The sequence below is a fragment of the Meriones unguiculatus genome, chromosome 3 (assembly GCF_030254825.1).
Source record: "Meriones unguiculatus strain TT.TT164.6M chromosome 3, Bangor_MerUng_6.1, whole genome shotgun sequence".
Taxonomy (NCBI): Eukaryota; Metazoa; Chordata; class Mammalia; order Rodentia; family Muridae; genus Meriones; species Meriones unguiculatus.
In genome coordinates, this window is record NC_083351.1 from 17995166 (window position 1) to 18136718 (window position 141553).

The 141553-nt window shown below is 46.8% G+C and overlaps 2 protein-coding genes across 11 annotated transcripts; both read left to right on the forward strand.

The window, feature by feature from the left end:
• The first annotated feature begins 43024 nt into the window (after positions 1-43024).
• Arid1a (AT-rich interaction domain 1A) lies at positions 43025-118562 on the forward strand. Of its 4 annotated transcripts, none has more exons than XM_021643607.2 (20): positions 43025-44540; positions 73993-74205; positions 75897-76349; positions 77442-77558; positions 101132-101372; positions 101606-101695; positions 102476-102643; positions 103264-103576; positions 104260-104405; positions 104494-104603; positions 105998-106207; positions 107891-108098; positions 109230-109362; positions 109538-109713; positions 110106-110256; positions 110338-110481; positions 110557-110653; positions 111132-112023; positions 112330-112460; positions 115495-118562. In XM_021643607.2, the coding sequence occupies exons 1-20, from the start codon at positions 43407-43409 to the stop codon at positions 117226-117228; spliced, it is 6861 nt and encodes a 2286-aa protein (XP_021499282.1). In that variant the 5' UTR covers positions 43025-43406; the 3' UTR covers positions 117229-118562. The 4 variants fall into 4 exon arrangements, with proteins under 4 accessions (XP_021499282.1, XP_021499300.1, XP_021499275.1 ...); XM_021643625.2 differs by having other exon boundaries at positions 109541-109713; XM_021643600.2 differs by having other exon boundaries at positions 43339-44540; positions 101603-101695.
• A 6406-nt stretch (positions 118563-124968) lies between these two features.
• On the forward strand, positions 124969-138075 carry Pigv (phosphatidylinositol glycan anchor biosynthesis class V). Of its 7 annotated transcripts, XM_021643663.2 has the most exons (5): positions 125609-125872; positions 128671-128784; positions 132623-132716; positions 133344-133744; positions 137138-138075. In XM_021643663.2, the coding sequence occupies exons 2-5, from the start codon at positions 128707-128709 to the stop codon at positions 137417-137419; spliced, it is 855 nt and encodes a 284-aa protein (XP_021499338.1). In that variant the 5' UTR covers positions 125609-125872; positions 128671-128706; the 3' UTR covers positions 137420-138075. The 7 variants fall into 7 exon arrangements, with proteins under 7 accessions (XP_021499326.1, XP_060235340.1, XP_021499318.1 ...); XM_021643651.2 differs by lacking the exon at positions 125609-125872 and adding an exon at positions 124969-125441 and having other exon boundaries at positions 132623-133744; XM_021643643.2 differs by lacking the exon at positions 125609-125872 and adding an exon at positions 125470-125602 and having other exon boundaries at positions 132623-133744.
• Positions 138076-141553: the final 3478 nt, after the last annotated feature.

Below are 141553 nucleotides of genomic sequence, written 5' to 3' on the forward strand. Positions count from 1 at the left end.
TGAACGAGGAGGCTCCTCCTGCTTGCACAGCAGCTGTTTCTCCTAAGCTCCTGTAAGTGTAAATAATATTTTGGGGGCCAGAGATGGCTCAGTGGGTAAAGGTGCTTGATGCCAAACGTAGAAGGGGAGAAAGTACTCCCTGTACTCCCTCACATGCTATGGCATGAGCACACCCAAAATATTTAATAAAAGAAACAAATACTCGAGTAACAGAAAGGCAGCTCTATGACTGTTTAACTTGTTCAGGATTCACCCATCTGTTAAAAAATTGTTAATTGGGCACAGTGACATACACCTGTATGTCCAAACTACCTAGAAGACTGAGGCAGGAGAATCACTTGATTCTAATTCAAGTCCTGGCAAGGCAACAAAGAGATCACAATCGCTCCTTTTTAAAAAAATTTTTTTTAAATTTTATGTGCATTGGTGTTTAGCCCACACGTATGTCTGTGTGTGAGTGTGTTGGATCTTGGAGCTGCAGACAGTTGTGAGCTGTCGTGTGGGCACTGGGAATTGAAGCCGGGTTCGGTGGCAGAGCAGTCAGTCAGTGCTCTTAGCTGCAGAGCCAGCTTTCCAGCCCGGAAGCTCTCCTCTTAAAGAATAATAATTGTGTCAGGCACCCTCCATAGTTTTCGCGAGGCCGACGAGGAAACTGGCCAGAAGTTTTGTTCTTCAATTTCAGCATCTCTCAGCATCATATACTGTCTCCTGTACCAACCAGAGACCTAGAGCAGTTACTAGAAGTTAAATTTACTAAACAGTATACCTCTCATAATTTATGATACAGTCATAATTTACATTAGCAATGGCTTTCAGTAGCGAGACCCGCTTAAATTTGTTTGGTCCTTGTACTTCATCAATACTTTGTACATGGAAGGTTGTAATTTAAGTGTCATTTTCCACATGAACCCTTCCATAACTCCCTCAGGCAGAAGCCAGCGTGCCTGCCCCTGAATTCATGTAGCTCACAGCTACATTCTGAGTGCTATAAAATGTTAATTTTCTGCTAATATTTTGACATAATATTTTGATTGTAGGTAGCAGAAAACATCTCTGTCTTAAATAAATAAAAGGATTTGGACCATTTGTTTGTTAGTAAGCAGTTCTCACTGTGTGGCCATGGCTGGCCTAGAACTCGTAGAGATCCACCAGGCTCTGTCTTCCCAGTGCTGGGATTAAAGGTGTGTGCCACCAGGACAGGCCAGTTTGAGATGAGGTAGGAATATTTGAGCTAGAGCAAGAAGAGGCATTAACCAGAATAGGGGCAGAATAGGGGCAGAATAGGGAAAGCTTCTGAGGGCTCATGACACAGAGCGGGCAACAGGAGAGAGCCAGGAACTTCCTTTTTTTTTTTTTTTTTTTTTTCCAAGACAAGGTCTCATTGTATAATTTAGGCTGACCTTGAAAGTCACAGGAATTCTTCTGCCTCAGCCTCTGGAATTTTGGAATTGAAGGCTTGTACCACCGAATCTGGCTATAGGAGGATGCTTTTGGAGAACAGGTAGTAGTTTGGTATATTCAAGATAACAGCTGTTTCGCCCATATTAATGTCCCCTAGTTAATTAAGTACTATTGTAGTGTGTGTGTGTGTGTGTGTGTGTGTGTGTGTGTGTGTATGTGTGTAGATGAATGCAGGCACACATTAGATCTTGGTGTGTACGTGGAAGTTGAAGAAAAACTTTCAAAAGTTAGTTCTTCCCTTCCATGATGGTTCCAGGGCTTAAGCTCAGGTCACTGGACTCGCTCAGTAGGCTCATATACCTGCTGAGCCATCTTGCTGGCCCAAATGTCCTCATTTTAGAAACCAACGCTTTCACAGCCAATCATGGTGAGTGACCCTGTGCCCCTGCCTGTGGGACACGAGGAAGAGTCTTTGCTGGATCTAAGGACTTCTCTTTCAGAATTAAAGTGGGATGGGCTTTCAGGGCGGATGCTGGATGCCCTGTAATTCAGGCCACGCCTCCACTGAGCACTGCTAAAGCAGGCCAAATTGAATGTTTTAAATGCCACCCTGTAAAAGACACTGAAGAATGGAAGAGCTAGGCTTCCATTTTAAGTCCTTTGGAGTGATGAACCCAGCACTCCTGCAGCTTTTGTCGGAGGCACTGTCATGATTTGGAAGCCATAACTAGGAAGCTACAGTGTGATTTTGGCAGTCACAAGAGCCCAAAGGAACAAAGTTGGAGTCCAGGACCCATAAAGGGAGTTCAGGACCCATAAAGGAGAATAACCTTACAAATGACTCTGTTTTGGCCCAAGTTTAAAATTCTGTACAGCGGGTGTAAGGGAGACAGAAGTAAATTCATCTCCCACTGATAGGTTGACTCCAAATCATCCAAGGGTCACAGAAAATTCTCAAGGCCTGAACTTGTATTAAATTGGCCCTAACTACAATATCAAAGACAATTAAAAAGCTATGGCAGCGCTCCAGAGGCAGAGGCAGGCAGAGCTTTGTGAATTCTAGGCCAGCCTGGAGTAGAACCAGTAGAACATAGCAAGGCAGGGCAACATAGTGAGACCATGCCTCAAAAAACAAAAACAAAAAGGCTGGGTGGTGATGGCACATGCCTTTACTCCCAGCACTCTGGAAGCAGAGACAGGCAGATCTCTGCAAGTTCCGAGGCCAGCCTGGACTACAGAGAGAGTTCCAAGACAGCCAGAGCTCTACAGAGAAACCCTGTTGTAAAACCAAAACGAACAAACAAAAACCAAACCACCACCACAACCTTTCTAGTGCTAGAGAGATGGTGTAGCAGTTAAGGAGGCTGTTCTTGTAGAGGCCCAAGTTCTGTTCACATCACCCACACCTGGTGGTTTCACCTTCATCTCTAACTCCAGCTCCAGGAATCTATGTAGATAAGGCCAATCCTCCCGCCTCTCCCTCCCAAGTACTAGATTCCAGGTGTAAGTCACCATACCTGGCTTGCTGTACTTTTGATGTGTAGTTCTGGCTGGCCTGGTACTTGCTACGTAGCCCAATATTGCCTCAAACTCATGACAAGTCCGCTGGCCTAGCCTGCTGAGTGCTGGTATTCCAGCAGCCTGCCACCTGGCCCAGCTTAACACATCTTGGAGATCTCAAAGCCTTGCTGGATTAGGTTTTGTTTCTGTCTCATTGGAGCAAAAGTTAGCGTATTTAAAGTGTTTTTTTTTTCTTTTAATTGAAAATTTTTTTCATAAATATATTCTGAACACAGTCCCCTCCCCCCTCCCCCATTTCTCCCAGATCCTCCTCTCTTCCAAACCACACAAATCCATACCTTTTCTTTTTCTCTCTCCTTTGAATACAAATAGGCATCTTAAAAAAAAGTGGGGGGTGGGGCATCGTGAGGGTGGGACTGGGAGGGGAGGAGGGAGAGGGCTGGGATCAGGATGTAAAGTGACATAAATAAAATTAAATTAAAAAAAAAAAAAGGCCAGGTGTGGTGGCCTTTGGCGGGTGGAGTTCTGTGTTTGGAGGCCGTCAACAGAGCTGCATTCCAGGACAGCCAAGGACACACAGAAACCCTGTCTTGAAAAACTAAAACTAAACTAAACTAAACTAACTAACTAACAAGGAGCAAACCAGAATAGGACTGACAAAGTTTTTATGATTCAATCTGATAGAATAACTTGCTCTCTCTTTGAAAATGCTCAGTTTTTGTGGTGCTTGGGAGGGAATCCAGGGTCTTCTACCTGCTAGAAAAACTCTCCATCAACTGAACTATATGTTCTACTCCTTTAAATTAACTTAAATTTTTTTTTTTTTTTTACATTTTTATTTCATGTACGTTGGTGTTTTTCCTGCATGTATATCTATCTGCATGAAGGTGTCAGATCTTGGAGTTACAGACAGTTATGAGCCACTGTGTGGGTGCTGGGAATTGAACCCAGGTCCTATGGAAGAGCAGTCAGTGCTTTTAACCTCTAGCCATCTTTCCAGCCCCAGATTAATTAATTAATTAATTAATTAATTTTAATTATTATTTTATTTTTTTAATTCTAAATTTATTTTTATTATAGGACTGGGGATTGAATTTAGGGCCTCACATATGCCAGGCAAATACTACCTAATTGCTTCCCCAGGCCTTTTTTGTTTGTTTGTGTTTCAAGACAGGGTTTCTCTGTGTAGACTTGGCTGTCCTGAACTCACTTTGTAGACCAGGCTGGCCTTGAACTTACAGAGATCTGCCTGCCTCTGCCTCCCCAAGTGCTAGGATTACAGCTCCCAGGCCTTTTTTTTTTTTTTTTTTTTAATTTAAAAACATTTGTTTTGAAATAAGATCTTACTATTCACTAAAAGATAGCCTTGAACTAATTCTGTAGCCCAGGCAAGCCCTCAGCTTTCAACCGTCTACCCTCAGCCTCCCTCACATTACAGGCTAGCATCTCCCGGTTGGGCTGTAATTGTATATTTATATATATATTTTTTTCTTTTCTTTTTTGTATTTGTTATTTTGAGAGGAAGTTTCTCTGTGTAGCCCTGGCTGTTTTGGAACTAGCTCCGTAGACCCGGCTGGCCTCCAGCTCCCAGAGATCCGCCTGCCTCTGCCTCTGTGCTGGTTTAGAGGTGAGCGCTACCCCTGCCTGGCTTAGCTTGTTTTTAACAGGTGTCTGGGTTGACTCTTTGGATGACAGATGAAAGCTTCTGCACTCACCACACAGCTGCTAAATGCCTGACAGCCCGGACCTCTGTTACTTCCCCTCGTTCACCTGGCATATGTATGTCCCCAAAGAGATCATTTGGTTGAATGAGTGTGTCATACTCAGTTTTGAGTGCTGCCCTTGAACACAGAGCTATTGCCGCTGGCTCTCGGTGGCTTTGGCTAGCCTGCCTACAGTTACTTTGAGTTTGCAATCAAGGTTCTTTTCATCTGGATCATGTTTCCTTATGACATTCACGGCTCAGCTCTCTGCTTGGGAGGCTGAGCTCCAAGGACCATGAATTGCCTAGGAGCAGGATATGGTGGCCCTCATGAGGCAGAGGGAGGAGGATCTTTGAATTCGAGGCCAGCCTGGTTTGCAGAGAGGGACCAGGACAGCCAGGGCTACACAGAGAAATCCTGTCTTGAAAAACCAAGAGAGAGAGAGAGAGAGGGAGAGACTACTCAACTACAGAGTGAACTCAAGGCCAGGCTAGATAGCTTATCAAGATTTTATCTCAAAATAAAAACATGAGGCCGCAGGTGGTGGTACAAGCCTTTAATCACAGCACTCCAGAGGAGGTGACTTTCTGCATTCCAGGCCTCACTGGTCTACATATGAAGGCCAGTCAGGGATACGCAAAAAGACCTGCTCTCAGTTAGGGGTGGAGGTGGGGGGCGTGGACTGTAGCTCTGTTTGTGGAGTCAAACCTTACATGCGTGTGACCCTCAGTTGAATCCCCAGTGTCCTGTAAACCAGGAAGGGTGTCAAATGCTTGAGAGGTGGAAACAGGCAATCAGAAGTTCAAGGCCATCTTCAGCCGCCTGGGGAGTTCAAGGCCATCCTGGAGTATGTGGGTCCTTCTCTCCAAATTAATTAGTTAGTTTAAATAAATATTTATTGGAGATATATCTCAGTGATCGAGCAGCGCTTACATAGTGTATGTAAGGCCCTATATTCAATATTCAACCTGCAGTTCTGAAACTAAAACCAAAAAATCCAACAGCTTCTATTTCTGAGGAACTATGAAACTTCCCAAAACACTAACATTTTATTTATGTATGTGTGTGTGTTCTCATGTGACCTGTACAGGTTCGCTTGCTCATGCCATGTTCCAGGCTGTCTTTCTCTGTTGCTTGCCACTTTATGTTTGTTTGTTTGTTTTTTGTAACAGGGTTTCTCTGCGTAGTCCTGGGCTGTCCTGGAACTCTCCCTATAGACCAGGCTGGCCTTGAATTCCCAGAGATCTGCCTCCCTCTGCCTCCCAAGTGCTGGGATTAAGTTGTGCTCCACTTCCCCGGCACTCCAGCTTATTTTTTGAGGCAGGGACTCTCACTAACCTGGAAATTACCATTTTGGCTATACTGGCTAGCCAGTGAGTGCCTAGATCCACTCGCCTTCGCTCCCAGGCCTGTGGTTCCAGATGTATGTAGCCAGGCCCGGCTTTTCTGTGGTTGCTTGGCATCCGCGCTCAGGACCTAATGTTTGCCCAGCCAGCACTTTACTCACTGAGCTGTCTCCTCAGCTATGACATACCACACCACTTTCCATTCTCACCACCAGTTTTCCATATCTCCACCAATACTTGCCTGTTTTTTTCTTAATGTTTTCATTAGGTAGTGTGTATGTCCACATGTGACTCTGTGCACATGAGTAAGATGCCTGCAAAAATCAGAAGAGAGCACTGACTGCTCTGTAGTCGAAGTTACAGGTGGTTGTGATTGGCCTGATGTGGCTGTTGGGAACTGAACCTGGGCCTTCCACAAGAGCAGCAAATGCTCTCCAGCCCCATCATCTGACATTTATTTATTTATTGTTTATGGTTTTTTAGTTTTTTTTTTTTTTTTTTTTTTTTGAGACAGGGTTTCTCTGTGTAGCCATGGCTGTGCTGGATCGTGCTCTGTAGACCAGGCTAGCCTTGAGCTCATAGAGAGCCACCTGCCTCTGCCTCCCAAGTGCTGTGATTTTGCTTTTAGTATTGTATTTTGTCTTCACACTTATTCTATCTCAAGAGCACACAAGTGTTAGAGAAAGGTTCTTTTATTTAGATAAAAAAGGGGACTATTTCAGGATATTCGATCATTCTGTGAACCCTAAGATTGTGTGCCGGAAAAACCTTCCAGTCAGGTGGTGTAGCTCGGCCCTAGCACACACCTTTCTTTAATCCAAGAGCTTTCTGTAAACAGGATTAAATAAAGTGGACCCTTGGTAAAGAGGCAGAGCAAGCAGCCACGAGATAGAGTGAACATGGGAAAAACACCATTGAGAGTGAGAGGAAGTCAGGAGGACTGGATAGAGGGAGGCGCAGGAAATAGAAGGAGGAACATTAGTTTTGAAGGGTTAAGACAGGGTGGAGAAGGAGAAAGGGCTTTTTTTCTTCTAGGATGTCTGCTGAGTAGGAAGGTCAACTCCATGCTTTCTCTGCCTCTCTGAGCTAGCAGGCTTTCACCCCAATATCTTGTTCTCCAGTCTTCATTGATAAAATTGATCGTTTGGGGTTTTGTTTTAAAACCACAAACATGTAGAAGTCAGAGAACAGTTTGTGGGAGCTGGTTCTTGCCATCCACCAGGAAGCTTCTGGCCTCTGTACAATCTAACCTAGGCCTAGAATGTTTTCAGCCTCTGAGACTCACTGTTCAAGAAGCTCACTCTTCTTAGCTCTGGGCTGGCTGGCTCAACTCAGCTGCTCTGGCTCAAACGCCTCTCCCAGCCGACTTACTCATTCTGGCTTTTCTTTCTGCTCCCAAATTGCTCTGCTTGGCCTTAAACTAACACCATCAATTTGCTCTAATCTCCTGGCTCCTCATTCTCTGGCTCATTCGGTCTTCACCCGAGTTCTCTCTCTGCAATCTGTCTCTTTATTACTATCCCAGTAAAACAGCCCCCTGCTTTTTCTACATTGCCTGTTAAGTAGATTCCCTTTCCCCTGTCTTCTCCTGAGAGTAGAGAGTATCCTATTCTGTCAAATCTTCTCTGATTCTTCACTTTTTCTGCCACTCAGATATCACTTTCAAACATGGGTGCTTCCTTCTACAAAAACCATCTTTACCTTCATTGCTTGGGATTAAAGGCATAAAGGCATGTACCACCACACCTGGACCTAAGCTTTTTTTTTTTTTTAACCTAAAATTTGCTCTATACCAGGCTGGCCTTGAACTCAGATCTGCTTGCCCCTGTCTCCTGGATTAAAGGCATGTTTGTATTTTAGCCAGATCACACAGACCTGGAAGGTCTTTGGATGAGATCTCTTGCTAGGACAGCCATGTTCTGAATTAAAATTCATCTATACCTCCTGTCTTTTGTTTCACAGCCAGTGGGTGTGAAGTGGTCTCATAGTATCTATTTGTGGGGGTTTGTTTTGTTTCACTGAGGCAAGGTCTTACACAGCCCAGGGTAGCCTCCAACTTGCTTTGTAACAGAGGATGGCCAAATGCTCCTATGCACTGGGGTTACGGCTGTGCCTGGCTCTCACTATGACTTTAATTGTACTTTTTCTAAAAATGTTGGGCATTTTCTTCTGGCTATTTACATACTTTTTGTTTGTTTGTTTGTTTCTGAAACAAAGTCTTGATAACATAGTTAACACTAGCTGAGAATTTACTACGTAGCCCAGTGTGCTGGCTGGCTTTTGTCAACTCAAACCTGGAGGTATCTAGGAAAAGAACCTCAGTTGAGGAATTGCTGCCATCAAATTGGCTTGTGGGGCATTTTTTTGGTTTATGACTGATGGCCCCACTCTGTGTGGCACTGTCCGCAGGAATGTAGTTGTGGGTTTTCATAAGAAAGCAGGCTGAAGGAGGATTGAGGAGCAAGCCAGTAAGCATTGTTCCTCCATGTCTGATGCTTCAGTTCCTGCCTCTAGGTTCCTGTCTTGAGTTCTTGTCCCGACTTGCTTCTGTGATCAACTGTAAGTTGTAAGATGAAATAAAGACTTGACATCTCAGATTGCTGGTTTGGTTTTGTTTTTTTGAGACAGGGTTTCTCTGTGTAACCTCCGCTGTCCTGGAACTTGCTCTGTACAGTAGACTGGCCACAGACTCACAGAGATCTGCCTGCCTCTGCCTCCTGAGTGCTGGGATCAATGGTGTACAACTAGGTCCTGATTTCCTCAGGTTGCTTTTGATCCGTATTTTTATCACAGTGATAGAAAGCAAACCAGGATATTCAAGCTATCCTCAAAACATATGATCCTGCTGCCTCAGCCTCCTGAGGGATAGAGTTACAGCTCAACATTTCTGGGTTTTATACAATAAATTTTGTTTGTTTGTTTTTTGTTTATTGAGAGAGGTTTTTTTTTTGTATAGTACTGGCTGTCCTGGAACTCGCTCTGTACAGTAAGCTGGCCACAAACTCACAGAGATCTGTCTGCCTCTGCCTCCCAAGTGCTGGGATTAAAGACATGGGCCACCACACCTGGCATAAGGTTCTTTTGAGAAATATTAATTCTGACTTTTTGTTCATGTGAAAACATTTTTTGTTGCTTTTTTTTTTTATTCTGTCTTTGGGGTTTTTTGTTTGTTGTGTGTGTGTGTGTTGTATTGTTTTGTTTTGTCTTGAGCCAGAGTTTCTCTGTGTTGCCCTGGCTGCTCTGGAACTCTCTCTGTAGACCAGGCTGGCTTTGAACTCAAGAGTTCCACCGGCCTCTGCCTCCTGAGCGCTGGGATGTGGCAGCACCTCCTGCTCAGCATGTCATTTGAGACACGGTCTCTCTGTGTTGCTCGCCCAGGCTGGCCTCAAACTCCTGGCTTCACACATTCCTTCTACAACAGCTGAGACTGCAGGCACTTGCTACCAAGCCTGGCTTCAGCTCCTTCCTCCATCCGTCCTACTCTCCCTCCCGCCCTGGTTTAAGTCACTTTTTCTTCTCTTTAAAGCAGACTTTCACTCCCTAGCCCAGGTTAACTTAGAATCTACTATGTAGTTCAGGCTAGCCTTCAGCTTGGAACAATACTCCTGCCTGCTGAATGCTAGAATTACAGGTGTGTACTTAACACAACGCTCATCATTTTCCTGATGGTATCATTTGCGAGTGATACAGCTAATTTATAGACGTTTGGAATTCTCTGGCAACCTCTCGAACCTAGCCTGGTTATGCTTTGCTCTTATCACTCAAATAGATTTTTCTCTGGTCAAATTACCAAGGACCTTCATAGTGTTAATCAGATTATCAAGACTCGGCCTTCATTCTTATTTGACATAGCACACACATTGTCAGAGCAGAAGGAACAGGAGTTCGTGGTCATCTTTGGATACAGAGAGAGTTTGAGGCCAGCCTGGAATACATGAAAATGTCTATCGGTAAGTATGTGTGTAATTCACAAGCTGATGATCTGATATATGTTTTATAGATACTTATATGACATGTATAAACGCACATAGGTAACCTCTAACCATTAAATTTAGGTCCCCTTAATAGAAGAAACTTCTGTCCTCCCCCACTCTGTGTCTAACATCTAGAACAGTGCCAGGAAAATCACAGACCACATAGGCTGAGTGAGTGATTGTCGTCATAGGCTTAGACTACAGAATAACATTGACTATGTTAATTTGGATCTGACAAAATGGGCTATTTCTGGGAAAAGATCCAAGCTCTCCTTAGTTCTTAGTACTTTCTCCTTCTCCTCCCCCTCCTCCTCTACCTCCTTCTCCTCCTCCAGGTTTTCAAAACAGGGTTTCCCTGTTTAGCCCTGGCTTGTCCTGGACTCAGTTTGTAGACCAGGCTGGCCTCGAACTCACAGAGATCCACCTGTCTCTGCCTCCCAGAGTACTGGGATTACAAGCGTGCGCCCCACGCCAAGCTTGGCAGTTCTTTCTATATGACCTGAAAAGATCACCACCCAGTGAGAAATGCTGCCTGTGGAGGATGGTGGTCTCATTCTTTTGAGCTTGATGTGGACACAGCTGTGTGGATTAGTCTGAAGCCATTGAGGTAGGAAATAAAGGAGGAAATGAACAAAGTCTCTTTCCAGTCCTCGCTGACTCAGTGATGCCCTGGCCTGGTTGGCATGCACACTTACGTAACTTGACTAGAGCAGCCTTGGTCGGCTCAGAATGGATCGCTTTGCTGGGTTCTCCGATACCAGAATGCTTTCCTTTTATTTCTCCTATGAAAGTAACTGTCACTGTCTCCTTATAAATCTGCAGACTGACATAATGTAACGTTCCCCCCACATAGGGCTGGCCATGTAGTTCAGTGGGGAGAGCGCCTGGCCAGCATTCAGGAAGTCTTCGGCTCCATCCCAGCCCTGTATAAACCCGGCATGAGGGTACAGGCCTGCAGTCTCACACTCAGAGGTAAAAGAGGGAGGATCAGCTTTATGTCTGAGGGAGGTCTTGGCTTTATGGCTCGTTTGAGGCCTCCTCTCAAAAATAAAATTAAATTAAATTAAAATAAAATAAACCTGCTTGCTGATACCGTAGTAATGAGACAACACAGCCATGTCTGAGTGTGCTGTGGCATGCCACCTGAGGCATTTTGCTCCCCACTTTTCTATTCTGTCATGAATCATCCCGATCATCTGTGGGCCCTGAGCTTCTCTATGTGTTGAGTGGGACTCTCCTCTGGGGAGCCCTGCTGACTGCAAGCACCTGGACCGGTGGCGCTGGTTTGCTAGCTCAGTAGGAACGGGATTGCAGCATCTAGGGTGTCCTGTGCATATCCCGTGTCCTCCAGCTGCGAACTGGAAGCCCAGCAAGCCCAACTGTTTCCTCTCCCAGAACCACTATTGCCCTGCAATTAGTCCCAGGAGTTAAAAGGCTGGGGCAGGAGGATTGCCACAAGTTCAAGGCTAGCTTGGGCTGCATAATAAATTTCAGGCCAGACAGACAGGGTGAGCCTCTGCCTCAAAACCAAATGGTTTAATTGGGCAGTGATGACCTTTGCTCCCAGAGATAGGTGGATCTCCAGGTTCCAGTTCCTGGTCTACAGAGTGAGTTCCAGGACCTTCAGGGCTACACAGAGAAACTCTTGTCTCAGAAAAATAAAACACAAACAAAGAAACAAACAGGTTTAAAGCAAATTCTTTAATAAAGAGACATTATTAAAGGGTTTGTTTAGTAATTTGGTTTTTTTTTTTTGAGATAAGGTCTGTTGTAGCTAACTCTGATTTCAAACTCATAGCAATCCTCCTGCCTCAACCTCCCAAGTGCTGAGATTTTGGACATATACCACTAAAGTGGAAGTTTCCGGTTTCTTTGAAAACTGAGTTGTGTCACGTGAACATATTTTTGGTTTTGGTTCCAAGTGTGGGATGTGGAAATATTTCCCCCACCCCTTGGAAAACTGCCCCCGTGAAAAGGCTCAGGATGTTTGTCAGCTGGAAAGGACCTCATTTGAGGGGCGTGGTTTTTGCCAGCTGGAAACCATCCTCAGGTGGACTCTGAGAAGGGGTAAATAGAAGCCCAGAGACACTGAGGGAGTAGTTTTTTTGCACCTCTGTGCTTTGAAGCGGTTCAGATTGCCTTGCTGGTTTTCAGAGAGAGGAAACACTCCAGAGAACTTTTCTGGCTGCTTTAGCGGAGTTTTGCCTTTTGGGCGGACTTGGGTCTGGTAAGAGTCGCCACTTTTGCTGAGTGATACCACATCTGTTGCCGTTGCTTGCTGTTTGCCGCTGCTGCTGTGCTTTGCTGCTTTGCTGTGTGGCTGGACTGCTGGTATCCTGACGACGGAGATTGGTACATCCATAAAGAACCCAAGGATGCTAATCAGCAAGAAGCAGCTAAAAGGTCCACAGCCCCCTTCCCTCCTGATCTACTACCTAAGGTTGGGGCGTGGGAAGGGAGGTAGAGGCGAGTACGAACCTTAAATAAAATAGGTGTTTCCAAGCCTACATACCACCGTTCATTACTTACTTATTTTTGAGACAGGGTCTTGGTCTGTTCTCCAAGTTGGCTTCAAACTCAACAACCCTCTCGCCTCTGCTTCCTGGGAGCTTGTGCCCCACAGCGGGTCCTGTCTTGATTTAGTTTAACAGGTCACTGCATCAAAGAACCCCCCAAAGTGCAGTATTCAGCGAAATGACAGTCGGTTAAAAAAAAAAAAAAGGAAGTGTGTGCCTGTTCAAGCTTGTGTGAGGGTTGTTGATGTGTGTGCATCTGTGTAGCATGCACGTGGGGCCAGAGGTCAGCTTTGGGTGCCGTTCCTCAGGAGCCATCCACCTTGGTTTTGCTCTGCTTTCAAGACAGTGTCTCTGTGTAGCTCTGGCTGGCCTCGAACTCTCTCTGTAGACCGGGCTGGCCTCAAAGTCACATAGATCTGCCTGCCTCTGCCTCCCGAGTGCTGAGTGTAAAGACCACCACATAAACACTTTGTTTGTAGAGAAAGGCCTCACTGGGACCTGAGGCCATGCCGACTGCCACTGAGCTCCAAGGATCTGTTTGCCTCTACCTTCCCTATCTTGAGATTATAAACAGGCACCCACTACCACGCTACGCTTGGCTTTGGCATGTGGGTTCTGGAGTCTGAACCCACATTCCCAGGCCTAGCGAGCAGTTTTCTGAGTTATCTCCTCTGCCTCAGCCTCCTTTTGGATATGCGGGCAAGGATGATATTACATTCCAGCTCCTCCGACCTTTCTTTACCTCACAGGTCCTGGCATTACAGGCATGTGCCACCGCATGCCTGTGTCTGAGTGTCTGTGTGTCTCTCTGTGTGTGTTTGGTATCAGAAGTCCATTTTAGGTGCTGTTCCTCAGGGCCATCCACCTTGGTTCTTGTTTTCTAAAAAAGGGTCTCTAACTGGCTGATTCAGCTAGGCTGCCTGGACAGCAAACCTCGGTGATTTTCCTTTCACAGTGCCAGGGGCTGACTTAACTGGGTGTCAAGGGAATGAAGAAAGGACAGACGTGCAGACGGATGTACAAAAATGCTGTTTTCAGGTAGACTGGGCTCTGTCTGGGGGAAGCCTGAGCTCCCTCGGAACTCTGGAAGTGTAGTGTATAGAGCTGAAAGGGAGGGTTGTGGCATACAGTTGAGCTGGGAGGCAGGCTCAGTTAATCCCGGTAGCAGCCCTCTCTGTAGGGGAGCAGGCGGCAGGTGTGAACATCAGGGGGAGAAGGCTCACACTGTCAGCATTCACACTCGGACCAGACAAAGGCTTTCAGTCCCTCTGAGCCTCACCCGTGTGGAACGGAAGTTTTGGTTTCCTTAAAGACCCTGCGACCCTGTGTAAACATGTTTTTGTTATCATCCCAGGTGCGGGGCTTTAGTTTGTGCCCAGCTGACACTCGTGCCCAGTGCAGGGGCACGGTCTATGCCAGCTGGGTTAGTTGATGCTGAGGACTTTGAGGGGTGTAAAGATGACAGCCCCGAGGGAGAAGAGGGGGAAGCTTGGAGGAGGCGGACCGAGGACTTCTTGCTGTGTTTGCTGGGATTCCGGATATTCTGACAACTGATGCTGCTGTTGCCCCCTAAAGAGTCCAAGACTCTCTCCTCCCAACCTTCGTTTCCCCTCCATGGGGCTGGGAGCTTTGAAGGGAGGTGTAGGCTCTAAGGAACCCCCAAATAGAGTGTCGTTTAAAAACTAGCACTTACACGCACGGAAGGTTGTGTCACTCCATGAGTCTGCGGCACCGTGCTCTGTGACAGGCTGTGCGCATGTCAGCAGCACATTTATTCACCCAGTCCTTACAGTCCGGTCTTCACCTCACAGGCGTGGGAGCGCATATGCCTGACTTTTTCACAGTGGGTCCGTGGACTGAACTCGGGTCTTCATGTCAGGCGAACGCTTTTCTGACTGAGCTGTTTGACCTCAGCCTGGTTTGTTTCTTGCTGTTTTTCAGGGCTGGGACTTGAACCCGGGTCTCAGGGCCTGCTACAGCCTCAACCTTGCTTTTTTTTTTTTTAAAGACAGGATCTTAATTACCTACACTATGTAGTCCTGGCTAGCCCGGAACTCGCAAAGATCTGCCTCCCCGGTGCTGGGATTAAAGATTTACACCACCAAGCCTAGTTTTACAAATTTGGGTGGTGGGGCAGCATTTACATCTTGAGAGCTATAGAAAGTCATTTTCTGCTGTTCATCACTCCCCTGAGTGTGGTGGTTTTGCTTAATGAAAAATTAGATAGATGTAGTTTCTTCTGCCTCAGTGATGGAGACTGATAGTTTTGTTTTGTTTTTGTTTTTCTGTCGCTGTGATAAAACACTGACCAAAAGCAACTTGGGGAAGAAAGGGTTTATTTCGTCTTTTGGCTTATAGACATCAAAAAGGGAAGTCAGGGCAGGAATTTCAAGCAGAAACGCTCATTGCTGGCTTGCTCCTCCTGGCTTGTTCAGCTATCTTTCTCATACAGCTCAGGACCACCTTCCCGGGGTAGTGTCTTTCACAATGGGCTGGGCCCACTCAGAGCAACTATTAATCAAGAAAATGCTCGCTAAGCTTGCCTACTGGCCGGTCTAACAAAAGCAGTCTCTCAGAGGAGGTTCCCTCTTTCTAGATGATTGTAGCTTGTGTATCAAGTTGACAAAAACTAACCAGCACAAAGACTTGGGGAACAATATAGACTTAAGCCCAGCATGGTAGACCCTGCCTGTCACCTGAGTGCTGGGGAGGAGGAGAAAAAAACAAGAGTTGAGGCCAGCCTAGACTATGTAACAAGACTTTGTCCCAAGACAGAAACAAAAATCCTTTCCACAGGAGCCTGCTTATTCCTGGGAAGCTTCAGGCTTTTTGTTAGTTTGGTTTTGGCTTTTGAAACAGGGTCTCTTTCCAGAGCCCTGGTTGTCCTGGAACTCAATGTATGGATTAGGATGGCCTTGAACTCCCAGAAATCCTTCTGCCTCTGCCTCCCGGGTACTAGGATTAAAGTTGTGTGTCACCTCAGAGTCACATAAAACCTGGTGGAGTGGTGAATGCCTGTGATCCCAGCACTCAGGAAGGTGGACAGGAGCATCAGGAAGTCCAAGGTCATGCTTAGCTCCATAACAGGCTAGCCTGGGTTACCTGAGATTGGAAGAGAGAATTTTTCCTTCTGGGGCAGTGCGAGAGCATTCCTTTAATCCCAGAATTTGGGAGGTGGGGGTAATCGGATCTCTCTGAGTTCTGGGCCAGCCTGGTCTACAGAGTGAGTTCCAGGATAGCCAGGACTACATACACAGAGAAACCCAGTCTTGAAAAACAAAACAAGTTTCCCAAATTTAGCAATGTAAAATGTATCTCATTGGTCACAGTGTCACATGCCTATAATCCCAGAGTTTAGGGAGGCAGAGGCAGGTGGATCTCTGTGAGTTCAAGGCCAGCCTGGTCTACAAAGTGAGTCCAGGACAGCCAAGGCTCCACAGAGAAACCCTGTTTAAAAAACAAAACAAAACAAAACCAAAACAGAAAAATAAAACCCGTATCTCACGTAGTTTCTATGAGTCAGGGGTTGGGGGTCGTGTGTTTCTTCATGAGTTTTGTGAGCTGTTTGTGTGACAAATACCAAAAAAAGCAAAACCACAAAAACAGTTTGAAAAGAGGAATGGTCTATTTTGGCTCAGGGCTTCGGAGTGCCAGTCCACGGTCACCCTTTGTTTCTAGTGCGTCCAAGGCAGAGTCATGTAGAAGAGCAAAGCTGCCTATAGCAGCTGAGAGACAGGAAAAAAGCAAGACCAAGAACAGTGCGGTCCCTTCAGGGGACACTCCAGCTCCCCGACTGCTAGGGTAGGGTGTTTGCCTCCTACGCAGGAAACCCTGGGACCAGGAATTCAAGTTCATCCTCAGCCACAGTTCAGGCCAGCTGGGCTACATAAGTGCACAGGGGTAAGGAGAGGAAAAACCTCTCCTGGCTTCTACAAGGCACGTTTTCTAATAGTCTTTTCCGCCATGATCCTATGCTAGAGTCCTCATGATTCTACCACCTCTCCAAGGCCCCACCTCCGAATAGAATACTGCCATATTGAGGCCAAGCCTTTGCTATAAGTTTGTGGTACGGTTCACCTTCAAACCACAGGTTACAGGCAAAATCTTGGTGGGCAGAGCCGTCTAAAGGATTAGCCGAAGAAAGAGGATCCAGTGCTAAAAAAGTCCATTCCCCAGGGTCCAACGGGAGGTCTCTCTTGTTTTCCTAGGGAAAACGATCTTGGCCTGACAAAGGCAAGCTGGTTTTTGGTAGAGGGAACATGGCGTGATCCAAGAAAGAGCAAGGGAGAATATCATCTGACTGCCTCAGATGCTACCCACATTTGTCTCCACAGGGTCCTGCCTTGGTGTATGCATTCAGGAGTTAGGATCATGGCGGGGGGAGGGGAGGTGTGCCATCTTGGAGACAGGTTCCCAATGGATCTTTTTGTTGGTTTGTTTCAAGCTTGGATTGCAACACTCTGTATAGACCAGAACCCACAGAGATTCCCCCGAGTCCTGGGATTCAAGGCATGTGCCACCACACCTGGCTCAGACACTTGAGTCTTCTGCATCGGACTGAAGTCAGACTTTTCAGAAGAGCCCAGTGGAGTCATTTTATAGACAGTCTGATCACAGGATGGGGGAGAAGCAGATTTCCCACGTCCTGCTTCATTAGGATCCCAGTCTAATGTGCTGCCCTTCCAGAAAGGATGGCAGAGTATTCATCAGTTCAGAGAGGCACACTCACCGTCCAGGGACTCATGTTCTGGTGGAAGTAAACTTCAGGACAATCACGGTGATGGAGGCGTGGAAGGTTGGAGAAGAAAGATCTGTGCAGGACAGGGTAGCAAGCCATGGCCATTGGTTTACCCAGGATCTGCTTTTGTACATGTGTTCTGAACTTCTCCAGCTGCTCCTAATTGTGAGGTATGGCTACTTTCTTTTTTTCTTTTTCATTTTTTTTTCTTTTCTCTCTTTCTTCCTTTGTGTGTGCATGTTTCGAGACAGGGTTTCTCTGTGTTGCCTTGGCTGTCCTGGACTCACTTTGTAGACCAGGCTGGCCTTGAACTCACAGCGATCCAACTGCCTCTGCCTCCCTGAGTGGCGGGCTCATAGGCGCGTGCCACCACACCTGGCCGTGTGGCTACTTTGATGCCGAGAACAGAAAGGAGCCCTTGCAACGGAAACCTCGCAGGATGATCTCAGCATCGTCTGCAGCACGCACCCTCTGATTCCTTTCCAGAAAACACCTGCTGACCTAAGCCTTGCTTCCGAATGGAGCGGCAGTGTGGCCTGACTGGACATACAGACACTGAGGCTGAGGGAGCTGGAGTCCTGAAGGCCAGCTGGGCTATGTGGCAAGACCTTGACCCAGACCAAAGCAAAAGCAAACAACCATCAGATAAAAGCCAAGAAAGTTCTGAGATGAGATGTGGAGAGCCTTAAGGTCTCAGTGGTGGAGGGGGCTGTGTGAGAAGAGGGGTGAAGGAGGAGCCTGGGAGTTGGTTCTTGCCTGAGGACCCGAGTTGATGGTAGAGAGCTGATTCCAAAAAACTGTCCTTTGACCCTCTCCCCTCACGATTTCACATACACCCCAACAACCTCTGGAGTGCTGGGATTACAGGTGCCCGTCCTATACATTTTATTTTTTTAAAAGAAGAGTTAGAAAAGGTAGATCGTCCTGTTACACAGATCAGTTTACTTTGACTCTCAACCACTGCAGTTTAACCTCAGGAAGTGCTGTTGCTATGGCTGGCTTATGCCGTGCTGGGGATGGAACTCGGGGCTTTCCATAGGCTAGGCAAGCACTCTCCCAACCAAGCTAGAAGCCCAGCCCAAGATGCCTGAGTGACCATGTTTGTTCTCACGGAAGTCTTACCTCTCAGGGTATCAGCTTGGCACAGGTGTTCCTACTTTGGTTGAGCTTTTTGATGTCCCTTAAGGTCTAATAGTTGGCCATCTGGCTTTTGTTAAGCAACCAGTAGAGATGCTCTTATTGATCTCAGTGTTTGTGTCTCTGTCTTTGATACTGTGTAGCCCAGGTTAGCCCTTATAGTCACGATCCTTCTCTTGAAGCCTCCCCAATACTGGGTCACAGGCATTTGTTAACATGCCCGGCCTTCGCTTTTTTTCTTTTGTTTTACTTACATATGTGGGTGTGTGGTTATGTGCCTGTGGCATGTGTGCACATGTGTGTGGGTACATAGTCCTGTAAACACACACAAAAGCCAGAGGAAGGCATTCCTTTGGCGCGAGGCCTGTCCTTGAGCCTGGAGCTGTGTTTTTCTGGCTAGTTGTGAAGCCTGGACACCACGGAGTTGCAGGCATGAGCTAGACCACCTCTGCCTCCTCACATCTGTGTGAGAAGTGCCCTTACCCTATCAAGCCACCTCTTCAGCCTTGTTTCTTGAGACAAGGTCTAGCTTTGAGTCTCAAATCACTGTCATCCTCCTTCCTCAGCCTCCCGTGGCACTGGAACCATGGGCTTGGGTCACCAGGTCCAGCCTTTACCATTTAGCCTTTGGCCCCAGCGGGTCAACTTCAATCACTCCAGCCTCTTCCCTAGGGAAGAGTCCAACCCCTGGGAAGAATGACTTCTATTTCCTCTTCTCATACAAATACAAATTGCTGATTACAGACATAGCTAGCTGACAGCTGACGTGCATTACCGCGCTGGGTCCATGGTCAAGCTGGTCACCATTGCAATAATAGATAGTAAATAGTCTCTGAGACTGATCAGCAATGGAATAGGTTAGGAAGCCTCATTTAATGGCAGGAATACAGCCTTTGAGACCAGCTGTCAAAGTCTGAGACTTAGAAAGAAGGAGACGGGACCAGGTGTCTGTGGTGGCCTTTAATCCCAGCAGTCGGGAGGCAGAGGCAGGCAGGTCTCTGTGAGTTCAAAGCCAGCCTGGTCTACAGAGTGAATTCCAGGACAGCCAGGGCTACACAGAGAAACCCTGTCTCAAAAAACAAAAGCAAAAATAAATAAACAATTAAACAGAGGACAGAAAGAAAGAAAAAAAAGGAAGAAAGGAAGAACAAGGAAGGTGGATGAAGTCTGCGGAATGGGGGAGACAGCCTCTCTAAGGCCTCCCTTCGTTTCCTGAGGCAGTCAAATCCCCTCTGCCTCCTTTCCCTCAATGTGCAGGCTCTCTGAGTGCTTTTTCCACGCACGTCTGCAGCAACCACTCCAGAGCAGTAGTCAGAAACCCTGACGCTGCACCTGAGGTAACTTGGTCTATAGAGTGAGTTCCAGGACAGCCAGGGCTACACAGAAAAATCCTGTCTCGAAAAAAAAAAACAAGACAAAGAAACGGAAAAGGGAAATGATGCATTTGGACATTTAATATTTACTGTTGGTATATCTTCCAGAAAAACTGTGGTTAATCCCAGCTGTACACCCAAATCGGCACACAGACTAGGATCTATTTAGTTAACCTAGAACACAATGCTGGGCAATAGTTACTCCATCCTAAACCTCCAAGCCTGCATAGTTCCTGCCATTCAGATTCACCCATTATACTTGCTTTTAGTGAAATCTTTGGTCTGATTCATTTCTCCAAGTTGTTCCAAGACCTCTCCACCAGCCTCTGCTCTCCCAGTTTCTGCTCTTCTCCTCCCTACTCCTTCCTCTCCTCCTGCTCTGAACCAGGATGTCTCACCCTATCCTCTCCATTGCTCAGCATTGTGTTAAATTAATTGACAATTTAGAGGACAAATGGTGGCATGCTTATACAAACTTGAGACAGGTGATGCTTAGAGTAAGTATCACAATGCAATGTCCATATTGAAACCACAGAGTGGGGGAGAGAAATCAGCGTGTGAATGAACAGGGGTAAGGTGTAAACATTCCACAAGAACATTATACCAACAGGGAAAGAAAGGAAAAGGAAAGAAAGAGAAAGAGAGAGAGAGAGAGAGAGAAGTCATGCAGCCAGTGGTCTTGGTGTGTTGGCCTCAGACAGGAATGTCCTAGAAGTGGTACGGCCACTGTGAGCCATAGTCTCGGTCACTCCAGGTTTTCATAGTGTCTGTTCAGCTCGCTGGCTCTGTTTTCCATGTTTTCTGTTCTACCTGTTTGGGAAGCAATATAGGCTCTGACTGGCATGGAGTCTCCTCAGGAAGTCCGTGTCAGCTTTCCAAACAGCACGTGAGCGTATCTTTGTCCCACATCCTTTATGGCAGTGATGACAGAGGCTACTTTTTTGTTGCCATGGATGTTGGTGTTGAGGACTAGTAAAATCCTCCTGCATCCGTCGCAGTGATTACTGGAGTCATGGAGGCGAGGCGGCGGCAGCTTATAGGCTTCCTAGGAAAGAGCCAAGGACTCAGTTTTATTATTTTTTTTTATTTTTTAAATGTACTTAATTTTATTTTATGTGCATTAAAAGTGTGAAGGTGTTGGATCCCTTAGAACTGGAATTACAGACAGTTGTGAGTTGCCGTGCGGGTGCTAAGAATTGAACCCAGGTCCTTTGGAAGGGCAATCAGTGCTCTTAACCACTAAGCCAGGTCTCCAGCCCTGAGTCAATTTTAAATGATAGATATTATACTTAAACGAGTGAGGCCTCTAGGCAGATCTCTGAATTTGAGGTCAGTCTGGTCTACAGAAGAATTCTAGGACAGGCGGGGCTACACAAAGAAATCCTGTCTTAGGAAAAAAAAAAAAACAAAACCCCAAAAACAAAAATGTGTAAAAGTATCTTTTATTTACCTGACTGACTTGCCGTTTTGAATATTTGCTGCCTCCATCTGCTAATTTAGGTGTGGTCCTGGAAGCTTCTAGTCTCTGTACAAACCTATCTAGGATTAGAATGTTTTCAGCTTCTGAGACTTACTGTTGAATAAGTTCACCCTTTCTTGTTCCTTCTGAACTCTGGCGGGCTGGTTCAGCTCAGCTGTTCTTGAAGAAGAAATCTCTTATGTAATATATAGATGCAACAACAGTCAGTTAACAAAAATAAAAACACTATGGCTGGCTGGGTACTGTTGGCACACACCTTTGATCCCATCACTTGGGAGGCAGAGGCATGTGAGTCTCCGTGAGTTTGAGGCCAGCCTGGTCTATAGAGTGAGTCCAGGACAGCCAAGGCTTTGCAGAGAAACCCGGTCTTGAAAAACCAAAAGACCAAAACAAACACAACTATAGCCTATGGCTGAGACAGGAAATAGGGGACACCCATCCAGAAGGCAGAAGAGACTCTGGGAAAGAGCCAGGCTTGTGAGATTCTGCTGGTAAGGTTGGAAGAGAATGCATACATGGTGCCTCAGCTCAGGTGACCAGCCACGAGGTGACGTAAATTAGTATAATGTGTTATTTTAAGTTATGAGCTAGTCAGAGAAGAGCCCATCTATATGGCCTGTAGGTATTTCTACAACATTTAATGGAACTAAGGGATGAGAAGAAAAACCTCCTGCAAAGTAATACAACACAAGGGCATCCTACATGCTCCGGCTCAAACGTCCCTCCAAGCTGACTAATTCAAATTGGCTTCTCTCGGCTTCTGACTGAATTGCTTTGTTTGGCCTCAAACTAATTCTAGCAATCTGTTGTAATCCTCTGGATCTTATTCTCTGGCTCCTTCTGCCTTTACCTGTGTCTGGCTTATTCTCTCTTCAATCTGGCTCTAAAAGTCTTCTGATAAAACTGCCTTCTCTCCTTTCTCTCCTTGTTCTCTGCACTGCTCTTTCCTCTCTGTTGCCTCTTTTCCTCTCTGTTCTCATGAGAGCTGGGTACATTCTATTCCGTCAAATCTTTCTCTGGTGTGCTACTCTGCCCCAAGTAGAAATCACTCTTAAACATGGTGCTTCCTTCTACAAATGAACCTTACCTCCATTGTTTGGGATTACATGTGTGTACTAAGGGTGTGTCTGGATTAAAATTCCTCTACAAAAAACAAAAATGAGCCCTCAGTGGGTAAAACCTATGGAAGCACAAGGATAAATTTGGATGCCCAGCAGCGGAGTGAGGGTGGGAGGCATGGCATCTGTAATCCCAGGGCTCCTCAAGGGAGATGGGAGTGGAAACTAGAATGTTCAGAAACTCGGGCCAGGCATTAAAAGCTCCTGCTGCTCTCCAGAAGACCCAAGTTTGGCTCCTGGCACCCACACTGGATGGCACATAAATGCCTGTAACTTCATCTCCAGAGGACCTTCATCTGGCTTCTGTGGGTACCGGCACACACATGAGTAAAAATATGAACCTAGAAGAAAGAAAGAAAGAGAAAGGAAGGAAGAGAAGGAAAGAGAGAGGGGGAGAGGGGAAAAGGAAGAGGGGAGGGGGAGGGGGAGAGAGGGAGGAGGGGGGAGGGGAGAGGGAGGAGTGGAGAGAGAGAGGGAAAGAAGGAGGGAAAGAGGGAGAGGAAGGGGAGAGGGAGAGGAGGAACAGGGAGAGAGGGAAGGGGGAGGGGGAGGGGAAGAGGAAGGGGGGGGAGAGAGGGGGAAGGGGAGGGGGAGAGGGAGAGGGGGACGGGGGGAGAGGGAGACGGAGATGGGGGGGGGAGAGGGGGGAAGGGGAGGGAGAAGGGGGAGAGAGGGAGGGGAAGGGGAGAAGGAGGGGGAAGGGGTAGAGGGAGGGGGAAGGGGAGGGGGAGAGGGAGAGGGAGAGGGGGAGGGAGAAGAGGGAGGGGGAGAGAGAGAAGAGGGAGGGAGGGGGAGAGGGGGGAAGGGGGAGAGGGAAAAGAGGGAGGGGGAGAGAGGGGGGAGGGGGAAAGGGAAAGGGGGAGGGACAGGGAGAGGGTGAAGGGGAGAGGGGTAGGAGAGAGGGAGGGGAGGGAAAAAGGGGAGGGGGAGGGGGAGAGAGAAAACAGCAAGGCCCAAATCAGGCTGAGTGTGAGACCCAACTGAGGGCCCCTGACCACCACAGGCACACCGAGGCACATCTGCCCCCACATTCATATACACACAGAAAAGACCTGGCCAAGAGTGGGAACTCATGCGTGCAATCTCAGCACTTGGAAAGCTGGAGCATCATGAGTTCAAGGCCATCCTGGGATACAAGACACTCCGTCTCCTAAAGCTAAATCAAACCAAAACTGTGAGCCCTTTTAGCGGGTGTAAGGTCATCCTAGGTTACAGTGTGAGTCTGAGGCAATCCTGAACTGCAGGAGCCTGCTTCAGAGAAAAACAAAAAAAAGCGACCCATTTCCCATCAGAAAACCACACACACACAAAACAAAACAAAACTAAAACTGCATTTGGAAGGCTTGCTAGAATCTGTAAGAATTCTTCCAGGTTCCTAAGTTACTTAGATTTTGTTTACATAGGGCCAGAAAGACTAAATGGTTTGAAATTAGAAATTGGAGGAATCAAAAATAAGAATTTAAAAACAAAAGAAAAAGTTTTTTTTTTTTTGTTTTCTTCAACATGGTAGCTCTGTAACCCCGGCTGGCTAGAACTTACTTTGAAGATCAGACTGGTCTTGAACTCTTCTCTGAGGAACAAGAGCCCCAATTGTCCTAAACCAGGCTGACCTTGAAACAGCAGTGCTCTGCCCGCCTCTACCTCCTGCGTGCTGGGATTAGAGGCATGCAGCTGGGATTACAGAGTGGTGGTTCACACCACTCTGAGGCCAAAGGAGAGCTTTGTATGTGTTTCCTATGTGTGTATCTGTATGTAACCCTCCTGCTAGGGGATGGGAAACACAGACACAGGCGGGAGTCTGAGGTGCGCTCTGGCCAGCCAGTCCAGCTAAGTGGTGAGCTCTGAGCTCCATGAGAGACCCGTCTCAAAAACTAAGGTGCACAGTGGTCAAAGAAGACACCCAGTAAGAATGCTTGACACCCCCCCATGCACATCTATGCACACACACAGATATGCTCATACATAGACTAGGTATAAACACCCTGAGCCAGGGAAATGGTTCAGAGTGGGTGAAAGAGTCAGAAGACGCAACTCTAGATCCCCAGGACCCGTGTAAAAAGCTGGGCATGCGCCTGTAACCCCAGCACTGCTGGGCAGAGACAGGTGGATCCCGGGAGCCCACTGGCTAGTCACCGTGGCAAAAAGGATGAGCTGCAGGTCCAGGGAGAAACCTTTTCTCAAAAAAAGAAGCAAGATGGAGGCCGGACAGATAGCTCAGCAGCTCTTCTGGGGGACCTGTGACTGGATCCCAGCACCCACTACAGGGGCTCAAAGCTCCAGGGTGTCTGATATGCTCTTCTGTTCTCCCTGGGCACCCTCAGACCTGTGACATAGACACCCACATACGTGTGCACACACACACACACACACACACCAATAAAAACTGTCAGCTTTACGTCCTCTTTTGTAACTCTTGTACAGCCCGGTGCAGTGCCTGCTTTTAGTGCCAGGGAGGCAGAGGCAGGTGGATCCCTGAATTTGAGGACAGCCTGGCCTACAGAGAGTTCCAAGGACAGGCAAAGCTACACAGAGAAACCCAGTCTCGAAAAACCAGAAAACAAAACAGACATAACTCCTGTCAATTACGTGCATTCCTTCCTTCCTCACGCCCTTTTATTGAGCCTTCATCCTCTCTTTTCCTGTTACACTGTTCCCCGTGTACACTTTTGTTTACCTGTGCACATGTGTTATTGGCAAGATTTATTTTTAATTATTTAAAATTATTTAAATTCAGATTTTAAGTGAAGTTACGTTAAATTTCAATTTCAATTATCTTTCTAGTTCTGTAATGGATTTATTTTTTTCCTGGAGGATAAATGCATAAAACTATATTTGACGCTGGAGGTGTAGAATTTAACGTGAGGCTCCAGAGCTGGTTTTCTCTTTGTTTGTTTGAGACCATGTTGCCATGGCTGTCCTGGAATTCACTCTGGAGACCAGGCTGGCCTTGAACTTGCAGAGATCTGCCTGCCTCTGCCTCCCAAAGGCTGGGATCAAAAGCCTGTGCCGCCACGCCCAGCTCCACCTGAGCTCTTAAACTGCTGTTTCTCTGTACAGTAAATATTTTTAGAAATAGCTTTCGTGGGTCAGCAAGTTAACTCAGCGTGTGGAAGAGCTTGAGGCACAAGTGTGACAACCAAACTTGTTTGATTCCTGGAACTTTCTGGAAAGAGAAGTACTATTCTAAAAGTTGTCCTCCAAGCCGGTAGTGGCACAGCCCTTTAACTCCAGCACTTGGGACACAGAGGCCAGCGTGGTCTACATAGTGAGTTTCAAGTCAGTCAGAATTATGTAGCGAGACGCTGTCTCAAAAACAAGAAACAAGCCAGGAGGGGTGGCACACGCCTGTAATTCCAGCACTCGGGAAGCAGAGGCAGGCAGATCTCCGAGAGTTCAAAGCCACCCAGGACAGCCAGGCTACACAGAGAAACTTTGTCTTGAACAAAGAAACAAAAAGTGTGTGTGTGTGTGTGTGTGTGTGTGTGTGTGTGTGTGTGTAGGTCAGAGGACAGAGGACAGCTTGCGGGGGGAGGGAGGCGGGGGTCAGCTCTCTCCCTGTACTATGTAGGTCCCAGATATTGAATGCAGGTCCTCAGGGTTGTAGCTGTACCCGCTGAGCCATCTCACTCACACACTTGAATACATTTCTTGAATGACTTTGAAAGAGCGGGGACAGGAGCCTGGGGTTCTTAGAGCTTGTGTTTGAACTGTCCTTCCCAGGAGTGCGAATGTGAAGCTGAGACACTACAGAAGTGTGGCGCAGTGGAGAACAACCTATATAAACAAACGAGCTGCCTCCAAGCCGACCCCCGACCCCCGACCCCTGGAGGGCCTCAGATCTGGGCGCCGGGGCTAGAGGGAGAAGGGCACTGGTAGCTGGTACTCTTCCAGGGGTCTTTGGGAATGGCATTCGGTTCAGGTAGGCTTTGTGACAAAAGCGTGGCAATGAGAGCTTCCTCTGTAGGAAAAGATCATTTTGGCTTGGGGGAACAGAAACTCTTACAGTGCCCTGGATCACGGGCAGGCTATTTAGATCCCCCCTCTCCCCCTTTTTAAATAGAGGTAACTTCAGCACAGCAAATACACCACTCTTGTGGCCCCTGGAAGTGGCAAAAGGATCAGCCCTGGTAGGAACAAGCTTGGAGAGCTGGTTAGCTCCCCTGGTCTGCGAAGAGCGACATAGGGAAATGAAAATGAGGTGAGGAGAGGAGAGAAATGGGAGCCAAGAGAATCAGGAAGAGAGTGTAAGGCGGAGAGTGTGAGCCCCACAGGCATTGGCCTGTACACACAGACACACACACACACACACACACACACACACACACACACACGCGTGCACACGTGCACACGCACACGCACGCACGGCACATGCTCACATGCTCCTTTCCCTCTTGGTCCTTTGTAGGTACCGGGGACTTAGTCCCAAGACAGCACACTCTCGATCTCTCCTGGTATCACGTCACTCTGTCCTGAGTCACAGCCTTGATTGCCAGAGAAACATCCAAGAGCAGGGGTCTTGGAAGAAGGGAAGGCTTGACCCACTGTCCACTACTTCAAGAAGGTGGCAGCAGCGCTGGTGCCGGCAGGTGTCTGGAGAGGGCTTGGCCGGGAGCCAGCTGTGCTTGAGCTCTGCCTAAGTCCCCGGGAGAAGCTGGAATTAGGAAACTGTACAGAAAACCTCATGGTTGGCCTGGGTAGAAACGGAAGGAGACAATTCCACACAGAGTGTGTTCTGTTTGGATGGTCTTTCTGGAACAGGCAACTCTACGCAGAGAGCAAACAAACTGTTGCCTTGAGCCTTGAGCTGTGTAGAATGATGGTAAAAACGCTGAAAACAGGAGTTTCCTTGCAGGGTGAGATGTTCTGACACTCTGGATAGGGCTAGATTGTTACAGCATTTTTAATTTTATTTTATGTGCATTAGTGTGAAGGCGTCAGATCCCTTGGAAGTGGAGATACAGATAGTTGCGAGCTGCCTTGTAGGTGCTGGGAATTGAACCAGGTCCTTTGGAAGAGCAGATGGTGCTCTTAACCACAGAGCCATCTCTCCAGCCCCTATATTGTTAGGTTTTAAGGAGTTTATTTTCATTATTTTTAAATTTTGTGTATGTGTGTGTCTGTGTATGGGTATGTACATGTACAGATGTCCCAGGAGGCCAGAGGTATGGTATCTCCTGGAGCTGGAGTTATAGGTGGTTTGAACTACCTAAGCTGGGCGCTGGGAACCAAACTCAGGTCCTCTGGAAGAACAGTGCATTCTTTTAACTGCTGAGCCATCTCTCCAGGGTGCTAACTATATCTCAGTGCTGTTCTTGAAAAACAAGGCCCTGGGCCAGGCGTGACCACATGCCTGTAATCTCAGCACTCAGGGAGGCAGAGGAAAGCAGATCACTGTGAGTTTGAGGCCAGCCTGGTCTACAAAGCCAGTCTAGGACAGCCAAGGCTACCTAGAGAAACCCCGTCTGGAAAAAGAAAAAAGCAAAAATAAATAAACAACAACAACAACAAAAAACCAGGGCCCATGGAGGGCTGTGGAGACTGAAGCACCAACCAAGGACCATGTGTGGCCTGGACCTACGCCCCCTACACAGATGTAGCCAATGCGACTGGGCTCTCTGGTAAGGGTAATGGAGGCTGACTCTGTCATGGACTCTGTTGCATGCTTTCCCATCGCTTTGCCCTGGCAGAGCTACCTAGCCAGGCCACAGGGGAAGAGGATGTGCCCAATTTTGATGGAACTTGATATGCTGGGGTGGGTGGATGGGGGATCCTCTTCTCTGAGGAGCAGGGGAGGGGGGAGAAGGGAAACAGGGAGGGAGGATGGGACTGGGAGGAGAAGAAGGAGGGTGCTAAGACCGGGATGTAAAATGAATAAATAAAAAATTTTTAAAAAGGTCAGAAAGATGGCTCAGTAGGTAAGTCATATGCTGATGGACTCAACCCCTGGGCAGAGGTGGTAAAAGGAGAGAACTGACTCCTACATTTGCCTCATGGCCTTGACACATGCATGCACTTGGACCCTTGCATGTCTGCCTCAGTCAATATGTAAATGTGATGAAAAGCCTGCCACAGCAGCACACACCTGAAATCACTCACACAGAAACACACACACACACACACACAAAAATAATTAAAAAAGGGTTTAGGTCTGGGCTGGAGAGATGGCTCGGTGGGTGAAATCACTCGTCTGTAAGCTTGATGACTTGAGCTCCATCTCTGGACCTACACAGAAAAAACCCCTACTATCAGCACATCTGCAGAGGGATGGGAGGCAGAGACAGGTCAATCTCCTGGAAACTCACGGGCTAGCCTGGAGGAGCGGTGCAGCATTAGAGAGACCATGCCTCAACACGGAGGGTCCGAGAGTCCTTTGACCTTCACGTGCATACGGTGACTCACACGTATGCCTCTTCACACCTGCATACACACAGGATAACGCTATCCACCCCTGAAAAAGTACGTTGAAGATATTATAAAATTTAATGTGTGTTCAAAGCCCCAGGACTTAGAGTTCTTAAGGGAGTAGAGTTTTACCTGGGCACGGTGGCTGGTGCTTACAATGTCCGTACTCCAGAGGCTCCAACAGGAGGATTGTTGAGAGCTCAAGGCTAGCTACAGAGGAGAGTCTGCATTGAAACCTAAAGGGGAAGAGAGAGACACAGAGACAGACAGAAATTCTGACTTATTGTATTACTATTGTGATTTTTGAATTACTTGATACACTTACGCCCTCATTTTTTCCTTGTGGAACAGGGTTATCTGTGTCTATCAGATGGCTTTTTGCAAGCATCACAGACAATACATCACATACTTAATAGCTGCTATTATTCTCTAATTTGTGGGAGATGGAGGATGTATCCTGTTTTCCTTTTCTTTTTTTTCTTTTCCTTTCTCTTTGGTTTTTCAAGACAGGCTTTCTCTGTGTAGACCTGGCTCTCCTGGACTTGCTTAGTAGACCAGGCTGGCCTGGAATTCACAGCGATCCACCTGCCTCTGTCTCCCGAGTGCTGGGATTACAGATGTGTGCCACGTTTGCCAGACTCTGCTTTCCTTATCGTAACTAACTTATTCCATAATTATTCTTTTTTTTTTTTTTCTTTTTTGGCACTAAGATTTGAATCTAAAGTCATATTTTCCTCTACATCTTTTCCATCTCCATGTTTTGGTATGGAAGTTTCCTCTGCAGGAGGGTGGAGCATGTAACGTCATAGTGGAGTGTTTATCTAGCATGCATGAGGCCCTGGGTTCAATCACTAGCAACACATACACATTTTTTTTTTCTTCATCCAATTGAAGGCTTTGCTGTCTAGAGTTCTAGGAAGATCTATAAGGACTATGGCTGTCCTGCCAAGTGTGGTGGAGCTCTCCTTTAATCCCAGCACTGGGGAGCCAGAGGCAGGGGGAACTCTGTGACTCTGAGGCCAGCCTGATCGACAAGGTGAGTCCAGGAGAGCCAGGGCTCTGTTGCTCAGGGAAACCATGCCTGGAAAAACAAAAATGAAAAGAACAAACAAAAGAACATTTTTTCCCTGTTGTTTTAATCCTTGTGTTTATGTATATGCTCATGTGTGCATATTTTAGCATGCTGGGCTGCATGTGTGCAGGTCAGGAGAAATGTCAGCGTAGGCTCAGCCTTTCCCCACATTCGGGATAGACTCTCCTGTTTGCTGTTGTGTGTGTACCAGGCTAGCAGGCCCGCGGGCTTCCGGAGAGCACCCTGCTTTGGCCTCGCCTCTCTTCACAGGAGTCCTGGGATAATAGATGGGAGGAAAGACAGCTCCACGTGGGTTCTGGAGCTCTGCACTCAGGTCTTGACACTTGAGTGCCAAGCATTTTGCCCACAGAGCCACCTCCCCAGCCCCTTCCTGTTTTTTTGTTTTGTTTTGTTTGAAACAAGGTCTTACATTGTAGCTCAGGATAAATTGAGAACTTACTATGTAGCCCAAGCTGGTGTCAAACTCCCGGCAATCTTCCTGCCTGAACCTAGTGAATCCTGGCAGAGAGGCAGGGTCTTGCCATATAGTCCTGCTGGCCTCCTCCTCCTGCTTTCCTGACTAAAATAATTAATTTGAGACAGCGTTGTTGTGGATGTAAACATGTTTTTGTTTTTGTTTTGTTTTGTTTTGTTTTTGATGCCAGGTATAGGATATGGGACTGATTCATAGTGTCCACAGCAGTAAACTATTTGCCTCATGCAGGCTCTGAGAGGAGCTCTTTGCCGGCTGCAGACAGTTTAAATCTGAGGGCTCCAGAGAGGGAATAAAGGCCAGAGTCCAAGGAGAGAAAGAGAGTTCGCAGAAAGAAGAAAGCTCCTGTGCTCCCCCACCCTGCTCCTGGTTGTTGTTGGTGTGAGGAGAAGAAGATCTCTTGAATTGAAAATTGGACTTTCCACAAGGAACCGGAGGAACCTAACCAGCAGGAAGCAGCTAAGAGAACTTCGCCCCATCTCCCACTAACCCTCTCTCCTCTATTTGGTGTTAGAAGGGATTGGGGTGGAGTAGGGAGAAAGAGGCCTGAGAAACCAAAACAAAATGGTATAAAAAGTAACACTGCTAACACAGGGGTCTCTCCATGTAGCTCTGGCTGTCCTGAAACACTCACTCTGTAGACCAGGCTGGCCTTGAACTCCAGGACAGCCTGAGATACACAGAGAAACCCTATCTCGAAAAACCAACCAACCAAGAAAACAACCAATCAAAAAACTACCTTTTCAAATTTAACCTCTTCCCAATCCCTATCACTGGGAGCTCAGGATTTCCTGCAAGGAAGGATGGAGACTTCAGGGTTAGTTTGCTTCTCTATTTGTGTGTGTTATGGTAGGTGCATGGTCAAGGTCAGGTGTCTTCCTCTACTCTCTACCTTTTTTTTTTTTTAACATAATTAAATAAAAGATTTTATTTTTATGTATGTTTTGCCTACATGTATGTCTCTCCACCACATGCCTGGTGTCACAGAGGTCAAAGAGGGGGTCAGATCCCCTAGAACTGGAGCTGTATATACATGATTTTGAGCCACCGTGTGGTGCTGGGAACTGAACTCGGGTCCTCTGAAAGAGCAGCAGGTGCTCTTAACCACTGAGCCATCGTTCTAGCCCCTTCTGGCTCTTTGAGTCAGGGTCTCTTACCAAACCTGGAGCTCACTGACTGGGCTAGGCTGGCTGGCCAGCCAGGACAGCCCAGGAGTCCTCCATCTCCCTGGCTGCATTCCAGGAACACAGCTTTTTCTGTAGAGGCTGGGGACCTGAACTCAGCTCCTCCTGCTTGCACAGCACACACTGTACCAACTGGGCCATCTCCCAGCCAGTGCTTTCTTTGTTTCAAGGTAGGAGAGTAGCTATGTAGCCCTGGGTGGCCTGGAATTTACTACAGGAATTTACTGCGGAGACCAGGCTGGCCTGGAACCTTCAGGATGACCTACCTCCTGAGTGCTGAGATAAGTGTGTTTGTTTTCTTAAACTATAGATGGGTGTAAAGCCACCAACTGGCAAATGCTTGACTTTCGAGGTAAACACCATTCCAATCTTTATAAATGCTAAAATGGACAACTGGCTTTACTGACACTGTTTTTAAGGAAGAAGAAACAAAAATTAAAAAAAAAAAAACCTTGAGCGAAGTCTGTTAGACACATATTTACAAACTGAAGAAGAAAACAGAGGGTTTTATGCATTTGTCTCTTTATCGTCTACTTACCACAACCTTAAATAGGATTTCGTTGATTAAGTGCTCTGCATGGGGAGGTGTTCAAAAAAGGCTGACCTGAGGAGCTGCTGCCAGGGGCCGCCCTGCAGTCTCAGAGTGAGGAAGTGCTGCCTGCTGATCTGGGACTTCCCAGGTCAGTAATTTTGAAACGCACCCCCAAATTCTGATCTTTCCGTGGACAGGCCCGAAAGGTTGGAAGGCTCTCTTCTGTTTCTCTCTCTAGCAGTCAAGTAGACTCCAAGGCAGGCTGGCTCTTTCCGTTCTCATCTGTCCAATTAAGGGCATTATTTCATTAGGTGCACCTTAGCCATCCATTTTGGCGGACAGTTGCTTCTCTTGTTAGGAAGACCAAAGACCATAGACCATTCTAAGCCCAGTCATCCAGAGAAGTAGAACAAATATCTCATAATTCCACGTAGCTGCCCTGGGAGCCAGGAGCTTCAAGCTAAGCATGGATCCCCTGCATGGTCCCTGGCCTGGTCCCAGGAGTGACCCCTAGCAGGCTAGGATGCAGTTCTGTGCTGGAGCCTTGAGCCCCAGGAACAGACTGCGAAGCATGAACAGCACGGGGAAATTTTTTTTGCCACTGTGTCCAAGAACTACCGCTCAAGCATGAGAGACCCTGGGATGAAGAGGAGCAGGAGAAATTTTGGGGATGAGGGTGCTGAGAACTGGGAGGGGGGGTTCCCTTAAGGGGAAGTAAAGACTAATCTATAAACCCACTGTATAAAGGCAATAGAAATGATAACACCTTTGCTGATTACTCTGGTGATCTCAAAGTACAGCTCTACTGAGCAAATCCTCTTAAAGGTCGAGCGGAATGAGAACCGCTGTTGCTTTAATTGCTCCTTGTTTTCCTTTTTTTGTTTGTTCATCAGTTTTCTTAGGAAATGAGGCATCTTGATCAGAACACAGGGAACTTGTTAGTAAATGTGGCTTTAAAAAAATAATTTATTTTATTTCACCTGCATTGTTTTGCCTCGTGTGTTTGTGGGAGGGTGTCAGATCCCCTGGAACAGGAGTTACAGACGGTTGTGAGCTGCCGTGTGGGTGCTGGGAACTGAACCTGAGCCCTCTGCAAGAGCAGCCAGCGCTCTTAACAGCTGAGCCAGCTTGCCAGCCCCTAATGTGGCTTTTTTTGTTTGTTTGTTTTGGTTTGCTTTTTGAGGTAGGGTTTCACACACCTCAGGCTGGCTATGTAGTTGAGGAGAACTTTTGAATTTTTGATTCTCCTGCCTCTACCTCCCAAGTGCCGGGAATGTGGCCATACTTTATCCCTCCTGTTTTATCTCGTGCTGGAACTGAATGTGGATCTCAGGCTTTTGCACAGGGTGGGCGGCACTGTACCAACTGATCTACCCCCCAAGTCCTAAGTAGCATCTTCTCTCTCTCTCTCTCTCTGTTTCTCTCCACCTCTCTCCATCCGTACTGGGGTTTGAACTCAGGACTGTGAGCATGCTCAGTGTTTTCCTGCTGATCCGAATCTCCAATCTATAAATATGTTTTGAATGAGAAAAAAAAATGTTCTAATTTGGAGGTATATTTATTCCTTTTAAATCCATTTATAGTGAACTGAGAGGATTGACATCCCAAATCAAAAAGCAGAAAAAAAAATCTGACCGGTGACAGTGAAGGAAAAGCAGTTCAGCCATCAATGATGGCGAATGCCTGAATTCCCAGCACTTGGAAAGTAGAGGCAGGAAGATCAGGAGTTCAAAGCCATCTTTGGCTGCCTACCAAATTCCAGGGCAGGCTGAGTTATATGAGCTTTTGACCACAAAAAGAAGAGTTGGGAGGGACAGCTCAGTGGTGAAGAGCAGTTGGTGCTTTCAAGGACCATCGTTTGGTTCACAGCTCTCATGGCAGGGGGCTCACAACTACCTCAATTCCAGTTCCAGGGGTTCTGATAGTCTCTCTTGCATTTGTGGGCACACACACACATGAACAGATACATACACACAAGGTAAAAAAAAAAATTAATCCAGCCCAAAGGTGGTGGCTTATGCCTTTAATCCTAGCACTTGGGAAGCAGAGGCAGGCAGATCTCTCTGAGTTTGAAGCCAGCCTGGTCTACAGAGGGAGTTCTAGGACAGCAAGGACTACACAGAGAAATCTTGTCTTGAAAAAACCAAAAACCAAACCAAACAGGAAAAAAGAAAGACAAAACAAAAACAAAAAACAAAAACAAAAACAGATGAAAACAAACAAAGAAAAGAAATCTTGTTCGTTTTTCCAGGGTTTCTCTGTGTAGCTCTGGCTGTCCTAGAACTCACTCTGTAGACCATGCTGGCCTCAAACTTATAGCTCTGCCTTCTTCTGCCTCCCAAGTGCTGGCATTACAGGTGTGTGCTACTATGCTCTTGGGCATTATAGCTTATAAATGGGCATAATCAACTGGAAACATTACTTTGGAAGGCTGGAGGCTGGGGGGCTGGACTCTCACATAGGACCTGGGTTCAGTTCCCAGCATCCACATGGCCGTTTATAACTGTCCATAGTTCCAGGGCCCCAGTATCCTTTGGCTTCTGAGGGTACCAGGGATGTAGGCAATGCCCTTTCGCACATGCAAGCAAAATATTCATATATACAATAAATACAATTTTTTTTTCTAGAGCCTAGGGCTGGAGTGATAGCTGGATGGGAAAAGTGTTTGCTCTGAAATAAGAGGACATGTGTTTGGATCCCCAGTACGCACATACAAAGTCAGGCATGGAGTTAAAAATACAAAGGCATCTATATTAAATTCAACAGAACCCCAAGGACTCCTGCTGTGTAGGGTCTTTATTGATTAGAAAGCCTCTCTTGTTGTTCCTGTTAAATGTTTGTCTTTTGCCATCATCATGCCTCAAAATGCCACACCGGAAGTTCGTGTGTGTGTGTGCACATGCTTGTAGAAGAGGTGATTGACAGGGAGGCCCAATCAGAGCGCCTCCCGAGGGGAGTGGCGAAGAAATCCCTAAGTTAATCCTTCCTTTAGCAGATCCCTGAGATATGAACTGCTCTCGGGCAGTCGGAAGTGGTGGCTGTGAATCCTTGGGGCTCAGCCCGGCTGTCTGCTGCTGCTTTTAGTTCTGGCACTATTGTCTCACAGGGATCTCCAGGGAATTTCCTTCTTTCCTTTTTGAAGGTTTATTTATATTATTTTGATTGTGTGTGTATCTTGCTCTGTATGTGTGTATGCTTGAAGAGTCCAGAAGAAGGCATGGGATGCTTCATCTTGCTCTGTGTGTGTGTGTGTACGCTTGGAGAGTCCAGAAGAAGACATGGGATGCCCTGGAGCTGGAGTTACGGTGGTTTTGAGTCACAAACCCCCATGTCCCCCAAATGTTGAGATCTAAGCTCTGTTCAGCTCTTAACTGCCGATTCATCCCTGTAGCCCCTCTTTGGTGAATTGCACTGTAGAACTTGGGAAATTTCTACAACCAAAAAGTAGCAATAAATGCGATTTCTGTAGCATTTATCATAGTCTAGGAGGTAGTTAAAACTAGGCAGGCAACAAGACACTTAACGAGGCCTATACGTGCAGCCTCAGGATGCTCTTACTATCAGCAAGTTCACAGTCTTCATAGTTGGTTGAAAGGACACTGTGCACAAGTTTTCTGACCTCAGAAGAAGACTCATGTTGGTAGAAATTGGGTTGGAGCAATACATACAACTCAAGAGCTGACGATGGGCGGGGGTCTGGGGTGAAACTGCTTCCCGCAGAAGAGGATATTCGGGTAGAGCCGTCGTGCTGTGGTCTACGGTATTATTCAGTGAATGGGCAGAGCACTTGCTGCCAAGCCGGACAGCCTGAGTTCAGTCCCTGGAACCTATACAGTGGTATCCACATTCACACACACACACACACACACACACACACACACACACACACACACAAACGTTCATATACACATTCATAATACACTTTTATAGACACAATTCCACAAAGCTGTCTCTGATCTCCACACATGCCCCATGAGCTCACAGAAATCTGCCTATTTCTGCCTCCTGAGTGCTGGGATCCCCAAGTTTGGGAATAAGATTACTTGTAGAGGAATGTTAATTCAGAACACAGCTGCTCTGGCAAGAGGTCACATCCAAAGATTATCTAGGTTTGTGTGATCTGCTGGAATACAGATATGCCTTTAATATCAGGAGAGAGAGGCAAGCAGATCTCTTGAGTTCAAGGCAAACCTGGTATAGAGCAAGTTCCAGGTATAGAACAAGTTTCAGGCAAAGAAAATCTTTGGTCCAGGGGTGATGGTACACACCTTTAATCCCAGCACTATGGAGACTGAGGCTTGCAGATCTCTGCAGTAAGCTCTGTTCAGGCGGTGCAGCTGAGTCAGTGAGTTGAGAGGCAGTGCAGTGGAGATTCGTGGCAGTTCAGTTCATGGAATTTAGAGGCAGGTTGAAGAGAGAGCAAGCTAGACACAGGTGAAGACAGAAGGAGCCAGAGAACGAGGAGCTGGAATATTAGAAGAGGAGCTGGAATATTAGAACAGATTGCTATAGTTAGCTTGTGGCAAGCAGAGCAATTCAGTCAGAAGCTCAGAGCAGCCAGTCTGAATCAGTCAGCTAGGAGAACAGTTTGGGCCAGAACAGCTGAGTTGAATCTGCTAGCCAGAGTTCAGAAAGAGGTAGAAAGGGTGAACTTATTCAGCAGTGAGTCTCAGAGGTGGAAAACATTCTAGGTCTACGTTAGCTTGTACAGAGGCTAAGAGCTTCCAGGACTAGGCCTAGGTTAGCAGACGGAGGCAGTAAGCCTCCAAGATGACAATAACATCAGGAATAAAAGTTAATTTTACAATTAATTTTTAAAATGTTTAAAAATGTGTTATCTTGGCCTGGGGATAGAGCTCAGTTCCTAAATTGACTAGCATATTGGTGTATATATATTTAATTAGTGTATTCTCGCTGCACTATAGCTCAGTGGTGGAGTGCTTGCCTAGCATGTTGCTAGACCATGGGTGCAATCTCCAGTCCATCAAGTCTCTAGAGAGTCTTGTTTGGGAGCAAACATAGCGTCTCATGTTAGCATTGTGCATTCTTGCTGTATCTGAGCTCTATTCATGAAAGTACAATGTGCTGGTGTGTGTCTTACTGTGTGTGAGTATAAATGTGTGATTGTGTATGCGTGTCTGTGTGTCACTGTATTTGAATGTGTGTACCAGTGTCTCTCTGTGTGTATGCATGTCTGTGTGTTTGTGTATGAGTGTCTGTGTGTATTTATGAGTGTGCATGTTGTGTGTTGAGTGTGAGTGTGCATGCATGTGCTCGCGCGTGGTTTCTAAAGGCTCTATGAACAGGGTAGCTGAACATCATTTCCCTCTTTGTGTCTGTACTTTTTCTTCCAGCGGGGCTGGAAGTGGGGCCTTCGGAGGCCGGCAAACAAGCCTGCTTCCATACTTCAACCCCTCTGGTGCTTCTGGAAACTTCACGGAGACAAGTGATAATATGGGGAGGAGCTGAAGCCTACAGCAATATCCTGGCAGCATCTCCTGGTGTTCCTGCTAAGTCCCTCCTTCCCTCCATCACCACCACAGAGATCAGTCTCATGATTCCTGGGGGGGGGGAGGGGTTGTGTCCACTTCATTTTTCGAAGACATCCTTTTCGGTAGTGTAGAAGGGTTCAAACCCAGTCAAAGCTAGTCAGAATGCTTTCCCCGAGGGCTATTCACTTCCTGTCCTGTGCTTAATAGGTTCCTTTGGATCTTCTTTGATTCTACCATAAAAAAAGCCTAGGAGCGTCACGTGGGGGATTCCCTTGAAGCGGTTGTGTCCCAGAGAACAGGCAGAGCATCTGTTTCCAGCCGCCCCTCCTGATTCAGGGTGCGCGCCCTCCTCCCTCCATTTTCTCTATGACCTCACTGTGGTTTTGCCTCTTTCTAACTCTACAGTTTCATGGAAGAGGCAGAAGATACCTCCAGGCCTGTTCCAGAGATGCTGTGAGGAATGCCCTCACTGTCCCACCTCAGTGCCAGGAAGCTGTGCAAGCATGGGGCTGGGAGAGACCACTGAAACGCTGTTCTGATTTCCTCCTCTCTCTTCAGCTTTAATGCTTTCTCTCTACATTATGTAAAGTGAAGTTTTCCTAACTAAGCTTTACAGAACAAACCAAAATCAGTTTGTGGGTCCTTGATATGGGATATGTATTGTGGGGGACAGGGTTCTGGAGTCGGGACTGGGCCTTTCTTGGGTGATCTTGGGGCACTCACTGTCTGTACCTAGCAGTTTACAGTCGGTGCCATGTACGGGGGAGCGGTTCTCTGCTTTGATGGCCGTTGCTGTGGCGATCAAGGTTCTTTGGAAACCGACTTTCAAACACTGTTTTTGTTTCAGTTAGTGAGCACAGATCTCCAGTAAGACTCAGCAGAAACAAGATTTCCCAAATCCTGATGTGAGCTGGGTGGGGTGACAAAATCTTTTAATCCCTGCACCCAGGAAGCTGAGAAAGGAGGACTGAGGCAAGCTCATAGCTAGCTTAGCCTCCAGGTGAGACCCTGTCTCTGAAGAAACGGGGCCCCCTTCTGATGTGCCCAGTAGTTACATAAAACTCCAGTCTTATTTTATTTTTTAGATAGGGTTTCTGGCTGTCCTGGAACTTACTCTGTAGACCAGGCTGGCCTTGAACTCAGAGATCCCCCTGCCTCTGTATCCCTAGTGCTAGGATTAAAGACATGTGTCATCCTGCTGGCCTCCAGCCCTATTTGGGGAAAACACACACACACACGTGTGTGTGTGTGTGTGTATGTACACATATTATCTTCTTAAAAACAAAAACAAAAAAATAACTCAACAGTGAGATGAGATGCTGAAGCAGAAATTTTATCTACAGTGCTAGACTTGGAATCATTCTCCTTCTGTTAGGATGACCTTGGGAGTTACGTTTTATTCGAAATTTCTACAGGCCAGAACCAGCACGGATCTGAATTTATTTTATGTTGTTGTTATTATCTGAGCACCGCTGGGAATCAGACCTCCAGGGTCTTATCTATGCAAAATGAGGGTCCTATCACTGAACTGCATTTATTTTTACTTCACTTTGGGGGGAGCTAGTGGTGAGGGTAATTCTTATGCTAGAGCCTGGTGGATTTATGCCCAAGGCTGTTTTGTCTTAGTTGAGAGAGAGAAAAAAAAAGTCTCATTCAGAAATGAACATAAATTCTTAAGATGGGTCCCTTATTATTTCTGTAAAACGTACTATCTCCCAAATTGTCTTAAGACTTTGAGTGGAGAGGGATCCAGAAAAGCAGCGTGAGAGCCCTCCAAGCTGGACGCCTCCCGCTTTGCTCTCTGGGCATCTCGGGTCCTAAGCAGGCACAATTTTACCGCGAAGGGCTGTGAGCGCCACCCGGACTCCGTTCCGCGTTCCCCAGCGACAATCCAGTTCGCATCTTACCGCTCCTGTCTGCGAGCCGGGAGCATAATGAATTGCCTTGACTCGAGCTTCAATCCACTTTCCTCGCTTAATATGCAGCCCAAAGTTTTGCGGCTCGCTGTCAGATGGTAGTGCTAGACTTTCGCACTGCTCCCCGAGCCTCCGCTGGGGCTGTTTCCTCACGCGGAGTTGCAAACTTTAAGAAACACAGCTCCAGAAGGAAATCCACGCCAGGCTTTGAACTCCGCTTCTGGCTTCCGTCAACTGACACAGTTGCCCTTTTGCTCAAACTCGCGGCTCCAGTTCGCACTTGGGAGCGCTCGGCTGGGTGTCTGCCGCGGCGGGAGCGTGCGGGGGCCCGGCCCGGCCCGGCCCGGCTCGCCCCACCGGCGCCCAGCCGGCCCCTCGCCGGCGACGCCCGCCCGCGGGGCGCGGGGCCGGGGCTGCGGGCGGCCGACCGGCCTCGTGTTTTGTTTGGGGAGTCGTGGGTCTCAGACGTTGAGGATGAGGGGACTGCGAGCGCGCGAGCGAGCGCGGGAGGGCTGGTCCTCCCGGCCGGCCCTGCCCTCTCGCAGCCCTCCGGGCCCAGCCTCCACATTTTGCAGCCCCCGCGCTCGGCCCGGTGCAGGCGCGCCGTGCAGCCGAGCAGGCGAGCGCAGCCTCTACCATTTTCAGCCCCGGCGGCCCAGCCCCTTGCGCGGGCCGCGGCGGCCGCCGGAGTTCCGGCGCTCGGGAGCGCACCCGCTCCGCGCGGCGCCGATCCAGGCCGCGTTTGCGGGGCGCCGTCCTGCCGGGCTCGGTGATAAGAACTCTCCTGTGAGAGCGAGCGAGCGAGACTTTAGTCCGGTTTCCATGTCAACGATTCAGTCCGTATTTGCCATGAGGCTGTCGGAGGCAGAGGCGCTTTCGTGCGGGGAGCGCTGTCCTCGCCCTGTAATCTGCGCCGGGATTCCTGAGCTGCCTGGGTGTGGGGTGAAAAGGCAGGGGCTGTGGGGGGGAGAGGTGCCCACCGAGGGGAGGACCCGCGGCCCCGAGCCGGGGTCTGGCTGCTCGGGCCAGCCACGTGCCCGCTCCTCCCCTCCCCCTTCCCGTTCCCAGTGCCCCTGGGGAAAGCGGATGGACCAGTTTCTAAGAAAGTTCCTCAGCCCAGCAGTCTTAGGTTAACGCTGCGGCTCTCTGAGTGGAAGAGACTCTAAGGATTAAAAAAAAAAAAAAAAAAAAGGAAAAAAAAGTAGGGAAGAAGAAACACACTACCTCCCCTGACCCAGGTGGATATATTTTTATGCACTTTGCCTCATTGCTCGATTAAGATGGTGACTGTTTTCAAAACAGCGTGACCACGTGTAGGGCAAGGGATTTTGGCGCTTTTCATATTCATAGCCACGGGAGCAGGCCATGTGGACTTTTCCTTGAAGACAAATCCACTGTGGCTTCCAGATTTTCACTAGGCTCCAGGTTTGCCATTACACCCCAGTTCTGAGGAAAATGGCAGGGTAATTGCATGTAAAAATGTCCTCATTTGTGTGCGGGCCTCAGGACTGTTTGGCAGCTCCGAGGCAGTTGATTAAACAGCAAAGCTCCATTTGTGAGGCAGCCTATAATTTGGTTCCTAGGACCTAATGCGCCAGTAGGGTTGTTGCTCCTGAGGACTGTGAATGAAAAGAGGGCACTGGTCCATCCCCGCCAGTCCCATCATCTTGGCAGGTTGGTTTGGTTCTTGGTTGGGGGATGGGATAGCAGTGGGGCTCTGGCCATCTCTCCACTCTCAGGTTACTACGAAGCCTGGTCTTGTTTTTTTCTGGGGGGTGGGGTGGGCTGGAAATGACTTTAGCCATTTGGGATTATTTATGTTGACCCACGAGATGGTCAGAAATCCAGGGTCCTGCAGAATCCAGAAGTTTTAATGGTCTGTGGCCCGAAGTCTCCACTTATAAAATCTGGGAGGAAGAGAGGCCTTTGTCACTGATGCTGGCCCCGGCCTTTGCTAAGGTCGCCTTGGTGGGCCTGGTGAGGAGCTGGAATTCTGCTTTTCCTAGCTTGCCCTGTCAGAGCATTCCAAGCCTGCCTGAGAAGAAAAGGCTGCTGTGGGTTTGGTGAGGCGTATAGATCCGGACGCGACGACTCTTGAGCTTTTCCGTGAATGCCTTGATCTTTGCAGATAAACGTGGCCTTAGGGTCTTTGGTAAACTTCAAGGAGTCTTACACCTTGGGACAGAAAACAGATCTGCGGGCATCCGTTTTTCTGTGTGACCTGTTGGGCTCTGCTTTTTATCTCTTAAAGAGAGAGAATGGTTTCCATTTTCCGCATCCCTCTTCTGCAGTGGGTTTGGAACACTCGGGTCCTTCCAGTCCCTGGAGCCTCCTCGGTGGGCTGTTTACAGTCTTCCAAGGTGCTTGCCTTCGGAGATTGGGGCTACTGGCCATGGTGAGCTAGGGTCCCTTAGGAAGGGCTAATGGAGCCTGGTTCGTCTGGAGGACTGTCTTAGGCCCCCAAAGCATCAGTAGCCACCATTTTAAGTCAAGTGGTGAGATGACCACGTTGATTTCAAACCTCCTGACACTCTGGTCCCGTGGTTGGATTTGCTCACAACGTAAGTGCCTTTCTTTTCTCCTTTTCTCAGGCTAAGTAGACAAGATGCAGCCTTGGTGACTCCACTTTTTATAGCCACACTCTTCTGCCCTCTGACTTTAAGTGACCTGGGCAGTCCCCTCCCTTCTGTCTGTCGGTAAAATGGGGATAATCCAGACCTCATGCCCCCAGGGCCTTGTCAGGCCTGGCTAATGAGGGCAGGGCACGGGAGAACCCACAGTTTGAACAATGGTCAGCCCTCCTTTGGGGCAAGCCAAAGGGGGTAAGAAGCAGGGCTCGCTCAGCTGGGTCTCCACGGCGGGTCTGCAAAGGGCTTTGAAGAAGAAAAGTGCCGTGGAGGTGCTAAGTCGCAGCCAAGAGACCAGGCCCCGTGCCAGGGGCGGGGGTCAGGCCCGGGCCGCGGCGGCCGCGGTTTTCGGGCTCAGGCCAATTTTGCAGGCGCGGGTAAAGTTCACGCGGCCCGCTCCCTCCGCGGCGGCCAGGAGGGGACAGGCCGGGATGGGAACGCCGCGAGAGAGGCGGCGCGGGCTCCGGAGGCGCGGGCTCCGGGCCGGGTTTTCCCCGAAGCCTTCGGCGGCGGCGCTGCCGAGCGAGCGAGCGAGGCTGAGGGCTTGCCGCCGCCGCCGCCGCCGCGGCTCGTTCTCTCCCCTCCTCCTTTGTGAGGGGAAGGGAGCGAGTCCATTCCACGGCCTGCGCCCGCTCCGCGCTCCACTCCGGGTTTTTCGGGCGGCCGCGACGGCGCTGGGTAAAATGGCAGTGCTGAGCCTCGTGTCGGAGTGAGGGGGACTCGGAGGAGAGTGGGGCGCTCTAGCCGCTCAGTCCCGCCGCCCGCCCGCCCGCTCGCCCGCTGCCCGCCGCCGCGCAGCAGCCCCGGCCCGCGCCGCGGCCGGGAAGGCGAGGCGGCGCGCCCGCCGGAGCCGCGCGCCCACTCTGCCTGCCGGCGCCCCGTCCGCCGCCGCGCGCCCTCCAGCCCGCCCGTCCCGGGTCCCCCTCCCCCCCGCTCCCTCCCTCCCTGCCCGCCCCCTCCCCCTCGCCTCCCTCCCTCCCTCCCTCCTCCTTTCTCCGGCAGCAGAAAGCGGAGAGTCACAGCGGGGCCAGGCCCTGGGGAGCGGAGCCTCCACCGCCCCCCTCATTCCCAGGCAAGGGCTTGGGGGGAATGAGCCGGGAGAGCCGGGTCCCGAGCCTCCAGAGCCGGGAGCCGCTGAGCCGCCGGCGCCTCGGCTGCCGCCGCCGCCGCCGCCGCCTCCTCCTCCTCCGCCGCCAGCCCGGAGCCTGAGCCGGCGGGGCGGGGGGGAGAGGAGCGAGCGCCGCGCAGCAGCGGAGCCCCGCGAGGCCCGCCCGGGCGGGTGGGGAGGGCAGCCCGGGGGGACTCGGCCCCGGGGCGGGGTGGGAGGGGGGAGAAGACGAAGACAGGGCCGGGTCTCTCCGCGGACGAGACAGCGGGGATCATGGCCGCGCAGGTCGCCCCCGCCGCCGCCAGCAGCCTGGGCAACCCGCCGCCGCCGCCCTCGGAGCTGAAGAAAGCCGAGCAGCAGCAGCGGGAGGAGGCGGGGGGCGAGGCGGCGGCGGCGGCGGCCGAGCGCGGGGAGATGAAGGCGGCCGCCGGGCAGGAGAGCGAGGGCCCCGCCGTGGGGCCGCCGCAGCCGCTGGGAAAGGAGCTGCAGGACGGGGCCGAGAGCAATGGGGGTGGCGGAGCCGGCGGCGGCGGCGGCGGCGGGCCCGGCGCGGAGCCGGACCTGAAGAACTCGAACGGGAACGCGGGCCCTAGGCCCGCCCTGAACAATAACCTCCCGGAGCCGCCCGGCGGCGGCGGCGGCGGTAGCAGCGACGGGGTGGGGGCGCCTCCTCACTCGGCCGCGGCCGCCCTGCCGCCCCCAGCCTACGGCTTCGGGCAGCCCTACGGCCGGAGCCCGTCCGCCGTCGCCGCCGCCGCGGCCGCCGTCTTCCACCAACAACATGGCGGACAACAAAGCCCTGGCCTGGCAGCGCTGCAGAGCGGCGGCGGCGGGGGCCTGGAGTCCTACGCCGGGCCCCAGCAGAACTCGCACGACCACGGCTTCCCCAACCACCAGTACAACTCCTACTACCCCAACCGCAGCGCCTACCCCCCGCCCCCCCAGGCCTACGCGCTGAGCTCCCCGAGAGGTGGCACTCCGGGCTCCGGCGCGCCGGCCGCCGGCTCCAAGCCGCCTCCCTCCTCCAGCGCCTCTGCCTCCTCGTCGTCTTCGTCCTTCGCTCAGCAGCGCTTCGGGGCCATGGGGGGAGGCGGCCCCTCAGCGGCCGGCGGGGGAACTCCCCAGCCCACCGCCACCCCCACCCTCAACCAACTGCTCACGTCGCCCAGCTCGGCCCGGGGCTACCAGGGCTACCCCGGGGGCGACTACGGCGGCGGGCCCCAGGACGGGGGCGCGGGCAAGGGCCCGGCGGACATGGCCTCGCAGTGCTGGGGGGCTGCGGCGGCGGCGGCGGCGGCGGCGGCGGCGGCGGCCGCCTCGGGAGGGGCCCAACAAAGGAGCCACCACGCGCCCATGAGCCCCGGGAGCAGCGGCGGCGGGGGGCAGCCGCTCGCCCGGACCCCTCAGGTACACGGCCGAGCGGGGAGGGGGCTGGGGCGAGCGGGGCCGGGGGGCGGGGGGGTGGCGGCCGCGGGGAGCAGGCCCCGGCCGCGGGCTCCCCTCGGGCCCGGGCCCCCGCTGCCGGGGAGCTGCCATTGTCTGGCTCTTCTCTCTTAAAATGGCTGCCTGTCTGCCTTCCTCTCCTTCCCTCGATCAGCCTTTGTGTGGGCCTCTTCCAGAGGTGTCTGTCCGGTCTCTCTCCCTCCGCTGGTCCTTCCGAACTCCGGGGGGCTTCAGGGGGGTGCAGAGCAAAGTGTGCCTGGAAGGGCTGGGCCGGGTGAGGGGGGTGCCGGGGGTTCGGGTTCGGGTGGAGGCAGCGTCAGGAACCCGGGAGAGAGAAGCGACGTTTTCTTGCTCACCTGCCGCTCCTCTGTTCCCCCCCCCTTGCCTTTCTCTAGGCCGTTCCCCAATATGTGCTTTTAAAGAGTGGCCCCTAGGGCTCGGGGGACCTCGGGGGAGAGCTGGGGCCTGCTTGGGGGCAGCTTGAGGCCGACTGTGGTTCGCCCTGGGCCGCCCGGGCCACCTCCTGTCTTAGTCTCCGTCGGCCCAGTGGCCTGGGCTTCTCTCTGGAAGTGCTGGTAAACAGCTGAGTGATTGGAGTAGTAAGTGCAGATTGCTTTGGTTTGGGATTTGAATTATGGAGGTAAAATCCTTCTGTCAAAGCCAGGAGACAGTTGGTCTTAGGTTGACATCCTATCTGTGATCTGATTGGCTCCCCATCTTCTGCTCTTGGCCATTTATAATTGCCTCTGATGTAATGGTACAACAATCCTGATGAGCTCATAAACTTTTACACTCTGCTTTTCTGCCAGTGATAACCCAAACCATCGCTGCCACTATTCGCCTTTTATTCCAGAGCTGAAATTGGCTGTGACCTTGAGGAGGGAGGTTTAAGCAGCGATACTGTATCAGCGGGAGCAGAGTCCCAGACTGGCTGCCCTTGTTACATTGTGCCTGAAACAAAAGAGGAGGCGATGGCGTTTTGCTTGTACCTTGGATTTATTTTGCTTGTTATGTTTTATGCAGTCTGAAACAGATTCTGTGTTGTTGGAACAGTAGCTGAGTTTTTCTCTACAATGGGTTTGCTGTTTGTTTTGGTTTTGTGACTTTCCTGATGGTATAAATGAGTTCTTTGATGGCTCTGAAGATACATTTGTCTTGAGTAATTTTTTTTTTGACACTGTTCGCTTTACAGAAATGCGATTATTTTACTGGCCTTTTTATTAAGTGGCAAATGTGGGCTCTGTAGGGAAGAAGATGATGTTCTTAATATTTTACTTAGCGATGGAGCGTCCTGATAGAATTTGATATTGGGTTCAAGAGCTCCCTTTTAAGCAAGGCTTGCTTCTTTGTTTACGAGTTCAATCTTGTTAACACTTTCTTTTGTTAATTGAACTTTGGGAGACCAGCTCAACTGAAGGAGATGCTGATGTCTTCAGTGATCTAGACAGATTTTCTCCTGGAGGCTTGTTTTAAGAAATTAATGACTTGTTCCTGGGATATTTTTGTTTTGTCATCGGTCATTTTAGAGTCTTAAAGTAGAGACCGGTCAGTATTTTTCTTTTTAAGTTGTGACTTTTTCTTTCTTTCTTTTTTTTTTTCCTTTTTCTGTCTTCCAAGGTTTAAAGATATGACCTACAATGACACTATTGCCACTTTTAGGTACCTTTTCGTACAGTTTTACTTATTTTTCTTTGCTCTCCTCTTTCTGGGTGCTTTCGTCAAAAATATCAAGTCCTCTTTGGAGTCATCTTTTCAGAAGGGGGGAGAAACTCCCTCAGGTTCCCATTCCTAGCAGTTCTCCTGTTGTGCTGGATTTTCTTCCCTTAGAACAATAATTACCTGTTCTGGGAACTTTGAAAAGAGCCATGTAAGGCGGTTCAGCTCTGCTGTGATGCTGCAATCTAACCTGATGTTTTTCATCTGTGTTGTGAGAGAGGCATAGACTCGTCTTCTCCCCTGCTGCTTGGGGGATAAGTTTTGCTTTGGAAGACGGTACACAGGTCCCCAGTCACTGTCCGATGCAGCCCTGCTTTCCCTCGTTTTGTTTTGACTGAGACGTTTACCCCTCTTGAGAACTATTGGAGGAAACGGAGGGGGTGAATGTCGAGGTCTGTTGAGAGCTGATTTTTGCTTTGAGTTAGGGTCTCATGTACCCAAGTGTGTTCTGGGATTCAGTGTATATATAGTTGACTTTGAACTCCTGATTCTCCTGTCTCTGCCTCCCAAGTGCTAGCATTACAGGCGGGAGTCATGTTCTGTTTATTTATTTTTTTAATCAACTTTTGTGGTACAGTAACTTCTGGCTTTGCTCATTAAATAATTGAACATCCCCTATGTGTCTAGGTACTGGTCATATGTTTGTCTAGGGGCCACAATAGGAATGTGGGTATGGTCCTCCTCTGTGTGCTGCTGTGGGATAGAAAACAAATTTTTTTTGTGTGGGGGGGGTTCTCTTATCATTACTACTCACAAAATAGATTCCTGTTGGGTTTCCTTCCAGTTCTGAGATGTAGGGAATGAGCTGGAGAGCAGGAACTTGTGGAGGAGCTCACTTTAGTTTTGTGAGCTTCAGGTGTGTATAGCAATCTAGGAGTCTAATAGTCTGCAGCCCTGGGGAGAGAGGGGAATAGGCTTTCCTCTGAGAGTCTCCTTGCTACGTGTGGATAAACCTGTCCTACCTTTTGAAGTCTCAGGTTGGTTTTGAACTCTTGGTCCTCTGCTTCCATCCCTGAAGTTCTAGGATCCACGTGCACATGTTTCACCAGGACTGTTTTTGTTTTGATTTTAAAAATGTATGTGAATTTGTTTGTCCACCTCCGTGAGTTTATGTGCACCAGATGCGTACAGGTGCCAGAAGTGGCCAGAAGGTGTCTGATTCCCTGGAACTGAAGTTAGCGACGGTTGTGAGCTGCCTGATGTGGGTGCTGGGAACCGATCGAACCCAGATCCTCTGTGAGAGCAGTAAGTGCTCTTGACTGCGCCCGGCCGTCATCTTTGTCTACAGTTCTAGGACAGGTTTTTATGTTGTGCTGGGAGTTGAACCCAGGACGTTACACGTGCTTGGTAAGCGTTCTGCCAACCGAGCTATATCACTGGTCCCTAAGCATTCTTCAGGAAGGTCATTCCTTTCCTCAACCCAGCCATAGATTAAAGATGATTTTTTAGGGCTGGGCGTGGTAGTTCTTGGGAGACAGAAGAGGTGTATCTGCGTAAGTTCCAGCCCAACCTGGTCTACATCGTGAGTTCTAGGTCAGCCAGAGCTGCACAGTGAGACCCAGTCTCAAAAAAAAAACCAAAATATTTTCTTATAACAGATGATTAGGTAAGGTGATGATGTTATTTGACTTTGCTTTTATGAAATAAAGGTTTGTGTGTGTTTTTCGTAGGAAGTAGGACAATCACAGTGACGCTTGCCTTCATCTTTTTAATCACCAGTTGCATGTTTCAAGGGCTTAGAGGGTACTGATGATAACGGTTTTAGGATACCTATGTGCGTGGTTTATGTAAAGCTTTTTAGGTAGGTCGCTTTTAGCAGTAATACCTAAAGAGTAGTACTAGTTTATTATAATGAAAAAGTGAGATACAGCCTGGTGAGGTGGTGCATATATATGAGGTGGAGGGAGAAGGCTCAGGAGTTTGAGGCCAGTTTTGGCCACAGAGACCCCCGTTTACAAAACAAAGTGGAGCTCCAGTAAACTAGTAGTTCTGGATTTGACTGCAGAAGCATGGCTGTTAGTTTCTGCTGTGCACTCCACTCCAGACTTGTGGGAAACAGATTCAGGACTCTCCTGCATTTGTTATCAGGATGCCTACTGGCAGATATTCTGGGCTGGCTAGAATACAGAGCAATTGGAGTTCTCTCAATTTAGGAGGGAAAACCACACTGAGACAGCACAGCTGTGGAGACTTCAAGTTTCTCTACAGGTCCTGGTTGTGGGTGATGGGAGTTGGGATGGTGGTGTGAGAAGAGAGGAACAGCAAGGCTGATTTCTTTTATAGTTATCATCATAAGGACTTCTTAGTTGCAGCCCCCTCCACCACCATGTTGCAAACTGTGGTACCCGGCTGTGACCTTCATATTGGGATGTTGGATCAGGCCGTACAGGTGTGATGTCAGCGACAGTAGGCATTTCACACAGCAGTTAGTGGACTCTTTAAAAATATGGGAGTAGGCTAACAGAACAATGGACTAGGCCTTTTCCTATCCTCACTCCTAAAAGATGGTACTGATTTACTTTTAGAAGCAGCGGAGGCATGCAGATATGTTTAAAATAATGGTATTCAAGGGCCAAGAATGGTGGTTGACATCTGTATTCCCAGTACTCACGAGGCAGGAAGATCTTAAATTTAAGGCCAACTTAGGTTATGTAGTGAATTAATTCTAGGCCAGCCTGGAGTAGAGAAATCCTGTATCAGGGGAAAAAAGTATGGCGTCACATGCCGTAATCCCAGTGGGGAGACTGAGGGACCCTAAAGCCTACCTGGTATTTGAGACAGCCAGAGCCAACCAATTAAGTATACAGCATAAACTGATGTCGAATAGCATCCTTCCAGTGAACTGCGATTCCTGGAGCTTTGGAAGAGATTCTGGATTCCCTTTTCCTTTTTTCTTTTCTCCTCATCCCCCTTGTTTAGATTGGTCCTTAAACTGCACACTGAGTTTTGTGTTGCCTAGTAGTGAAAGGTCAGAGAACTTACAGCTGAGGAGGGAGAGAGGGAGAGAGGGAGAGAGGCTTGGGTTCCATAAGACTGACCCAGGACAAGTCGTTTGCATTTTTGGTTAAACGAAGTTGGTGGACCAAATAATCTTGCTCTATGTTGAAACTGATTTGAGTGTAGACGTCTTCTTCCGTAGCACTCCCCCCTTCCATTGTCTCTGTTCTTGTGTGTGTGTTTGTATTTGATTTTGAGATAGGGTCCTGATGGGTAGCTCAGAATGGCTTTCAGACACAATCTTCCTGGGATCAGGCCAGAATTTCAGTAGTCTTTTGAAGCTATCTTCCCCTAGGCTTCAGGAACTCAAAAGTTGTCTCCTGGGATTTGCAGGGACAAGCTAGAAGTTGAGTGCTACATAGAAGAAACTTTTTTCAGAACTGTTAATCTGTTTGTCATTAGTCATTTCACTTGGTTAGAGGTTTTAAAACTGTGAAGGAAAAATACTAGGCAGAACTCATAGGACTTGAAAATAGTTGCTCTAGGACCCCACGGAGACTTGCTGCTGGGGTGGGATCGGAAGTAGGTATTGATACAATTTAACATCAGTGTGGTGCTTTGAGGCAGGAGGATAGGTGGGTGGGGAGGTAGCATTTAGCTCTCTGGGCTCGGTGTTTGGGCAGGTCTCGGTCTGGTTTGGGCAGTTGGTTGTAATCTGAATGCCTGGACTTGCCCTGTAAGTTTTGCTGAGAGAAACAAAAGTTCTGAGCCTGGCACAGGAGAAACTAAGTGTTAGGCAGTAAATTCTTTAGGTTATTTGTCTTCCTCCTACCCTGGTTTAAGGAGCTACATGGTATGGCTTTCTGTAGTCCTGGAAGTGTGACCCCCTACCCCCAAGCCCACCTAAATTTTTCTCATCTTGTTCTTCTTTTAGTAGTTTAGAAGTGTAATTTCAGCATGTTGGAGCTGTGCTAGAGGGAAGCTTGCCTCTACTGAGGAGGAAGAAAAGGTAGAAGAAAAGGTGTTTGATAATTCTCTGCTTGACACAGCAGCTTCTTCCTCTGAAGGAGCTGAATGTTTCAGAGCTTTGTGTAAATACTTGCTGAGCTGTCAATATGTACCCAGGAGGTTTCTGTAGTAAGATGTAAACGGTTCTATAGAATGTTTGACAGGCAAATTAATAAACAGTTTTCAGGCAAAGATAATGCTAGTCCCTCATGAGGTAGAATAAAATAACCTGCTGAAAAAGGTACAGGGAAGAAGGTGGTGCTGCCGGGCAGGGCACTCGGGGAGAGAGATTTGGAGAGGTGATCTAAAAGAACTACCAAGTAAAGATGCCAGGGTGGAAGGAAACCTGTGGCTTGAGTCCATGCTAAGTTGAAGACATGAAACCTTGTTAAAAGTCAGTTGCAGTTCCATAGAGAAAGCCAACAGAAGTTTGGGAAGAGCGCCCCAAGTTTCATAGTGAAGTAAGTGTGTTCAAAAGCTTGGCTTGGGAGACTCCGAGTTAAATCCTTGTTCCTTTGGAAAAGGATTTGTAGTTTGGCATGAGCTCTTGGATTGGATTTACATTTCTGGAATACCAGAAAGGAGAAAGATACTGAAGGCTCAGTGTCAGCCTCACTCTCACTCAGCTGTGCGTTATAAACTTACTTGCTCAAGGGCCAGGCGTATTTATACAGTTTTTACAGGGCTTCTCTGTAAGACACATGGCTAAAATTCTTCTAATCTCCCCAGTTCTGGGTCAGTCAGCTCACTGGATCCTGCTTCAAGGGTTACTTGGGTAGAGTTTAGAAATTTACATTTCAGATTAATATTTCTCGATTTGTTCCTTCAGTAATACTTTCTTTTTATGGAGAATGAAGAACCCAATTTGGTAGCCTGAAAGGACCAGAATAATCTTGTCTTTTATCCACTGAGCAGGGCTTGGTGTCCCAACCCTCAGGATTTCTCTGTAGTCCTGGCTAGCCTGGGCCGAGTAGACCAGGCTGGCCTTTACTCAGAGATCCCGCCTGCCTCTGCCTTCCAGTTGCTGGGATTAAAGGTGCAGGCCACCACTACCACCGCCCAGAGGTGGCCTGCACCTTAAATCCCAGCAACTGGAAGGCAGAGGCCAGCCAGGGCTACATAGTGAGACCCTGCCCCCTCCCCCCCCCCAAAAAAAAACAAAAAAACACCACACAAACAAAAAACTAAATCTACTGATTGACATCAGTTACTTCACAAAAGGTGGTTTTTGTTGTTTGTTTGGTTTTGTTTTTTTAAATATCAGTGTCCTGTGAGAGCCTGTTTGATTCAGTTTAGATCATAGCAGGGAATATGATTGTAATTATGGCCCTGATAATAATTTTTAGGTTCAGCTCCGTTACACAGGCTGTCAGGTTGTTTTAAAGCAAAATTAAGAAAAAGAGTTGGATGACTTGGCTTTGATCAGTATTGTTAAGTCATTTCCCACTACAAAGATGATAATGTTGTTAGAGCTACAGTCTTATTGTTGAGAGCATAATTTCCAGATCAGGAAATCTGGAGATTCTAGTGGGGGTGAGAAATGGGCCCAAATACTTAACACTGATTAGGCACTAAAAGAGGATTTAAAAGGCACAGGTGGAGCCAGGGGTGTTGGTATAGGCTTGTAATGTCAGCATCTGGGGGTTGTGATGTGGAAGATTCGGGGCAAGAGAACTGTTTCACGTTCAAGCCAGCCTGGGGTACATAGAAAGGCTGTTTCAACCCCACCCACACTCCCTTGGAAAGACTGAGGCAGTATCTGCTCTAAAGAAATTTAGTCGTTTTGGACTTAGTGCACACATCCAGAAATCATGGCAAAGTGGTTTTTACTGTGGATGTAGTCCCAGGTCAAGTCTATAGGCTAAAGGGCATCAGGAGTGAGGGGCAATCAATCAGGAGTGAGCAGGATTAGTCAGGGATAACTGTTTAGATTCATAGTATTTGACAAGCTTTTTTTTTTTTGGTGGTCGGGGGTTGTGTTTTGAGACAAAGTTTCTCAGTGTATCCCTGGCTGTCCTGGAACTTGCTCTGTAGAACAGACTGGCCTCGACTCACAGAGATCTGCCTGCTTCTGTCTTCTGAGTGCTGGGTTTAAAGGGGGTGCACCACCAAGCCTGGCTAAAGCTAAATATTTTAAAAGGGAAAAAAATTTCAAATATTAACTTGTACTTTATCCATAATGATTTCTAATTTCATGGGCTTTATAGAATCCAAACTGTGTAGCCATTCCTGGACCTCTAGTTTATGTTAATGTTACAGATTGATTCTATCATTCTATCCATAAAGTCCTTGAAAAGGAATGGTTGCACAGGCTGGTCATGGTGCCTGGTAATGACCTGTAATCCCAGCACTCTGGGACGCAGAGGCAGGCTGACCCCTGTGGGTTCAAGGCCAGCCTGGCCTGCAAAGTCCAGGATAACCAAGGCTACACAGAGAAACCCTGTCTTGAGAAGCCAGAAACAAAAAAAACTGCAACAAAAAAGGGTTGCCTTTGTTTCTGTGAGTGAATGTCACGTGTGTTCAGGTGCCAGAAGAGGAGGTTGGATCTTTTGGAGTTGGAGCTACAGGTGATTGTAAGAAACCTACTGTGGGTGCTGCGAACTGAACTCTGGAAGCACAGGAAACATTCAAAACCACTGAGCCATTTCTCTAGTTTAGGACTCGTACATGGCTGTTATTTCTAAAGGGCTGGAGGTGTGCTCAAGCTGAGTTGCTGTAGACCTTAATGTTGCTTGGTTGGATGGTTGGTTGGATAAGCCTGAATACTTTGCTGTAGTCTGTTCAGAGAAATGTCCTTTAATACCATTTATTAGGTTGACTGTGGCCAAGAAACTCAGTGCTACAAACATGCTTATTCTTTATTGAGCCTCTGAAATGCAATGATTGTGATTTCTCTTACCTACTTTTCCGTGTGTGGGCCTGGGACTTGTGAATGGCCGTCAGTGGATGCTTAATAGCCAAGTGTGAATGTGTGACTTGTGCCAAGCCACTACAAAAATGATTCCTCCTGGAAGTGGGTGGGTTATACTGCACCAGTGTGGAAGTGTGTGTTTGTGTGAGTGAGAGGTTGCCATGAAGCACAGAGGTCAGAGGGCAGTTTACCCGGTGGAGGTGGTGCTTCTTTCCACCTCCCTTTACATGGATGGTGCAGGGTTGGGAATGGGGGTGCTGAGTGTAGCCTGTCAGGCTTGTTCATTAAGCAAACAGCCATATCCATTGAGCCATCTTGTCAGCCCTGCAATTATGGAATCTTGGGTTTCGGTTTTTTTTCAAGACTGTTTCTCTGTCCTGAACTCATTTTGTAGCCCAGGCTGGCCTCGAACTCACAGCTATCGATTTGCCTCAGCCTCCCAAGTGCTGGGATCAAAGGCGTTGGGCCACTATAGGTACAATTATGGAATCTTGAATACAGATTCTAAGTATCTTTTCCATAGGGCAGTGGTGGCACATAATCCCAGCACTTGGGAGATAAGAGAGGCAAGCAGACTCTGTGAGTTTGAGGCCAACCTGGTCTGTTTATACAACGATTTCCAGGATAGGGCTACACAGGGAAAACCAGCCAGCCAAACAAGAAATCTTAGAAATATCTCTTCCAACAAAAGCCTTGGGGTTTTGCACTGTGGGAAGGTGAATTTTGTATAACTCAACGTTGGGTGTCATAGTTAATCTGTTCTGGATTGTAGGTTCACAGGGACCTGAAGATGAGCTCCTTAATCCCACATTTGGTCTTTAGCTGTTTACTTTTTGTGTGTATCTGAGTGTAGGCATGTGCTTCATGTGCATGCTTGAACGAGCCCATTGAGTTCAGAAGAGGGCATTGGATCCCCTGGTTTTGCAGTTACAGGTAGTTGTGAGCTGCTGTGTGGGTTTTTGGAACTGAAACCCAGTCTTCTGCAAGAACAGTAAGTACTCATCATCACTGAGCCCCATTCCCATATTTTAGAGAAGTCAAGTTAGGGTAAACATTGACTTAACTATTCAATGAAATTGTCCATCCCCCATTGAAGTGGAGAAAGGTTTTGTCTTGTTTTGTTTTGTTTTTTTTTTTTTATATTGCATGAGGTGGTTTTTGTTGGTCACTTGTGTATATCAGGAAGAGCATCTTTGGACAGGTGGAGTATTTCCCAGTGGCTTCTGCATATTCTAAGGGTAGACTGGAGTGGGGAGAAGCCTGATGCCAAGAATGCATTCCAGCAAGCTGCAGTGGGAAATTCCATCCCTAAATGTTGACTTAAGTGTTGGTTATGGTACATATTAGAAATCACCCAGTAATCCAGGACAGATTTTTGACATCCTCCAGGAAGTTATGTTGATACTGGATCCTAAGGGGCTTTGAGTACCAGCCTGTGTGCTCTGCAGGCCCTGAGTGCGTTGCTTGAATCGCCACTCCCACCAAGAGGAAAATTTGCCATGTACTGCCTCCTCCCCTCCCCCCAACCCCCAGCTTTTTGCATTCTGGTGTTCTTACGGCCTTGTTGCTTCTATGTTCCTAAGTGTGCAATGTTAGATATTAGATTTCCTTTTCCCTTGGCACTGGCACATTCTTGATTTTCTGTGGCTCATCACCAGCAGCCAAGATTTTTATATGCTTTTCACCCTTAAACTTGTTAGCTTTCAGCTTGCTTGTTTATCCCTGTTAAAAGGACTCTCCCCTCCCTCAGCCCACTCCCAAAGATCCAGCATGATGGCAGCGCGGGAGGGTGAGGGGTCGTTGTGATAGCAGTTATTTAAAAAAGCCATTTGCTGTGTGCTTGAATTTTGTTTTGCCTCCTTTTTTCTTGAGCGCACAGCATGCTCGCTGAGCTTTCCCGGCAAGAGTACATTTGGGCCTGGCTGTTTACTCTCAACTGACTCAAGTCTGGTGTACTTTGACTTTAAGAACAGTATGAATTTGCCTGTGAGGTAGAGGACTAAAAGCTGCTCTGTTTTGGCCACATCCTTTTGGAGCTTCTACTCATTGAGTTTCTTCTCTGGAGTGGCCATTACAGCTTTCTTCTTCATTCTTAGCAAACAAGGTCACCTAGGCAGAAATGCTGGACTAGTTGCTGTGTTTATTGCCATGTCTTCTGGCAATGCAGATGGCCTTCTTCTCTTTGTCCTGTAGACAGCATTCTGCTCTGATCCTGAGGTTGTAGAACTCACAGGCTGGTCCCACTTTATTCTGGAGCCTGAGACTCTTTATCGTCCAGCTCAAATGACTTATGATTTTGGTTTTCAACTTTTACCTGGTTAGGAGTCTAGGTTGCCAAAGAAAACTCTATCATAATGGACTCTGGGAACAGTTTGTTCAAAACATTGCTCAGGGCTAGGCATTTTTACTAAGATCTTGACTTTGAAGTAGTAGCATGCTAAAAGTGAGTGTTCATGACAGCTACCATGTACTGTGGACTCGTTTGTGCTGAGTAAGCATCATGTTTGCTTCTCATGAATTTCTTAATTTACTCTTTAATAAAATCCTGGAAGAGGAGCATTCTGTTCCTTTTCTTGGTTTCCAGTCATGGAAGTGGAATTATAAAACGTTCTTTAGGATAGCTGTCAGTTTAAGGTTAAGCTGGAAGTAGTGTGAGGTGTGCCAGAGTCATGGCTTTTTCATTTATTTAAGGTGCTAGGAATCAAATCCAGGTGCTCTCGATGCCAGGCAGGTACTCCTGCCATTGAGCCATCTCCTGCTAAAATACTAGTTTTGCTTCCCTAAAATAAACCGCTTAAGAACCAGGACTATTTTTTTTTTTTTTTTTTTTTTTCTGAGACAGGGCTTCTCTGTGTAGCGTTGGCTGTCCTGTCCTTGGCTTTGTAGACCAGGCTGGCCTTGAACTCCTGCCCTGTCTCTCAAGCGCTGGCATTATAGGAGTGCGCCCCCGCAACCAGCTTAAGACATTCTTTTTATAATTGCCCAGGACTTTCAAGAAAAGGATTTTATTGTCACTTACTTGTATATGTATGTGTCAATGGTCTGCCACAGGTGTGCGGGTGCCTGCAGAGGCCAAAGAGGGTTCCCTGGAGCTGAAGTTAGAGGTGGTTGTGAACTGTCTAATATGGGTGGGAGGAACTGACTGTGGGTCTTCTGGAAGATCAGGGGCTGCTCATCACCACTGAGCAGTCTTTCCAGCCCTGCTGGGAACTCTAAATACTGACTAGCTTCTGGTTACCATGACACCGTACTTAGATGTTGGCTCTGTCTATTTCTTTCCTTTAAGGGTTGTTTTTTGTTTTTGTTTTATTTTTGAGACAAGGTTTCTCTGTGTAACAGCCCTGGCTGTCGGGTTGTGGACCAGAGATCCACCTGCCCCTGCCTCCTGAGATTAAAGGCGGGCACCTCCATGCCTGGGTCCATATAAGGCTTCATTATTCTGGGTACATTCGTGAATGGTTATTACACTTGATTTATTGCTATCTTGTAGTTTCTGGGAAGAGAACTGGCAGTATTTGGTCCTTTGAGCCCCTTTATCAGGACAGACCTTTTAGACTGGGGATGGGATTCAGGTTCTTAAGATAGAATTACTTTTGTCTGAGTGACTTGTATTATGAAAATATTTATAGAATAATTACTTTTCAGAAGCTTGGAGTGTCGGCTGGAGAACAAGGCATGACTGTAATTATTCGCCAGCGGGGTCAAGTGAACACGGAAGAGAAGGTTCAGTGCCACATACAAAGTTCCACAGGAAAGTCAGCTCTAAAAGCCCGTCTGAAATTTTCTTTAGGTTGTGTGGCATTAGACCAGCTACGTCTCCTACCCGGTATTAGAAACTACCTGATGAAAAGAATACTGTGTAGGTTGCAACGTGCACTGAAGGCAAACGAAAAGTGCTATTAGGTTGTGGAAATGCTTTTTAGAGAGTTTTCTTTTCCCTGTGTGTGTTCGGGGTGTGGGTGCAGATGTGTGACGTTGCACATAGAGGTGGGGAAAGAGCCTTGTGGCCCTGTTTCCCCTCTTTCCCCGTGGGTTCCAGGAGTCAGACCGGCTGTCAGGCCTCCGTGGCCAGCACTGCACTCACTAAACCGTCTTGGTGGCAGTCTTTCTCTTCTTTCCAGGCGAGGTCTTGTTATGTTATGTAGCCCAGGCTTTGAATTTGCAGCCGCCCTGTGTCAGCTTCCTGGGGGCATGTCACTGTATCTGCCTGAAAAACTCAAATTTTGGCCTACTTTGAGACTACCTGGGTGGCCTTGTTTAGAAATTGAAACTCTGAACCCAGAACTCAGTGGTTTGCTGTACTTTAGACTGTCCTGATGGACACTCACGTTTAAGAAGCACTGAATTGTGCGTTTACACTCAACTGGGCTGCAGGGCATATCTGAATTGCCTGAGGGGCTTCTAATTATGCTGAATGATGAAAGTGTTACTGGATAGAGGAAAGGCGGTAAATGTGTTTGAAGCTGTGTTAGCCTCCATAGGCTGTTAAATAACAAACCTTGTAGACTGTGCCGCTTAAGCAGTAAGCCATTTGTTTCCCTCAGTTCTGGGGTGTGGAAATGCAAGGTTAAGATTAGTTTCTAGGTGACTGCTCTTGCTTCTGGTCTTAGTATCTTCTCACTAGGGCCTTATGTGCCATTAAAGGGTGTTAATCCTGGTGTCATACCATTGTGACTCAATCTAACCCAATACTGCCCAGGACCCTACTTTCTCGAGCCATACCATTAGGGGCTAGGCCTTTGACATAGGCATTTCAGGAATAGGCAAACATTTAGCTCATGTAGAAAGTAGAAGGCCATCCACTGTGCGATAGTGATAAACTGTGGGATCATACCCACATATTGATTTAAGACTGGCCTCTCGGTATTTTTGCTCCTTAGCTCTGCAGTAAGGTGACATGGCAATAACCGGTATCTGTGGTCCTGGAAGTTGGAGGAAGGTAGAAAGTCTATTTCTGGATATGTCTGACAATCTGCAAATACAACCACGTTAGTGCACACCCAATCCTAGCACTTGGGAGATGATGGCAGGAGGATCAGGTCTTCAAATCCAGCCTTAGCTTCCTGAGACCCTGTTTCCAAAAAAGATACCAGTATTATTAGAACACTAATTAAATTCCGTATTCCTTCTGTGATGGCCACCTGGTCTGAACAGTATCTCTCTCACCTTTCTCTTCATTGACCAGCCTAAGTTTTTTCCATGTGTCCCTTTTGAAGTTCCAGCAAAGTAGAGTCCTAGCAAGTTATCTCATCACTGAAGTGGATCAGCCCTGAAATGCATTTGAGCTGAGACCTGTCTCCAGTTGTATGAGCTAATGTTGTTATTCAAGAGACCTGTCCCCATTTGTATGAGTTCTTGTTATTCAAGATTGTACTTGGCAGTGTAATGGAAGTTTCAGAAATGGTCAGTTACCATTTCAGAACAGTGAAGAACCATTGTTCTAATTCACATGTGCTTTCTGAAACATTTCATGTAGTCCAGGGATGTCCTTCACCCTAGAAACAAGTATACTACCAGATCTCCTTTTCCTTGCTGCCTGAGAAATGTATCATTAAAACCCAACCAGTACAGGCTAGTGGTCTCCAGGAGGCTGACGGCTTGACCTGTGAATTGTTGTTTGTGTATTCAGAGGATTATTTTATTTAATAGGAAGTTCTGTGTTTTGTTCATTTTTATCATCCTTCTTTTGGCTTTATTTCTTTGCACCCTTTCACCCCCTTTCAGTCCCTTATTTGGTTTCTAACTTACTAGACTATAGAACACATGGGCACTCTGGTAACTTTACCGTACTAGAGCTGGTACTGCTTGGAGCAGGACGTTTCGGGGAAGATTCCTGCTATCTTACCTCTTACCTTTCTTGGTATCACTGCTTGCTTCTTTTCTAAAGGCTTGGCTAATTAGAGGCAGGGGTACTTTATAAACAGAAGTTCCTAACTGGTCTAGAGGGCAATATTAGCCTTCCTTACTCTTTGGGCTTCAGTTGGCACGGGACAGCTTTGTGACAATCATGTTTTTCTTTCCAGTTTGTGACTCCAGTCCTTGTTCTCTAGTGCAACTTGGAAATGACTTCTCTAGAACTCTGCCGAGAACCTCAAGTGACCAACAGTGCTTTCATGATGGCATTTGGGTTTAAAATGAAATAGGATTGAAGTAGTTGGGCTCATGTGCCCAGACACGTACACTACAGGAACATTCTCTGTGCTTTGAAATAAGATAATCTCTGAAGAGTGTGTGATTCAAAATGGACTGGGAAGGCCAAAGAGGAGGAGATGGAAGAGGGTTAGATATTGTTTAGATTTTTATGGTTGTTTAATATGCCAAGTATCCATCCCAATATTACCAACTGACTAGAGTGCAAAGAAGATGGACCCTGTGCTCGTAAAATGACAGCTCACTCTAGTCCAGCGTATTTCTGGTAAAAATCTTGTTTGTTTTGTTTTTGACTCAGGGCTTTCTATGTATCCTTGGCTGTTCTGGAACTTGTAGACCAGGCGCTAGGCTAGCCCCAAACTCGGAGATCTGCCTGCTTTGCCTCCTAAGTGGGGGGATTATAGCGAAATCTTGATGCAGAGCTGTAATGCACATGTTCTTTTTGATAGTGGCTGAATGAGTGTGTAGAATATTCTTTTGACACTTTGAAAGGGGGTGGACAATTTGTTGAGCTGTAGATTTGCCAATCTGCAAATTGCTGACCTTAAATGCTAGTATTTTGGCGTACCTGGAGTAAGGCTGACTTACTAAGATTGAGCCAATCTTTAGCCTGTTTGTGCCTGTTGTAATGTGAGTAGACCTGGGGTGGGTCCTCTCTGAAAAATTGGTATTTTAGGGCAGTAGCCCAAGGTACTTCTAGGAATTAGTGCAGTAAACACAGTGAGTGGCATTGCTACTACTTTTTGGTATTAAAGTATAGTACTTGATTAACATGTCTGTGTAAATTAAGTTCTCTTTAGTGATGTGCTGCAAATACCGTTTTAGGATAGGAAAAACTTTGGCAGAGATAAACCTGCAGTTAGGTTTGGTGTCGTTAGTTGTATTACATTTATTTGTATGTATGTCCCTTCCGTGTGTGCTTTTAAAAAAGAAGGGGGAGTTTGTTTGTTTAGTTGGTTTTGAATGCTGCCTACAAACCAGATACCAAAACTGGAGGAACATTTTAAAACTAATCTGAAGAACTTGACAGTGTTTTGTGTTCTCAGAGGTGAAGCTGTGTGCAGGTTAGAAGACTTTTCCTCTGTATTCCTTTTGTGCCATATCACAATTAAATATGACACTTAAGAATGGGGCTGGCGAGATGGCTCAGAGGTTAAGTGCACTTGGCTGTTCTTCCAGAGGTCCTGAGTTCAATTCCCAGCAACCGCATGGTGGCTTACAACCATCTATAATGAGATCTGGTGCCCTCTTCTGGCCTGCAAGTGTACATACAGGCAGAACACTGTATACATAATAAGTAAATGAATTAAAAAAAAAAAAAAAGAGAATGGCAGAGGATACCAAGAGAACTGCTACAGTCTACCAAGTTTGTTACTTTATCCATACCAATGTCCTTTCCCTGGTGGAAGCACCAGAGGATGGCTGTGGGAGGAAGTACCTTTCCTCTGACGGCAGGTCACACAGATCACAGATCACCTGTGCAAGGGCCTTGTTTTGGTATTATGTCATTTTGTACTTTTAAATTCCTCATTTAATTGTCTATAATGCTTGTTGACATATGACGTAAGATAAGCATGAAATAATTGGGGTTTGGCAGCATAATAACTCAAAAGGACCTACCTACATGTGCTAGTCTGCTCCCATCAGCCAGCAGGTAGTCACTAAGCAAGCTGCATCTCTGTCCAGTGGTGAGCGGTGCACACAGGGCCCATCTCTGCGGATGTGTGTAGTGAGGAATGTTAGTGAAGAACAACAGATAGCAGGATGGCTCTACTTAGAATACGTGCACTAGAGGGAAAAGTAACTCTTGGTAGATTATCTTCCAGCATTGTTTTTATTTTGTTTGTTTGTTGAGATGGGGTCTTATAAGTCAGGGTAACATGGAACTCAGTAATCTAGGCTGGCCTCAAACTCCCAGTGATCCTCTTGCCTTAGAAGAGCCACCAGGCCTGACTCCAACTGCTGCTAGCTCTTGTATGTACCGGTTAGTTGTTAGGACTGGCAGCGGTCAGTTCTGGCTTCCTCTGTCTTGGTTGCTCTAAGGGTTCAGTTCTGTTAAGTGAAAGCTGTAAGTGATTCCGAGGTGCTGGTGCAAACCATCTTCCCGTGTGGAGCTGCACGGCAGGGCACTTGGACCTTTGCTCCCGGCAGTAAGTGTCGGTGGCTTTAAGACGATCCTGCCACCAAAACAAATAAATAAACAAGCAAGGCTTTTCATCCATTTAATTGTAGGCACTTCCACTGGTTAGTGATGCCCTGTCGAAACTGTCCGTCCTGTCACAGCTCTTCCTTGAAGGAGCTATTGAGCAAATTCCTCTGGGGAAAAAACAGACTGAAAATAGGTGTTGCTTTGGACTTGCTGACTAATTTGTGTGTTGGTTTTTTTTGTTTTGTTTGTTTGTTTGTTTTAATTTAAGATTTATTATTTATACAACATTCTGCCCACACACCAGATCTTACTATAGATGGTTATGAGCCACCATGTGGTTGCTGGGAATTGAACTCAGGACCTTTGGAAGAACTGTGAGTGTTCTTAACCTCTGAGCCATCTCTCCAGCCCAGTGTGTTGGTGTTTTTAAAGTTATTTCAAAACTTTATTTTAACCCTTATTTTGCTTTTGAGGGTGTAAGGGGAAGAAGCGATTATGTAGAAGTTGTGGTTACTGTACATATTGGCATTTCTAACAAGCATTTCACCTAGTGTATTTAACATTTGAATTGTCAAATATCTTTGTTAAACATGAAAATTAAAAATTTTACTTATTCATTTGTTGGTAGTTCATGACCTATATAGAGGTCAGAAAACAACAGAAATTGCTATGTGCTTCCTGGGTGTATGGAGCTCATCATCAGGCTTGGTGGCAAGTGCCTTATCCTAATTGCCTGCCCAAAGTTTTGTGTTTGAATTAGTGTCTTGCTCTGTTGCCCAGACTGACCTTGAGCTTTGTAGTCCTCTGCCTCAGTCTTCTGGGTAGCTGGAATCACATATATAGCTAAACGTAAGGTTTAATCCTTGTACAGATAGATGATCTAATGGCACTTGCTGGAGTGCCTTAATTTGATCACCAGTTAGTCTCTAGTTGATTATGTGAAGCTTTTGGTCTTGACTGTTTGGGGTAAGTGTTAATTGTTCTCGTTTCTAAGCTTTGCTGCTGGAAATTTGGGACTCATGCAGGATGAAGATAGCTAAGGATGCTAAACGACAGACCCAGCATTGAATCACACACAGACCCATAGCTTCCTCCTGGGCTTACATCCTGTCTAGGTACATACATTAAGCAAGTGCAGCTACCATCCACCATCTTGTGCGGTAATGAAATGGGAAGAATTAGAAACTAGAAAAGTTCAGGGTTTGCATTTTAACTGGTTCACAGGAAAGGCCACACGGAAGTCTGTCTGGCTAGGGGCTGCGTTTGTGTGTGTTGAGAAGGTCTGATGTGGGTCAGGTTGGCCTCAGCTCTTGCTGAGGATAACTTGAACTTCAGGTCCTCACCCCTCCTGCTTTTACCTGAGTTGTTGGGATGACAGCATGGTTGTGTTGGCGCCCCTCCCCATGCTTCGATGGAAAGTGACCTTGGTTCAGTTTCAGTCTTGAAGAGCTGATTACCATGAAAGATTGGTCTCTGTCTGGGAGAAGTGAGTGTTCACTTGACTCACTCTATCCCTCAGCCCCTGAGGATGCTGTTCCAGTGGAATAGTATTCCTCCTTCTGATTTGTGGATTTGCTTTCTGAGGTTTTAGGTACCAGCAGTCTATTTCTTTCTCTTTAAAAATATTCGATGGAGAATTCCATGTTTGAGAGACAGATGTCTGTTCACTTATTTTATAATTTGGTTGCAAATGACTCATTGTTAACCTCTTGCTGTGTGTAATATAGAAATTAAATTTTTTCATAGCATGTATGTATTGAAAAAAACGTGTGTTGATATATGTAGTTTCAGGTAGGGAGGGACTGTTGTACAATTATTGCTATTCTCTTTCTCAGTTATTCCATGCTGCCTCATATAACCAAGAAATACCTGTTGTTTTGTTTGCTTGTCTTTCCAGTGCTGGGAATCAAATCCAGGTCCTATGCTACACAAACACACCCTTAGTCCCTCTTTGTGTGTGTGTGCGCGTGCATGTGCGTGCGCGCTCCTGCCCATGCCAGTCTGTGTTGGGCCCCTTCCTTTATCATTTCCCATCTTACTTTTTGATAGTATCTTTCACAGAACCTGGAGCTTGCTGTTTTGGCCAGCTTAGGTCTACCCGTCTTTGCTTCCCCATCGTTGAGTGAGGTTCCGGACATGCAATCCTGTGTTTGGCTTCTTTCTCCGTGGGTGTTGGTGATCTGAAGTCAGTCTTTGTACTTGTGCAGCAAGCACTCGACCCACTGAGCCAGCTCTCTAGTATTATTTAGTTATTCCTTTGTTTTCTTATTTACATATCTACATATTATTGATTGATTGAGACAGTTTCTCACTTTGTAGCCAAGCCTGTTAATCAAACTGTAATCCTGCTTTGGTCTCTTGAGTGATAGACAGATGTGGTGTTTCATTCACATCTGGCTATTCTGTTTTTTCTGTTCTCTCTCTGGGTGTGCCTGGGTGTGCTTGCATGCATGCGTGTGTGTGTGTGTGTGTGTGTCTGTCTGTCTGTCTGTCTTGAGACAGTGTCACCTGTGTAGACTAGGCTTGCCTCAAGTTCAGTGGAAACCTCCAATTGATTTGTCTGCTCCTCCCTCTATGCCAAGTTACCTTTCCATTCTTTTGATGAGGAAACTGAGGGATAAAGAAGTTAGAAACCTGTGGGCAGAGCTTGTAATCTAGCTGCCCAGGGTGGCCAAACAGACCCTCAGCGCATGTCTTTTGTCCCTGTGTAACAGCTCTGGCTGTCCTTATAGACCAGGCTCACCTTAAATTCACAGAGGCCCACCTGCCTTTGTCTCCCTCGAGCTGGGCTTAAAGGTGTGCATCACTACACCCTGCCAGGGCCTTTATTCTTATAGTCCTATATTTTAAGCACGATCTGAAGACCTTTTCTTAAAGTAGGAAACCTTCCATACAGCTCTAGCTTCCTAGATTTTATGCTAGTTGAGGTGAATAAGAGAATAAGAATAAAGATCTCCAGATTCTTACTCTTGACCCTGACCTGTTGCCACTGATCGAGAATGTGGATGGTAGGATTGGGTCAGTGCTATAACTTGAGTTAAAATTAATTTACTCTTGCCTGCTCTCCCATGAAGCTTCTGTAAGAATGGGATTGGAGCCCACCTGCTCTGTCTCTGAGTACTCTCCCCAGGAACTTGGAGGCTTGTCTTATCCCTGAGTTGTAAACAAGGGAGCTCCAGATTTATCAGATGACCTTTCGGTTTCTGCTGTCCTCTTGGGGCCTTGCCGGTTTTTTTATGGCTGTGTGTGTGTGTGTGCTTTTCGAGACTGGACTCATTTTGTAGACCAGACTGGCCTGGAACTCACAGAGATCTGCCTGCCTTGTCATCCAGAGTGCTGGGATTACAGGTGTAATCATTTGAGAAGGAGTATTTTTCTTTTTTGTCTTTGTTTTGTTTTTTAATTTCTTTTCGTTTTTGTTTTTTGAGATAAGGTTTCTCTATTCTGTAATTCTGGCTATCCTGGAATTTACTATGTAGACCAAGGTGGCCTTGAACTCAGAGGTCAGCCTGCCTCTCCTGGGGTTAAAGACATTCACTTCTGCATCCAGCAAGAGGTGTTTTGTTTTGTTTTGTTTTGTTTTTAAAGAAGTTGCTTATTTTCCTTGGAGATCTATAGTTGGAAGTAGGAGAATTGGGCATGTAAGTTCAGTCTACAGAAAGCAGTCTTCCTCGTTGCAGGATGAGCCTTCTCTCTGTATAAGGTAGCTGATGAAAGAATTTTCTCGTTTGTTGGGAAGCTCATTAGTTTGGTGCTCTAGCTGCTTTATTTGAAATATTCGTTCTGGTGCCAGTGAAGAAGTAAAGATATAGCAGCCACCTGGTTGTGGTTTTTCTGGCATGCTTCTTTTGGGTGGCCAGCTGTGAAGTGGTTATTACAATTGGCTCTCATAATCTGTAAGTTTTACTAGATGGTTAGTCTCCCTGTCTAAACCTTGCTAAGTTTTCTACGCTCCTTTGGTCTGGATAGGGATCCCTAGGCCAAACCATTTCTTATTTTGAGTCATGAGTGTAGCTTTTTTTTTTTTTTTTCTCCCGTCAATCTGGCAGTGTAACCCAGGCCATCCTTGAACATGCTGTGTCCTGTGTGTTGGAATTACAGGCATGGGCTTGTTCTGTGTTATTATGAGGTAGTGTGGGTTTGGAAGGATGGGAAGGACCTTAGGTCTGGTTGTAGTCTTTACCTGGTATGTTGGAAATGTGCTTGTACTCAGCTCTTAAACACAGGGGAGTTTGAAAGAACTTAGGACAACAAACTGGGCTCTTGGGGGGAGGTAAGGGGTTTGCAAACTAGCAACTGCACAGGCAGGTGACCACTTTGTTCAGAACTTGAATGAAAAGGCATGTCAGTTTATAAAATAATGAGGCTCCCAGGCCAGCTGGGTTTGACTCTGTATAAAATGAGTATATGTGAGGAGATTGTCGTTTTTCCACCCTCCCTAATTTCCATTTCTTCATGGATGAGATCGCTCTGATAAGGTGGGTTATTGTCCTGGCATGTAGGCATGTTTCCCCTGTTTCCTTTTAAAACAAAATGCATGGCTGGATATGCAGTCACTACCTGTAGTCCTCAGTACTACTGATGAACATTTGAGCCAGAGTTAGAAAGCCTGGACAAGACAGCAAAACACTGCCTCCAAAGGACAAAACAGCATGCTGTCCCCAAAACCCCTGTAGAGCCCCATTTTAGGAGGTCTCAGCAGAGAAATGATGGGAGCTGATTTCATAGTACTTCCTCTTGAATTTGGGTAGGAATGTGACCAGTCATCAACATCATGGTGATGGAGGGGGTGGAGGGAGGCAAGGATAGTTTAGAGCAATAGAGAAAAGGGACAATGGAATGATTTATGCTGGTCAACTTTGGGGGAACGAGGCTGTTCTTGCAGGGCAAGTCTCCTTAGTCCTAAGAGCTAAGTGATTTCCGTGGAGCTGGCAGGGAAAGTGAAAGCCTATTGGCTGGGCGAGGCCTTAACGTTTGTGCTTATCTCTGCCTGGAGTGCCCCTAACAGAGGAGGGGTCCCCTCCAGGAACTGATCAACAGCTGCTGCCAGTCCCTAGAATCACAGGAAGCGGAGGCCTGGTGCCTTTGTATAGGAGCTCTGCAGCTAGACAATAGTTTGTGCTGGCGGGGCCATGTGGCGAGTCACGTGACCTGGGGCTGTATTCTGCTGGGGTCCTTGCCCATCTGTTCTCTCGGCTCTTTCTGGGTTATCAGGCGCCAGTCCAAGTCTTCCCAGGCAGCCAGCTCCATGGCCAGAGATTACGAGCACTAACCTTCCTGGCAGGGGCGGCGAGGCTTCGAGTTTATGCAGATTAGCCATGTGTTTCTCACTTCAAGGCGGGCCACAGGAAAAGCCTTTTCCTGTGTTTGGCTCTCAGTGGGCGGTTCCCAGCTCACTGTACTGGGACTCAAGCAGCAGGCATGCACGAGAGGGATCACAGTACACTGCCCCCCCTCCACCTCCAGTGCTACGTCACCACAACACAACCACTCGCGCTCTCATACTGTTGGTGTCATTCATTCGGTGCCAAGATTGCTTTAAAAAATTCCCTTGGCCCCAGTTCAAACAGGAGTACAGCTGGGATGTGTTAGATTTTAGGCAGTCTGCCCTCAATTTGAGATGAGTTATAAATAGCAGTGCCGACTTCCTTAACTACCGCTCTCTGAGGTAAAATGCAGGTTAATTACTGTGGGAATCAATTAGGGGGTTCTTTCGGTTAAAGAGCCAGGGATGCATTTTTTATTGTTATTATTAAAACCCATAAACAAATCTGGCCAGGAATAAATTGAAAGCACAAGAAGTAAGAAATAATATTTGGAGGTCCAAAACCCAAGGGTATGGCTCTAGGTTTGTCCTGGCACGGACTAGTTGGCCTCTAGAGTGAAAGCACAAGTGTGTGGCTGGTCTGGACTTCTCCTTTCCGACGATGCGTGCTGTTGGCAGTCCCTGACCCAACCCCTCCCTTTATTCTTTCTAGCTTTTGGCACTGCTGAGCATTAAAGTTGGCCCTTACCTCCACTCCTGGTCACTTCCTCTCTGCATCTTTGGCTTGGGACTGTTGACTTCCTCAGACTTTTATTTCAGGGTCAGAGTTTGTCTTTCCTGGTGCCACTACCACATGTTGTGGGGCGTGCTCTCTCCTGGTGCTTGGAAGTGTCAGTACTTGCTGGGTCTTGGCTCCTTCCTCAGTGGCTGATGGTCAGATAGAGAATTTGCAACTATGTTGAATCTTGTGAGAGTCCTGAAACACTCCATTATCTGACACTTAACCCCATGAACCTTAAAGCCCATTTTGTTACATTCAGCAGTTGACAGGGTCACTGTGGCTTTCCTTGTACATTAAGAACTTGTGAGTGATTCCAGTAGCCACCTGGTCTGGAGGAGCTTGTGATTCCATTTGCTTGGGAGCAGGGCAACCCTGCAAGGGTTTGTACTGGATAATCAAGGCTGAGCCCGCCGAGCATCCTTGCCTTGGACGCTCCTAAACTGCATTCATTTCATTTGTCACGCAGTTCGTAACTTAGCCAGTGACCTGGAAGGAGCTAAGTGGCACACTGACGTATTTTCTTATGGCTCTCTCCCCCCTTTTTATTTTTATTTTTTTGTGACTGTAGGAGAGTATATAGCAGGGGGCCTGACTTTCCTGATCAAGGGCCTGCATTTTCCTCTCAATTATGTGTCTCTGTGGCAGAGCCTTTGCTTTTGAAGTGTAATCACAGTAATCTACTCCTGTGGTTTCCCATTGAAAGGATTTCCTCTCTGTCTTCCCAGAGTGGAATCTCTGGCTCTTTTGCAGCTACGATTTGGTGTTTTTCCTTTGTGGCTGCTGACGACTGATACTGACTTTTTCTATTTTACATGATGTAGAAAATTTTCTGTTTCAATAAAACTGATCAATGAAGATTTAATGTTATTCTCTACTTTAAGAGACTGGATGGTGCCCCCCTTTTTTTTTTCTATAACTGAAATCCACATCTTTCACAATATTTTTAAATGTCAGAAGTGTGAACAGATTCTCTTGATATGAGACCAGAGTAGTCTGGTTGTTTGAACTGAAAATATTTTCATTTGCCTAATAAGCTACGCGGTCTGTTGATCATGATAAGCCTTTGGTGGTGGTGGGGAATGAATTTGACCCCCCAAGTGTCAGTTTCATTTTGAGAAACTATTTTTGGACTGTCCTATTATGAGGCCAGCATAGTCTTATTATCCTTAGCCTTCCAAGTGCAGAGAAGGTCTGTGCTGCCATGCCGCTGTAAGCTTTTGGGGTTTGGCCATGCCTTTGGGGCTGGCTAGGCATTGGAACTGTCTCTTGATACAGGCTGGGTTATCTCAGAATGTCCTTGTACCTTCATGACTGGTTAACCTCCTCTCATCTAATTCACTCCAGTCCACTTTTCCTCCTCTGCCCCCAAAGTCATAACCTATATTGGGGTTTGAGGATATCTGTTGCCTTATGGCTGGATAGTTTGAACTGGGCTTTCTCTCTGAAGTATCCCTTACCTCTTTCTTACAGTAGACAACACTGGAGTTGAACAGTTGTCCAGCCTTTTACTAGGGGTATTTGAGAAGACTTTTAAAATAAGATGCCTGAACTCTATGTCCCAGAAGTTAGCCAAAGTGGTAGAGTATGCCGGTAATTCCAGCTATTCTGGAGTCTTGAGCCCAGGAATTCAAGTGCAATTGGGGCAATGTAGTGAGATCCCATGGCATTTCACAACAAAGCAGGCGGGGAATGGTAGTGTACACCTTTAATCCTAGCAGCCCGGGTCTTTGTGAGTTTGAGGCTAGTGGGATCTACAAAACGAGTCCAGAATAGACAACACAGACAAAAACAAAATAACAAAAATAACAAAGCAAATAATTGGACACAGAAACATAGCCAGTTCATCGGAGAAGTTAGTCACTGCTGTGAAGCCTTAGCGATGCTTTGCTAAGTTTACATCGGTCCTGTAGAAGTGTGAGAGATTGAAGTGTTCTGGGAGTAACCTCACGTTGCATGTTGAAAGATGGAGTTACACTACTAGAAGCCATGTAGGTCTGGGAATGTAAAATCAGGGAGCACACACAGGCCCTAAGTTCAGTGTCCAGCACTTGTGGCTAAAGACAGCAGAATCAGGAACCAGTACATAAAGCTTGGAATATATGATATTGGGAAGCTATTTAAATATAGACACCGCAGGAAGCTTATTTTTGTCTCATTCTGTAGCTCAAGCTGACCTAGAGATTATTTGTAGTCTTTGATTTGCGTGGAACTCATGGTGATCCTACGTACTGAGATTGTAAGCGTGAGTCACCATACCAGGCTGCGGGAGCCTGTGTATTATGTGCATTTTCGGTAATTTGAACTAAAGCATTCAAGGCCAGACAGTGACTTTAGGATTTGAACTTGTCTATGAAATTATTACACTCTTTACTCTTCCCATATGTTAGTATTGTATGGGATTTAATAGGAAGTTTGGAGCCATATTTAGCAGGAAGTGATAAATTATTTGGAAACATTACTCTCAAATTACATTGTAGTATAATAGCCACCAGCCATATGTGATTATGTGGATTTAAATTAATTAAAAGTAGACTGGGAATACAGATTACTTTATAAAGTAGTTGTCTAAACATACATTTTGCTCTGGTTGAGCCCAAGCACATATAACCTAGGTATGCCTTTAATCCCAGGATGGAGGAAGGCAGGACAGTTCAAAGTCCTCATTTGCTTGTTCAATTGAGGCCATCTTAGATGGCTTGATTGAGACCCTGACTTGAATAAATAATCAATAAGTAATAAATTAATACCAAGCTTAGTAGCACAGGCATAGGTTCTGCTTACTCCAAAGCTGAGGCAGGAGCATCAAAGTGTCAAGATTAGATGGCTCAGCTCTAAAGAGCATTTGTTCTTTCAGAGGACTGGAATTGATTCCCAGCAATTACATGATGGCTCACCAGTTCCAGGGGATCCAACACCCTCTTCTGAGCTCCGTGGGTATCCGGCATGCACATGGTGTACAGACAGATATTTGAGCAAAAAAACCTACTCATACACATAAAATATACAAATTCATATTTTTAAAGTTCAAAGTTAAGAGTCTCACTAAGTTGCCTGGGCTATCTCAATAGAAAGTAAGATGAGGTGTCAATGGTGGAATAGTTATTCAGCATGTGTGAGGCCTTGTGTTCAAGCCCCAGGACTCCAAAATTGAGCAAGTATGCAAATAATAAAAATAGCTGGGCAGCAGCGGCGCAGGCCCTTAATCCTAGCACTTGGGAGACAGAGGCAGATGAATCTCTGAGTTTGAGGCCAGCCTGGTCTACAGAGTGAGTTTCAAGACAGCAAGAGTACTCAGAGAAACACCATTTTAATAAACAAACAACAGCAATAGTAAAAAACAAAACACAAAACATTAAAGATAAGCGTGGCGTTCCACACTTTTAATCTCAACACTCTGGAAGCTAAGGCAGGGGGCTTGTCAATTTGAGGTTAGCTTGGCCTACATGGCAGCAGAATCTGTGTAGGGGAGGATGCAAATAAATGAGCCCCTCAGTTACAGTTCATGTTTTGAGTGTGTAAATAGTAACACATCACAGTCAGTCCATTTTATTGAATAGTGCTTTTCCTGGATCACACTGGTTCCCAGCCAATCGTCTACATCAGAATCAATCTCGGATCCAGTAGGGGGAGGGGCTTAAGCCTTCTACACCATTAAAACTGGAATCTGGAGGCCTGGAAAATTCTGATGTGCGGCCCTTGTTCACAGCCACTGCTGTAGAAGCGCCATAGTGACAGCATGGTAGCAACTGCTGCTGGGTTCTGGGCAGGCCTAGGCTGACAGATATCCAGAGCATGCTGGTCTTTGTTCAGAAAATGCTGTTGTCTTCAGTTGAGGGCCAGCCCCTGTAGCCTGGGAGGAAGTGAGGTGTGATGTGTGGCATTCAAAGGCCCCCCCATCCCCCACCCCATGGTCTTTGCTTCATTGCCAGTAGTATTGGGGAAGATTGTGGTATTTCTCACTAGCCCAGTTTTTGGTAAACTGTCCTAAATGTCCCAAAAGTCCCGAAATAAGCCACGTAGGTGTTAACTCCTAAATGTCCCAAAAGTCCCGAGATAAGCCATGTAGGGGTTAAGGTTCTGACTGGGAGCATCGTTGGGTCTTGTGATGTAGAAGTTCATGTTGTTGGAAATAGCTCTGGAATAGCTCTGAAGGTTAGTGATTTGGGACACAGTTTTCCTCTGATTCTTCACAGTTTGGTTAACGTTTTAGTTGAAATTTATCCATAGCCTGGGAGAACTCAGCTTCTGCTTCATTTCATTTCTCTCAGAAAAAAAAGAAAAAACCACACAACAAGAACAACGACAACAAAACCCCACAGTCTGTAGCGCTGGCTGGCCTAGGACTCCCCTGTTTGCAGACCAGGCTGACCCCGCCTCTAAGGAGCTGGGAGTGCACACCACCGCACTCCCTCCACTGGCTTCTGTCTTGTTGTTGGTAGTGGAGAGCCCTTCACAATAGCTTTACTTCCTCCAGCCTAATAGAAACACTTAGGGAAGAGGAAGGCAGAAAGGAGGAAGACGCTAGTGACTGTATAAATGCACCTTAATCTTGGAGCGTGTCTTAAATTAGTAAGTGATTTACCATTTATTGGATAACAGAACTAGAAAGAACTCTAGGGGTGATTTAGACTTTAGGCTACTCCAACCACCCACATTTTTAGCTTCTATCCCCCAACACCTGTGACTTGAACCTAGGACCTCATACATGCTTGCTAGGCTGATTAAGTGGTCTTCTACTAGGCTTTGTCCCCAGCCCTGTGGCAGTGCTTAAGTGTGGACTCTGGACCTGTGACCTCATGATCATCAAGGAACTTGTTATGAATGTGCATGTCCTGGGCCCTATTTTGAACCTTTTCAGAATTAAATGCATTTATACCTAGAAATCCTATATCTCCTATTGTTTGAAGTTTTTTATTAAGCCCTGAGTGTATTTGAGAGCTATTTAGAAAAATTCTCCCCTCTTGGTATCACCAGTATATACAGGTATATACTCTGCATCTCTCTGGCTGAGGAACGTCATCTGCTCCAGCAGGACAAAACTGTGTCAGACAGTAAATGAGCTGATTGAACCTGTCCTACTGCAGAGGGCTGGAGAGTCAATTGGATTGACTGTTTAGAGACGGGGTCTCAACCCAGCTCAAATTTGCCAGAAATTCCTTTTGTAGCTGGGGGTCACTGACTGCCGACCTCCTGCCTTAGCCGCCTAAATTCTTGGATTGCAAGTGTGAGCTAGAAAGTTTGTACAATGGGCCTGTGCTTTGAACTCTTGTTGTTATGTTTTGTTCTTTTTGTTGTTTTGAGCTAGGGGCTCATTTAACTCAGACTGGTCTCATACTCACTTTACAGTGTAGGCTGAGCTTGAACTCCTGGTCTTCCTGCCTCTGCCTCCCAAGTGCTGCAGTTACAAACGTGTGCCACCACACAAGCCTGTTTTTGTTGTTTGCTTACGTAAAGATTTCTCTTTATTTGTGTTTCTTTGTGTTTGTGTGAGCATATGGCACATATCTATCTCTCTGTGTGCTGCCGTGTTGGCATGTGTGCCTGCTGAGACCAGAAAAGGAGGCCATTGGATCCCCAGGATCTGGAGTTACAGATGGTTGTGAGCCGTCCAATGCTGGGAACCAAACTCCTGAAGAGCAGGAAATGCCCTTAACTGTTGAGCATTTCTCCAGCCCTGTATCTTGTTCTTTGAAGAAAAAAGGTGCTGTCCCTTTTTTATTCACGAATTCTTCATTTTTGTTTTGTTTTTTGGAGACAGGGTTTCGCAGTGTAGCCCTAACTGGCCTTGAACTCAGATTTGCCTGCTTCTGCTACCTGAAAATTAATTGGGATCAAAGGCGTGCGCCACCACTGCCTGACTAAATTCTTCAATTTTAAATGAAATGGTCTTTTCACTTGGAATATACAAGGCTCCAAATTCATTACTGTTCTTTTAACAACTGTTACTTAGCCTGTTGTTGCTCACTTAAAGTATAAATTGAACAACTTTGTGGCATAACATGCAAAGAAAAAGTTTCCGTTAATGGACTATGGGATTAAGTATATCCCCTGCCCCTTTCCGTTCTCTGGGGTGCTGGTGTGTCTTGGTTCTTGAAGCACTGAAATAATCGGTTTTGGTGTTGAACTAGGTTATAGTTAAAGGGAGGTGGATGACACTGTCCTGTCCAACTAAGGAAAATGTTCTGTGTTCTGACCTGTCCGTGCCACACACATGTTAATTGCTCTATAGCTGGCGCTTCTCTTGACTTTCTAGTCGTCATACTTAAAAAGTAATTTTTAGCCTCTGAATGCTTTCACGTGTCGTTGTCATTTTATTTATGAAAATCTGAGTTGTGAAAAGGGTTAAGTGACCACTGTAGGGTTATTGGATCTGTCCCATTACTTTTTCATAGTAGCTGCTTTCTTCTGTGGCATGTGGACTTTAAAAGACCTCTGATGTTCATGTTGGCCAGAGGCCATCAAAGCTTGAGGTTAATGAAAATGTTCTTTATTTTGTAGTCATCCAGTCCAATGGATCAGATGGGAAAGATGAGACCTCAGCCGTATGGTGGGACTAACCCATACTCGCAACAACAGGGACCTCCTTCAGGACCGCAGCAAGGACATGGGTACCCAGGGCAGCCATATGGGTCCCAGACTCCACAGCGGTACCCAATGACCATGCAGGGCCGGGCTCAGAGTGCCATGGGCGGCCTCTCTTATGCACAGCAGGTATTTGATGACTGACTACCTTGATCCTCTTTGCTGTCCGCAATTGGTGTGTGAAGTGTAGGATCAGAATGGCTTCCAGACGTCTTGATAATGCTCATAAGAACAAGATAGCCCACACCATTCTGTGTATGTTCCATGTCTTCTGTCTGTCTCCACATATCTTGGGATTTGAACCCAATCTACCCTATCTTTCTCTTGACCAGGCAGGTCTGCCTTTGGGAGGTGAAATGGTATAAGGGCCATGGCTGAGCACTTGTTTATTGCTGCTGCAGGTAGAAACCGTTTGTGCCACTTGCCTTGTGGGTACAGAGGTCCTTCACCTTTCTCACAGCCTTTTTGAGATAAGCTGCCTGGGTAAAAGAGAATGTTTAGGAAGGACTTAGAGTGAAAGAAAAGGTGACTGTAGTGAGCAGAAAAGATGCCAACAGTGCTGTTACAGATGAGTCTTCCTCACATGTTGCTCAGTCTGCTTACCCATCCTGTTGTTCTTTTCCTTGTTTTTCTGTGCTGAGAATTATATCCAAGGCCTCAAGCATACTAGATAGATTCTGCTACTGAGCTCTAATCCTAGCCCCTGCACTGTCATTTTTTTTTTTTTAATTACATTGCTATTATTTACTTAGGGGTGAGAGCAAAATACCAGGTCTAACAGCAGAGGACATTGTTTTTGTGTTGGCTGTTTTTTTTTTTTTTTTTTTTTTTTTTTGCCATTTATGTTTGAGTAAAGCACCAGAAAAGGTTAAAGGACAGTGGGTAAAGACGGAAATTATTTCTAAAACTTTAAAGAATGGCTTTAAATTCAGAAAATACACTTTCCCTTTCTCTCTCTCTCATTCTTTCTCTCTTTCTCAAGTTCTTTCTTTCTCTCTCAATTTCTTTGTGTAGCCATGGCTGTCCTGACTCTGTAGAGCAAGCAGGCTGTTCTTGAATTCAGAGATCTGCTTGCCTCTGCCTCCTCAGTGCTGGGACTAAAGACATGGATCAGCACTGCCCAGCTCTCTTCCTTGTTTGAGAAAACCGAGAGATAACATGAAGTACTTTTTATCCCCCCTTGGAGGCAGAACCTCACCCTTCAGGCTGTCCTCTAGCTCTAAAATATCTCAGAAGGAATGTGAACTTCCTGTTTGTTTCTGCCTATGGGCCACCAGTGGTGGAATGGAATTAGAGGCAAGCTGTATCCTGCCTGGTGTATGTGGCTTGGAGGACTTTGTGTATGTTAGATAAACACACTAGGTGAGATATATATATATATATATATATATATATATATATATATATATATATATATATCCCCTGAATATTTTTAAAATGAAAGAGAACCATAGTAGTTTAGTGATTTGTATGCTATCCAGATTACTAAACACTAGGCCTTCAATTGTTTGACCCAGACTCCTAGTGCCTCTTCACTGTGGTTAGGATAAAATTCCTAACATAAAACCAGTCTAGGCCATGAGAAAAAGAGTAGGCTCACCAAGGAAAAGAACTGATCTTAAGTTCATGTGAGCTTCATCAGTTTTCAGGAGGTGAGTTCACTCTTACATTTAAACAAGTTTGGCTGTTCTTTCTGGGTTAGTTCTTGAGAGGTGATAGAAGAACACTGAAGCTTTGCACAAGATATAGCTTAGCCACCGTCCTTACACCTTCCTCATCTAGGTGAGTCAGTCCTAAACGTGTCTCTTCTTTTCTTACAGATTCCACCTTATGGACAGCAAGGCCCCAGTGGATATGGTCAGCAGGGCCAGACTCCATACTACAACCAGCAAAGTCCTCATCCCCAGCAGCAGCAGCCACCTTATTCCCAGCAGCCTCCATCCCAGACCCCTCATGCCCAGTCTTCATATCAGCAGCAGCCGCAGCCCCAGCAGCCACAGCTTCAGTCCTCTCAGCCTCCGTACTCCCAGCAGCAGGCCCAGCCTCCACATCAGCAGTCCCCCACTCCATACCCCTCCCAGCAGTCCACCACACAGCAGCACCCTCAAAGCCAGCCCCCCTACTCACAACCACAGGCACAGTCTCCCTACCAGCAGCAGCAACCTCAGCAGCCAGCATCCTCGACGCTCTCCCAGCAGGCTGCATATCCTCAGCCCCAGCCTCAGCAGTCCCAGCAAACTGCCTATTCCCAGCAGCGCTTCCCTCCACCACAGGTAGGATACTCTGCCTCCTGCCTGTCTGTGCTCAACCAGCGGCAGCTTACAGCTTGCTGTATGCAAAACCAGTTAAACTCTGGATAAATGTGCTGTTGGGATTGATTGAGCTAGAAAAGTTATAGCCTTTTTAACTGCATAAAGACCAGTAAATAGTTCTTACAATAAAAATAAAGCAGTGGGAAATTCGGTAGACAGAGAACTGCATGAAGAAAGTGACTGACACTAACGATCTTTATGTATGGGGACATTGGGGAAATAATTCGTCTGCCAGTACTCAGTCTAGACAGGATTTAACATCAGTTTTTGTCGTTTTTAAAATTAATTGGATCCATACCTTGATAAGATACTAAACTTATAGTTAGTTATATTTCTGCTTTTAACCCCAAGAAACGACTCCTTTGGTGTAACTAGATAACAATTCCATCAAATTCCACTGCTGACAGTTTTGGGTTTTTTTTTTTTTTTTTTTTTTTTGTTTTTTTTTTTTAAGTTTGTTTTGAGACAATGCCTCACTATGTTGCCCAGACTGGCCTTTCACTTGCTATCCTCCTGTTTCAGCCTGCGTAGTGCTGGGGACCACAGGCATTCACTTCCATAACAGGCTCACTGTTGACATTCTGAAGAGCCATTGCTTAAGTTTTCTTCTTGTTAAATAATATATGCAATTGTGCTTCTCATACATGAGTCCCCTGTGTAAGAAAGCATCACATCACAGCTCTTTGACCCTCAAGTAAGCTTGGCTGGTCTCTTATTCTTGTGTATAACGGGGTTAACCTGTATGTATGCCTGTGTGCTCTGTGCACAGAGGCCAGGAAAGGGGGTTAGACAGTGTAATGAGATTTACAGAGGTTTGTGAGTTGTTTGCTGGGAACTGAACCCGGTCCTGAACAGAGGCTGAGCTGCCTGTCCAGTAACAGCCTGGTTGGGTGGTGGTCTTGTTGTTGTTTTTGAGGCAGGATTTTTGGGTAATCTTGGCTGTTAAGGAACTCACAGAGCTCCGTCTGCCTCTGCTTCCCAAATGATGAGATTAAAGGTATGTTTACCATTCTGAGTAGGCTCCTTAACACCTTTTTTTGTTTTTTCTTACAGGAGCTTTCTCAAGATTCTTTTGGGTCTCAGGCATCCTCAGCCCCCTCAATGACCTCTAGTAAAGGAGGGCAGGAAGATATGAACCTGAGTCTTCAGTCAAGACCCTCCAGCTTGCCTGTGAGTATTTCTAACACCTGTAAAGAGTGATGGTATAGTGAGGAGGAAGCTGAAACCAGAGTTCAGGAGTTTGGGTGGCATTGATGAAGCTGTTCAGAGTCTGCCTGTGGGGGGTTAGGTGTGTGACCTGTGTTTAGGGTTGTTTCTAGACACTCTGCTTTCCCTGTGTAACTGAAGCTGCCCCTGAGTTCTGAATCCTCTGCTTCTTCAGAGCACTTAGGCCCACATGTGTGCCAGCGTACCCAGGTTCTGGTTTGTTCTTTGTGGTTTTTTGTTTGTGTTAGGGTTTAACTGTGTAATAAGCCTGCCTGGCCTCAAGCTCAATTGCCTGTGCCTTCATACCCAGCTTTTGTTTGATTTCTAAAAATCTTCGGCATCTTATGTGTGAAGTAATTAATATACGGGAAAGAGAACATATAGATGTTATAAGCACTGTTCTCCACAGTGCAAAAGAAATTGTTCTGTGTGGCGGGCTGTTTTTTGTTTTTTACATTTTAAGTGTAAAAAATTACCTTGTTTTACTGTTATGGATGTAATCTGAGCGCGTTTCTGTGCACCACGTGAATGCCTTGTACCCTTGGGGGCCAGGAAAGAGTGTTGGATCCCTGAGGACTGGAGTTTCACATGGTTGTGAGCCACTGTAGGTGTGCTGGGAATTGAACTCAGATTTTCTGTCAAGAGCAGCCAGAAGTCTGAACTGCTGAACCATCTCTGTAGTCCCTGTTTAAAATGCTTTTGAGGGCTTAGGTTTTATGTTTTTGGCTTGGCTTACTTCAGGAGGCGGTGTCTGGGGTGTGTTCACGCTTTCCTTATGACATTTAGCGTGAGTTGGGTAGAAGTGGTTTTTTCTGGTGATGTTTTTGTGTGGGTGTGAGCTTTTGTCTACTAGAGTGTTTGGTGCCTAAATGCTTGTTTTTGGAGTCAACTGACTATACCCCGAGAAAAGCAGTAAACTCTAGAGCTTGGGCCATAGGTGGACTTGTCAAGATGGCTCTCCTACTAAGCGTGATAAACTGATTTCCTCTGACCTCAGGTGTGCTGTGGCACACCCATATAACCTAAACACCCAATAAATAAATGCATGTTTACAAAAGATATGTACTATCAAGTCTATATCCTGTAGCTAAGTCATTACTTTTCTGTGCCTTTTTTCCCCATCTATAAAATGACCTGAAGCTGCTTTAGCTGGTGGTAATTAATATGCTGATTAATAGAGAAGAGCACGTGGTGTGTGTAGGCATCATGTCCAGTGTTGCTGTCCTCTCGGCATACAGAAGCAGCTTGGCGCATATCTGTTGCTTGGTGTAGGCTTGTCTGTTCGTGGCCTTACTACTGCATTTGGACAAAGTCTAAGCCTCTAAAAGTGAATTTTTTGGATACAAAATAGTTGTCTTTCAAATCTCATAAGTTAGTAGGTTGCCCACTATTACAAATCCTGTTTCAGTTAGAAAATGGGAGTTCAGCGACATCTGCTCGCTCAGAGAAGTCTTTTAAAAGCTTGAGATGTTATGGTGGCTGTTAAACTAGCATCGGGTAACCTTAGCCAGGAGGATCACTCTTGAGTTCAAGACCAGCCTTGGCTGTAGTGCGAAGAAAGTCTGTTTCTGACAAACTATTGAGTCTGGTTGGATATTTGTAGCCTCTGGTTATTCAGGCTTTTGGGAAAATGGCATTTCAATCTTATATTTTTTTGTTATCAGCTGTTATTTTTTTGAAGCAGAGTTTCAGCGTGGATGTATCTCAGGCTGGCCTTTGACTTGTAATTCTTCTGCCTCAGCCTCTTAGGTGCTGAGGTTATAGTCATAAGCAACCATCCTCAGTGGCTTCTAGAACTTTAAGGAACATAGAACACATACATAGTAACTCTTCACGTACCATGAAGCTTCCCATGGCTTGCCCTCAGAGCCACTGAGGCATAATCTTAATAGGAGAAGCTCTACAGAGACTTTGTCCAGCCTTTTACAGCCAAGAGAAGAGCTGTTACAGGATTTAAAGAAGTGTCTGCATAGAACACTCATTTTTTTTTTCCCCTCAGGTGGATCTCTGTGGTTCTGGTGAGACTGTCTCATCAAAACAAAACCAACCCACTTTTAACCTTTCTCATCATGGTCTACCAATCTTCCCAATCTCAATGAACTTGATTCACTTTAAAGTTTTGACTTAAATTTCAATTTATCAATGTGTGAGTGTACACACATTTCAGAGGACACAAGTGCAGGTCAGAGGACAGACAACCTGTGGAATTGATTTTTCTCTTTCCACCTTTACATGGGTTCAAGGGATCACGCCCAGGTCACTGGGCTTGCATCGTTCTGCTCCAAATGCTTTTTACTCCTGAGCCACCTCACTGGGAACACTCCCTCATCTCTTGTTATGTGGCTAAATCTGGGTACTGTGCTGTTGTGTGTGGCAAAACTCAGACCGATGGGTTTCTGTCAGTACTATAACTTGCTGACCTTGAAAAGCTTTCTTGATTCTGGTGACTGTTAAGTTAGAGGGTTTCTCTGTGTAGTCCAGGTTTGATCTGATGACTTTTGATTGAAAAAATATTTGGTATTTCCCTGAGAAGGATCATAGGCAGGTGCTAGCTAGTATGTCTTCTAAGGACTGGGAACCCAAAACTTGATTCAGTCACTGAATGAAGGTTAACCTTCCAGGAATAGGCAGAGTTGTCTTTCTGGGAGTCCCAAGAACAAGTACTATTGCCAGATCAGGGTTTCTGCTATGGAACCTGCCATACAGCTCATATGCTCAGTGTTAGAAGCTCCACCAGCACATAGGTGAGCTGGTCAGCACTTGTGGTTTTGGTTTTTGGTTTTTGGTTTTTTTTTTTTTTTGGGAACAGGTGCTGTTGAATAGCCTCAACTGGCTTTGAACTCATAGCCATTCTCCTGCCTCAGCATCCCTCTCCCCCAACCAGTTGCTGAGCTGTATGTATCACCAGGCTTAGCTGTCTTTTTGTCGTGGTTTTTTGTTTGTTTGTTTTGTTTTGTTTTGTTTTAATTCTGCCTGGATCGAGAAATGCCAAAGGTGGTTATTCTTGGTGAGGTTGATGGGGCCAGGAAACACTCACATCTGAAGAAGTCAGAAGCCAGAGCTTCTATAAGACTCTTCCTTCCTAAGGCAGCTGTTAAAGGATGTGTAAGTCTGCTAGTTATCTTAGTTCAGTTTCTGTTTCTGTGGTGAACACCACAACCAGAAGCAACTTGGAGAGATAAGTGTTTGTTTCAGATTATAATTTATAGTCCATCCTGAAGAGAATTTTAGGGAAGGAACTCAAGGCAGGAACCTAGAAGCAGAAATTGAAGCAGAGGCCATGAGGAATACTGTTTTGTTTTTTTTTTTTTTTACACACCTCAGTGCTGGGAATTGAACCCTGATCTTCTTGAAGAGCAGTTAGTACTCTTGGCTGCTGAGCCACCTCTGTAGCCCGTGAGTTAATTTTTCATTAATTTTAATATAAAATCTAAAATATTTTGAATTTTATGTATTTCTTTTTTAATATATTTATATAGAGACAGGGTTTCTCTAAATTACCCAGGCAACCGAAGCATGGATTGTTGTGCCCCTCATCAGCACAATCTTTCTAAGTATAGGTTTGAAGTAGGGCAGTTTTTTATCAAGCTGCTTGAACTACCTTCAGCCCTGTGGACCATGGTCAGGACTTTGAGCACCTCTACTCCTTGTTTTGGTCTCTGAGATTTCATGTGTTCTTGATTTTCAGACTTTTGCACACACTCTTATTTCTCACACTTCTCCAGCCCCTTCTGTTCTCTTCTAGTCTGTATCTTAAAAGTATCATTTCCTCAGAACTTCTCCTTAGTACAAGTGTCAGGATACCTTAAGTAACTGCTATGATCACTTAATTGACTTAAGTGTAGTTTTTTGTTTACTCAAGAAAATCCCTGCAATGTTTCAGAGTGAACAAGTATAAAGAATAATTCAGTAGCCCGTTGTTGTGGCGCACGCTGTAATCCCAGCACTTGGGAAGCAGAGGCAGGTAGATCTCTTGCGAGTTCGAGGCCAGCCTGATCTACAAAGCAAGTCCAGGACAGCCAGGGCTACACAGAGAAACCCTGTCTCTAAATAAATAAATAAAATTCAGTGTCCGGACGGATATTCATCCTTAGAAAATCTCATATAGCTTTCTGGGATTACTTTTCCTTCCTGTACCCAGAGAAGTCATTTCATTGCTTTATGCTGGTAGGGCATTTTGTACAGTAAAGCCATTTATTTAAACAGCGGCCTCCTAGAGGGTAGGCAGCTTCTTATTGGCCCCTATGCCTCCTCTACCTGTGACCTGAATCTAAGACCAGTAGCCATTTACCACAAATTGATATTAATGTGTTGGAAACAAGCAGGTTCATTCTGTCTTTCTGATTTCTCTCTTTAAAAAAAAAATTTTTTTAATGTTCATTGGTGTTTTGCCTCCATGTATGTCTGAATGAGGGTGTTGAAATCCCTGAAACAGGAGTTACAACAGTTGTAAGCTGCCATGTGGGTCCTCAGAACTGAACCCAGGTCCTCTGAAAGAGCAACTGTTCTCTTAATGGCTACATAGGGTTTCTTTGTGTAGTCCAGGCTGGACTCAGAGATCCACCTGCCTCTGTTTCCAAGTGTTGGGATTACAGGCGTGTGCCACCACTGCCTGGCTCACGGTTATTGTTATACTTGCCTTTATTTTTAGATAGATCTCTGTGTCCTAGACTAGCCTGGAACTCACTATGTAATGCTTGGATTATAGCCATGAGCCATCATGCCTGGCTTAGGTTAATTTATTTAACACGTGCTTACTTTAGGCTGACTGGATGAGTCTAGTTTAGTACCATCATGGTGCCTGGCATATGATATAGGTTCCCAGTTTATTGGAAAAATGAACCTGAAGAATGTCCATAATAAACAATTAGTGAAAAAAAGAGGCCATGAATTTGAAGGAGAGTAGGGCATATTGTTTGTGTGTGTGTGTGTGTGTGTGTGTGTGTGTGTGTGAGAGAGAGAGAGAGAAGATTTTCGGGGTGGGGGAAGGGAGAAATGTTGTGCTTAAATTATAATCCTCCAAAATAAATCAAATGTATAATATTGCTGTGTGTCGATGGGTATGGCTTGGTCATGTTACTGCATTGTTGTTTTTAATGCTAGATCAAGGCACATATGACAGGTCCAACTTTATTTTAAAGGGCATTTTATTTGTCCTTTCTGATCATGGCCTTAGGAAGTGAGATTAGGGCTTGCTACTCATCTTGTGAAATAGCAGCCATTTTGTATAAAGAAGATCCTGTGCGAAGCAGGTGAAGTTTTAATCTCCTTCATTTGTGGGCAGAATCTTAAGAAACTGGTCTGGAAACTGAAATCTGACCTGGGATTAACTTGGAGCTGTGGGGCTATTTGGTTTTTTGGACAAAGAGGAGGGGGCCTTTGGCAGGGTCTCAGCCATGTAGCTTTGGCTGACCTGGAACTCACAGAGAACCACCTGCCTCTGTCTTGGATGTGCTGGGATTAAAGTCATGCGACACTTAAAAGCGGCTGGAATTGTTTCTTTTAAAGATTCTGTTTAGACAAGGCTGCATCCATATCAAGAAGCTCACAGCTGCCTGTAACTACAGCTCCAAGGGATAGAGAGGGAGACCTGGACATACTACTGGCTGCTTCTTGTAAAACCTCTTGACTACCTATTGTCTATAGGCTTAACGTTATAACATAAAACTGTGCTCGTGTTCTGAAGGATAAGGATGGGTTGTGTGTACATGTATATAGGGCAAAATTCACTAAATAGTACAGACTGGTCTTGATGTTATCATCTCTTCAGCCTGTCCAAGGCTGGGCCTGCAGACATATGCTGACATGTCCAGTATTAAGAAGGGTCCCTGGTGTCTGCAGCGACCAAAGGAGGTTGTTGAGTCCCCATAGAGCTCAAGTTGTAGGTGGTTGTGAAGTGCTGTGTGGGTGCTGGCAAGTAAATCAGTTCCAGTTCCTCTTGCAAGACCAACAAGTGCTCTTCTGCTGGGCTAGCTCTCTAGCCTTCTACTTTTTTTTTTTTCTTTTTGGTAAGTTTGCTGTTCCTGGAATAAAGCCTGGCACACATTTTCCTAGAGTTATGGTAGAATACAAATAGTTACTAACAATTGGACGCGGGTGACTTCTCTTGGAGTCTTTAGCCCATGAGTCTAATCTCTTCAAGAAAACTTTGTGTGTTTTATTAGATCAACAGCTGCCTGGACTACCTTATGATGAGGGCTCTCAGACTCTGCAGAAGTCAGTGATCCATTTATATCTACATGGATGGGCCTGGTGGCATAGCCTGTGTGTAATCTCAGCTGTTCGCAAGACTAAGGCAATGGAGTTTTTAAGTCCAGGGCTTGCCTAAATAACTTACTGAGATCCTATCTCAAAAAAATAAAAAAGCTGGCTGGGACCGGGGCATGGTGGCTCATGCCTATAAATCTGTCTGGGAGCAGAGGCAGGCTGATCTCTTGAGTTCGAGGCCACCCTGGTCTACAGAGTGACTCCAGAACAGCTGAGGCTACACAGAGACACCCTGTCTTGAAAAGCAAAACACACAAAGCCAGCTGGGCATAGTGGTGTACACCTCTAACCCCAGCCTCCTGCAGAAGAGACTGACAGCTTTAATCCCAGTACTAAGAGGCAGGAGGACCACCACATTGAGCTGAGTGTGCACTGTGTGTAGATGGATCTGAGAAGTTGGAAAGGAACAATTTAGCTGGACCAGAGGCCAGTAAGGAATGTGGTCGGCGAGCACTGAAGACATTTAGGGCTTTGACAGGCTTCTTAGAGTGAGAAGTAATAGAGAGGAGGAACATCAGGTCAAGGTCTGCAGAAGGTGTTTGTTTAGGGTTGTTCCTGTTGTTTGCTTGATTTTTTTTTTTTTTTTTAAGATCACCATTTACTGTGCACTGTTTCTTGAAAAGGCTCATATCCAAGAACAAGGAAGTAAAAGTTAAACTGTTAGGCCTAATTCTGGCAAGAGGTATAAGGGTTTGCCCTGTCTATCCATTTGCATAGTCGTGTACAGGAAAAAAAATTATAGGCTTGAAAATAAATCTTCTGTACTTGCTGTACGATTTAAAGACATTGATGGCCCAGTTAGATCGTTGCGGGGAAGAGGAAAGGAGGAAAAGAATCTCATTAATAGGGGAAATTCATTTTCTAGTCCAAGTTAATTGTCATTTTTATGTTGTAGTAAGATCCAGAAACATGCCTAGTTACTAGTCAGAGATGAAAGACTAAAGCTTGGTTAAGGGTAATTCTGGGTAGTGCTGGAAAGCTGTCATGCATGGTAGTTACTAGTTAAACCCTGAAATGAAGTAGACATCAGAGACTATGGTAGAGTATAGAGAGAGGAGCCAGATGGAGCCCTGAACAATGCCTGTAGTCACAGGTGGAGGCAGCCGGCAGAGATGGAGAGATCGGCATAGGACCAGGATTGTATATTTCTGGAGCCAAAGGAAAGGGGAAAATAATCTGTATCAAGCTTATATCAAGAGAAACAGACAGGTGGATTTGTCATGAAGTATTTTTATTGGGATCCTTTATACAGAGGAAAAGGAAATGAACAAAGGAATGGTAAAGAACACTCTTTGCTTTTCCCCTCCCTCTTTTCCCATCTCATACAGTAGCCCTGGCTAGTCTGAAGCTTACTGACGATTCTGCTTCTGCCTACTCAGTGCTGGTGTTATAGGTGTGTACTACCACACGCAGTGTAGAGAACCGAGCAGGAGAGGTGGCTGGCTGATCAGCCTGTACTCCCTGCTTCATAAGACAAAAAAGGAAAGGAGAAAGATGCTGGGGTTGGAGAGGAAAAGAGTGCTGGCACTATTTATTAAATTAACCATAGGGTTGTGGGGTTTTTTTTGTTTTTGTTTTTGTTTTTTTTTAATGTTTATTTTTCTTGGATGTTTAAACTATCTTTAGATACCACTTAATGGAGCTGGAGAGATGGCTCAGTGATCTTACAAACACTTGTTGCTCTTGTGAAGGAAGACCCAGCTTAAGTTCCCGAACCCACATGAGATAACTCTGGAGCTAGGGGATCCACTGCCCTCTTCTGACCTGAGATACAGGCATATGTGTGGCGTACACACATTCAGTCAGAATATTCACACACATGAAATCAATCTTAAAAATGAAAGCAAACATTTGACTGAATATGGTGATAACTATATTAGCCCTTATGGACTGTTTGTTGTTTTTAGTTTATCTTGTGTGTATGGTTGTTTTTCCTGTTGCCTACATGCACAGGTATGTGCCTCACACACATACCTGGTGCCATGAGTCCCCTGGAACTGGAGTTACAGATAACTGTGAGCTGCCATGTGTGTGCTGGGCATTGAGCCTGGGTTCTCTGGAAGAGCAGCCATCTCTACAGCCTCTAGCCCTCATGTTTTGATTCTGTGATGTCTCAGTTTGGACTGTGTATTCTAGAAACTAAAGGAGCAATGCTATCCTGCAAAATCTGAATCTTAGAAGGTAGAAGGGATACCTGAAAACACTGATAGCCCACGGCCACAATCCCCAGACGGCAGCAATTGAAATGTATGCATTCCTGTGTTATATGTACCCATTCCTGTGTTATATGTGAAAAATACAAAGGTCATAATCAAAATTTGAATCCAGCTCTGATATTTCAAGTTAAACAATTTTTTTATCATGCAACCCCGTATAATAATGTCATAGACGATCTAATCATGTTTTATTTGTCAAAAAGGGACCTCTCTCTCTGGTTTTTTGTTTCATTTTGCATTGTTTATTTATGGTTTTTGTGGACATTGTTTCTCTCTGTAGACTTGGCTCTTCTGGACTTGCTTTGTAGACCAGACCGGCCTTGAACTCACAGAGTTCCACCTGTCTGTCTTCCAAGTACTGGATTGAAGGCATGAGCCACCATGCGTGGCACCCCTGGAGTTACAGACAGCTGTGAACTGCCTTGTGGGTGCTGGGAATTGAACCCAGGTCCTCTGGAAGAACAGCCAGTACTCTTTAGCACTGAGCCATCCTTCCAGTCCTGTTTTTCGTTATTTACTTTTATTTGAATGGGTATTTTTTTTCATGTATATCTGTGCACTCATGCATACTGCTACCTGCAGAAGTCAGAAGAGTGTGTTCCCCTAGGACTGAAGTTACAGGTGGTTGTGAACTGCCATGTGGGCTGGAAGTTGAACTCGGGTCCTCCGAAAAGAAGAGCTGATGTCCCTAATTTCTGAACTGTCTCTCTAGTTCATCTTAGTCTTATCTCAAACCTCAGATCCTCCTGCTTCTGCCTCAAAGTGTTGGCATTATACGCATATGCCACCACACTGTACTCTTCTGTCACACTCTGCTATGAAACATTTATTAGGCTTGTCCTAAGGGAAGGACAATGAATGGGTTTCCGTTTCACTTTTTAGAAAATTAGATTGTTTGTGATATATATGCCTGTGTGCATTCTCAAATAAGCACTTTGCTTGTGGAGATCAGGACATTCTTTTGGGGTTCCCACTATGTGGGCCCTAGGAATCTAGTTCAGGTCCTTCAGGCATCTACCTGCTAAGCTCTCTTTCTCTCTTGCATTTTACTTTTGTTTTCCCAGACCTTGTAAGTCATGGATGGTGAGCTATGAAAGGGCAACTTGACAGAGCTGCCCCCCCCAGGGTAACCTGTGGAAATTGCTTGGGGAAGGAGCCATCTTGAGAGCTGCAGAGAATAGGCTAGGCTAGGGCTAGGGGTTTGGCTTCTTGGCTCCTGGGTGTTGGATGGGGGCAAGCCCTACCTGTACAAATATCATGGTTAATGCTAAGTTAAGTCAGATCCCTACTACTAGAGTACTGGCCTGTGGTGTAGAAATTGCCTGGGAATGCAGGCAGTTTCTCAGGCCATATCCATAACCTATTGGTCTTCTTTTCCTTCCTTCCTTCCTTCCTTCCTTCCTTCCTTCCTTCCTTCCTTCCTTCCTTCTTTCTTTTCTTTTCTTTTCTTTTCTTTTCTTATTATTTTTATTTTATGTACCTTGGTGCTTTGACTGCATAGGTATCTGTGTGAGGGTGTTGGATCCCCTGGAACAGGAGTTACAGACAATTGTGACCTGCCATATGGGTGCTGGGAGTTTATCCCAGGTCCTCTGGAAGAACAGACTGTGCTCTTAACCACTGAGTCATCTCTCTAGCCCCCCACCCCCTTTTTGAGATGATAATGTAATTACATTATTTCCTCTTTTTCCTTCTTCCCTCCAAATCTTCCAGTGTAGCACCCTCCTTTGATCTATTTCAAATGCATGGCTTTCTTTTCTTTAATTGTTGTTACATGTTTATGTATCTCAATCTATTCAGGAGAAAAAGAAATAAAAAGGAAAAGAAACATGACGGGTCCTGGGTATGTTGGAGGAGAAAGTTTATTGCAGATATGTAGGAGAGCAGAGCTAGAGGCAAGGGCATCTGGGAGAGTGGACATGACCATCCGTGAACCTGGGTCATGCGGAGTGGAGAGAACGGGGAACCAGGTGCAGCAGCCAGAAGGCCTAAAGCTACAAAGAGCTGGTAACCGAAATGGTTGGATTATATAGGGAATCCCAGCCAGGAGAGCCCTGTAATAGGTAGGGATTGGGATTGCAGGAGACAGGGAGGATGGATGGGTAGAGGAATGGATAGGCAGACTTCTAAATAAATTCAACCTATTTGGTCTGTGTAATGTTGCTTGTATGAATTTTGTGTTTTGTTTTGTTTTGTTTTTGCTTTGTGGTTTTTTTTGTTTGTTTGTTTGTTTGTTTTTTGCGGTGTGGGGGACAGTTTCTCTATGTAGCTTAGCTGTCCTGGAACTCACAGAGATCCACGTGCCTCTGCATCCCAAATGCTGGGATTAAAGGCATGCACCACCACACTGCCTGATTGTATGTTTTCTAAACAGTTTAAAATTTTTCTTATATATTTGTGTATGAGTGCTCTGTCTACATGTGTGCCTTCAGGCCAGAAGAAGGCATATATCCCATTATAGATGGTTGTGAGCTGCTGGGAATTGAACTCAGGACCCCGCTATGCTTTTAGGAATGAAATTTGGGTATTGGATAACCAGTTGGTGTGTTCTGCCCTGGAGAAAGCTGTTTCCTTACTATTCCTTAGTTGCCTGTAGTTCTTCGTCTCTGCTTCCCCCTTCCTTGGTAGTATGCCTATCAGTGTTGTCCTTGTTCCAGTCATGCTTAGGCAGGCATGTTGGTCCTGCTACATGGGGGAGCATTTGATATTTCTAGGAAACGCAGTCTCAAACAAATTCCCTTTTCCTCACTGCTTACAATCTTTTTGCCTTAGGAAGAGGAATTATGTTGTAGATGTAGCCTTTGGGACTATTGCGTTTTAGACATTTTCTCACTATGTAGCCTTGGGTGACCTGAAATTCTTGCCTCTTCCTGCCTCTGCTTTCAGAGTGCTTCAATCAAAGGTGTGCACCACCATGCCTGGCTGGTCTACCTCTATGATTTCCTATGAGATTCATGAGTCTAATGGTTCAAAAGCCCAGAGTTAAGAAATTTCAAAGGAAACACCAGGCTGGGGGCTTTGGAGTGTACCACAATTTGCTGACCATGTATAATAAAGTTTAAATAGTCTCTCCCTGTGGGATTGGGTCGTGTGGGTGCTTCCGAGACCCTGGCTCCTAGCATTCTTCTGCAGACTGACTCTACTATGCCTTAAACTCCCTCACGAGTCCTCTTTGTTTTTCCTGCCATGTTCCTTTTGCATGCGATGTAGTTATTGTCCTATGTTTGTCTGTCAGTGTTGTCTTTGGTACGTAACTGACATTGGTCTGGAACTTTGTATAGCCTAGGCTATCCTGGAGCCCCTGTCCTGCTCCTAAGTACTGGGACTCCTAAGTACAAGAGTAATATGATCAACTTTGTTCTTAATGATCAAACAGGTTTCTACTATAGCTTCAAACTCAAGCTGAAATGTCTTCTCTGGGACATAGTGCTCGTTTTTGGTGTTAGCATAATGCTGCCTGGCACCTCTGCTTGAGAACTTGAGAGTCTCTGACCACTATTGCCCTCTGAGTTTAGACATGTGTTCAATAAGTCTTTGTGGAATGAACCTGCCATATTGCTGCCTTGCTGAGCTTGGAGCCCCACTTTTTGCTATCTTTTGGAAGGAGAGACAAACCCTGTGAATGTTTAAAAACTTGGGAGATTTGAAGGATTTCAGTGATAACCATTTTTGTTTCCTTTTATTCTTTTCATAGTAAAAGACGGCCAACAGCCCTTTTCTGGGGTTTGCTGGTTTATTTTCTAAGGGAGACAAAGACAAATGCTGGTAGCAGTTTTGATAAACAAAAGGATGATCTGTTACCTCTACATCCGGCCACATATAGAACTGGACCAGAGTACTCTCCGCAGCCTTGAAAAGGAGTTTCCACCCCATCCCCACCTTCATTCTGCCATGTCTGCTGATACTGTTCCGAGCAGGGTATACCGTGTATACTTAGCCATCCTTGTCTAGAGTGCTTGCTGGCTCACAAAGAGCCAGTCTACTTCTTCGTTTTCAGTCACACTGCTCTATCCCCAGTACTGCCTGGTGCCTTCCGGAGCCTGTGCTGCGCATTGCTGCATGCTTGTCCCTGGGCCCATTTCCTGTTTCTATTCTAGTCTCTGGTGGCTCAGCCTTGCTTCCTGCCTGTGTGTCTCACACAGATTCTTCTTGCTGGAACCTTTTGTTTTCTTTAGAGAATAACCTCAGCCTGAGAAGCAGCTGAACTTTGATATGATGGCTCCTGAGTTGCTCAGACCTCAGAGGACTGTTGGAAGTATCCCCTTTATCCATCAAAGCTCAACACCTGACTTGTTTTTCCGTTTCTCCTCAGCCTGCTAGAGGAGCTATAGACCAGAAACTTGTAAGAAAATCAATGGGGCCATCTTCCCTTCGTTCATTAGATATGCTAGGTTGTTAGGATTGACATTCCTTGTGCTTTTTCCGCTGGTGCTAACAATCGTGTTTCCTACCATTGAGGAAGGTGCATGGTATCCTACTGCAAGCCTTCATGAAGTGCAGATTCTACTTAGGGTAGGTAGGTATTGCTGTCTTCAGAACATCCTGTAGAGAACTGCTTATGTGAATAGTTCTCTTTGTTTGGTTTTTCGAGACATGGTCTTTCTATATAGCGTTTGCTGACCTGGAGTTCCCTGTGTAGACATGCTAGCCTCATATTCAAATAGATCCATCTACCTGCCTCTGCCTGGTACTACTAAAAGTGCTCGGACTAAAGGCCTGGACCGCCTTAACAGGGCTTAGTTCGCCACATACACATGTATTCAGCCCACATACTCGGAGCATGTGGGAGGGGAGAGAGTGTGCCGGGAGGTCGTAAAAGGGAAAGAAATGACCATTCTAGACAGATATATTTAAAGGACTCTTCCCTCCACCCCCAAGAAAAGCATTTGCTTAGCAGAGTCTGCTTTGTGACTGAATCTGTATTTCCTTCGCATCTACTCTTATGGGGTCACCTGATAATAACGAAGCAAGAGTGTCTGGTACTGAACCCTGTGCCTGGGTATGGTTATAGAAACATTCAACAATGAGGACTTGGACTTACAAGGAAAGGATTGAGGGACTTGATTCAGGCGTAGATTTCAGAAACAGGAAGTAAATCGAACCTCAGTTTGATGCAGAGTCACTTTCAGACTGATTGCCCTGTGTCCCCTCTTCCCTCAGATCTGTGATCCAGGGATCATTAGGGTAGAATTAAAAAAACAGCAGTTAGCACCTGGCTTGGTGGCGGTGCACGCCTTTAATTCCAGCACCTGGGAGGCAGGTGGATCTCTGAGTTCGAGGACAGCCTGGTCTACTACAAATCAAGTCCAGGATAGCCAGTTCTGTTACACAGAGAAACCCTGCCTGGAAAAACAAGCAAACAAAAAAAAAAAGAAAGAAGAAAGAAAACAGCAGCAGTTGAAACTGGGATGGTGGCACAGACCTTTATTTCTAGCACTTTGGAGTCAAAGGCAAGCTGGTCTCTAAGGTTGAGCCTGGTCTTCAGAGTGAGAACATCCAGAACGACACAGAGAGACCCCGTCTCAACAACCAAAACAGAGCGACATCAAGAAAGCAGCAGCTGGTACTGTCAGAACCAGTAGAGGATGGAACCAAATGTTTCTGCACAAGAGAGTGGAGGAGGCTGAAATATGGTCTTGGGCGCACTTTTGATCTTACCTCAGGAGTGTGCCCTTAATTAACAAAACCTGAACTGTATGTAGAGCTTATCAGCAGTGATTTCTTGAAGATGTAGTTTTTAGCTTTTTAATTTATACAGGGGAGGGGGTAACTGGAGACAGAATGAGTATTAACCACACTAGCACCATCTTTTTCCGCCCCTCCCCCATATATATGTATAAACATAAAGAATGTAGGACTAGAGAATAATGATCATTGAGTAAATGTGAATTTGGAGTTTCCAACATATTGCTCTTACTGTTGGTGCCAATTTCTGCAAAGAAACAGCAGAAAGATCCTTTAAGAAAATGGACCTCAGAGAGGTGGAGGGAGGGAAAGGGTGCTGCATATTCAAAAGCTGCTTTCTTTTCTTTTTCTTTTTTTGGCTGATGCTTTGGGGAAGGGAAGAAAGTGTGGAGGAGACTGAGGTTGGCATTTCTAGGCAAAGTCAGCAATGCTGCTGTAGTTTCTGGATTTAATCCTGTTCCCTGAGAAGATATGAGAAGTCTTTACTCTGGAAGAAGCCCTTCAGACCCAGCATCTTGTGAAATCCTGAGTCAGCTTATGGGCGATTCTGTTGCTGTCATGTCTTGGCTTACCTTCACTCATTTCCTTCTCCTTCTCATTTGATGCTTTTATAATGTTCTTTAGAAAATACCAACCAAACCCAGAAAACCAACCCTGAAATACATGATTGCCAAGTTATTTTTGTTTGTCTGGGGTGGGGTGGGATATTTGGCCTTTGGAAATAAGCCAAGTCCACCTAGAAATACTTTCTTTAAAGTAACCACTAGGATTCCCTCTAGCTAAGCTGAGAATCTGTCAAACTTAACGAGAAGAAAAGGCTCGTGTGTGGAGCTGTCTTCCCGTATCTGAGACACTTCGTGTTCCCATAGAAGTTGTGTTGAGCCCAAGTATGTGTTCTGGTGGTGTTTGTGGGGACCAGTACTTGATCCATCAACTCCTGTGGCCTAACGCTGTTCCATCTTCTCCACATGGCACCAGCATGGAATTGACAAGTATTGTGACATAATCTTTGATTACCATGATAACCCTCCAAGTTGGTAGCTTCCTTCCCCATTTAACACTTTCCAGAGGAGGTTGAGAAGCCATCCATGCCTTTTCAAAGGTGGGCTCCTAGGGAGTGAAAGCTTGAGCTTAAAAATCAGCAGTGCTGTCACTTAAGGCCAGCCTTGATGTAGAAGGAATTCTGAATATTGTCTGCTGAGATGAGTTAAGGTAATTTGCCAACATTTTGCGGGCAGGAGAGAAACCAGGTTTCAAATAAAAGGAATCTGTGTTGAGAGGAAGCAATAAGAATGTTTGGATTTCCCTCCACATCGTCTTCTAGAACTTGACAAAAGCTCCTCTGCATTGTTGTCCTAGTTTTAAAGGACATTAAGGTTGGTGGCTGCTTTTTCTTTTTTCAGAACCTTATCTGTTCCCCATTACCAGGTCTATTTATTCTACCCAGATATTTTAGACTTTAATCTAGACTTGGGTATGAAGGTCTCTGGCTAACATAAATTTAGAACTTTACACAACTGGAGACCATCAGTCCCCGATTCCAATTCATGTTCAGCACATTGTCTGCTTCCTTCCTGGGTTGACCTTCCTTGCTTTCCAGTTACTGTGGTTCTGAGGGGAGAGTTATGGCGTGGAAGTGTCCTCATGTCCTCTTCCCTGTTACACTTACCCAGAACTCTCCTTGCTTTTCTCCTGTTTCTTGCCTTTCTTGCTTAAGTTCTGGGTTCACAGGCTTTGTGTGGTTGACCTTCCTAACAGGCAAGCCTTGACTTTGAGATGGTCTTGTTTCTTGCTAGGATTAGAGCACCCCTATTCCATAAAGATGCACTGCTCCAACCCAGGCCCAGGCCCGACCCAGACCCCCTCCCCACCTTCTAGTCAGATTGAAGTCTATTAACTAGTGATTAACTAATGATTCAAGAAACAACCATAATAAGGTTGCAGGGTGGTACATGCCTATAATTCCAGCACTTCAAGAGGCAGAGGCAGGTGGATCTCTTGAGTTTGAGGCTAGAATGATCTACAAAGCTGGCCAGGACAGCAGAAACCTGTCTCAAAACAACAATAACAAAAACTGTACCCTTGGCCAAGATAGGACATTTCCCTCTGGTCCACATGAGAAGCCTCTGAGGGAGACAGGGTCCATGTGTAAGGGAGGTCAAGGTGGGCAAGTAATGTAAGAACCATAACATACTGGAGAATGAAACAACCAGTTATTATCCTCTGGGAGTTCTTTCAAATCTCCCAGTTTTTAGGTGGGCATATTGGGCACTGAATTGAAAGCTTCTCTGAGACTGTGGGTCTTTCCTTGTAGCTTATGGGGACTATCTATGACGTTAGCTCCTTCCTTTTTGCATTTGCCTCCTTTGAGATGGTATGTGGAATTTTTCTGGAATAAGGACACATATGGAGAGTATTCGCTCATCTCTCCTTTGCTAACTTATGTGTTAATGGTTTTTTTGGGGGGTCAATTGTTGAGCACAAACATTCAGTGTGATTAAAACTCCAACTAAGAGATCTGTGGGAGCAAGATATCGACCCCTGCGAAATCAATGGCTGCTTCAGTAGCCAAGCTATTTGCCGGAGCTCCTACCCCCCAGAATGTAAGCAGCCCAACAGTCTTTCCTCTCCTCCCTTTTTCCCCTCAACAGTGCCCTCAGCACCCTGAGTCAGATCCACCTCCAGATTTTGCTTAGGTGATTTAGAACCGCAGGTTTTTATTTAATTTTTTTACAGTTAGAATGAAATGCAGAAATTCAGTGATACCTTTAAGACATCCCTTCCTTGTTCTCTTGCACCTCTCAAATTTCTAGCCACAGCTTTCTCTATGTTGTCAGTGGCCATGTACTTCTCCTTTTTTTAGATGGGAGAGTCAGTATTCTAGATGGCAGTACCTGTCCAAAGTTCAAAGTATAAAAGGCAGAATGGGGGTAGAGATAGATGACCAAGAGATTCACTCCAAAGGGGGTACTATGCATCAGACACCACTTGTCAGTCATCCTGTCTTGTGTGTGACTGGAATTTTTCTGGTTACTAATACTCTAATCCTGCTTGGTCTCTCAGGCTCATGGGGTAAAGAGATGGATTCAGTGCAGTGCAATCAAGAACTAAGAGCCTCACATGTAGAGTAAACTGATGGACCGGGAAGTAGTCTGTGGTCTTGATTTACAGTAGATACTGTAAAGCCAAGTGTGGCGACATCTCCTGTAAGCCCAGCACTTGAGGCTGAGGCAGGAGGACTCCTAGTTTGAGACCAACGTGAGCTGTGTAAGAGTTCCAGGCCAGCCTACACAATGGGCCTTGAGAGGAAGGGAAGAAAACAATAAGGTAGATGCTCTAACAGAATGGCTAGCAGATCTTAGGAGTATAGAACTGGGTTTATTGCTTTTGTTTTTGAAATAGAGGTTTCTTTATATTGCTAAGACTGGCCTTGGACTTGAATTATTCATTCCTTCTTTAGCCTTTCAAGTGGCTGGGGCTGCAAGTACATACTATTGCAACCAGCTTTAAAGGCAAACTTTTAATTTTAAACTAGAATTGTTGTACTTATAATACATTTAAAGCAGTTGGTCTCCAGCCTTGTTCGGTGACAGAAAAGTCAGCTGACTTGGTGTGTGTGTTTAAAGGAGTCCTCTGTTGACCTATTTTTGGAGCCTTTCTGTGGTCTGGTTGGGATTTGAAGCTTATTTGGCCACTTTCCTTCAATAAGGACCCTTCTATCTTTTAGCTTGGAGAATGGGGTCTCTAAACAAACCCCACTTTGCCTATAGTTTGCAAGAGTCTCTGCAGAACTGAGAAAGGAGGAATGCATAATAAGGCTTAGAGTCACCTAAGATGGTGCCTCCTCTGGAAGACATCTTGATTTCCCAATAAACCATATCCTTTTAGTTGATAATAGGAATAGAGCAAAATGGGTGCAGAGATTACACTAAGAATCGAGAGGCACCCTGCTCTGTTTCGAGTCATTCTTGCACTGTATCCAGTACCAGCCTGTGCTGGTTAGTGGCAGTCATCTCCTCCCTACCCCCGCTACCTTGATAAATAAGTCTGTGCTTAAGAAAATTTTGTTTTTGTTTGTTTTTTTGAAAAACAAAACTGTCTTTTGAGACAGGGTTTCCTTTGTAGTTTAGATTTGCCTTGAACTCTTAATCCTTCTTCCTCTATGCCTAGTAATGGTGTTATAGGCATGCATTACCACACCAACACCTCGCAGGTTTAAGTAATGAGTTGTCTTGGTCCTTTTTCCTGGGTTTGTTGAGTCTGTTGTCTCCATCCTTCCTTTTGCCCTGTAAGGCTTTTCCACATTTCTCCTGTATTCTTGAGGATTTCTTCCTATTTGCAAACATAGGAGTGGGTTCTTTATGTCTCTGGATCTGTGGGACTAGGAACAGTGCATTCCTTTAATCCAGGACAGCCAAGGCTAAGGAACCCTGTCTTAGTGGAGGGGGGAGGTGTCACAGTTTACAGTGTTCTAATCTACACCCTGAAATTATTCAGAGTGTGTGGCTGTGGCTATAACTTGCCCCCTACTCCAAAGGTAGGATTTACCTGGCTCTCGATCTTTTTCAAACTCAGAGCCTCTAAGCATGTGCAGTGAGCAGTGTCCTTAGCCCTCAGCCAGTTCTATTGATGAATGTTTTACCTGTCAGTAACAACACAAAAGCAGACAAAAACCTTTCACAGTTAAGTAGATAGATGTAAGAACTCTATGAATATATGTCTGCTGTTGTATTCTACTTGCATAGTTCTGTGGGTCAGTCATCTTTCTACTCCCTTTAACCCTAAATTGGTATTAAGGGCTTCACCAGGCGGCTGGCTCATGCTAGATCTTGTAAAAATTTTTCTTCTTGGAGAGCACAGCCCCCAGCCTCCATCCTGAGGTATGGACTGTGATTTCAGACAAGGTTTTGTTGAGGTATGAAGATGAAGAGAAGGCGTCAGCTGCCGAGCTCTGTTTGTCAGCGGAGCCTGACGAACCCATGCTGGCACACACTAGGGCTGGGCAACCAATCACAGCTGGAACAGTTAGAGTCATGGAGTCCCTGTGGGCTTCCTCTATCAGGTCACATCCCAAAATAACATTGGGCAGTATTTCAAGTGAAGAAATGAAGGCTTTCGGGGTTGTAGCCAGCCTGGAGTGTGAGATTCTGTGTGAAATAGTTGGACCTGCTCCAACACTTTTGATCTGCATGGTAGATGAGCAATAAAATTCATGAAACACGTTGGAAACACGTGAGGAAATTCTTCTGGCCCTGCTGCTTCCTTGGAACTGGCAAGGGCACTGAGTGGGCTGATCCTCGCCTCCCATCTCTCAGCAGGATTACACTTGGAGAAGAGCAAGCCCAGGGAGAGGGTTCCCACTACAGAGGCATTGCTGCATTCTCCTGGCAAGCCCTCCTCTCCAAGAGATACTAATTAGAGGGGCCCTCTTGGTAGAGCGTTGAGAACATGGGGCTCTAAAATGCTAAAGGAAGCACCTATTGGGGAAAGAGGGGCTTAGATTGATGGACCTCTTAAGTGTGTTGTAGAAACCAGGCTTGTTAGGTACACCGAAGCTCTGACTCAGTAACCAGACATCAGCTTTGTGTGGAACAGAAGACCTGAAAAACTGGATTTTTGTGGAGTAGAAAACAGAGGTGTGTCCCAAGCAATTAAAGGTTGAAGTTTTTCCAAATGAAGTTTGGGGTAGTGCCTGCCCCCTACAACAGGGTTGATTTGAGAGGCAGCTTTTGGAGTCTTAAACCTTTAGTATCCAATAAAAAAGAAAAAACAAACAAACATTTACCATGGGACATTGAACATTTACCCCTGGGACTGGTGAATATATGTTAATTTCCTGCTGTTTGTATACTGTATATTTTATTCTTTGTTTTTTATTTGAAAATGTTTAGCCTGGCCTGGTAGTACATGCCTGTAATCTCAGCATTCTGGGAGTCAGAGACAGGCAGATATCTGTGAGTTTGAAGCCAGCCTGGTCTACAAAGCAAGTCCAGGACATCCAAGGCTACACAGAGAAAACCCTATTTTGAAAAACAACCAAAAAGTTTAATTTGTTTGTATGTGTTGGATGCATGTGAGTCGGGTGTGTATATGTTCGTGTATGCAGACATGGAAGCCACGGGACATTGAGTATCGTACTCTACTACTCTTTGCTTATTCTGTTCAGTCTTTCTCACTGAACCTGGAGCTTGGCGTTTTTCAGCCAAGCTGATTGGCCAACAAATCCCAGCAATCCTCCTGTGTCTTCCCCAGCACTGGGGAGGTCTTTCCCAGCTTTGATATGGGTCCTTATCCTTACCCATTGGACCATCTCCCCAGCCTCCCTCTGTCCCTCCCTCCCTCCCTCCCTCCCTCCTTCCCTCCCTCCCTCCCTCCCTCCCTCCCTCCCTCCCTCCTTCCCTCCCTCCTTCCCTCCCTTCCTCTTCCCTCAAGACAAGGATTTCCTGTGTAGCCCTGGCTATCCTGGAACTCATTCTATAGACCAGGCTGGCCTCAAACTCTGTCTTCAGAATGCTGAGGTTAAAAGTGTGCACTACCACCACCTAGCATGCATTTCTTATTCTAGAATGTTTTTGCTGGTCTTTTGTCCCTAATGGTATTCTACTAGTGGATTTTGTGACCGTGTGCCACGAAAAACTCAGAATTTTTCCAGAAAACCAAAGCTCAGTTTGCCAGATTGCCTAAAAGTACAACTAATGATAATCTAAAGCTGAATTTTGTTTATTTAATCAAAATATGGCATGTTTCCCCTCCTCGATTCAGACAGTGTTAGAGTGTAATGGGACAGAGCAGGTGACTTGCCCATATAACACAGTCTCTCTCTCTCTCTAGGCACCAGCTGGTTTATCTTCAAAATAGCAGTGGTAGTAGTGTGTACAACCAAGAGTTATAAAAATAATCACACTATGGGAAAACCCAGGACAGTCCACAGAGAGAGTTTCAGAGCAGCCAAGGCTACACAAGGAAACCCTGTCACAAAAAAATAATAAAAAAGACTATGCCAGATGTGGTGGCCCTTCTGAAATCCTAGCACATGCAAGATAAAGATAGGAGGATCAGAAATTCAAAATTACCGTCAGTTTTAGTCTAACCTGAACTTCATGAAACCCCGTCTTCAGAGTGAGTCCCAGGTATGGTAGATACCTGTAAGCCTAGCACTTGAGAAACAGGCAGGAGGATTGGAAAGTTCAAAGTCTGCCTTTGATACAGAAGGAGTTTGAGGCTAACCTGGCCTATAATGGACTCATCTCAGATAATGAAGAAATGAAGGTGGGGTGGGAGGGTGGTGCTGGAGAGTGACCGAATGAAACCCAAAGTGCCTTGCACATATCAGATACTCAAATAGCAGCTTTTGTTAATATTGAATCTTTTGCCCTTTCCCATTCTTAAAGTGTTCTATGTCTTAAATCATTCTGACCAGTTACCACCTGACAAAAATATAACAACTTAGCCAGGTGGTGGTGTGCTCTGCTCCTTGATGGAAGGGCAGCTGGAGCCATCTCCTGACCTTGTGGCGTGGTGGGTGTCTGGGTGCATGGTGGACCAAATTGAGGGCAGCAAAGAAATATTCAGGAGAGTCATGGGCATTATCTGAGCTGTGTTTACTGAGACAGTGGTTGTAGTTTACTTGTATAAAAACAAACTATCTAAGAAGAACACTTAATTTTTAAAGCCATTTGAACAAAACCAGGTTTGGGGCTTTTGGGGCTCAGTTGGAAAAGTTCCTACCTTGCAGGCACATGGATCTCTAGAGCCCATGTCTCAAAAAAAAAAAGAAGAAGCTCCCTGAGGCTTGCTGGCTAGCCATCAGCCTTCTTAGCCAGTTGCAGTTCCGTTTGAAGACACTTCAAAAATACCCATAAGGTATGTGGTGCCTGAGGAGCAGTATCTGAGGTTGACCAGTAGTCTCCACATGTTCAAGTGCATGCACTGTCTCCAGACACACAGGCACAAGAATACATGTGCAGGAACAGCTCTCAGAAGCCAGCTGTGGTGGTGCACAGCTGTAACACACCTGCAGTCCTGGGACTTGAGGGATGAAATTCAAGGCTATCATTGGCTATGTAGTGAATTCAAGGCCAACCTGAGCTACATTAGACCCCGTCTCAGTCAGCAATGTATTATGAATAATAAAACTATGTGTTTAAAAAAACAACAGACATTTGATTCTTTTTATCTTGCAAAATATATTCTCTTGTTCAGTAAGCAAGTAGATCATCTCAGAAACTTGCAGCTTTAAAAGGAGCAAGGACTACAGTGCATAAGGAAACATACTGGTACCTAGAACAGAACATGGAGTTTGTTGACTTGGCAAACTTCTTGTTCACACCTCTTATAGATCAGGAGTTGGAAATTTAGTGCCAGACCTTCTTGACATTTAAGAGATTCTCTTTCCCATGTCCCACTTCCCTTTCTTATCCCCCTCCCTAATATAATGCAAAGGTTCCTATAGAAATAGTCCTTTATAAACAGAGGTTGCAATACTGTGAGGGAGGGCCTGGAGAGATGGCTCAGCAGTTAAGAGCACTGGCTGCTCCTCCAGAAGGTTCTGGTTCAATTCCCAGCACCCACATGGCAGCTCACAACTGTCTGTAACTCCAGTTGCAGGGGATCTGACAGCCTCACACGCACATACATGCAGGCAAAACACCAATAAGAAGGAAACATTGGATGTGTTCCTGGCAGTACTTTGTACCTTTCCCATTGGGGTACCACTCAAGCATCACTGAAACGGGCACTTTTTCCTTGTAGGGGAGAGAAGAGAAAAGTACCAGCAGTCTTACAAGATCTTGTTGGGGGATAGACCGGACCACAAGCCGGCAAACTATAATATCTAGCCCAGTTACCCATTTTTATAAATGAAGCTTTATTGATAACTGCATATTTATCATTTGTTGCTGCTTTTGAGATGGGCTTCAGTTGGTTAGTGGCTCGGTAGCAGGTAGCTGACTGGTTTATGGTGTTTTGTTTTGAGATAGGGCCTTGGAACTCACTAAATAGACCAGACTGGACCCAAATTCAAGTTGATCCTACTTCCCATATTTTTGAGTGCCAGCATAGCCAGATGTGGGGGTGGGGTTTTGTCTTACCTCGAGACGGACTCTTACTATGTAGTTCAGGCTGTCCTTTAACTCATAATCCGAATGCCTTGTCTCTTGAGTACTAGAATTACAAATGTGTACCAATAGTCAATATTGTGTACCAATAGGCAATAGTCAATAGTTTTGGTAAAGTTTAAAAGGCCTACCAAGTCACAAGTATATTCTTTGTGCTCCTTAATGTGCTCTATACAAGCTAGTGTTATGGCCAAACATACATACTGTGTTTGCCCTCCTTTTACTAATTTATATCCTTATGTGTGTGTTTCAGGATCTCTCTGGTTCAATAGATGATCTCCCCATGGGGACAGAAGGAGCTCTGAGTCCTGGCGTGAGCACATCAGGGATTTCCAGCAGCCAAGGAGAGCAGAGTAATCCAGCTCAGTCTCCTTTTTCTCCTCATACCTCCCCTCACCTGCCTGGCATCCGAGGCCCGTCCCCATCCCCTGTTGGCTCTCCTGCCAGTGTCGCTCAGTCTCGCTCAGGACCACTCTCGCCTGCTGCAGTGCCAGGTACCCTCAAGTACTGGTTTTGGGAAGAGGGAGAGCTGGTTGGTCGTGGTGATAAAAGGGAACTTTGTTCATGGCTGCATGGTTTTCCCTCAGCATTTGAAGAAGGGAGGTGGGAAGCCCTTGGATGGATACCTCTTTATATATGACATAGGAGGTGTTCGGCCATTTGCAGGCTGAGCCAAGGTTTGCTTACTTTTTCATTTATTTATTTATTTGTTTTTGGTCTGGAGCAGGCAACCAGATGCCACCTCGGCCACCCAGTGGCCAGTCGGACAGCATCATGCATCCTTCCATGAACCAATCAAGCATTGCCCAAGATCGAGGTGAGAGCTTAGGTTTGGGTGGAGGACTAACGAGCACCCAAACCCCTGTCATTGTGACATGATGTTGTCAGCTCAATAGGCGGGGCTAAATTAATGGCTGTCCGTGGGTTGCGGGACATGCTCGTAAAGCATTTGTGTTGATGCCCTGACCAGGTGGCAGGAAGGGTAGAGTAATCTCAGCAGCAAGCTGGTGTTCCAGTGAATATGGCCATGTTTCGTCCCCCCGCAGTCATTCTATATATCTCAGTGCCCACCAAAATTTTGGTAGCTTGTACCTTTCATTGTGTCTAATTTAATAAACATTTTCTAATGACTCAGCATTAGCTCCTTTACTCATTAGATCATTCATGTTGTGTTTATTTATTGTTACAGGTTTTGTTTTATTTTGGGTTTTTATTATTGTTTTGTTTTGTTCAGTGCTTTTTATCATTTCAATTTTCTGTTTGGTGTAAAAGTTGATTCAGAGCAGTGGTTGGCACATGCCTTTAATCCCAGCACTGGGGAGGCAGAGGCAGGCAAATCTCTGAATTCCAGACTAGCCTAGTCTACTGATTGAGTTCCAGGACAACCAGGAGCTACACAGAGAAACCTTTCCTCAAAAAAGCCAAAATAACAATAAAATTTACATACCCTCCCTATGTAAATGGCATATCACTTTAAAAATAACTGTAGGGTCAAATGATAGCAGCAGATTCCATGCAAAAACATCCCAGCGGAGTAGGGAAACCATTTATTACGTTGTACTGAGCAGATAAGTATATGGATACTTTCCACAAATAGGTTATATGCAGAGGAACCCCCAGATGCCCCAGTACACTTCCCCTCAGCCCGGCTCAGCCTTATCTCCACGTCAGCCTTCTGGAGGACAGATGCATACAGGCATGGGCTCCTACCAGCAGAACTCTATGGGGAGCTATGGCCCCCAGGGGAGTCAGTATGGCCCACAAGGTAAGTGTACTACCTTATTAGGAGATAGAAATGAATGAGAAAATAGCTGGTATGTTAACAGCTGGTTAAAAGAGTAGGACTGTTCTTGGCTTACATTTATCCAGCCTAGGCCCTTCGGTAGAGTGGGGCAAGGTTTCATCTTGTCTTAATTCTGTCACGTTGAAGAAGCCTTTGAAGGGCTAACACAATGGCTTATCAGGTAAGACACCGCTATGAAGGCATGTGCATTCTTGCACACACATACAAATTAAGAAAATATTTGGGTGGAAATCAAGAGTATGTAGAAAGGAAAGAATTGTGTTGACTGCTGGATAGCAACAAAACCAGCTGTTCTCTGTGCAGGGTAGTCATGATGGAGTGTGGCTTGGTAATATAACACATAACTAGTAGGCACAAAGCCCTGGATTCAATCCCCAAAAGACCCCTCCCCCAATTTGGGGGCAGGGCAACAGAGGTGGACCTTCACATGATCCTGGCCTCCCCTTACTACTTTTTAAACCATGGAGTTGTTTGATTTCCTGACCAAAATATTGATGGATTCTCTTTGTTAGGAGTTTTAGAGTTGAGAAATACTAGGACTCACTAACCAAGACTTGTGTCCTTTTTCCCTCTTCACACAGGAGGCTACCCTAGGCAGCCTAACTATAATGCCTTGCCCAATGCCAACTACCCCAATGCAGGCATGGCTGGAAGTATGAACCCTATGGGTGCTGGAGGTCAAATGCACGGGCAGCCTGGAATCCCACCTTATGGCACACTCCCTCCAGGGAGGATGACTCATGCGTCTATGGGCAACAGGCCTTATGGACCTAATATGGCCAATATGCCACCTCAGGTTGGGTCAGGGATGTGTCCTCCACCAGGCGGGATGAACCGGAAAACTCAAGAATCTGCTGTTGCCATGCATGTTGCTGCCAACTCTATCCAAAACAGGTAAAGCCTGGGAAGAGAGGGATATTCGTGCATAGTCCTTGCATGTGTGCATGCATGCATAGGTACATGTACATGTATTTTATTGAGAGCTTTTCTAAGAACTGTTTTTCGTATACTTAATTCACATATACAAACATGCTGTTTTTCTAAGGGTCTTAGAGTAAAAATTCATATGACAAAGTATATACAGAACTTGAAGCCCAGTGTGATGGTTTATACCTTTAGTGTAGCTACTTGGGAGTCTGAGGAAGAAAGCGTGGGTAGGCGAGAGAACGTGGGGGTCCAGTCTGGTTGGCGTTTAGTATGACAAATGAGAAGTGTTAACATTGAGTATATCTTACAGGCCTTAGGACATAAAGTGGGCTTTTAAATAGAAATATAGCAACTCTAAAGGCTACTTACAGGAAAGTGGCATTTATAAAACACTGATAAGACTTTATTCTTCAAGGATTAGACCCCTTCAGACTAAGCTAATGTTTGGTACAGAGCTGAGACCTTCCTCGAGCCTTTTGTGGCAAGTAGAAGATAAGAATAGTTACTAGAAACAGCCTGGGTTAGTTTTCAGAGGCTTAGACTTTTCTGCTCTAACTAGACAGTCAAGCAACCCTATTTAGCTCAGGTCCAAATGTAAAAGTTCAAAATTTCTCCAACCTTTTCTTCTCTTTATTCATCTTCTTCCTTAGGCCACCAGGCTACCCAAATATGAATCAAGGGGGCATGATGGGAACTGGACCTCCCTATGGACAGGGGATTAATAGTATGGCTGGTATGATCAACCCTCAGGGACCCCCATATCCTATGGGTGGAACCATGGCCAACAATTCAGCAGGTAAATATAATTCATTGAAGAGTTCTTCAAGAATGATCTTCCAGTTGTAGCAATATCTATTGCACTTGATTTGTTTTTCTTTTTACAGGGATGGCAGCCAGCCCAGAGATGATGGGCCTTGGAGATGTTAAGTTAACTCCAGCCACAAAAATGAACAACAAAGCAGATGGGACACCCAAGACAGAATCCAAATCTAAGGTAATGATTTCTGTCTTGCATCCTTTCAGCTTTGTATCTTAGCCCCTTCACTGAGTGATAAGGATCCATTGCCTCTTACCCATGAAGTCCCTAGGATAAAAGTTCTCTGTGAGGCTTAGCCTCCTGTGCCTGTACCCTGATAATGATGAGTGCTGCAGGCCACTAGCTGCCCTTGCTTTCTGGGCTTTACTCAGAGCAGCAGGGATGATTAGTAATACAGGTTTACAAGTTGGACAATGACACACAGGTGGGAGTTCTCGACCACCCTGTAGGTTGGATCTAGCTAGGTCTTCTGTGAGGCTGTGCTTTCTTGTGTGTGTGTGTGTGTACGCAGATGCAGATGCCCATGGATGTCAGAAGATTGGGTCTGACCCTTAGAGCTGTAGTTAGAGGGACTAATTGGAGACCAGACTCCAGTCCTCTAAAAACAAGGATCATGCTTCAGTAATGAGCCCCTGGCTTCTTGGTTTTGTTTTGTTGGGGGGTGGGTTAAGACAGGGTCTCACTAGGTAGCTCTGGGTGACCTAGAACTCACTATGTAGACCACACTGGCCTTGAACTCACAGAAATCCACCTGCCTTTCTGATTGCTGGAATCAAAGATGTGCGCCACCACACCCAGTACACGTGTAAATTAAAAAAAATAAAATAAAATAAACTGATCATTAAAAAAAGAAACAAAGGAGCTGGGGTGAGCATGGGAGGAGGGTGACACAGACCTATAATTCCAGCAATGGAAGGCTGAGTTGAGGACAGCCAGTGCTACACAGAGAAACCCTGGCTCAAAAAACTTAATTAGGGGGTTGGAGAGATGCCTCAATGGTTAGGAGCCCTGGCTGCTCTTTCAAAGGATCTGAGTCTAATTCCCAGCACCCACATGGCAGCTGACACTGTAGCTCCAGCTCCAGGGGCTCCAGCGCTGCTCTCTTCTGTATTACGAGCACCAGACACAGTAGTGCACAGACGTACCTACAGACAAACCAGGCGCCTGCATGAAGTAATTTCTAAATTTTATTAGAGTAAAAAGAAAACTTTCAAATAAAAACAATCACATGCCCAAATTAACCAAATCCAAAGTCTACGTATCTTAGTGAGCTTCTTTTCTGTATAGTTAGAACAGCCATTCTGAAACTGTGGAGCTTTGCAGGGGATTTTGCACCTTTACTATCAAATGAACGTTAAAAAAAAAAAAAAAAGGAAGGAAGGAAGAAAAATCAAGCCAGTAGCTTTTAAGATACAATCCCAGCACCTAAGAAACCAAAGCAGGAAATTTCACAACCAGCCCCGCTGGCTCTCAGAGGTAAAGGGCCCAGGCAGAAAGGAAAGGGTCTCTGGCACTCTTCATGTGTGTAGGTTTGGGCTTTGATGAGTCTCTGGTTTTGACCCACCCTCCAGAAATCCAGCTCTTCCACTACAACTAATGAGAAGATCACCAAGTTGTATGAGCTGGGTGGTGAGCCCGAGAGGAAGATGTGGGTGGACCGGTACTTGGCCTTCACAGAGGAAAAGGCTATGGGCATGACAAATCTGCCTGCTGTGGGCAGGAAGCCTCTGGACCTCTACCGCCTCTATGTGTCTGTGAAGGAGATTGGTGGGCTGACTCAGGTGAGTGCCAGACAGCTGGCCTGATGGCGCCATGCACTCCACAGGGTGCATGAGACGCTTAAACATGCGACCTTCACCAAGGTCTAAACTACGTGAGCTTTAATTTTCTTGATGGCGAAGCAGGAACCATGTATGTATAACTTTCTGTCCTGCCAAGTGGCAGCCAGATCATTGAACCTTTTGATTCAAGAAGCTTTCTAGGGGAGATATTATTTCAGAAACTGCTTACTAAGAGTAGCTATGGAGGAAGAAGAAGAAGTAGAATAGTAAAAAATTATTTGTCTAGTTATTTTTATACTGTGACTTCAAAGAATGGGTTAAAATCCTACTGGAAATGCCCTTGCCATATACTTTACAGTTTTGTTTACATTCAGCCAGGGAGGCTAACTAGTGATAGTTCATTTTGCCTTGTAGACTTCCTTCTGTGGTGTTTTTTCTTTTTTTCTTTTTTTCTTTTTTTTTATTGTCCAGAGCCAGAAACTCTTGGGGGTGGGTGGGAGAGCCTGACAGGAGAAACTTACTCCAAACCTTCTAAATCAGAAAAGGAAAACAGCTGTCACCAGCAGAAAAGAGAGTGATTGGAATGAAGCCAGCTACCAGTCAGTTATGAATTCCTTCTCCCTTCAGGCTTCATTCCCTTCCCCCACAAAGGAAAACAAAACAAAACAGGGCACGTGCAAACTGCCATATAACTGGCGTGGGAAGCAGAGCCACACAAGGCTGCTGAGGTGACCCTGGGTACATTCCTGCTTTTGACTCTCATTTAGTCCTTTACTGCTGTGCTGAAAGGGGATGGGGTTACTTAATAGCTTTGCCTTCTTCTGTTTGTTGGGCTTCAAAACTCACCAAACGTAAGGTGAGGGATAGAAGGACTCTCGGAGCCTAAGCGTGCCTTCTAGTTTGAAAAGGAAATCTTTTAGTTGCTGCTAAGTAATTGTAAAGTAAAGGTTCTAAGAAAGGCAAGAGTGAGCCCTGAGCTTTTCTGACAGATTAGTGAATGGACCGTCCCAGTAGATTGGGTCAGATGGCATGTGTACGGGAGAGAGCTTTAAAGACAGCCAGGTGACCCTCACCGTCGCCAACTTAGGAGCTATTCCTGGTCACTTCCCTTCAGTGGTAGTTCTCGTGCGCTCGCTCTCTCTCTCTCTCTCTGTCTCTCTCTCTGTCTTTCTCTCTTTCTCTTTCTCCAAACTCTATGGATTTGCAGCTACCAGATCAAAGGCATCACAGCCCAAAGATCTTTTCTTGTCGGTCAGGAGTGCAGTGCCAGTGTTCTCGGAGTGCCAGGGAAATGCTTGCCATTGAGTTTAAGAATGTACTGTGGAAATCTGTCCAGCTAGCACAGTACTGATTAGAATGGACTTTGGGGAAATGGTCTTGATTAGTGATGTCCTGGGGCTGAAGAAAGGAGGCAGAACTGTGGACTGGCTGCACTTAAACATTAGCCTCACTCTGAAGTAGAAGAATCCTGTTAAAAAAAACAAAAACCTTTGCTTGACAAGGCCAGGGTGAGGGCTGGAACATAGAGACCAGGTGGGGAACTCTGTTCCAATGTTGGCATGCCAGTTGTCCTGTTTCAATAAGCAGTGACACTTGCAGTTACTCCAAGTTGCAGGAACCAGTTGGAGCTCAGCGCTTGTGAGCTAGTCAGCTCTACTCTGGCTCCTCTGGTTGGTCTTACAGGTCAACAAGAACAAAAAGTGGCGGGAACTTGCGACCAACCTCAATGTGGGTACATCAAGCAGTGCAGCCAGCTCTTTGAAAAAGCAGTATATCCAGTGTCTCTATGCCTTTGAATGCAAGATTGAGCGGGGCGAAGACCCTCCTCCAGACATCTTTGCAGCTGCTGACTCCAAGAAGTCCCAGCCCAAGATCCAGCCTCCTTCTCCTGGTAAGAATGGGCGCACACCCCACTGAGGCTGAGAGCACAGTTCTTTAGGTGGTGGGGCCTTCCTCCCTCCTCCTTTCCCTCCCTCCAGGGAAGCAGAGCAGATGCCAGGCATGTGTGTTTTTACCCGTCCACGTGGCTTGGCAGGTTGGCAGACTCGAGCGGCAGTGGCGACTCCCTTGGGAGGTGCCGTGCAGCAGCCTTAAGTTTTAACTTTCTAATTTTCCTGTTGTACACCTGGCTTCCTGCCAAATGTTTGTAAACTGGTGAGTGGGAGGGACACCAGAGGAGTGAGGGAAAACTGACAAATAGCAGCGTGGCTGGGCCATCTGGGAGCTTTGGCCTGCTGATGTCAGCGCCTTAGAATGCAGCTCAGTCTAAAGCCTTAAATTCCCCAGAGAACTAAGATGGTAATGAATGGGAAGAGGGGGTAGGGAGAAAATATGAATGGAACTTTGTGATGACAGGAGTTCTGCTTACCCTCCTTTCTCAGAGGAGCTGGGGCCTGGGCTAGCATGGGGGAAAGGCCAGGGCCCTAGAAGGTAGGTGTAAACATGTGTGCCCTGTCATTGACCTCGGAGGGTGTATGGGTGCCTAAGATGACGCGGAGACCTCTGGTGGGATATGCAGTGCTGGGAAACAGTAACTAATGGAAACATTCATTATTGGGAGTGCTGTAAGGGTGACATGTGCTGGGTATTTAATAGAAACATCTAGGCTCTGTCCAGGTGATGCTTCTGTGCCCTGTATTTCAGGAGCTCTGCTTAGGAGTTTTGGTTCCACCATCATTATGCTGTTTAAGACATTAGACAAGTTCTTTTGGAGAAATAAAGCAAGGCAGTCAGGAAGCTGCCCATGACTTAAACAACCTGGCATGGTAAAATAATGGCCACATCATCTCTTCAAAGCCAAGAATGCAACCACCATAAAACATTAAGGAGGGTCTGTTTCTGTGTATTTATTGTAGCTCAGTTGTGCCACTCTCGTATAGTAGATCGCTGGTTCCAGCCAGCCTGGGTCAAAGAAATAGGCTCATACACATGCACACACCCCCAGATTCTTCAGCATTCGTGTTTTTATGAACATTTAAATACTTTTCTGTCAAGTGAGCTGCTCACTCTGCTCTTTCCACAGCGGGATCAGGATCTATGCAGGGTCCACAGACTCCTCAGTCAACCAGCAGCTCGATGGCAGAAGGAGGAGACCTGAAGCCACCAACTCCAGCATCCACACCACATAGTCAAATTCCCCCCTTACCAGGCATGAGGTAAGGCCCATGAGCAGCAGCAGAACTCCGAGGGTCTTTGGGGCTGAGACTTGTGTGACCCAAGAGCAGTTCCTGCCTCTGTTGCCCAGGTCTGTAGTTACTGTACTACTGTGTCTCTTGGCTTAGGGGAGGACTTGGTCTATTGGGGGTTTCATTAGTTTTCCTCACTCTGGAGCAGGAGCAACTCAGTTGGAATCCAGGATGCCTTTCCTGATGGAAGTGACCCCACATTCCAGAAGCGGAATTCCATGACTCCAAACCCTGGGTACCAGCCCAATATGAATACCTCTGACATGATGGGGCGCATGTCCTATGAGCCAAATAAGGATCCTTATGGCAGCATGAGGAAAGGTGAGTGCTAGGAGTTGTTGGCTTGTGCTTGTAGAGACAGGGGCAGGAGTAACTGGGTAGTGTTGCGGAGATAGCTTCTGAGGTCCTTCTGTGTGTCACCCTAACCCATATCCTTCCCTTCTCCCTGCCTGCTGTCCTCTCTTTCCTTTCTGGTGTGGTGCTAGGGAATCCCATGTACCAGGCAAGGATCGTCCCACTGAGCAGCATCCGTAGCCACCTACCTCTTGCTCAGCCACTCTTGGGACTTTGTGTTTTTTCTATGAAGTCTGTCAGGAAAGCAACAGGAACAAACCATGATCTGTAGGAGGCTGGGAGCTATGGGGCATGCAGTGTGTAGCTTACCCAGCCTGCCAACCTGCCAGTTGTCTCATTGCCTTCCTTTCTGCACTTAGCTCCAGGAAGTGATCCCTTCATGTCCTCAGGGCAGGGCCCCAACGGCGGGATGGGTGACCCCTACAGCCGTGCTGCTGGCCCTGGGCTGGGAAATGTGGCTATGGGACCACGACAGCACTATCCCTATGGAGGTCCTTATGACAGAGTGAGGTAAGCAAGCCCCTGCACTTGTCCCACCCTTGGTGCCCAGAAGCTTTCGTGGACTCAATTCCCTTCTCCAATTTTGTTTAGGACGGAGCCTGGAATCGGGCCTGAAGGAAATATGGGCACTGGAGCCCCTCAGCCAAATCTCATGCCTTCCACCCCAGACTCGGGGATGTATTCTCCTAGCCGCTACCCTCCCCAGCAGCAGCAACAGCAACAGCAGCCGCAGCGGTGAGTAACTCCCGATTCCTTGGTATTGTTGCTCCTGTTCTGTTACTCCTCCCTGACCAAGGTTCTCTTCTGCAGACATGATTCCTATGGCAATCAGTTCTCTACCCAAGGCACCCCTTCCAGCAGCCCCTTCCCCAGCCAGCAGACCGCAATGTATCAGCAGCAGCAGCAGGTGAGGACGGTAGTGGGGAGCGCACTGGCCCACCAGTTGTGCTTGACAGCAGTAAGCAACCGAGTCTTATGGGTGGTAGTCTGTCTGGTTCACTTTGCTACTACGATGGTATTTCTCTGACCCAACCAGGCAGTTCTACCTGGAGAGTCAGGTCTCGGTGTCTTCCTTGTTCGTCAAGTCTCTCTTCTCTGAAGGAGCTAGGAACAATTTATTTTGAGTTTTCATGTTTTATGTATGTTTCTGCTTGAAAGGAAAACCCTAGAAGAGGAAATACTGGTTGCTCTCAGAAACAGCTTCAAAAAAAAAAATAATTTGCAAAGTTGTTTCCTTTGTTTTCTTGGCATCTGTGTCCTTTCTTTCAGAGGGGCAAAAGGAAAATGAATTACTGTCTAATGAATGGGAGCCATTCATGGCACGTGATTTTTGTGTGACTCAGTATACCATATTAATTTCTTCCCCTCTGCTTTCTCTGTCTTAGAATTATAAGAGGCCGATGGATGGCACATACGGCCCTCCTGCCAAGCGGCACGAAGGGGAGATGTACAGTGTGCCGTACAGCACTGGGCAGGGGCAGCCCCAACAGCAGCAGTTGCCTGCCGCTCAGTCTCAGTCTGCCAGCCAGCAGCAAGCTGCTCAGCCTTCCCCTCAGCAAGATGTGTACAACCAGTACAGCAATGCCTATCCTGCTACTGCCACCGCTGCTACTGAGCGCCGACCAGCAGGCGGCCCCCAGAACCAATTTCCATTCCAGTTTGGCCGAGACCGGGTCTCTGCACCTCCTGGTTCCAATGCCCAGCAGAACATGCCACCACAAATGATGGGCGGCCCCATACAGGCATCAGCTGAGGTTGCTCAGCAAGGCACCATGTGGCAGGGGCGAAATGACATGACCTACAATTATGCCAACAGGCAGAGCACAGGCTCTGCCCCCCAGGGTCCTGCGTATCATGGTGTGAACCGAACAGATGAGATGCTCCACACAGATCAGAGGGCCAACCATGAAGGCCCATGGCCTTCCCATGGCACACGCCAGCCTCCATATGGTCCTTCAGCCCCTGTACCCCCCATGACAAGACCCCCTCCGTCTAACTACCAGCCCCCACCAAGCATGCAGAATCACATTCCTCAGGTATCCAGCCCCGCGCCCCTCCCTCGGCCCATGGAGAACCGTACTTCTCCTAGCAAGTCTCCATTCCTGCACTCGGGGATGAAAATGCAGAAGGCAGGTCCGCCGGTACCTGCTTCGCACATAGCACCTACCCCTGTGCAGCCCCCCATGATTCGACGGGATATTACCTTTCCACCTGGCTCTGTTGAAGCCACACAGCCTGTGTTGAAGCAGAGAAGACGGCTCACAATGAAAGACATTGGTAAGGAGACCTCCCTGATTGGGTGGCTGAATCTGCCCCTTTTCATCTTTCAAATGGTTCTTCCATCCCAGTGTCCTGGATGTGGTTAAATCTGGTACAGTGCTTATTAAAATAAAGCCACAGAATGTGGAGGATGGAAGACATAAGCTGATTTCAGGTTTTTCTTTAAGGCTCTGCCATGCACTGGTGTTCTAGACAGCTTAGAAGCAATGAAGGCAGAGTAGCCTGACTAATGGGATGGACGGCCCTGGGGTGCCTGCAGCCATCCGGGGCTTGGTGGATGGACAACAGAAAGGTTTATTTCAGGAACCCCGGAGGCATGGCGGGTAATGATGTCCCTCAAGTCTGGGCTCCTGGCAGAGAGCACATGGGCGTTAGACACCATTAACATCCTCCTATATGATGACAACAGCATTATGACCTTCAACCTCAGTCAGGTGAGTACGAGCTTCTGGGAAATTGGGGAATGTCTAGGATATTCTTGCTGTAGATAACAGAACAAGAATGAAGCCATCCACAGCCAACACACTTGTCACTTTTCTGGAAAACTTTCGTGCTTATATTTTGCTTCTCTTTACCCTGGGCATGGAGCCCCCGGGTATTGAGAGCAATAATAATTTCCATGAGTTGTAAAGACTAAGTTCAAAGGGAATGTGTTCTTTTGAGGTTTGTTTGTTTGAGACAGGGTCTTACTAAATTACCTATATAGATAGCCTCATGGTGCTTCTGTCCTAGCCTCCTACCTGCCATTCTCAGGTGGGAGTTTCGTGTTTGTTTTTATGTTTGAGACAAGTTTGCTCTGTGTAGTCTTGGCCATCCTGGAACAGCTGGGTAGACCAGGCTGGTCCCCAGCTCGAGAGCCACTTCCTCCTGGCTCCTGAGTTCTGGGATTAAAGGCGCTCTACCAACTGGGAGAACCTGGGATCGGGTAAGGAGCCAATGAGTGGCTCAGCGTATAAAAAGTGCGTGCCACTGGAGCCGTGCAAAGGTGTAAATAAAGGAAGAGGATGGACTCTAGATCATCCTCTCCCTCCTCCTGTTATACTCATTCCTTCCTTCTTTCCTTTCTTCTTTCTCTCCTTTCCTCCTTTCCTTTCTTTGTCTTCCTTCCTCTCTCCCTCCCCTCCCCTTCCATTTGTTTGTTTGTGTGTTGATTTACTTGAGACAAGGTTACTCTGTGTAGCTCTGGCTGTCCTAGAACTCTCTGCAGACCAGGCTGGCCTCTAACTCAGAGATCTGCCTGCCTCTGCCTCCCGAGTGCTGGGATTAAAGGGGAGCACCACCACTGCTGTGGTTTTTTTTTTTTTTTTTTCCTTTAATTAAAAAGAAATTCAATACTAGAGATTGGGATTATAATTTAGATGCTAAAGTGCTTCCCTAGCACATATATGGCCCAGAGATGGACTTCCAGTACCCCATAGATCAGGTGTGGTGCCGCACACATAATTCCAGCGCTTGGCAGGTACAGCTAAGAAGATCAAAGATTCAAAGTCATCTTTCTTTGTCTAGGTAGTTTGGGGCCAGTCTGTGACACGTGAGACCCTGTGTGTAAAATAAACAATGTGGTATGTTTATCAGTGATCAGGGCAGTTCTTCTCTCTCCTATTTATACTCTTCAATAAAAGAGGGAATGTTAATCCTAGTTTTTATGGATATGTGTGAGACAGATTTTTACCTGCATGTGTCTGTGTACCAATTGTATGTCTGATGCTTAGAGAGTGGGTGTTGAACTCTAGAGCTAGAGTTACAGACAGTTGTTAGCTGTCTGTGTATACTTGGGTGTCATGTTGGTGCTGGAAATCTTACCCAGGTTCTGTGGGAGAGCAGCCAGTGCTCTCAGCTGCGGAGCCATCTCTCCCGCTCCCTCCCACTATATGTTCAGTGTATAAGCCTAGACTAGTCTTGAGCTTGAGATCTTCCTACCTCAACCTTCTGGGCACTGGTATTGTAGGCTCATGCTATCCTGCCAAGTTTATCTTACTCTTTTTTAATCCTTGAAATGTGCCAACTTAATGAAGGAGCTGACGAGAGGGCACTTAATTGGATTAATGTGCTCTTGCTTTTTTCCGTTATTTTGTATCGTGTCATCTTTTCTTCAGGGGATGGGGCCATTTAGAGTTGAGTAAATGGGCTCATCTTGGTTTCTGAAATAAGAGTTTAGCTGTAGCCCTGGCCAACATGGAACTCACAGAAATCCATCTGCCTCTGCCTCCCAAGTGCTGGATCAAAGGCTCATAGTCTTGTGCTTGCCCAGGTTTATGGAGCTGTTACCAGGTTCTTTCTGACCACAAAGCCTGACTTTATTTTGTTTGGTTTGGTTTCATTTTTGGTTTTTCAAGACAGGGTTTCTCTGTGTAGCCTTGGCTGCCTGGATCGATTTGTTTGTAGACCAGGCTGGTCTCAAACTCACAAAGATCCATGTGCCACTACACCTGGCTCCTGTTTTGGATTTTTGATAAAGGGTATTACATTGTGGGCTCAGGCAAGTCTGGAACTCACTATATATCCTAGGTTGACCTTGAATTCAAGGCAGGCAGGCTTCTGTCTCATCTCCCAGGCACTGGGATTACATTTGTGATTCACCACATATGTCTAAAGCATGACTATTTTCTTTGCGTAATTTTACTGTCCACAAGAATGTAAAGAAATAAGTTTTGCTTATTTTCTATACACCAGGAACAACTTACGATTTCTTACAGCTAATTTCTAGAAAAGGCAATATTCAAACCAAGGTTTTTCCAACTCTAAAGACCAGGTGGATATACCCAAATGCCATGTTGAAAAGCATATAACAGTATTCTAATGCATCTTTATATATTGGGGGGATCAGGTGGATGGACCCATTCACATAATTCAGTCAAATGTTAACCGGAGAGCCAAGAGTAGTGACACACGCCTGTAATCCCAGCACTTGGGGAGGCAAAAGCAGGCAGATCTCTGTGAGTTCAAGGCCAACCTGGTGTACAATGTCAAGAACAGCCAAGGCTACATAGGAATGCCCTTTCTACAAAAACAAAACCAAAAACCATTCATCTGACTAGAAATTTGTGGATCTGTTGACAGTGCATTCCCTTTTCTAGATCCTGTTGGGAACAGATCATCCCAGCATGCTTAGACTTGGGCTTTATAAGGCTGTGGGATGAGGGGCAGTGGCGGTGACCACTGTGAAAAGCCTAGTGGAATGCAGAGTATACACTCAGAAAGAACAGGTTTAAAGGTATTTGGTAGTTATGATGAACCAGGTCTAGGCCCGAGGCTTACAACTTTAATCTGCTTGGGGCAGGCTTATGTGACCATTGTTTAGGCAGAAGAAAGCCTTGTGCTCTTTGTTCAGGAAGGAAATGGTGCAAGAGAAGTGAAGAAGAGGAGTCTGCTTGAGAAACTGCTAGAGAAATGTCTAACTTGAAGAAAAGAAAGTGGATAGAGCTTGAGCACTTTCCTGTCTCATTCATTTCCTTTTCTGTCTTTCAGCTCCCAGGGTTGCTAGAGCTCCTTGTGGAATATTTCCGTCGATGCCTGATTGAGATCTTTGGCATTTTAAAGGAGTATGAGGTAGGGGACCCGGGACAGAGAACACTGCTAGACCCTGGGAGATTCCGCAAGGTGTCTAGTCCAGCCCCCACAGAGGAGGAAGAGGAGGAAGAACTCCTAGAGCCTAAACTGGAGGAGGAGGGGGAGGAGGAAGAAGTGGTTGATAATGATGAGGAGATGGCCTTTTTGGGCAAGGACAAGCCACCTTCAGAGAATAGTGAGGAGAAGCTAGTCAGTAAATTTGACAAGCTTCCAGTAAAGATCGTGCAGAAGAACGACCCTTTTGTGGTGGACTGCTCGGATAAGCTTGGGCGTGTGCAGGAGTTCGACAGTGGCCTGCTGCACTGGCGGATTGGTGGAGGGGATACCACTGAGCATATCCAGACCCACTTTGAGAGCAAGATCGAGCTGCTGCCTTCCCGGCCTTATGTGCCCTGCCCAACGCCTCCTCGGAAACACCTCACGACAGCGGAGGGTGCAACAGGGACAACGGAGCAAGAGGGCCCCCCGCCTGATGGCCTTCCAGAAAAAAGGATCACAGCCACCATGGATGACATGTTGTCCACCCGGTCTAGCACATTGACTGACGAGGGAACAAAGAGTGCAGAGGCCACCAAGGAAAGCAGCAAGTTTCCATTTGGCATTAGCCCAGCCCAGAGCCACCGGAACATCAAGATTTTAGAGGATGAGCCCCACAGTAAAGACGAGACCCCACTGTGTACCCTTCTGGATTGGCAGGATTCCCTCGCTAAGCGCTGTGTCTGTGTCTCCAATACCATCCGGAGCCTGTCGTTTGTGCCAGGCAACGACTTTGAGATGTCCAAACATCCAGGGCTGCTGCTCATCCTGGGCAAGCTGATCCTACTGCATCATAAGCACCCAGAACGGAAGCAGGCACCACTGACTTATGAGAAGGAGGAGGAACAGGACCAAGGGGTGAGCTGTGACAAAGTGGAGTGGTGGTGGGACTGCTTGGAGATGCTCCGGGAAAACACACTGGTCACCCTTGCCAACATCTCGGGGCAGTTGGACCTATCCCCGTACCCTGAGAGCATCTGCCTGCCTGTCCTGGACGGACTCCTACACTGGGCAGTTTGCCCTTCAGCTGAAGCCCAGGACCCCTTCTCCACCTTAGGCCCCAATGCCGTCCTCTCTCCCCAGAGATTGGTCTTGGAAACCCTCAGCAAACTCAGCATCCAGGACAACAATGTGGACCTGATCCTGGCCACACCCCCCTTTAGCCGCCTGGAGAAGTTATATAGTACCATGGTGCGCTTCCTCAGTGACCGAAAGAACCCAGTGTGCCGGGAGATGGCCGTGGTACTGCTGGCCAATCTGGCACAGGGGGACAGCCTGGCAGCCCGGGCCATTGCAGTGCAGAAGGGCAGCATCGGCAACCTCCTGGGCTTCCTGGAGGACAGCCTTGCTGCCACACAATTCCAGCAGAGCCAGGCCAGCCTCCTCCATATGCAGAACCCACCCTTTGAACCAACTAGTGTGGACATGATGCGGCGGGCTGCCCGAGCACTGCTTGCCCTGGCCAAGGTGGACGAGAACCACTCAGAATTCACTCTGTATGAGTCACGGCTGTTGGACATCTCCGTATCACCATTGATGAACTCATTGGTTTCACAAGTCATTTGTGATGTACTGTTTTTGATTGGCCAGTCATGACAGCCGTGGGACACCTCCCCTCCCTGTGTGTGTGTGAGTGTGTGGAGAACTTAGAAACTGACTGTTGCCCTTTATTTATGCAAAACCACCTCAGAATCCAGTTTACCCTGTGCTGTCCAGCTTCTCCCTTGGGAAAGTCTCTCCTGTTTCTCTTCCCTCCCCACCCCCACTCCCTCACACCTTTCTGTTCCTCATCCTCACCTGCTTCCCTCAGGACCCCACCCTATTTGAAAAGACAAAGCTCTGCCTACATAGAAGACTTTTTTATTTTAACCAAAGTTACTGTTGTTTACAGTGAGTTTGGGGAAAAAAAAAATGGCTTTCCCGGTCCTTGCATCAACGGGATGCCACATTTCATAACTGTTTTTAATGGTTAAAAAAAAAAAAAAAAAAAAAAAAAAAGAAAAAAATACAAAAAAACCCTGAAGGACAAAAGGTGACTGCTGAACTGTGTGGTTTATTGCTGTCCATTCACAATCTCGCAGGAGCCGAGAAGTTGGCAGTTGTGAGCAGACCCTGTTCACTGGAGAGGCCTGTGCAGTAGAGTGTAGACCCTTTCATGTACTGTACTGTACACCTGATACTGTAAACATACTGTAATAATAATGTCTCACATGGAAACGAGAGAAGACGCTGGGTCAGCAGCAAGCTGTAGTTTTTAAAAATGTTTTTAGTTAAATGTTGAGGAGAAAAAAAAAAAAGGCTTTTCCCCCAAAGTATCATGTGTGAACCTACAACACCCTGACCTCTTTCTCTCCTCCTTGATTGTATGAATAACCCTGAGATCACCTCTTAGAACTGGTTTTAACCTTTAGCTGCAGCGGCTGTGCTGCCACGTGTGTATATATATGACGTTGTACATTGCACATACCCTTGAACCTCCACAGTTTGGTCCCCTTCCCAGCTACCCCTTTATAGTATGACGAGTTAACAAGTTGGTGACCTGCACAAGCGAGACACAGCTATTTAATCTCTTGCCAGACATCGACCCTCTTGGTTCGATGCTGTACAGGTCTCTGTAAAAAGTCCTTGCTGTCTCAGCAGCCAATCAACTTATAGTTTATTTTTTTCTGGGTTTTTGTTTTGTTTTGTTTCCTTTCTAATCGAGGTGTGAAAAAGTTCTAGGTTCAGTTGAAGTTCCTGATGAAGAAACACAATTGAGATTTTTTCAGTGATAAAATCTGCATATTTGTATTTCAACAATGTAGCTAAAAACTTGATGTAAATTCCTCCTTTTTTTCCTTTTTGGCTTAATGAATATCATTTATTCAGTATGAAATCTTTATACTATATGTTCCACGTGTTAAGAATAAATGTACATTAAATCTTGGTAAGACTTTGTGAGGCTTTTTTTATTTTCACATTATTTAAAGCTTTGCCTGGAGTTGGAAAGATGGCTCAGCCGTCAGTAGGACCCATGTTTGGGTGGCTCAAAGTTCCTGTCCAACTACATGGGATCTGGCACCTGACATGGGCGCCTGTGTGCACATGCACACAGACTAACCCACGTAGGACACACACACATAGCTAAAACCAAGTCTTTGCCTCGGGCTGGAGAGATGGCTCGGTGAGACTGTCTCAGAAACTTAACTAACCTTGACCTTCTATGGGGTATGAGGAGTTCATCCTTTTCTCTTGGAACATCCTTAATGTGCTCTTTTCAGTGGTAGACAGAGTGATAGGAGCAGCCTCTATCTGGGATCTGCAATCTGGCTTTCTCTTGACTCCAGACTTAAGCATCACTGCTGAAAACTTGAGTTTAATATACATTAAAGAGAGTGCTCTGGCTTCCCTTGGAAGCCTATTTTTCTCAGTTTTTGCAGTAAATGACAAGGCCAACCTTCCATGTTTGGCCAGAAAAACTCCTGGACTCATATTGCGGGTTTTGTTTGTTGTTTTTGTGATTTTGAGACAGACTCTCACTGGGTGGTTCTGCGTGTCCTGGGACACGCTTGGTAGACTAGGCTGGGCTGGACCCACAGAGCTCTGCCTAAAAGATTAAAGGTGCATTGTGACACCTGACCCTTCACTCTTCCGTGTCCAGTTGTCACTCTTCAGAAAGCCGTCCGTAGGCCAGGCCCTGCCACCAGAAGCTCACGACACTGTCGCCTCTTCTCAGATTATTAAAATCATCCTCCCGAGCTCTGCTTGGGCACAAACCATGACCACCCCTTTAAAGTCAGCAGATGCCTGCAAGGCTTCAAGTGTGACAGAAATCCCAAACTCCTGGGTGTAGTGACATACATTCCTTAAGCCCCAGGACTCAAGCAGAGGCAAGTGAACATGGGTTTGAGGCCAGGCTGCCTGGACTTAAAGGTCAACTGGGTCTGCATAGTAAGACTTGTCTCAAAAAACAAAACCCAAAGGCTTTATGACATGAAACCCTTTGTTTTGTAACTTACCTGGTTGGCTCCCGGCTCTCACGCTCCACTGTCCAAGGAGTTTCCATCTTGGAGTCGTACTGTCTATTCCCTCTACACCGCATACTTTCGCCGGATAAAGGTAGGGCTCACATCATCTGGTCTTCGTGCGAACGTCAGGGGTCTGGGAGTGCTCGATGGTAGAGCATGTGCCTAACATACCCAAGGCTTTGAGTTAGGCCTCAACCTCCCAAAAGAGTAGGCCCTAGCAAGATGGCTCAACTTGGAAAGGTACTTGCTGCCAAGCTTAATAACCTGAGTTCACTCCCCAGTTCCCCAAGACCCACATGCCAGCAGAGAACCCTCTCCCCTACGTGTGAATTTTTCTCCTCCAACCTTGTTTGCACGTGAGTACACACAGGAATATATTTTCCTATATTCACGGTCACATTTTTATGTTGGGGCTAGGTCTCACGGGGCTCAGGCTTCAAACGTCCTACGTACCCTTATTTAAAATTAAAATTACAGCCTGAGGTGGCTCAGGGGTTAAAAATCCGGAGGAGATTATTGGATCGCCTGGAGTTACAGGTAGTTGTGAACTGTCCAACACAGATCCTGGGGACCTGGCTGGAGACCAGGTTCAATTCCCAGCACCCACATGGCAGCTCACTACTGTTTGTAACTGCAGCCCCAAGGGATCTTCTGGCCTCCACATGCCCCAGGCACACACACACAAGCAAAACACATGCATAATTTTTTTTTTTTAACTTTTTACAAATGTCGGTTAAAAAAAAAATCTCTGCTCCCTAACTTACGTCTTTCTGTCTTGCTTTCCGCTCAGCCCTTGTTAACATCTGCCCACTGTCTTCTGTTTATGCTGTCTTATACTCACCTGCCATCTTCCACTGCAAACACCACTCCAGCCCTCCCTGGCATATACCCTGGCACACCGCGTCGACTTCATAGCTAGCCCACTAGCATCGTAGCGGCAGATAGCAGTTGTTTTCAGGTCAATTTTGTAATATCCCCTTTCTACCCACTTCTCTCTATTCATCATTCCTTCCCTTTGCAAATGGAGAAAATTAAAGTTCAGAATTTGTTTTTTCATAGAAAAATCAGAGATCATAACAAAATATGATCAAACACACTTAGTGAAACCTGAGACCGTTTTCTGTTGTGCATTTGTAGGCTAAACAAAATGCATTACAAGTAATTCTACAACAGCCTCGTGTCTGTGAGTTAAGTGGGCCGGCTCCTTTCCACACGTAAAGCAAGGCCCAGGTTCTCCCCACTGGCGTCCCACACCTACTCCATCCATGGCATGCCTGGAGGAGGTTGGTTTCTGTTGTCTTTGACATGAGGCAAGTTTCTTAAGAATTTTAGTGAAGCACTCATCAAGCTTGGTGCGGCTGTTAATATCTCAGTGAGGTACCAGAATGACGGATTAGTACTTATTGGAGAAGAAAAGCCGTTGTCAGCCGAGATGGTTTTGATTTTAGAAAGGGGGAGGTGCTTTTCCTATTTTTTTTTTTTTAATTAGTATTCCTGCTAATAGCTATTTCTGCTATGGGTCTCTTGAACAACCACTTTCCAATCTAGAAAGCGCATTTCTGGGCTGTGTGTGGAGCATTACCTAGGAGTTCTGTTTCCTGGGTTCCTTTCATCTGCTGTCCTGCAATTTGGGGGCGGCCTAGCCCAGTCTCTGGTTTCTGCCTGGAGTTAGCACTGGCAAAGAGAACTGCTGACCACTGAGGTGTGAGTAATTGGCTTTTGAGAAGTAAACAGGACCTGGCCAGTAGAGGACCCGGGGTGTGGCCAGTGGTTCTTTCCCAGGCTCCTCCCCCCACCACCCCCAAATGACCTTAACCTTCTTTCATAGCTGGACAGCAGCCAAGTCCAGCCTAAACAATACTCTGAAGCTCATTGGCTCTTTGGCTTGGCAGCCGCTGCCACCCCCAAGGGGCTAAGGCCTTCCCACCAGGCCTCTCAGTGGAGTCAAGGTTTCTAAGTGTTGAAGGCAAAGTATTTTAGTAGAATGTCTGCGGTGTTTGAAGCATCAGTGTTTGGTGCCTGCAGCTGGGGACAGGGAAGAGTCTTAGCAACCGGGGGTGGGTGAGCATCTTCAAGTGACATGGCAGAGGTCAAACTGTAAACTTTCGGTAAACGCCTGAGACCTAATTGGTGTCATCTCAGATGTCAGGACGGCTGTGAATACCACCCAGCATCCTTGGAAACTATCAGCGGAGGATGGTTTTTTATGTACAGTGAAAAGAACTATCAAGTTCTGGAAAGGTACAGCTTCCATTCATCATGAGCATTAACCTAGCCCGCTGACCATTAAGGGTGAGGAATCAAGCGATAGTGGTGCACGCCTTTAATCCCAGCACCTAGGAAGCAGAGGCAGGCAGAACTTTGTGAGTTTGAGGCCAGCCTGGTCTACAGAGTGAGTCCCAGGACAGCTAAGGCTACACAGAGAAACCTTGTCTGGAAAGAACAAATAGTGAGGAATCAGAGGGTAACTGGGTAGTGGTGGTGGCAGTGCAAGCCTGTAGCACTAGCATTCAGGAAGCAGAAGCAGGCAGATCCCTGAGTTCAAGGCCAACCTGGTCTACAGACTGAGTGAGTCCCAGGACAGCCAGGGCCACACAGACAGACCTTGTCTTGAACAACCAAAAACAGGGAACAAGGAAGTATGACTTTCATCTCAGTGGTAGGGCTTTGGATTCAGTGTCCCATCTCAGATCAGGGTCAGCTACTGCAATCCCATAGTTAGGGGCTTTAGAAAAGTTAATGCGCCTGGAAACACAGCTTTAGAGAACAGATACATACACGGGGCTGTTTCTGCCCAGTTTGGGGCCCAGGTCTTCTCAGGTGTGGAAGCAGGAGCAAGGCAAGGGAGCTACAGTAGGAATAAAGTTGTCAGATTGCTTCAGGGAAGCAAGCTTGACTTCCCTTCAGTAGGAAAACTGTTCTCTGGGGGCAGGATAGCTTGTCTTTAAGGAGCAGTTTATGCTGAGCACCCACAAGTCCCATGAGGACAAGGACTGAACACATGAGTCTTCCTCAGCAGCACTTCCTCATTGCCTGTGACATGGTATGGCTCCGCTGGAAGAGAGGTAGGTGCATTTAGGACTTGGTGTGCCTTATAGAGGATTCCAAATACGCTTCCTAAAGACTCTGAGCCAGGAAGAGCTGCAATGAGGGTCTGGCCACACCTTTAGTCCCAGCACTCCGGGAGGCAGAGGCAGGTGGATCTCTGTGAGTTTGAGGCCAGCCTGGTCTACAAAGCAAGTCCAGGTCAGCCAAGGCTACACAAGAGAAACCCCGGTCTCAAAAAAAAAAAAAAAAAAAAAAAAAGTAAACTTGGAAACAGTTACAGTAACACAAAATGGCTGGGCATGGTGCCTCACACAGGAAAGTAATCCCAGCCCTCAGGAGGCTGCGGTAAGGAGGATCATGAGTTCAAGGACAGCCTAGGCTACATAGCAAGACTCTATTTCAATAATATTTAATAGAGCCAACTTGGAAGATTGGGGCCTGAATTCAAGACACGTGTGACCTTGAGCACTGAGCATATCCCTTAGTGAGTCTTAATTTCCTTGCCTATAAAACATGGCATCAAGTTAAATTGATTTATTCACCAGACACAAAACTGAGGTGTTTTGTTTTGTTTTTTGTTTTGCTGATGTTTCTGTGGTGCTAGGGATTAAGTCTAGGTAGGACAAGTGCTTTGTCAACTGAGTTACACTCCCTGCCCAAGCTGCTTTCTCGAGTGCACTAAAACTTGGGTGAAAGATTCCCCTGGTCATCCATTATGTTCAGAAGCTAATATTCCAAAAGAGGGAAACAGGTACTGAAGTGGCATGAACAGGATAAAGAAGATGGTGAAAACAGGCAGGGACAGACAGAACTGGCAGATGTGGCTTGATAGTTTGCCCCTGAAGCCAAAGGGTGGTCCGGAGTGATAATGTTTCAGGCAAGAAAATCAGCAAATGCAGAGGCAGGCAAGTTCAAAGAACAAAAATGATGTCATCCTCTTGAATTTTAGGATTCTAGAAAACAGTGGCACATTATCTGCTTTAGGAACCGGTGTTGTGAAACTGTTTCCTGATGGTGTGGGGTATTTCCTTAACGCAAGGTCGGAGATGTACTCTTTCTGGAGTCGTGGGACATGGCTGGCTGTTTCCCTTCCCTTCTCTAGTTGTAGTGGCTCAGCTGGCTGTGTTGATGCAGGCTCCATTTTAACTGCAGGCTCCAAAGGCAAACCGCGGAGGGCTGCCTCTTTCACCTCTCACTCACAAGCCTGGGAGCTCCACAGCCCCCTCCCATCCATCCTGCCACCTTCCAAGTCCAAAAAGCCAGAGTGTCAGGGCTTTGAGAGCACAAGATTCAGCTTCCTTGTTTTCCTGTAGGAGCAGAAGCCAGAAAATGAAACGGGAAACAGAGCAGAAGAGGAGGGGGTTGGGTAGCTGGGAAGGGAAGGAAGGAGAAATTGCAGCCAAGTGCAACTGACGATCTAGACGAAGTTCTACCTTTTAAGGGTGTTTCAGCAAACACTCTCACTTCTCACAAGAGGACCCCCTGCCTTTTTTTTTTTTTTTTACAAGCAGATTCTGAGGAAATTTGACGTGGACAGACAGAACTTGAGCACGCATGCCATTTTTTTCGCCCTGTGAATTCACAAAACAAGGACAGTTCACTTCTCCGTTTTGTCTTTAAAGGCAGAGCCCTGCAGAGGCCCTAGACAGTCAAGTCACAACCTTGGGCCCTGGTCACAGGAGCGCCCACAGAGCAACTGCCATTTCACTCACAGGGCTGGCAACAAATGCGTTGTCTCCGCGCTGAAAAACCTGAAGAATGACTTTGTAAACTCTCCTCTCTTTACCAGCCCCTAAAACGTGCTCCACACGTTAGCCACCTCACACACAAACACCCAGGGCACGGTCTAAGTCACCGGGGCCTGCGAAGGCCCGCCGAAGGCTAGAGCTCCCGGCCCCCCACTCAACTGAGGTGGGCTAGCTTCCTCTGCTTGGAGAGATAGCGCCCATCTCTTTGTTCCTACCCACAGTGGTGGATGCTGCCGAAGATAAACCCCTCCCTCGGCCAGGGCTGTGGCCAGAGGTTAACCCAGACCCAAGCTCCGTTGAGAGGACAGATAACTGAAACCACAGGCGGCTTCGGAATCCTGAGAAACAAGAAATCCACCAACGGAGAAGGATTTATTATCTGTTTCCTCTGCGGAGGGTGCAAAGTTGTTCTAACAGTTTCCGTTACAGGGGTACCAACTGGCCGCTCCTCCCCAACAGACGGTTTTGTTGAATTAGCTTCCTTTTTTTTTTTTTTTTTTTTTCTTTTCTTTTTTTGGCGCCAGTTCCTACGACACAAACTGCCCGAGGGAGGGAGGAGTCGTCCTCGGGGTGTTCTCTGAGGTTTCCTTCCCCGTCCTCTAAGTCACCTGAGGTGGGGCTGAGCACCGAATCAGGGCAGAGTGCTCCAGGGCCAGAGGAGGGGAAAGTCGGGGGGATGCCCCGCTCTCTCCGCACCCGGGCGCAGGGGGCCGCTGCCTGCCACAGAAACCCCAAGAAGGCTTTCTTTTTGCCTATCCAGAGCGTCTATTGTGCGCCAGGCCCCGTGCGGGGCTGCTGTGGCGGGACAGGAGAGAAACGCGCGGCTCTGGCTGCAAGTGAACAGGCCTGGGGCAGCCCCCGGTCGAGCCCCGGGCCACACCGGGACGCCAGGGGCCGCTGGCGGGACGGGACTGGGGGCGAGAGTCCCGACTGGGCGCCGCGGCGCCAGCGCACAAACTGACGGCGAGCGAGAGGCAAACTCCTCAGGTGTCACCACGCCGGGAAGGTGCGACGCACAGAGCCGGCCCCCGCCCTAGCCGGGGTCAACATGGCCGCCGAGGAGGGAGGCGGGGCGCTCCGAGTCCGGGCAGGAGCGGGGCGGGGCCGCCGTCGGCGGAGCCAGCGCGCAGGCGCGGGACGCTCGGGGACCCGGATGGAGGTGCTGAGGTTAGAGCTCCGCGGGGGTGGTCTCCGCGGAGGCCCCGGCGCCAGCTCTGGAGCTCCGGAGTTCTCCGGGGAGGGAAGCTGTCAAACGGAGGCCGAGGGAAATTAGGCGGAGGCTGTTAGCGAAGCGAGGAGCCCCGCCCCTCCGCCATAGCGGCCTCCGGCGCCGCCTCTTCCTTTGCGGCCTCCGGCCCTCGTCTGCTTCCGGCCCTGTTGCCTGGCCCGGCCCCGCGGTTCCCTCGGGACGAAGCCCTGGGCCGTGGCTCCCTTGGGGTGAGGGTCAATATCCCGTCCCGGGTAGGAACTGTGTCCGAAAAGAGCAGGCTGGACCAGGCTCCCGGCACCGCGGGGCCCGGCAGCAGGAGGCCGCTCGCGGAGGCCTCTGGGGCAGAGCGCATCACCCCATCGAGGATGCTAGCCTTCCCCGCAGGGTCCAGGACTCCAGCTCAACAGGCTTTCCCAGATAGGGCCCATCACCACAGGCTTCCCGCAGCAACTTGCGCTATCGCTGGAGGAAGCACGGGCTAGGCCTGGGAGACCTGGGTTGTCCTGGCTGGAAAGGGAATACATACCCTTTGTGTTTGTGGCAAAACGCGCTCCTGACTTAGGGGGTAAAGTTTTAGAAAGCTGTGCATGAGGCGCTTTAAGTGGTGGGCGTGTCGCTTGACTCCAGTGAGCCTCAGTTTTCACATCCATAAAATGGCGATGGTAATTATACTGTCTTACTGGTGCCTAATGAGATCTCTGGAGCCTATCACACGGGAAAATTAAAGAACGAAACCAGTTGATTCTAAGCATCCTGCCAGTTAAGAGTCTAATTTGACGAGGGTCTTCTTTCAAAGGGAAGTTGGCAGATGGCTAGAGAGATGATAGTTGACTGTCTTGATTTTACTTGGCTTAACTAAATTGAGTGTGGCTTGCATCTCCTGTGGCCACTGAGGCCGGAGTTTGAAGGAGGGAGGGAGAGTCCAGTCAAGCTGCAGAGGTGGGTTCAGTACTTTTCCTTTTCCTGCCTCCCTTGTGCGTGCGGATAGGCCAGTGAAAGGAAAAAAAAAAAAAATCATCATAGGACAGAGGAGGAGTTGGCTGTGCGTTTTCCTGTGACTTATTTGCGTTCAGCGAATCCGGTATTGAAGATAGCGTGTATAGTCAGAAAACACTGCTTCCTGGGGTTCGGCATCTTAACTTTTAACTGAGTTTTCGTGAGAAAACCGATGTGGAGTTGGAAGGGGAGAGTGGCCCTCTTTTTTCCCCCACCATTCCTTGTGATGAAGCAAGCAGCAAGTGCCCCCTTGTGTCCCGGGAGGAGTACTGTCGCTGTTAGCCAGTCTTGTACCCTTGGTGGAAAATTTCATTTTCCCCATGGTTTCTGCGTCTTTGTCATTTGCTTTTTTTTCTTTTCTAGATATTATTTTGTGTGCATATGTTTGTGTATATGTGTGTGGCTACAGGAGGACAGAGGACAGACCGCTTGTGGGAGTGTCTTCTTCAGTCTTGTGGGTCACCGTAGTGGCATGCGCCTTTACCTGCTGGGCCGTCTTGCTTTGCTTTTTTTTTTTAATTTACATAAGTTTCCTTTTTTATTTAATATGTATACAGTGTTCTGGCTGCAGGCCAGAAGAGGGCACCAGATCTTGTTATAGATGGTTAGGAGCCATCATGTGGTTGCTGGGACTTGAACTCAGGACCTTTAGAAGAGCAGCCAGTGCTCTTAACCTCTGAGCCATCTCTCCAGCTTCCCCCCCCCCCCCCCCGTCTTGCTTTTCAACATGAAATGTGATGGGAGCAGTACTTGGACCAGTGATTTTAGATCTGGAGTCAGAGAACTGGACATGCTGTATCCTGTCCTTGGCCGTTTACATGCTAGGTTCTGGGAATACAACTAAGGATGCAAAGCCTCTGCCCTCATAAGTAACGGAGAGCAGTATAAATTGTTAGGGTAACAGGCAGTGAGAGCATAGGACAGTCTAACAGGATCAGAAAATAACAGAAAGCAGCCAGGCCTGGTGGCGCATGCCCTTGACCCCAGTGCTCAGGGAGGCAGAGGCAGGTGGGTCACTATTGAGTTTGAGGCCAGCCCAGTCTATAGAGCAAGTCCAGGACAGCCAAGGTTACACAGAGAAACCCTGTCTCTGAAGAAACAAACGAACAAAAGAAGGAAAACAAAAAGCAAGTGAAGCCTAAAAGCTTAAAAGCCACCTGAGAGAAGAAAGGGAACTTCTGGCTCTTTTTGCTTAAACACAGAAGAGCCATGAATGATTCTAAATTGTAAAAACAAAAAAAAAAAAAAAAAAAAAATGAAGTGCATTCTGTGCCTCAGAATGGCTTTGGGCTTTTTGTGTGTTGCTGCCACTGCCTCGGAGAGGGGACGGGAAATAGCCGTTGACTCCATCCCTAGCGGTAGACTGTCTTCCCTCTAAGTTTGCTTTAGCAATGGGAGCTGGCTGAAGTCCTGCTGAGCAGTGGTTTTCTTTTCCTTCTCCACTTAATTTAACATACCAGCTGAACACACATCAGAGAGCTAAGCTGGCATGTGTAGTTATTACAGGCTTCTAGTGTGGTTCTGTGCCCCACTTTGGGGACTCTGGTTTGGGAATTATTTTATTATTCTGGGCAAGAGGGAAAGGGTACATGCCAAATAATAGCAGCCACAACATTGATTTGTGTAGTACTTTGTAGTTTAGTCCATTTTACCATGATGACAAATTTGTGAGATTGGGCGTAGAGAATAGTTACCCTGTTTTAGATATATAAAGGACTGAGCTTGCAAGCGACAGAGTAAGGACTTGAACCCTGGTCTTTGACATAAAAGCATTCAGCAGGCTTTTAAAAGTTCTGTGAGCTTAGCTTTCCAGCTTCATGCTTATCTCTATAGAACTTAGCTGACTAGAATACAGTGCTTCATAGTGACAGCTAGTGGTCTACCTGCCTTCAAGATAGGCTTTCCTCTGGGAAGTCAGGTGGTTATGTTTGCTTAGTAATGCTGAGGGGGGTGGCTCCTGTGGAGAAAATGTTATTGATTTGCTTCTGGCCCATGTGTGACATTTTCTTCCTTGGGTGTTGGAGTTTAGAAGCCTGAGGAAGCTCAGTCCTGCCGGTGAGAGAGGATGTGGCCGCTGGACCCATCCCAGAAAGAGGTGCTGAGATTTGCAGTAAGCTGCCGCATCCTGACCCTGACGCTACAGGTCAGTCTCCGATCCATTCCCTGGACATGCTGTTGCTGTGTGACTGAGCTAGGGATGAAGAATAAGTGGTCCTCATTGCTCCACTTCCTGGTGTGCCTCAGCATGTGATTGGACCCTTTCAGACTTAGTCCTGGCAGCTGAAAAGTGGGCAAGAGCCTTAACAGTGGTATTGATCGTGTGTCACAGGAAGCTAGAGGTTTTCCTAACAGCCTTAGTGATCGGGTGGTCTCACCAACAGAGATACTTTAAGGTGTGTGGGCTGCTCAAAGTATTGCTCAGGGTTCCCTTACTTGGAGTCCGAGTTCTGTACTACTTGAGTGGGAGAGGGGAGGCCTTCCAGAGTTCTGAGACCCATCTATGACTTCATCAGCAGTGACTCCCCTCTCCTTCTTGCTGGCTCAGCCACTCAGTTCTCTATATGTTTTCCCCTTTGCCACCCTCTTCCCTGGGGCTGCCTTGATGCATTCTTTAACCAAAATCACACATACATGAATTATTTGGTGTCTAGCATAGTGCTCTGTACTTGGTAGGCCCTGAGTTTATGTTTGTGAATGAACACCCCAGAGCTGCTGAATTAACACCATGATCCCTGTGCCTCTGTACCACTGTATCTGGGCTCCTAGCTGCATCCTTTGTGGAAACCTTTTCTTTCCTCCCTATTTTTAACCCCTTCTGAGCTTCTAGCTCTGAATCTTTCATCCCTTAATTAATGAAGCGCTTCAGGTTTTGCTGGCTTTGGGGATTAGGGTGTCTTTAATTTGGTGGCCAGTGCTAGTACCTGTGATTGTCACCCCCATCCTCTCTCTTTGCACTGGAGTGGCCTGTGAAACTGGCCAAAAGAGAATGAGCATTAAGTGAACTGAGCTCTGGTTGCTAGGCTGGGGAGCCTGACTCAGTGATGGCTCTGACCCAGCATCAGCTGAGTTCCTGGCAGAACCAAAGGAGCAGTGCAGCAAGTCAGCATCTGGGATAGGGAGCCAGGACAGCTGGCTTCTCGTTCAGTGTGATCTTAGAAACACTATATTTCCTCAAATCCCTCAAGTTCAGCCACCAAAATTATAGCAAGTACCTATTCCCAAAACTGTGCTAAATTGTGAGCGAAAGGTCATGTTTTCCCTCAAGTAGTTGACAACCTAATGAGGCAGAAAGACATACAACGATAAATTGGATTTCATTCTCTCTCTTTGCTCAGCCCTTCCAGCTCTAAAGCTCACGCTATCAGATTATATCCCTAGCCACCCTGCATTGTTGCTGTCAGTGACAGTTATTCTTTGAAGGTCTGACTCCTGGCTCACTGGCACTCTTTCTGGCACTACTTCTGTTGCTGTCTGCGGTTTCAGTACTAGGAAGATGATACACTGAGTGCCCTGCGCTCTCTCTCTCTCTCGCCATAGTCCTCCTTCCTTTCAGGGACCCTGTCTCCACCACTCCCGTAGCTGTACTCCATCGCCCACTCCTGCCGCACAGTCTGAAATGTGCTTCATTCTTTGGCCACTGTCTCCTGTCTCTAGCTCACTCCTGTTCCCTCAGATCTGATTTCTTTCTCTCTCTCTGCCTTTGTAATCCATGGAACCCACCGTGTTCCTCTGGCTTTCAGCTTCCTCTCTGACGAAGCTGAGTCTGTTCCATTTGTGGTGGTCATTCCCATGTGTAGCAGAGCTCTCTTGTCTCGCCATCTATCTCTGTTTTCCTCATGAGACAAAAGTCCGGTCTCAGCAAATAGAGTGTTCTGCTCTCCTCCATGCCTGCAGCTACCCACTTAAAAAAAAAGAAAAGCAAGTGTTTAACTATACTAACTGGCCTTTTTTAAAATACAAGATCAAGTAAGTCATTAGTACCACCCGGAAATGTTGATGGGTTTTCATGGCTCATCCTCCTGTTCTCAAGTGTTTTTGCACATCACAGTTACCTGGGGGACTTTAAAAGCTCTAGTGCTGGTTGGAGATGTAGCTCAATTGTAGAATTTGTGCTTAATATGTGTGAGGCTCTGGGTTTTATTTCCTAGCACAAATTATATATATATATATATAAGTTTTATTATTTACTTAAAATTTCAGAATCCAGGGCTGGCAGGATGACTCAGTGGGTAGCCACAGCCTCCAAACCTGAGTTTGATCTCTTCGATCCTTGTGGTGGAAGGAGAGAACCAACTCCTACAAGCTGTCCCCGGCACATGTGACCTGCACACACACCCGTACACACAGAAATAAATCAAATGCCCAGGCTCTGTCCAGTCTCATTCTAAGGAACTTAGGGAGAGGCCTGGGCATGGTCAGGCTCGTTTAAGCTCCTAGGTGGTTCTAGTGCACCCTGACTGCACGGCCAGCACTGAGTTTCTGGTTTCCTCTTTAAACAATTCTTTTAAAGATTTATTATTTTATGTTTATGAGTATTTTACTTGCATGCATGATTGCATACCACATGCACACAGTGTCAAAGGAGGGCAACAGATCTTTGGAACTAGAGTTACAGATAGTTGTGAGCTGCCATGCGGGTGCTCAGAACCAGACCCAGGTCCTCTGCACGAACAGCAGGGCCTTTTGGGGGCCAGGCTGTTTCTCCAGGCTCTTTACAGATCTGGAGCACCTTTTCCCGGGACTTTCAAGTACTAACCCGAATCCCTGGATTAAAACTCAGGAAGATTAGATTGCTACATCTCTGAGCCTAGTGTGTCCATATGGCTTCACTACCAAAAGCAGGACGAAGCCTTTCTCTTCCCACCTGTCCAGCAGGAGCTGCCAACACCTGCCCAGCTCCTGCCTCCTTTGTGGTCACTGGTTTCTTATCACTGGCTTATTTCAGTATTATGTGAGTATTTATCTCTAATCCCCTCCCCACTTTAACCAGGCATGGTGACACACACCTGTAACCAGCACTGGGACATACAGGGGCAGGAGGATCAAATTCAAGGTCATTCTCCCATCTCTTTCAGGTTTGAGCCTCTGAGCCCCCTCCACACGTGAGATTGTCCTTTTTACTTTATGTCAATGTACCTACTACCCCATTTCTCCCTTCAGCTTCACAGCAAAACACAACCGTTATATGTATAAGGCTCCCTTTTCTGTTAGCTAGACAGGCAGCCCCTGCCCCCTGTTGTTTTTTTGAGACAGGGTTTCTCTGTGTAGCCTTGGCCATCCTGAACTCGATTTGTAGACCAGGCTGGCCTCACTCAGAAAGATCTGCCTGCCTCCGCCTCCTGAGTGCTGGGAGTAAAGGGGTGCGCCACCGCGTCTGGCCTGCTGAAATAGCTCTAATGGGTCAAAGTGACCTCCATGTTAGTGAAGGCTGTGGTCACTTTTCAGTTCCTATCTTACTGGGCCTGTCAGCAGCATTCAGTAGTTTCTCAATCCTGGGTTTCACTTAGTCCTAAGTCACTGTTCTTGCTTGGGCTTTCCACACCTCACTTATCACTCACTGTTCCTGCATGTGTGCCTGGAGCTTACTGTGTAGCTTAGGTTGGTCTGGAACTCACAGATAACCTACCTGCCTCTGGCTCCTGAGTTCAGAGATTCAAGACTCATGCCAACGTGCTTGGCTTCCTACTTTCTCTCTATGCTGGATCCGTCCCTCCTTTCCAGGGGGACTCCATCCTCAGATCTCTTCTCAACCTCCGCTTCCCTGCTTACATCTCCAGTTGCTAGGACTCCTGATCTGGCTTCTCGTTTGTAGAATCCGGTGTCTCCTGCTTGGTTAACTGCTGCACTGGCGTCAGACTGGGTTAGCATTGCGCTTCCCACACACGCACACACAACAAGAAGTCAGTCCTTCCCATTGTATTAAGTGATGATTCTTTTCCTTCAGTTACTCACCAGCGTCCTGGTTCTCCTTCATTCCACAGGCAGTCTTCAATATCATCATTCCAGATCACCATGCAGATGCCTTTTCTCCTCCCCGCCTGGCCCCCTCGGGCTCTGTGGATCAGCTTGTAGAAGGTCTTCTGGGTGGTCTGTCTCGATGGGATGCAGAACACTTCCTGTTTATTGCTGAGCACGGCTACCTTTATGAGCACAGCTTTGCCTTCTTCCCTGGCTTCCCCTTGGCCCTGCTGGTGGGGACTGAGCTGCTGAGACCCTTGCAGGGCCTCTTGAGCCAGCGCAGTTGCCTGCTGGTCTCAGTAGCACTTCTCAACTTCCTGTTCTCTGTGCTAGCTGCAGCTGCACTTCATGACTTGGGTTGTCTGGTTTTGCACTGTCCCCGCCAGGCCTTTTATGCAGCGCTGCTCTTCTGCCTCAGCCCTGCCAATGTTTTCCTGGCAGCTGGTTACTCGGAAGCTTTGTTTGCCTTCCTGACATTCAGCGCCATGGGGCAGCTGGAGAGGGCCCGGGGCTGTGCCAGTGGGCTGCTCTTTGCTCTTGCCACTGGGGTGCGCTCCAATGGGCTGGTGGCTGTGGGCTTCCTCTTGCATTATCAGTGCAGACACTTTTTTTCTTCTCTTGGGGTGCTGAACCCCTGGAAACAGCTCATCAAGCTGCTGGCCTCTCTGTGCTTGGCAGTGCTCACGGTCAGCCTTCCCTTTGCCCTCTTTCAGTATTATGCCTACACCCAGTTCTGTTTTCGAGGCTCGGCCCGCTCCATTCCTGAGCCCTTGGTGCAGTTAGCTGTGGACAAAGGCTACAGGATTGCAGGAGAAAATGAGCCCCCATGGTGCTCCTGGGATCTTCCTCTAATCTACAGTTACATCCAGGATGTCTACTGGAATGTTGGTCTTCTGCGGTACTATGAACTCAAGCAGCTGCCCAACTTTCTCCTGGCTACCCCAGTGGCTGTACTAGTTGTATGGGCAGCCTGGACATATGTGACCACCCACCCTTGGCTCTGCCTTACACTCGGGCTGCAAAGAAACAAGGAGAGTGAGAGCAGGGACAAGCCCCACCCTGGCTTCCTCAGTCCAAAGGTGTTTGTGTACCTGGTCCACGCCTCAGTGCTGCTGCTCTTCGGAGGTCTGTGCATGCATGTTCAGGTGAGGTGGGTTTCTGCCTGAGATGGCTGTGTGAATACAGGTGAAACCTTAAAGAAGGGAAGACGGGTAGTTTTCTCACTCAACGACCCATGCCTAGTTGATTCAAGAGCTGTTAGGACAGACAGATGTCATCAAGCACAGCTGGAATCCCAGCACTTGGGAGGATGAGGAAGGAGCATTCTTAAATTAAAGGTCAGCCTGGGCTACAAAGCATTTTTTAGACCCTCATAGGCTAAATAGCCAGACAAGCACAAGCCTGGTGCTTTCTTTGTTCCAAAATCTGAATCAGAACTCTGATGGGACACAAGAAAGATAAAATTAGCGCCTTAGTGAGGCCATGGTGTGAACACGGAGACAGACAGACATATGAGGCAGACAAAGATAGGGGCTAGGGATGCCGCTCAGTTGGTAGATGCTTGCCTACAGTGTAGAAAGACTCAGGTCCTTTCTCACCACTGCGGAGAACTGCCTGTAATCCCTGCACTTAGGAAGTGGAGCTAGGGGGACTCTGTGAGTTCCAGGCAACTGGAGGGCGCATGGTGAGACCCTACTTCAAAAAAACAAAAACGAGTGAGGCCATTCTTTACTTCATAGTGAATTTGAAGCCAGCCTGGGCTTTGTGAGACCTTGTTTATTTATTTCATATTATAGTACTGCTGTTAGGAATTGAAAAAAAACACACACACATGCCTTTAATTCCACTTAGAGGCAGGCAGATCTCTAAGTTTGAGGCCAGCCTGGTCTACAGACTGAGTTCCTGACAGCCAGCACTACACAGAGTAACCCTCTCTCAAATAACAAATAAAAAATTAATCCTAGTCTGAGTTTGAGGCCAGCTGGGGCTACATAGTGAAACCCTGTCTCAAACAAAAAATAAAATAAAATTCACCTAGGCATGGTGATACATACTTGTAACTCCAGTGTTTGGGAATCAGAGGCAGGGAGATGATCCTAGATTCAGGTTAGGTCGCAGCCAGCTAGAGCTGCATACAGAGATCCTGCTCAAGAAACCAAATACAAGTTGAGATAAAGTACTGCAGTTGTGTTGAGAGTATAACTTAGTTGTAGAGCACTTGCCCAGTGTGTGATGAGCCCTGAGTTCAATCCCCAGCTCTGAAGTAAAGGTGTGGATGTAGAGGAGTGAAATAGCTTAGCAGGTACAGGCACAGGCCTGATTAACTGGAGTTCTGTCCCTGGAAACCACATGATGGAAGAAGAGAACTGACCACACACACAATCAGTGTGTGTATTCTGAATGTGGAAAAGTACTTCCCTCACTAAGGAAGGAAGGCATAATATTTAAAAGGTTCTGAAGAGTAAAAAACAAAAACAACTTCCCACATAAGAAGTGTGTAGAGCTGAGCATGGTGGCACACACCTGTAATCTCAGCATTCTGGGAGGCAGAGGCAGGTGGATTTCTGAGAGTTCAAGGCCAGCCTGGTCTACAAAGCAAGTCCAGGACAGTCAGGGCTACACAGAGAAACCTGTCTCGGAAAAGAAAAATAAAGTTTAAAAAAAAAAATAGCAGTAGAGAAATGGCTAAATTGATGAAGAGCTTCCAGCACAAGCTGAGGTTGCATCCTCATAAAAAGCTATGCAGGGTGGTGCTCCTCTGTGGTCCTAGTGCTGGGAAGACAGAGACAGGAGGCCCCTGATGTGCTGGGCAGCCAGTTTAGCCAGTCAGTAAAAGGAGAAACTATCTCAAAAGATCGGCTCAAGACCATCCTTATACACAGAGTTTGGGGTCAGCCTGCACTTGTAGCCGGTATTTGCTAAGTTTGTGGGTTTTTTATTCCACCCTTTTAATCCCGTAACCCTAGATAAGAGAGGAAAGGATTCCCCGGGGTCCGAGGATTGTTCAATGTTCCTGAATAAACTGCATTGAAAAAAAAAAAAAAAAAAAAAAAAAGAGAGGAAAGGAAAGAGACCCCTGAGTAAAGTCAGGGTCTGAAAGGGGCACATCATAGTTAAGACTGCTCCCTGCCGATTAAGAACTTCAAGCTCCTTGGGGCAGATTTGATCTTTGCCATCAGGAGATCCAATTGCTTTTTCCTGTTTCTTGTTTGTGCAATACCACTTAACAAACCACTACCAACAGCAACCAACAACCCACCCCACCTCTTGGGGTCCTAGTATTTATAAACCCTCTGAAAAGTCCCCAGAATTCCAAACATCACACAACTGTAGGGACTGTCTACAGGTAGCAAAATCATGCCCCTCCAGAGCTGAGGCAGATCACAGTCGGCTGCTGCAAAGCAGGCTCATACCCCACGCCTGGGATTAAATTGAAAACATAGTCTCACAATATTTCTGGGGGTTTGGTTTGGGTTTTTGTTTTCTCTCTCTCTCTCTCTCTCTCTCTCTCTCTTTCTCTCTTTCCTCCTTTCTTTCCTTTTTCTTTTTTTTTTTTTTTTTCCAAGAGAGGGTTTCTGTGTAGCCCTGGACCTTGCTTTGTAGACCAAGCTGGCCTCAAACTCACAAACTCGAACTCACTTGTCTCTACCTTCTGAATGCTGGGATTAAAGGTGGGCCCCACCACACCCAGCATTTTTATGTTTTTTAAAGAAATCATAATTCCAAAACTCTGACTGTATGCACTACATGAAATTGTCTCCAAAACAAAGAAGCAGTACAGACATCTCAGGCCAGTGGCGGAGGGGTGGGGTGAAGCAAAGGTGTGAAGGCTGTGAGAGGACTTGCTTCAGCTAGAATGTAGGAATAAGCAGGTTCCCTTGGCGACCTTTCCCTAGTGCACAGACTGCCCGTGTTGGCATGTTAGGGTGTCGTGACCACAGGCAATAGGCATCTTGTCCAGGGTTTGGGATGGCGCTGGCAGTGTAGGATCAAGGCTTTTGAATTTATGGAAGTGTTGTCCCTATGCTGACCAGGGCTCCCCTCAAATGCATTTGACAGTTTGTGATGTTCTCTGAGCCGTGTGGTTAGAGGAAAGGAAAAATAGAATGTGTCTGACTGCATCAGCTTTGAAGGGAGAGCCAGGCCAGCTCAGACTTTGCTGATAGGTAGGTAGGTGAGAGCTCGTGGAGACTTGACCCAGAGCTCCTGTGAGATGGAAAAGGTTGAACAAGACCTGCCGTTTCTCTCTGCCCCATCCCATGTGAGAAGGAGTCTCCGCATGTTCCCAGCGCCCTACACAGGTGAAAATTTAGAGTCAGACTACATAGAATGTTTCCTATTGGTTGGCCCAATTTTGTGGTGATTATACCGAGACTGATTATTGGTAACTTGAGGTTGTCCAGCTGGTGGTACACACATCTTTATTAGGCAGATTTGCAGCTTCACTGATTTGTTTTTCCAGTGTGAGTTTTTTTAGTTGTCAGGCCTTGATTCATCCAGCCACATCATTGATGCTCCAATCAATATGGCTTTTCTAGGTTCTCACTCGATTTTTGGGCTCTTCCACTCCTATTATGTACTGGTTTTCAGCTCACTTGCTTCAGAATCAAGAACCGCTGTTGAGATCTCTAGACACAGCACCTCAAAAGCTTCTTGAGGGCAGCTCCCCACCAGGACAGAAGGCCCCCAGAAACTGTATGCTGGAACTCCTATACAACTGGAAGACCTGCTCTCCAGTCACAAAGTGCATTCTAGTCTACTTCCTGACTTACTGGCTCCTGGGACTACTACTCCATTGCAACTTCCTGCCTTGGACTTGAGCTGGAGTCTGAAGGGACAAGCTGGAAGCTGATTCAACCCAGGGCCTGAAAGCTACAAGTCATACTGGCCAGTCCTGCCTGCGCGTCCCCGACAGCACTGTCCGTTACGCATCCTGTCCTCCAGGCTCTCTGGAGGCCAGTTAGGAATTCGGACTGTGAGCACAGGAGCCCCTTCTTGTCCTGAGTTGTAGGGAAGTAACTTTTCACTGCTAAGTGGAGCTGTCTCAGATCTCCCAGGTCAATAAGCACCAGGCAATCCTAAGCCTACTACTGACCCATGTGTAAGTCTTGGGTTTTGTTTGTTTGTTTAGTTTTTGTGCTTGTTTTTTGAGAGAGGGTTTCCCTGTGTAGCCCTGGCTGTCCTGGAGCTCACTCTGTAGACCAGGCTGGCCTTGAAATCCTTGAACTTGAGATAACCACCTGCCTCTGCCTCCTGAGTGCTGGGATTAAAGGTGTGTGCCAACACTGCCCATCCCTGTGTGTAAAATTAAATTAAATCTTTGATCACAGCTCTAGCCAATGGTGGAGACAGTGTAGTGACAGGAGGGAAAAGGGAGTGCCTGCTCTAAGATGTTTTTGAAGTTTTCTTTGTAATATGGATATATATATATTTATATATATGTAAATATATATCCCTACAGATTGAAAGTCTAAAAGCTTGTTTTTACAATGGATTGGTTTTTTTTGGAGCAGTGGTCAGGGGAATTGAGACAGGGTTTCTCTGTATAGTTCTGGCTGTCCTTGAAACTTTTCTTGTACTTCAGGCTGGTCTTGAGTTCAGAGGTCCACCTGCCTCTGCTCCCTGAGCGCTGGGACTGGTGGCATGTGCTGCAGGCTCTGCTGAATGGCTGTTTCTGTATTACAGGGGCTGGGCCAGAACTCAGTGGTAAACATGTGAGGCCCTAGATGCAGTAATGTCACCTGGATCAGAGCACAGCATCTGAACCCTGGATCCTAACCCTCACTCTCCAGCTGTGTGAGCTTACAATGCTTCCAGAGCCTTCTTCACCTGCTCTAAAACTAAGGAAGACACTCTTTCCCTGGGGTGTGGGTTAGGTCTTTTAGGCCTTAAATTTGAGGCTCGGTAAACAGCAGATCCCAATCTAAACACCTGGAGGCTCAAATGTGGCCCAAACGGAAAGTCCTCCATTTCCTTTGATCAATTAGAAACAGCCTCACCACCACCCCTGGGAAAGAGCTCTGTATAGAAGCTGTCAAGGGAGAGTAATGACACCTGCTGGACGAGGGTAACCCAGGATGACAGGTTTTCCATTCTCAGAGGCTCAAGCGTGATTGGTAGGCATGAGTCAGAGGCACCACTGACCCTGAGGAGCATGGTAACTCCCACCTCTCTCAGCACTCCGGGATGCTGAGGCAGCAGATGAGTTTGAGGGCAGCTACAGAATAAGACCCTGTCTGAATGAGAAATCATGGCCCTGCTGAGCAGTGTTTGTGCCTTTCTTGAGCCAGGTAAAAGTTTGGCTCTGTACCGTTACCCTTCTTACTCCCATTGGGCCAAAAATTCCAATAAGCAGCATTCTTCAAAGCAGATGGCAAGCAGCAGCAGCTTCTGGAAAGCTGAGAGTTGGAATTTGGACACACTCCCTCCAACCGTGACAGAAAGCTCAACTTGCCAGCTGAAGGGAAGCTCCTGGCCGAGGCCCAGCACCCTCCGTGGGAGCCTCCAGCCAGCCTGGCCAACGAGCATTCCCACCCATCACCACAGCAGTAGCAGAGCCAAGCATTTGGTCCAGAGTCAAATGCTACTGAAAATGTACACACAGATTGGGGCAGCCCTCCGCCTTCTGCCAAGACACCAAGTGCCCTTCTTGGCAAAAGACGATCACCTCTGCCCTAGTGTCCCTCCAGCTGGCGAGACTGCCTCTTCAGCAGCTGTAAATCCTAGGACTCCCTCCTGCCCCCAAAAAAAGTGTGTGTGGGGGGAGCTGGGGTCCTTTGGTCTCTGCTTCGCTTTGCCTACTTTTGGGAGATAACTAGAAGCAATTGTTCCCTGCCAGGAGAGGAGACTCACCCCCCACAGAGATGCTGTGCCCATTGTTTTGTCTCCAGAGATCTGTTACTCAAGAAACTCTACACCTGAGGGCACACAGAGAGAAGGGCCTGGGTCTCTCTCTGACCTTGAGGGCTAGTTGCTAAAGTTCTAAGGAATGGGCTGACTTTATGGCCAGCAGCTGTCCTTTTACCGGCCTATTAACAGTCTTTAATAGTCTGAGAGAGGAACATGAAGGGCCCAAGGCAGGAAGCTTCCTGTTTACCCGAAGTCTAAGAATGCCACAGCTGAGTTGGGCGGTCACAGCTTCAGAGAAAAGTCATTTCCTTCTGAGACCGTGCTAAAATACAGACCAGACATTCTGAGGACCTAGAGGTGGATGTTTTCTTTAATGAAGGTGGGAAAAGAGGAAGCTTTGACGGGTCTCTAACGACCCTCTGGGGCGGGGTGAGCGGAAGTCTGGATGTAAAAATGTAAAGTGTGGGGGCTGAAGAGATTTTAAATGGCTTCTCCACCAGTTGTTCATTAATGCCAGTTTTGGACTAAGGAAGACCTTGCCACGCCTCCCCCAATGTCTGTGGTGAGTTGCCAGCTAGAACACAGAACCGTGCGTCAGGGAAGTGGTAAGTTCTTCTAAAAGCCCTTTTAATGCGTGTTAACATGAGCATCCCGCGGCACGTGCGTGGAAGGATTGCCGTCTTGTTGGTTCCTTTACTACGTGAGTCTAGGGCTCAAACTTGGCTTGTCAGGCTGGAGGACCAACACCTTCACCCGCTGAGCCCCACTACTGGCCCAGACGTGGCAAATTCCAAGGCATAGAGGATGCTTTTTCCTCGCGCTCTCTACTTGAAGTCTTTATAATAAGGGTGAATTAAAGGTTTAATTTGAGGACGCTGTGGTGTTGCCTCCCCCTGTGAGGCCAAGCGGGAAGAGCGTGAGGTCCACACCAGCCTAGTGTGTCCCACACCTTCAGTCCCAGCAGGGGCAGGCGGATCTCCGTGGGTTCGAGGCCAGCCTGGTCTACAAAGCAAGTCTAGAGCAGCCAAGACTACACAGAGAAACTATTTTTTGAAAATAAATAAATAAAGTAAAAAAAAAAAATTGATCAGTACCGAGTATATTGACTTCTCATTACTTCCTAAATAGCACAGTACAATATTTATATACCATTTACATATGAAGTATTACAGATACCTGAAATATGCAGGAGGGATACGTAGGTTATATCTTTTTGTGTGTGTGAAGGTGTTATATGATATGTGGCAAGGGTGTCATGGTGGGCCCATGCCAAACTATGGCCCTGAGGAATTACGTGCCAAGCAACAGATGTAGTATAAGGAGGTTTATTGGGGGAAGGGAGAGGAGTGAAGGCCTGGAGAAGGGGTAGAGGCAGATGACTGAGCACATAGGCTGGCAGACAGAATAGAATGATGAGGGCAGAGAAGGACAGAAAGGGGGAGAAAAAGTGGCCAAAACAGAGCCGGTGGTGGTGGGCAGGCCTTTTCTGGGGCCGAATACACCTGTCACACCTGGTGGTGATGACATAAGGTCCCTGAGAGCAGGCCAGCAGAATCACCTAACTGGTTCCCTCCATGGGAACCCAGGTCTTTGGGTCACTGAGGAAAAACAGAACTGAACACGCATATGAATAATGACATGATCTACAGAGTAACTGCAAAAATTAAGTATTACCACATGGAACGCCTTTAGAAAAATGTTAGCCAGGCATGATGGCACAAGCCTTTAATCCCAGCACTCACTCAGGAGGCAGAGTTCCAGGCCAGCCTGGCCTACAGAGTGAGTCCAGGACAGAGAAACACCCTGTCTAAAAAAAAAAAAAGGAAAAAGCTAACAGGAATAGCTGCATTTTGAGCACACCGAGTGTATTGTGCCATCAGTACATCCACGTGCTGAAAAGTGGACTCAGATCCCAGGAGAGGGCTTGGGAGCAGTTCGCAGAGATGTCATTGCAGCTGGGATGGGATGGACTGTCCAAAGGAGTGGAGAGGTGAGGGAGGGGATTGTAAGGCTTTGGGCAAATGCTGGACCTCTCTAGACCTGCCTTCCCATCTGCTGGTGGAGCTCTGTCGAGGGTTAGCAAGGCTGCGCCCACCATTCCCTTG

Excerpts from the sequence above, each read along its gene's own strand:
- Arid1a (XM_021643600.2), top strand. The coding sequence starts at position 43,407 with ATGGCCGCGCAGGTCGCCCCCGCCGCCGCCAGCAGCCTGGGCAACCCG. Across the intron at positions 74,206-75,896 it reads GCCTCTCTTATGCACAGCAG|ATTCCACCTTATGGACAGCA; the intron begins GTATTTGATGAC and ends CTTTTCTTACAG. Across the intron at positions 112,024-112,329 it reads GCTCACAATGAAAGACATTG|GAACCCCGGAGGCATGGCGG; the intron begins GTAAGGAGACCT and ends GGTTTATTTCAG.
- Pigv (XM_021643651.2), top strand. The coding sequence starts at position 128,707 with ATGTGGCCGCTGGACCCATCCCAGAAAGAGGTGCTGAGATTTGCAGTA. Across the intron at positions 128,785-132,622 it reads TCCTGACCCTGACGCTACAG|GCAGTCTTCAATATCATCAT; the intron begins GTCAGTCTCCGA and ends TTCATTCCACAG. Across the intron at positions 133,745-137,137 it reads GTCTGTGCATGCATGTTCAG|GTTCTCACTCGATTTTTGGG; the intron begins GTGAGGTGGGTT and ends TGGCTTTTCTAG.